The sequence below is a fragment of the Marmota flaviventris genome, chromosome 18, assembly GCF_047511675.1.
Source record: "Marmota flaviventris isolate mMarFla1 chromosome 18, mMarFla1.hap1, whole genome shotgun sequence".
In the NCBI taxonomy this organism is placed as follows: Eukaryota; Metazoa; Chordata; class Mammalia; order Rodentia; family Sciuridae; genus Marmota; species Marmota flaviventris.
In genome coordinates this window covers 5,849,941-5,990,265 of record NC_092515.1, presented here as the reverse complement: position 1 = coordinate 5,990,265, position 140,325 = coordinate 5,849,941, and the positions used below count along the sequence as shown (strand labels likewise).

The 140,325-nt window shown below is 52.1% G+C and overlaps 3 protein-coding genes across 7 annotated transcripts; 1 reads left to right on the top strand and 2 right to left on the bottom strand.

Moving 5' to 3' along the window:
* Positions 1-6,538: 6,538 nt before the first annotated feature.
* Positions 6,539-19,098, bottom strand: Izumo2 (IZUMO family member 2). 2 transcript variants are annotated; one of them, XM_027920318.2, is made up of 7 exons: positions 18,867-19,098; positions 18,624-18,698; positions 15,011-15,097; positions 14,753-14,773; positions 13,798-13,878; positions 11,256-11,382; positions 6,539-6,542 (listed from the first exon to the last, which is right to left on the bottom strand). In XM_027920318.2, exons 1-7 carry the CDS (start codon positions 19,096-19,098, stop codon positions 6,539-6,541), a joined length of 627 nt encoding a protein of 208 aa, XP_027776119.2. The 2 variants fall into 2 exon arrangements, with proteins under 2 accessions (XP_027776119.2, XP_027776117.2); XM_027920316.2 differs by lacking the exon at positions 6,539-6,542 and adding an exon at positions 9,607-9,649.
* Positions 19,099-51,442: 32,344 nt separating this feature from the next.
* Myh14 (myosin heavy chain 14) lies at positions 51,443-124,107 on the top strand. Of its 2 annotated transcripts, none has more exons than XM_071604224.1 (41): positions 51,443-51,508; positions 56,611-57,018; positions 61,110-61,266; positions 63,833-63,860; positions 63,989-64,091; positions 65,917-66,009; positions 66,310-66,373; positions 68,291-68,389; positions 69,235-69,375; positions 78,052-78,147; positions 80,322-80,440; positions 80,907-81,059; positions 81,209-81,382; positions 81,670-81,843; positions 82,718-82,832; positions 86,818-87,005; positions 87,180-87,301; positions 87,929-87,998; positions 88,146-88,306; positions 89,031-89,139; positions 90,239-90,370; positions 91,374-91,580; positions 92,558-92,695; positions 93,990-94,113; positions 94,590-94,761; positions 96,234-96,446; positions 96,856-97,000; positions 97,397-97,603; positions 98,957-99,061; positions 99,145-99,297; positions 100,172-100,420; positions 104,829-105,041; positions 107,384-107,596; positions 109,018-109,179; positions 110,679-110,807; positions 111,350-111,438; positions 111,524-111,647; positions 115,474-115,682; positions 120,940-121,048; positions 122,619-122,791; positions 123,269-124,107. In XM_071604224.1, the coding sequence occupies exons 2-41, from the start codon at positions 56,614-56,616 to the stop codon at positions 123,423-123,425; spliced, it is 5,994 nt and encodes a 1,997-aa protein (XP_071460325.1). In that variant the 5' UTR covers positions 51,443-51,508; positions 56,611-56,613; the 3' UTR covers positions 123,426-124,107. The 2 variants fall into 2 exon arrangements, with proteins under 2 accessions (XP_071460325.1, XP_071460326.1); XM_071604225.1 differs by lacking the exon at positions 51,443-51,508 and adding an exon at positions 52,715-53,103.
* A 1,671-nt stretch (positions 124,108-125,778) lies between these two features.
* Kcnc3 (potassium voltage-gated channel subfamily C member 3) lies at positions 125,779-139,544 on the bottom strand. Of its 3 annotated transcripts, none has more exons than XM_027920297.2 (5): positions 138,657-139,544; positions 133,430-134,537; positions 131,955-132,146; positions 131,581-131,707; positions 128,239-128,896 (listed from the first exon to the last, which is right to left on the bottom strand). In XM_027920297.2, the coding sequence occupies exons 1-4, from the start codon at positions 139,542-139,544 to the stop codon at positions 131,604-131,606; spliced, it is 2,292 nt and encodes a 763-aa protein (XP_027776098.1). In that variant the 3' UTR covers positions 128,239-128,896; positions 131,581-131,603. The 3 variants fall into 3 exon arrangements, with proteins under 3 accessions (XP_027776097.1, XP_027776098.1, XP_071460545.1); XM_071604444.1 differs by lacking the exon at positions 131,581-131,707 and having other exon boundaries at positions 128,239-128,742; positions 128,837-128,896; XM_027920296.2 differs by lacking the exons at positions 128,239-128,896; positions 131,581-131,707 and adding an exon at positions 125,779-127,792.
* Positions 139,545-140,325: the final 781 nt, after the last annotated feature.

Below are 140,325 nucleotides of genomic sequence, written 5' to 3'. Positions count from 1 at the left end.
AGTGACCTCCGGACTTCCCACAAAGCCCCACTCCCAAAATTCCACCATTTCCCACTGCAACCACCCTGGAGACCAAGGCTTTTAGCACTTGGGCTTTTGGGGGATACTCAAGTCACCACAGCACTGCCCCTCCTCACATGCTACACCTCACCCTTAACTGCAGCTGTGGCTTCCCCTTGTTGTTCAAAGACACCATCAGATGAGAGCATCTCCCTTCTCCATTGTGATACCCAGAGGCCAATCTGCAGCCCTGCCCCACACCCACCTTTGCCCTGGTTATCCCTGCAAAATGTCCCTGCTCCAGGCTCAGACTGTGCCCTCCACTCATGCCCGAGCTCCCTGTCCTCACCCCAGCTCCCTAACCCAGCAGCTGGAGCCCTTATAAGAGCGGAAAGGACACAGGGAGAAGGCTGTAAGAAGACAGGGCAGGGACTGCGGCGAGGCAGCCACGGCCAAGGAGCACCAAGAGCCACCAGGATGGAAGAGGTAAGGAAAGGTCCTTCCCTAGACCTTCAGAGGGAGCAGGTTCTGCTGCCACCTTTATTTTGGACTTCTGGCTTTCAGAACTGTGGGAGAACCAAGGAAAACCTTTGACGTTCCCTGACATAAAGCATGCACAGGCTCCATTTTGCCCCCTTTTAGTGTGGAAGCTCCATCCCTAAGATGGGCTAGCCTGTCCCACCCCCACTTTTAAAATTACTTCCTGTGTCCTGTGGATTTCCCGCTGCTTTACCTTTCTTAGCTTTTCTTCCGCAGCCAGCCCATTCCACCAAGAGCAACCCCATGCCCACCGCCTGCGCAGGAGGTGGGCGGGGTGTGATCATGGTGTCATGGTCAGGGAAGAAAATGACCTTGTTTTTAGAGAACACACAGAGGCTCCCCGGGGATTGGTGTGTGGTGGGGGTTGGATATAGAGACCGAGAGAGGGGAACAACCTCAAAGACAGGAGGACAGAAATCTGGACAGAGAGCCAAGGAGAAGGGAACAGAGACATAGAGAAAAACAAAGACTGGAAGTTGGGGTGCACACAGGGACCCTAAAGTGAGGTTGTGGTGGTGACAAAACCCAGAGCTGTGTAGTGAGGGGCAGATCAGGGAACTGAGGCCCAGAGAAAGGAGAACAGATGCTCGGGTTAAGAGGGGCAGAATCCGAGGGTGTGAACTGCTCTTGGCTCTAGGTCAGAATCTCTGGCTGTGATTCTGGGTCTATCACCGTTAGGTCCTGTTAGCTCAGGAGAGCAAGAAACTCACCTGTGGACAACACCCCCCTTCCCTCTCCCCATCACCTTTCTGACCTCCTGACCCACAAGGCTCTTCAGATTATGGCCCCCTCCTCATTCTACTCCTCTAAGCCTCCTTCACTGAAGACCCTACACTGTCCTCACACTCTTGTCCAGCCGCCAGCCCCACTGCCCTTCTCCCTAGTCCTCAGCTACCAGCTACACACTCCTGCCAGGAAGTCCTGGATTAATTTCTCCCTCACTTCTCCTACATTCAGGAAGGACCCTCCTTGACCCCAACCTCTCCTTCAGCGGTTTATTGATGGGAGCTCAGTGACCTGCAGGCTATGCTCTCGTCCCTCCACTGATATTACAGAAGCACAGTCTCTTCCCCTGGGCACAACCCCTCAAAAGGCTGAGCTTACTCACCCGAGCCTTACAACTGGCAAAAGGAAAACTCTATCAACATTTACACTGATTCAAAGTATGCCTTTCACATTCTCCTCTCGCAATCTGCCATATGGAAAGAAAGAGGTTTCCCATCAAGCAAAGGCACTCCCATAGTTAAGGACGGCCACCTTTTCTTCCTGGGATCCACCCATGTCCCAAGTCCTCTCAGTTACTACTTTCCCACTCTTTCTCTAATGAGGCAGATGCTCCATGAACTTGAGAACAGGTTTCTACCCCAATCACAACCCTCCTCTCCACTGCCTGCCTATGCCCCTCATCCTGAGGACTGGGTTTATCTCAAGAATTTTCATCTTCTCCTTTTTCCCCCAAATGGACAGGAACATTCCAAGTTCTCCTGACTACCCCAACAGCCATCAAGACAGCAGAAGGCTCCTCCCCATCCAATTCCCAGATTCTCCTGCAGTCCAGAACACTCCACTACAATCAGATTAACACGGATCTCAGAGGAACCTCAAATCCACGCACTCTTGGTATCATTACATGATTTCAGGCATGGAGCCCATCCCTCCGCCTACAAGGCACCCTCTCCAACTTCTTTCTGGGAGAAATCCCTTATTTCTCTTCCTTAATTCAGTTCTCTTTTTCTCTACTAAGCGCTCCACAACATTAGGCTACCGGGAATTCCAGGTTCATGAAACCTGGGGCAACCAACTCTTCTTAACTCCAGCTGCTAGGATTGTTAGCATAATCGCAGCCTTCTTCCTTTTCCCCACCCTCACTATGAATGCTCTTCTTATTCCCAAGAAATAAAAAGTAGCCTGAGATAAAACCTACCTGCTGGTGTCTCCCTGTTCCCTCACTGACAGGAGACAACTTACCGTCCCCTGAGATGGGGACATACTGGTTTCCCTGTTCTCTCCTTGAGAAGATAAAGGGACATGTCGGTTTCCCTGTTCCCTCTTTGAGAGATAGAAAGCTGCCTTTGTTCCCAAGAAACAAACTTGCCTTCCACAAGATCAGGGGATACTCACTATGTTAGTCAAGACTGAGCCCGTCCCAGCACGTGGCCATGATTCTAGCCTGTAAAAGGTAACATTCAAGGGGGAGTGGCTGCTGCTCTCCCTCTTGCTGCTGCTGTCCCTCTCTGTTTTGCAGAGCAGCCTTGTCAGGCTCCTGGCCATAAACCGGCTTGTCATCCCAGGTGTGTGTGAGATTAGTCCTGCACCATTTTTCTTTCAGGGATGGTACACCAACACTCCTGTCGTACTCCAATTTGATGCCTGCGCAACCACCACGACATAAAATTTCATCATGGGGTGCCACTCCCTCAATTGGGAATGAGACTATGCTTCCCAATTCAAACGAAAACAAATGCAGGATTGCCAAGGCAGCTCTGATGAGGCTTTTGGTCCCTACTGGTCTTGCCATCACATTCACACACCTATGCCCGGAACTTTCTCCAATTTCCTTCCCCCAACCGTAAAAGTAAACAATGTAATCTCGTACAATATGACATCCCTGACCCTCAAAACCCGCTTGGGGACTCCACCGGCAAGCCTGGAGTCCATATAAATGGGTGGGGTAGAGATCCAACAGGAATAATCAAAATTACCAAGGCCTACATCCAACTGGCTGACAAGCAACACACAACATGGCCCAACCATACTAAACCCACGCCTAGACCCCCTCAGCGCACATTTCCCAACACAACCTTGCAACTCCTCACTAATTCCCATCCGTCCTATACTTCTGTGTCTCTGCGGCCCTCTTACCCACAGCTCATTGATAGCAAACCCTATCCCTCTCCATGGACTTCCCATCTACGTCTCTATTCACCACTTCCTCATGTAATTTCTTGGGACCACTGTATTCCAATGTCCCCTACTTTGCTGCACCCTCTCCCACCCTATGTCTCTATTCCACCCTGCTACTAACAGTGACCTGTGTAACACAACTGACAACGTCACTCAGCCACTTGGGAGCCAACCTGGCATCTTCTTCCTCTGCGGAGCTTCATTCTTTGCTGCTGACACCCTCTATTCCCACCTCTGCCTCCCTGTCCACTTCACACCAGATATAACCATATACTCTGAGGGGGAGGTTGAACTGGCCCCTTTCCTCCACCTCCTGGACTCCATTCAAGTCCCAGATGCCAAAGAGTAACCCTGCCCAGTCCTCATTGGATCAAGCATATTGGCAGCAGTTGGCACGGGGACAGCAGGAATAGGCAGAGCCACCCATCTTTACTATAAACTCTCCCAAGAACTGAATGAAGACTTTGAGCAGGTGGCAGACTCCCTAGAGTCTCTTCAAATTCAAGTCACCTCCTTAGCCAATAATGTAGGTATCCAAAATAGGAGAGCCACTGACTAACAGCAGGGAAGGGAGGCACTTGTGTTATTTTAGGAGGGAAATGCTGTTATTTCGCCAACAAATCCATAACAGTCCAAGTAAAAACAGCCGAGCTCTGCGCTCTGGGAGAGCAACAAGAAACACCGCCTAGAGGACCACAGTCATCTCCCTGGAACCTTTTGGGCCAGACTCTCCCCTGGCTGTTCCCCTCTCAGGCCTCTCCTTACATTCATGACAGTGCTCTTAATAGGACCTTGTCTGGTAAATTGCCTGAAAAAGTTTTTGAGAAACAGAGTAAAGGCACTCACTAATCAGACCGTAAACCAGCTCTTTCTGAGCCAATATAGCCCCTCCCTGCAGTTCCAGCCTACACCCTTCTTGCCCTTCTTCAGCTGGAAGGAACCCAGGCCCTTGTCATTAGAAGACAAAAGGCCGGAATGCTGGGTCCTTAGGCCAAAGTAACTTCTGAAAATCGGCATTTGCCCACCCAGGTGTGACCTTCCCCTTAGGCCCACCCCAAGGCGTCTGACTACCGAAACCACAGCAAAGGCGCCAAGTGACAATCACAGGGGCAGGCAGGTATTTTGAAGTTGTTTCCAGCAGGCTGCTGGCCTGGCAGAAGGGCAGCCTGGCAGATGGTCTCTGTCAATAAACCTTTGCTTGAACCCAGAGCTGCGTCTCCCTGGATATTTAGGCCCCCTACCCTAACACCACTTAAAGGCTCTGTGATGTGGGAGGCGCGGGAGAGCCTCCAGGAGTCCGCTCCTTCACAGCAAAGTGAGCAAAGGGGCGGACCCATTTCTAGGAATTGGCCCCAGTCCCCTTCAGGCACAAGCGCCCAACTCCCGCGTGGTCTGGGCTGCGAGGGCGCTGAGGCGCTGGGGCTGGCTCGAGCGTGAAACAGGAGGGGACGACGCTCCACGCACAGCCGATTGGGCCCTGGGGCTGACCACCTGCCCGCCTACCTAGCACGGCCCACGCTCTCCTGCCCTGGGTCTGCCCTGCCAGGTGCCGAGTCACCTGGGCGCAGAGGCGTGTTCACGAATGCGCCTGCGCAGCTTGGACGTAGGCCTCGCAACTCGACTACATTTCCCAGAAACCTTTGCGACCCCCGCTCCTTGACCACTGAGACCTTTCTTTGCCACCTCCCTCAGTCTTTCCCCTTCTTATGATGAACACTGTGACGCTGGAAGTTACAAGTTGAGATGGAAGTAGCCTACGACCCTGAACTGTCACTTTAAGGAAAGCTACATTCACTCAGAAGCACCAAGTATAGGTGAACTCAGCCTAATTCCGTTTTAAGATTAGGAGCCATATCATCACAAAGTCATGAAAAAGTTAATTTCTGTTTTTCTATAAATTACTGAGATTTCTAAACTTGTTTGGAATTCCCGCCCGTGTGCTGAACTCACCCATGCCTGGCTTTCCTTGACAAGATAACAATCCTCTCTGAAACCTCAGCAGCGTCTCATAAATTCTGATGTTGGGATCTGAATTTACTCCTTACCTTGAAGTATCATGCATATAGATCATTAATCTGCCATCTGCCCTTGTATTATGCTTGCCAGAACCCTGTTAGCTGTAAGTTCCCAAGACACCCCCGCTTTGTAACTTCTTGTGCTATATAAACCTTTTCTTCCAAGAGCTGGGCTGATCTCTAGCCTTGCTTTGGGAGAGACAGTTGCTGGCCACCTTTTGTGTACACAACACAAATTTGCTTTAAAATTGGAGTCGGTGGTTGTTTCTTTGCATTGTGGTTCAACAATATGCCTTACATAAGAAATCAACTTTTATGAACTCTGGTCTAGTATATATTTTGGAAGTTTGTTTGTTATAGTAGCTAGAGCCATCTTGACTAAAATACAGTCAAGTGTCAAACCACGTGTAAAAGAGGATGAATCTATGCCCCCAAATTTCATGCACAAAGAATAAAACCTTTTTTCACTGTTTAAATCTGAATCTCATTTTCGTTTGGAGCCACCGATTCTGGGGCACAGCAGGGGGAGAGGGTGAGGTGTTTTGCAGAAACTGTATCTCAGTTATTTGCTCATAAATAAAGTTTTATTGGGATGCAGGCATGCCCATTCATTTATTCATAACTGTCTACAGCTGCTTTCAGGTGCTCTAATGACAGAGTTCAATCAATGACTTGGAAAGCCTAACACATCTATCTGGCCCTTCACAGAAAAGTTTAATGACTCCTGGCTTAAACCACTTCTAACTGGGAGAAATGTTACAGCTAAAGAGAAAAAAAAAAAAAATCCTGGTACCTTTTCTTGTCTGTCGCCTGTCTCTTTTTTAAAAATAAGATTAGAAAATTTCATAACTCAGAGAGATTACGTATTCAGCAAGACCAGAAAACTGAGTTTGTCTAATTTCACTGTGCAAGTTGTTAACTTTATAGTCTCCCAGAAAATCTTGTGCAATAAGGATAGAAGGCCATTAAAGAAGGTAGAGAAGCAGCCACACAAGGCGGTATGTGACTGTATGAGGCTGAGGCAGGAGGATGGTTTGAGCCCAGGAGTTTGGGGCCAGCCTGGGCAACACAGCAACACTCTATCTAAAATAAAATGGTAGAGAAGAAGAGATGCACTGGCTCTGCTGTATGTCCACCTGCTGCAGCATCTTGGCTGATGACTTTTTTTCTTTCCCTGAGAAGAGTGGATATTACTCTGTCATAGCCAAGACCTTGGCTGGGACATGTGAAGAGGGGTCAGGGTCACTTCATTAACAGGGACTCATTCTTGCCCTTGCTGTCCAATCAACGGGTTGAGTCAGGGCTCCTCTAGGCTGAGCCAAGAGGACTTCACCAGAGACCTCTGCAGCATCCCTGAGGGATCGCTGATTAATTATAAAATTGGAATTTGTTTTCCAATGTGCCCAGTAGGGCAGGATTTGGAAATCCTTAGGTCTTGGTTGTGACAGCTTGGAAACCTATCTTATGAAAACAATCACAAAGAAGTTGATTGGCCATAGTCCACATATGTTCATCATAGCATTATCCAATATTAATAAAAGCTGAAGATTACATTGAAATGGTAATAAAACTAAATAGGACATACAGTTGAAAATAACCTTTGATTCCAACATCAGGGAATCTATGAAACAGCAATACAACCTGCCCATATGCTTTAGTATCTTCATGATGGGTGGGGAGACAATAAATACCCTTATCAGCTTATGAAATTCGAATATAAAGCCATTTGAACAGCATGTAACAGAAAACACCACAGAAGTGTTTGCTATTTAAAAACAAGTTTTTAATAGTTCCCACGGTGTGACTTTGCTGTCCTTCCTCCTCTACTTCTTGTAGTGGAAAACCCCCACCTTGCTTGCAAGAACAAGTTCTTACAGCCTCTCCTGTAGTTAGCTTGTTGTCATTCCCACCCAGGCCAGCTGAGGTTGGCAACTCCCTCCTGGGGTTCCCACAGGTACACCCCAGTATCCCAGCGCTGGCATTGTAATAATTGCTGTGTTGTAATTCTTTATTAACTGTCTGTCTCCCTCATCCCAGACTGCGCTCACCGGTAGCTCTCATCACACTATAATTTATGCACAATTTAATTATCCCTGTACCGTGCACTTCTAGGAAAATCCCACGAAGTGAAGGGAGCCTCTGGACCTGTAGCGGGAAGATATTAACAAACAAAAAACCCTCACAACATTGCTGGCTGCTACCCAAACAAAAAGCACTAGTTTGAAACCTTCAAGCTTGGGCTTTTCCCAAATGGGATGAGGTCTGGCTGCCATGTGTGAGGCACTGGTTCGATTCTCAGCACTGCATATAAATAAAATAAAGGTCTATCAACAACTTAAAAAGAAGGATAAGAAGAGGAAGGAGGAGGAGGAGGAGGAGCCAAGATGAAGTCAAGCATCTCAAACAAGCCTGCAGTGGCCACGACCCTGGACCATGACTTCAAACGCGCTGGGCAGGGGGCGTCGCCATGGCGACCAGCCTATTAGTGCCCGGCAGAGGGTACGAAAAAGCCCAGACATTGGTTCCCTCGGGATTTTTTTTTTTTTTGGGGGGGGTACTGGGGATTGAACTCAGGGGCCAGGCACTGGACCACTGAGCCACCTCCCCAGCCCTGTTTTGTGTTTTATCTAGAGACAGAGTCTCACTGAGTTGCTTACTGTCTCACTTTGGCAGAGGCTGGCTTTGAACTTGCAATCCTTCTGCCTCAGCCTCCCAAACCGCTGGGATTACCGGCCTGCGCCACCTGCCGGCCTTCCCTCGGGATTTTTTCGGTGCCACAGAAAGGAAGGGGTCGCAGCGGGTGAGCTGGCCCGCTCCATTCCAAAGGCGCTCAACTGCGCAGGTAGAAAAATTGGTATCTTGGCAACGGGCGCCCTTGAACCAGGAAGTCAAGTTTCCGCTTTTCATATACCGCCCCCACCTCCTGCGTTTAACCTGACTAGGTGACAGTATCTATGGCGACAGACGCTTTCTCAGGAGAAGAGCATTCTGGGAAATGTAGTTAATTAGGGAGTCTAACGACGCTCAACAAAGCTGGAAAACCCTAACATACAATCTACAACCCCCCAAAATTTCCGGTCATCTCACAGAAGTAAAAGACATGTTTTGGTTTATCTGCAATACTTGAAATACAATTGTGGAGAGTGCCAACACTAGTGATGGAGAAATTTAATGTACAAATCTGAATATGTGTTCTCTTGAAAAATCTTAAGATCTGAAAACACTGGGGCTGTTTCTCCATGACCACAGTAAGATGGAGCTGAGTAGAAAATTCTATTTCATTCTGAGATAGAAAATTTCATCACTATGAATTGGGATTTGCAGTTACTTTACCTATCTGGACCCATAAATTATTTAAGGTCTCAATCCCAGATCCTGGGAAAACCCACCAAATTCCTTTTCTTGGCATTTAAAGTAAGTCTTAGTTTATGGATCAAAATGTCTTTGTGGACTTTTATACCACACACACACGTGCATGCACACGCACACACACACATGCACACACACACTCATTTATTCAAAATTTACTGGGCACGAGGTCCAAGCCAGGCACTGTGTTAGGCACTAAATCTTCAGCCAATCAGCTTTTTTTGTCTATCCGTGACCATTTCCTCATAAATCCCTCATTATCTGAACCCTGAATTAGATAATGATTGTTCTGATGGCAGATTAAGAAATAGAAGGGATTCCATGGTTTATGGAGTAGCAAGAGTTCCACTTACTTGAAAATGTATTAGAATCTTTTCCGGTACACAGAGGGTAAAAAACTAGGTTTAAGATAGAGAAGGAAACTTGGACTCTTCCCTTGATCATTGCTCTTTTATTTAACCACACTTGAGGGTCCGACCACATCATCTTCTTTAGGGTGCATTTTCTCCCCCAAAGAAGAGAGTTGTCCCTTCAAACCTCACAAAAGGTTGTCTATCCCCTTTGAAGGTCCAAATCACTTTGGCCTTGAATTAGGATAATTGGTGGCTCTCGATGAACAAGATCTAATCTCAACCTTCAAGGAACACATAACCATTATAAAAACAGTTGGTCACCAATTGGTAGGAGGGTGTCCAGGAAACTGTCAAACACATGAAGAATTTGTCATAGGTTTTATTAAACTTGTTTCCTTTCCCTTTATGAACCCCAAAGCATCATCCTATTGCAAGAGGAGTTTTCGGTTTTTCCTGTATGTACAACCCCTGGTTAAGAGAGAGAAATTCTGGAGGTTAGAAAGAGAATTTCAGGATCCCTCCAAGGCAAATTACCTCCCCCAAGGTTCCCCCTAGTCACTGGTCCGATTTGGCCAAGCCAGTGACAGCATGGGTTTGGGGGAAGATTTCCAGTCAATTCATGATGGTACTTGAGGAAGGAGAGAAAGTTGGAATGGAAAAGTTGGAGTTATGGCAGAATGTGGGAAAAGACCAAGAGATAAGAAAAGGCAGAAATGGAGAGACATGAAAAGACAAAACCAGAATGTAATGGGTTAAACCGTGTCCTACTTCTAAAAATATAAATCCAAGACTCAACTCCCAGTACTTGTGAACGTGACCTTATTTGGAAATAGGATAATTAAATTGAAATGAGATCATCTTGGACAAAGGCCGGGCCCTAGATTCAGAGACTGGTGTTCTTATATGAAAGGAGAGGGAGCCCGGAGGCACACACACAGAGGAATCATGAATGCAGGATCAGAGACTGGGGGGAGAGGCCATGGGCTAAGGAATGCCACCAGCAGCTAGGAGATAGGTATCCTCCCTTGGAACCTCAAGCAAGAACCAACCCTGGAAGCCTTGACCTCAGATTCTTGGCCTCCAGAATTCGGAGAACAAATTTCTGTTGTTTTAAGACACTTAGGTATGGTCATTGGTTGCAGCAGCCCTAGGAAACTAATACACAGGGAGAAAGAGAAATGGAGAGTCAGAAATGGAAGACAAGACAGAGCCAGCTCACAGTAAGAGCAGAGACCCATCAAGCCAACTGCTGTGAAGAGCAGTTCCTTTATTTATTTATACGTGGTGCTGAGGATCGAACCCAGTGCCTCACACATTCCAGACAAGCGTGCTACCACTGAGCCACAGCCTCAGCCCCAAGAGCAGTTCCTGATTCATCGCTCATCACTACCCCTGAGAGGGGCCAAGGCCAATGATTCCCATTTTGAATATGGAGAAACTGATGTGTTCAGGAAAGGAGACTCGTGGGGCAGTAGGAGAAGACACAGAGGGAAAGAGAAGGACAGAAATCCAGATGGAGAGAAGAGGAGAGAGTCTGGGAAAGGGGCTGAGGGGGCACAAGCAGACAGAAGCCCAGAGAAACCCTTACAGGAGGAGAGAGGAGAGTGAGGTCCACCTCTCTCCTAGGCGCTGTGCCTGGGGCTCATGGAAATGTTTTCATTTTACTTTCTCCCCAAGCAAGAAGGAAATAAATGAATAGAACAATAATGACGATGATGGTGAAGAATGCATAAGAATGAAGCCAACTTGGATGATAATTGTTTTTATGCCAACACGTTTACCAAATATAATTCCAAGTATTTTTTAATAGAATAAGGGGCTCACAAATGGAAAATTTCTGAAAACTCTTGTATGTCTTGTATGACTCTGGGGTGGGGGAAAGAAGAGATAGGAGAGAAAGAGACTCACAGATGAAGAGGGAGGAGAAGAGGGAAGAAAAAAGAAGGGAGGGGAGAAATATGAGAGCAAGAGGCAGGAAGGGATCAGGGAGGAGACTCCCAAAACACACAGTGAGGGCATTTTGAGGGGCCCAGTGAGGCACTCGGGGACTTAGCAGGGCGCAGGGATGACTCACGCGATCAGGATGACCACGAAGAGAAAGATAGCCAGAATCACGGACACGATGATGCCCAGCAGAGCCTGGTTCTTCAAGTAGTCATCATCCGTCTGGTACTGCAGGGACAAGCGGGGCTGCCCGTCCACTGGGGCGGGTGGCAGAGACAGACCCAAGCTCCAAGTTACCACTTTTCTTTAGCCTTGCACCCACCTCCACATGCGTTCACTCGGCCACCTGGGAGGGCAGGGTGGGGCTTGCCTGTCCTCCCCACGGGGTCCCTGCCCTTTCCTGCCTTCTGACCCTCCACCTATCCATTCCTCCAGGGCAGCGTCTCAGGCACCATTCTGGGCACTCGGGATCCATCCTGGAACCAAGCGGACAAGCGTCCTCGCCCTCCTGGACCTGAAGGTCTGCCACCATGACAGTGAGAGCCTCTGGATGGGGTGGGGGTGGAAGGCAGCAAGTAGGACTTGGGGAGTTCAATTTAAATTTAAGAGAAAGAAACACCATGCGCAAGGGAAGGGGGGCAGAATGCCCGCAATCTCCCAAGCTGAGGCCGCCTGCGTCTTAGCTGTGAACCCCGAAGGTGGCCTTGGGAGGTGAATTCTGCACCTTCCACTCTCTTTCCGCCCCGACTTTTCTAGCAGCAAAGCCTCTTGACTTGGCCTTGAGAATCCAATCCACCTCTACAGCTACCAAACTGGTCTAGCCCCGACCCGTGCTTTTCACTCACGAGATTCCCTGCACCTTCCCACATTTCCTCACATGGCCTCCAGAGGGCGCAGTCAACACACCACCTCCGGTCCCTCCTGAGCCGAGTCCTGCAGCGGAGGCTCCCATTGGAGTAGAAGTCCAAGCCCTCACCACAGCCCACCACGACCCACTTGGGCTCCCAAGTGACTTGTCCCGGATTCTGGCTGCCCACTTCTCTCCTTAACCCACTTGCTCTCTCTTCACGCACTCAGCGCTGGCCACGCCAGCTCACCTTCCCTGTGGTTTAATCTTGCTGGATCTCTGCACGCCATTCCCTTCGACATTCTTACTGTTCCCCTCACTCATTTTCTTAGATCTCAAAGCTCAGACCTCTTCACAGAGGCCCCTGAGTCTGCACTCTTTTAGTGACTAGGCTCCCTCTTCCAGACTCTTTCCATCAAGTGGTTCAGTTCTGTTTTCATTACAATGCCTTTTGCTGTCTTTAATTAGTTCATTTATTTGTTCAAGTAATTATCATGTAACTGTAGTTCTCAACCAGGGACAATTTTGAAATGTGTAGAGAGATTTCTGATCATCCTGGCTGGTGTCTGGAGGACCAGACTAGGGAGGACTAGGCTAGGGAGGAGAGTAAATATCCTCCGACACACAACTCAGGCTCCTCGAGGGCGGGAACTCCTTCAGTCTCCCACTTCAATGATCCACAGTTCGGGGCATTACAGGGTGCTCAAAATATTTGTTGTTAAACTTCATAGAAAGGAAGCAGACATATGTGGAAATGGGACAGTCAATAGAACATGTCAACTCCCCATGTCACCGAGGAAAAAATAAAAGGAGACATTTCTGGATTAAAAGCAAAGTGAAAAACCGAACAATTGAATGATATGGGAAGTCCTTTTGTTGAACCCTGATTTGAACAGCAGGTGTGAAAAATATTCAGAGAAGCTGATAGAGGGACTTAGAAATTATTTGCTATTGAGGGATCACTGTTAGGTTTGTTGGGTGTGGCAACAGCATTGTGATTGTGTAAGGAAATGTCCTGGAGCCAAGTATGGTGGCATATGCCTGTAATTCCAGCTACTCAGTGGGCTGAGGCAGGAGGATCACAAGTTCTAGGCCAGTCTTAGCAACTTAGTGAGACCACCTCAAAACAAAATAAAAAGAGCTAGCAATGTAGTTCAGTGGTTGAGTGCCCCAGAGGTCATTTCCAACTACTGCAAAACAAGAAAATCCTTATTTTTAGAGGCTGACACCATGAATGTATGTAGTTTCTTTTAAAGTACTATGGCAAAGAATAAAATAGGTGAAGAAAGTGTGGAATAATAATAATAATTGTGAACATAATTTCATGGAAAGTACCACTTTAGGGACTGTGATCAGAGAGGATTTTCTGGAGAAAGGCCTTTGAGACCTCTATGAAGTGTGTGTGGGGGGGAGCAGTGTGACAGAAAAGGAACAGCATGTGCAATGATCCAGCATGGCTATTCAATCCTGAAGGATGGACGTGGATTCATTCTACTATTCTCTCTGCTATAAGGAGATATAGAGATTTCTGAACAAATGAATCAATTTGGCACATCTTTTTGGACTTCTAAAAATGGCAAAGGTAAGAAAAAGCTATTTTTCTAGCACCTGCCACTCTGGTGTTGGGACATTTTAAAGTTCCAGAGGATTGTTCACATTCAACAGAAGAGACATAGTGAGTTTCAGAATGAGGAGGCAACCCCTAGGCAACACCGTATGCAGATGGTAAGGGCAGAGCTCAAGGCTGCATGGGTAAGTCTCAAAACGCATATGCACTGCCTCCATCTCATGCACTGTCCCATGTCTCCTTAACCCAGAATCTTACCAAAGCAGAACTTTTCATTGATACATGCGGGATTGATTTTCTGGCATTTTAAACAGTCCCAGACCTCTTCTTTGAGTAAGCCTAAACAGGAGGAAGGGGAAGTAGTAGGATGAGGTTGTGTCCAGAGAACTGGCAAGGGGCGGGAAGGAATAATGAAGAAGTGAGGGGGGGGTCTCTTGGTCCTCCTTAATTTCGGAGGACCCACTGCACTGCAAAGTAAGTTGAGCAAAATGCACTGACAGTTCACTTAAAAAATAACCTTTGTATAATTATTGAAGAGTTAAATTGAGTTGCATTAGTCCAGTTGATCCAACATTCCATTTGTAAAGATTCAATTAAACATTTGTTAACTTTGAATTTGAATTTTTTCCTATTTTAGAACCCCAGGGGCATAGACAGGGTGATGAGCATTCATCTGTCTTTTCCTCTAACTGTGGACACAGGAAAACTACATTTCCCAGGCTCCCCTGCATCAGGTTGCAATCATGTGATACAATTCTAGCCAATGAAAATGAACAGAGTAGTGTGTATCATTTCCTAGCCTGAAAAGAAAACATCCGGTGTGATCACTATTGTCTTCTGAATCACGTTTGGAAGGTACAGTATGGGGAAGGTACAGTAAGTGGTGACTCCCGATGTTACCACTTAGAAGAGCTGCCTCTCAGTGGAATTTAGATCAGAGAGAAACAGATCCTTATAAGCCCCCACTTACATCTAGGGGCTTATTTGTTGATTCAGTATCCTATCCTATACTGATGTGACTCCCAAAATACTTTTTTGCAGGTTGCAACCACTTTATAAGTGCCCCCAAACCAAGTTTTCCTAAGTACTATGCTTGGGGCAGGGGAATTGCCCAGTGGAGTATGTGTGGTACCAGGACTTGATATGGGGGGAAACAGTGTAAAAACTGTGGGAAGGTAGAGAAGGGAGGAGTAGACAATAAATCCGGACTCACGGCACGTTTTTCGATCACAGGCTGCAAGAGAAAAGAGCGGGAAGTGAGTTTACTTGGGCCAGCACTTTGGGGATTTAATTGGGAAGGAACCAGAAAAGGGAGGGAAAGGTGAATCTAGGCAAGGAGAGAAAAAGACTATTGAGGAGAGATGAAGGCTGAGTTGCGGGGGAGGAGAGAAAGAAGTTTGGAAGAAAAAATAGGAGAAGGGATTCAATGGGGAAAGGGAGGAGGGGATTTGGTGGAGAGAGCATATTGCACCTTTTGATTCATAGGATTTCAAAACCTTCTTGAGTTCCTTGGTCACTCTCTCCCTAAAGTCCACCAGTTCTTCCAGCAGAGGCCCATCTGAGAACAGAAAGACACCTTTGTGGGGTGGAGTATCCAGCAAACCCAATCCAGCAGCTCCCAATAGTAAGGATGAGGAAGTTCCTCTCCATTTACCAATAGTAACCAAGACCAGGGTTCCTTGGGAAGATACAGGTTGGACCACCCTTAATCTGAAAATCTGAAATGTTCCCAAATCCAAAAGCTGGGGGTGCATTCTGGATTTCAGAGTTTCAGACTGTGGATGCTTAACTGGTAGTCTGTAAAAACAATCCAAATCTGATAAATTCTGAAGCCTGAAACACCTCTGGTCTCTGATAGTTTGGATAAGGGATGTTCAACCTGTGTAAGGCCTGGCTGATACTGCATCTAGCTTCTGATCCACTGTGGGGGCCTGCTCCAAACCACACTTTCTTGGCCTCAGTTTCTTTATCTTGTAAGTGGACTTGATATCCTCTGCCCTAATCTTTTCTGTCTCTATGCCAATTCCTTTCTGATTTCAGTCCAATCCAGCCAGTGGCTTTAGTATTACCTGGACTAGTATTGTCCAGTATGGTAGCCACTAGCCACACACTTGGATGGGCTCATCTGGGCTGAAATGTGTTCTGGGTATAAAACTGGATTTCAAAGACACAGTAATGAAAAATGTAAGCATTGATCGCATGTTGAAATGGTAATATTTTTTATATTTGGTTAAATACCATATTAAAATTAATTTCACTAACTTATTTGCTTTTTATTAAAATGTGACTATTAAAATTTTCAGATTAAGGATGTGACTCCAACTGTGAATCACATCCTGTTTCAGTGGGATAGAGCTGTTCTGTACACTAATAACTCTCATATTTTACAACAGTCTAGAACTCTCACTGAAGTCCTGATTCATATATCCAACGACCCCCTCAAGGATATCTAAGGAATCTCAAACTCCTAAGTCTAAAACTGAATTCTGGATATTCTTGTTCAATTCAATCCCAAGTCACTGGTCTCTTAGTAGATAGAGGCACCATGATTCTAATAACATTTTGAATCTTTTGTTTTTCCTTCTGAGCAGTAGATCTCAACAGGGGATTAAAATATTCAGTAAACCACGCTGTAAATACAGGTGCTCTCATTCAGGCTTTGTTGTCCCCTCATAGAGCACCGGCAGAAATTTAATGAAATTCTTAAGGGTCCAAAGATTTCTGGATATGGTTAATGAACACTGGTTCCAATGTGGATTCATCATTTGAAGATTAGAAGGCAGGCATTGACTTCTAGCTATGGAAGTCCTAGACTCATCGACTTCTGACATAGGGCCATTTCGTCTGTGTTGGTAACCCACTGGAGAGTGCAGCCGCCCCTCTCTTCCATCCTAGCTGGACCTTCTGGATAACCTGCTGCAGCTTCTCCAGCAGCACTTTGCTGACATGGAGATGGCTTCTTTCCTTGAACCTCATGAACCAGCTTCTGCTAGCCTCCGACTTTTCTTCTGCTCTTTCCTTACCTCTGTGAGCCTTCACAGAATGGAAGCGAATTTGGTTCTCTCTCTGGATTAGTCTTTGGTTTCAGGGAATGTTGTGGCTGGTTTGATCTTCCATCCAGATCACCAAGACTTCCTCCATATCAGCAACATGGCTGTGGTGCCTTCTTCTCATTCGCGTGCTCACTGGAGTAGGCCTTTTTTGTACCAGGGATTGAACTCAGGGATACTTAACCACTGAGCCACATGCCAAGCCCTTTTTTTATATTTTACTTTGAGACAGGGTCTAACTAAGTTGCTTAGGGCCTTGCTAAGTTGCTGAGGCTGGCTTTGAACTTGTGATCCTCCTGCCTCAGCCTCCTGAGCTGCTGGGATTACAGGCATGCACCACCATGCCCGACTGGAATACCACTTTTGATTTCCTCCAAGAACTTTTCCTTTGCATTTGCAATTGGCTAACTGGTGAAAGAGGCCTAACTTTTGATTGCCTTGTTGGCTTTCAACTTGCCTTCCTCACTAAGCTTAATCATTTTTAGCTTTTGATTAAAATGAGATCGGCTCTTCCTTTCACTTGAATACTTAGAGGGCTTTGAAAGGTTATTAACTGGCATAATTTCAATACTGTTGTGTCTCAGGGAATTGGGAGTTCTGAAGAGAGGGAGAGAGATAGGGGAACAGCTGGTCCGTGGAGCAGTCAGAATGCACACACACACTTTTACCAATTACAATCATACTATCTTTCATGGGTGCAGCTCATGGTGCCCCAAATAATTACAATGGTAACTTCAAAAATCACTGATCACGGATCACTATAAAAGACAGAACAGGGGCTGGAGTTGTGGCTCAGTAGCAGAGTGCTCACCTAGCATGAGTGAGGCACTGGTTCAATCCTCGGCACCACATAAAAATAAAATAAAGTTTATTGTGTCCACCTAGAACTAAAACAAAACTTTTTTTAAAAAGACAGAACAGTGAAAAAGTTTGAGACACTGCAAGAATCACCAAAATGTGACCCACAGATGGGAAGTGAGCATATGCTGTTGAGAAAATGGCTCCAACAGACTCCCTTGCTTGCATGGTCCCCACGAATCTTCAGTTTGTAAAAAATGCAGTATCTGGGAAGTGCAATAAAGTGAAGCAAAGAGAATGAGGTTTGTCTACAGGCCCTGTGAAGGGCTCTCTAGGAGTGGCTGGGGATCTGGGGGGGGGGTGGTTAGTGATAGGGGACAAACAGTTGTGAGTGGTAGGAACATTAGGTTAAGAGAATAATTATATAAACTGGGCTAACTGTGCTGACCCCATATGCTTTCACTTTTAAAAGCAATTTACCAGGGAGCTGGGGATATAGTTCAGTTGGTAGAGTGTTTACTCAACTGGGATTGTGCTCAGTGGAAGAGCACTTGCCTCCCATGTATGAGGCACTGAGTTTAATCCTCAGCACCACATGAAAATAAATAAATAAAATAAAGGTATTATGTCTATCTACAACTAAAAAAATGGATTTTTTAAAAAAGCAATTTACCTGCAACCTTGGGGCTGGGGATATAGCTCAGTTGGTAGAGTGCCCGGCTTGCAAGCACAAGACCCTGGGTTCAATCCCCAGCACCACCACAAACAAACAAACAAAAAATTGTCCTGCAAACCTGCCTGGTTTGAGTGCAGAGGACATGTTACAGTCCTCAGCAAACTACCTGTTATCTGCAGGAGAAATATAGTCCCGAAAGGCCAATGATAAGCAGAACACAAGTTGTCACTTTTGTGACCCTTGCGCAGACCAGATCCCAGAACTCAGGGAGATAAGGATAATCCCTCCAACCATAAAACCTGTCAGAACATGTTCCAGTTAGAACTAGTTAGCGTGAGCCAAAGTGACCTGGAGTTGTCACAGCAGTGGGGACTTGAAAGTCTGATGTCATAGGAGCCTCAGCCTTTCTTCCTGTGTAAAGGGCAGCTCCCACCTGCAGGAACGGTCGCCTACACCGGCGCCAGACACTCAGTGGGGGCAGACACGGGTGGCTTTTGTTTTTCTAGCGGAAATGGAGGAGGGCGAGGAAGGAGCTGGGGAAAGGCTTTCCAGGCTCCTACCTGACAGAGAGTTGACCTTTATGTGCTCTGTTTGGTTCTTGATAAAGGTCGCCGCGCCTTCCAGTTGGTTTACCTCTGGCGGGAGAGGAGAGAAAATTCCAGAGGGTTCCTTACCGAGCCCAGTGACCCCCACCCGCCTTGCTCCCGGCCGCCCGGTCCTCCCGCTTTTGAGGAGCGATCCCGGGGCTTCCCTCGCCACCCCGCTGAGGGCCGCCGGACTTCCTCCTCCAGCCCCGCACGCACCCACTTTCCCGACAAAGGCGTTCATCGAGTAGTCCCTGAAGAAAGGCCCCTCCATGCCCAGCAGCAGGGCCTGCGCGCGGGCCTGCAGCCGCTCCCGGTGGAAGCGCCTGGGGATGAGCGCGGAGCGCAGCTGGCTCAGGGCGTCCTGCACCGAGTGGTCGCACTGCAGGCAGCCCCAGCCTCCACGGGCGCTCAGGCCGCAGAGCAGCACCAGGGCCAGCGCCAGAGGCATGGCGGGGCCTTTGTGACGTCACAGGGAGGGGCGAGGCCCCAGAGGCCCCCCGGAGGGCGCTGGGGCGGTTGGGGCAGGAGCTGGCTGCGCACCTACTGTGTGCGGGGTGTGGTTCTAGGAGCCAGGGAGACACTCTCTGCTCTGCTCTCCTGGAACTTCGTAATTTCTCTCAAGTGCATTCATTCCGTGTACACATATTTGTTGAACACCTACTATGTGCTAGTCCCTGTTCTAAGAACCAGATGCAGAGCTCAGACAGTGTTTTCACCCACACGAAGGTCCCATTCACTCAAGTGTCAACAGCACACCTACTATTTGCTAGGTGCCCGAGATTCACTGACCTAAGCTGAGTCTTGGGGTTTAGCCTAGCAGGGGTGGGAAGGGCTGGGAGAAGAGAAAGGTCTGGCCTGGTAAACATTTAAAAATGCAATAATGACAAACTGCACTCCAGGCAGGAAGCCAATAAGCGGAGGTGGGGTCTGGGGGCTCCTGGCTCCAATCCAGTGAGTGGCACCTTCTAGATGTGAGGCCACTCCGAGGGGACTGGTGAGGAAAGTGTAGCCTGAAATTTTATCTTGAAAATTTTCAAATCAAGAGAAAAGTTGAAAGGATGCTATAATAAACAATCAAATATGCCTGTCAATACTTTGCATTTGCTGTTTCTATTTCTCCCTCTCTCTAATGTCTTAAATGACATTAAATATCATTTTAAACAGACACTCAGTAAGGTGAAATTAATCCCTATTGCTATAATAGTTAAGCATTCATTTAATAAAGATTAAATTAATAAAAACTAAATATTAGTGTGTATATATATATACATATATATATATATAGAGAGAGAGAGAGAGAGGGAGAGAGAGAGGGAGAGAGATGGGGGCAAGAGGGAGAGGAGGAGGAGGAGAGGGGAGGATGAGAAGAGGGGAGGAGGAGGAGAGGGGGAGGGTGAAGAGGGGGAGGAGGAGGGGGGAGGAGGAGGGGGAGGGGGGAGGAGAAGGAGAGAGGGAGACATTGTCTTAGTTCAGGCTTCGATAAGGAAGTCCCATAGATTGGGTCTCATATTCAGAATTTATTTCTCATTGTGCTGGTGGCTGGAAATGCCCCACCTGGCTGGCCCATGGTCAGACTAAGATCATCTTGGGGGGGGGGGAGCAGAAGGAGGAGGGGGGAAGGGAATTGTCTTAGTTCCGGCTGCCATAATAAAGTGCCATAAATTGGGTTTTATAGAATTTATAAGAAGGACCAAGGCCCTTCTAGAAAAATCACAGTGGTTGCCACACTTAGGAAATGTAATATCAGCACTAATCCATCCACACTCAGACTTCCCAGATGCCTTCTAACCGTTTGGGTCAAGTCACCTCTTCCCAGAAGCCCTCAGATTACCGTCAGTAGAGCAGGTGTGCTGGGCACAGTTTTTCTGTGAGGAGCTGGACTGCCAATATTTTAGACGGTGGTTCCTATGTTCTCTGTCAATATTGTAAAAGGCAAGCAGCCGCAGTGAGCATGGCTGGGTTTCTATAACTTCATATGTGAACACTGAAATTTAGAATTTCATGGTTTTCTTATGTCACTAAATATTATTCTCTTTTGATTGTTTTGAACCATTAGAAAAGTAAAAACCTTCCTTAGCTCACAAGCCATAGTTGGGCAACCCTTGCTCTAATTCATCATGTTGTTGGCTCGTTCATAGCACTAATTATAATCTCTCTCTCTCTCTCTCTCTCTCTCTCTCTCTCTCTCTCTCTCTCTCTCTCTCCCTTCCCCTCCCCGCCCCTCCCCTCCCCTCCCACATTCCTTGAGACCAGGAATTATGTCTATCTTTCTTACGGTTATGTCCCAATCATGAGAAGAAATGTACATATGCTAGGTGTTCAATAAATATTTATGAATGAGAAAGAAGAAGAAAAGTCAGTTTCCCTTTCTGAGCTGTTTCCCCTCTGTAAACTGGCCTTCAGGACATCCCACCTTGTTCCCAGGTGAGGTGGTGTGAGCCCATGGTCCTGCTCTTCAACATTGTAGCCACTAGTCACCTGTGCCAACTGAGAACTGGGAATGTGGGGTGACTGGCAAGCTGAACTCTTAATTTTACTTAATTTAATTTAGACCTAAAATTGAAAAAAAAATGATCTTATAGTCAGGGAAACTTTTAAATATGATGGAACCACTCTAGTGTGTGAGTTTACTTCAACTGCAAATATTAGGAAATCTAAATATAGACGAAATATTTTCATGAAAGTTTGGTGTCCAAATTGACATGTGTTGTCTTGAAAACATTTGTAATTCTTTGTGTGTGTGTGTGTGTGTGTGTGTGTGTGTTTTGCTTTTGGACTTTTAAAAAAAATTTTAAAAATTTGTTCTAATTAGTTATAGATGATGGTAGAATAATACATAGATAGAGCAACAACATAATTCTTGATGCAAGGAAATTAAAGTAGTTTGTCCATCATTTTTATATTGGTTATAAGTTGAAAGGATAATATTTTGGATATATTGGATTATTTAGAATACATTCTCATAATTAAAATCATGTCTTTCATTTCCTCTTCCTAACGTGGCTAATGAATTAAATTAAAATACATAGATTAAATTATATATAGAACTTCCATTATATTTTGATTGGACATTGCTGGCCCAGCATGTAGAGGTACCCAATACCACTCGAATTAGATGTGATTAAATTAGCTGGTTGTTAATGGACATCCTCGGGGTGTATTGGAGCCATCATACCATGAGGGGGCGCTCACACCGAGTAAAATTCTCTCCTCTCCCCGCCTGAGGGAGCTGATCTTGGCTGGCAGCTGTGGACACCTGCCCTTTCCAGCATTAGCCCGTGACAATACTAGCTAAAGCAGTGGGGACAGTCATTTAAGATTGACGTGCACATTCTTTCTCTCTTCCCCTCTTACCATTGTCTTCCAGGCAGCTGGTCAAGAGGCTGTTATTGGGCCTGAGAAGCAGCTGTGGGAAGGGGATGGGAGACCAAGTTCACTGCCAAACCCCCCTCCTTTAGGTTCCCGTCTTAGATGGGAAGAATCAGGACACAGAACTGGCTTGGTTTCTCTGCTGCAGCCATGCTAAAGAGCAATTTGGTGAGACGTACTTCAATTAAGGACCATCCAATTCCACATCCCAAGGGTTCTACTCCTTGGTAAAAGCACCTGAAGGAGTTTCCACAATTTCCCTCCAGGCACAAAGATGTTCACCACAGCGTTGCTTAGGGCAGCTGGTGTCCAGCACTGAGCAGGTGGGGGCCATGGCAGAGGGCTCCAAAGGCAGCAGCCAGCAGGGACAGACCAGATTGTCCACCTGGCCACAGGAACGGATCTGAATGAAAGCCAGCACAAACCAGAGTGACACCTGTAGCTCTGTACCGTTGACATAAATTCAAGAGGAAGTAACTGCATCCATTCGAAACGAAAATAAACAATGTGTAAAGAACACCTGCAAACAAAAAGCCACACAGCAAACCGGATAGAAGAGTGGCTTCTGGCAGGAAGGAAAACAGAGCCATGGGGTGGTGAACGAGGAAGTAAGAAATAAAATCAGAGCTGGACTATATGTGAGCCAGTGGTGGCTACAGTTCAGCTGGGGTCAGATTGCTTGGGTTTGAATCCTGGCTCTTTCCCTTCATAGCCGGGTAACCTCACCCTAGCTAACCTCTGTGCCTCATTTGCTTCACTCATGAAATGGGAGAGTAATCATCCATACATTGCAGGGTTGTTCTGAGGATTAAATAATATATAATGTGTAGGTGAGAATAGTCAGCACAATTTTGGTTACTGGCTATTTAATTTAATTAATTTATTTTTTATGTGGTGCTGAGGATTGAACCCAGGGCCTCACACATACTAGGCAAGTGCTCTACCACTGAGCCTCAACCTCAGACCGGGTTACTGGCTATTTTAAAATTAAGTTTTATGAACTGAAGACTATAGTTTACTCAATCTTTTCTACTTGCTGTTATTAAATATGGAAGGGAAAAAGGATACTCTTGGAGTTGTGGGGATGAGATCAGACAGGGAAGCAAGTAGGAAAGAAAACAATGTCTTTGGATGTGAACATGGGGCTTCCTGAGTCTGAGGGGTAGGGGATGTGAAAGATGTCATATTAGTCAGTATGGAATGGGTTATGCTGATGTAATAGGCATCCCCAATATCTCAGCGACTTAAAACAATATTTTTTTTCTCACTTATACCATGATAGTTGGCTGGTCTGGAGTCCTCCAGAGAGAAAAAGGTGAATCTCACAGTCATCTTAAATGCTTTCACTCACAAATGACAGCTGCTTATTGACTCAGCTGAGTCACATGGCCACTCCTAACTTCACAAGCGTGAGCAAGAACAATCGTTTAGGTGCCCAGAGGAGACAAAATTGGAAAATTTGTGAATAGCTCAAACTCTCTTTGAGTTTAGGGATCTAAGAACTGAGACAACTTGTGCCTGAAGTCTGGCTCACAGAGAAGGTGAACTGTCAGAGAAGGTCTCTCATGCCCTATGGTTGGAGAGTGTAATAGTCACTCATTGCTGCACACCAAATCCCCCCAAAACATAGTGTCTAGAAACAACAAGAAATGCCTATCCTAAGGTTGCAGTTAAAATGTCAGCCAGTGCTGCAGTGCATGCAGAGGCAAGACAGCGCTGGAGAATCTGCTTTCTGATGGTGCACTGGCAGGGTGTGATTTCAAGGGACGGGGAATTAGGCTCCACCTTTTAAAGGGAGGAAGGTCAAAGTTTGTGGGTATATTTTAAAGCCACCCCAGGCTACCATGTGATGGAATGATAGTGTGTGAGTTGGTAGCAGGCTGGAGACAGCTCAGTTAATGTTCTATAGGCTCATGTGCCTTAAGCAGGTACTAATTGTCGGGCACTGTTCTAGGTATGTATTTGTGTTAATTCCAGTTATTCTGCCAACAGTCACGTGTGGCACTTACAATACCGAAATTTGTTGAACGTTTACTATGTGTCTTGAGCGCTTCACATGTATTAAGTCATTTAATCCTCACGACTGGGTGAGACAGGTACTGTCCTTACCTCCAGTGATAAATGAGGAAGCGGAAGCTCAGAGAGGTTAAGTAACTATTCTAAGGTGGCTCAGCTGGCTAGTTAGAGAAGTAGATTGGAACCCAGGCAGTGTGTCTGCTGCTCTAAAATTTGTATTTGCAGAAGATTTTCTGGATTCCGTGAACCTTGTGTAGTCATTCCGTAGAAGCGTGTGTATTGCTGTCATGGAGGTCTGCCTTATCACATTTAATTCACACACCACTTGTTAATGTTTGGATTCCCACTTGGCAGGCTTGGCGGGACCCAATACGCGCAGGCAGAGGCAGAGGCAGGTGTGCGTCTGCGGGAAAGCCCTGCTGGCGTGAGGCAGAGGAAGGAATGCGGGGAAACGGCTCGAGGGACCTGGCCGCCCGCCCGCCAGGCGAGGAGAGGGGATTAGAGCACGCGGCTCCGGTACCAGCCAGGAAAGCTGTTCCCACCGTCCACCGCCGGCCCGGGCCCTCCCCCACTCCCTACTGCATTGTCGCAAAAACAGTGGCCCATTCTCCCGCACGCTGCAGGGGCTGCACCGGGACAGCCGCGCGGGAAATGTGCTGGGCAGGACCCAGGAGAGCGGGCCGCGTGCCCACGCCGCGCGGTCGTGCCGATGAGACGTGGGCGCTGCCAGCCCCGGGACCCGCGGGCAGGGACCCACGCAGCAGCTGGGAACCGGCCGGACACCCACCCCAGCAGGCCCTCCAGACAGACCCACGTGCTCACCCGTGGAACCTCCCAGGGCCGCGGGGACGAGATGCCCGCACAGCGACCTGGGGACCTCCACGTGAGGTCGAGCGGAACCCCCCAGGGCCGATCTATGACTCCGACCACCGGCAGCTCGGCAGCTCGGGACTGGTGAGGGGCGCCAGGGGCTACGCCGCCGTCCGCCGCCCGCCTCCTTGCGGGGCGCAGCGGAGGAGGGACGCGGTCTGCGGCGGGACCGGGGGCTCTGACTCAGGCTGAGGTCGAGCCTCTGTGCTTTCCCGGGCGGGACCACGAGGAGTTCATTTTATATTCATTAGTGAAACTGCACGTCGTGGCTCTGTGATCATTTTATGCTAAGAGGACAAATGACATGATCCAGCTGACACCTTTGAAAGCGGCGGTAGAACACCTGTTCGCCCAAGTTCACCATCTTCATCACCTCCAAGTCCGGGCGGTGAACACGTTAAGCGTGTTCAGTGTTTCCCACCTTGCCAGTTTCCCTCCGTCCTTTCCCCTCCCGTGGCCCCGGGCACTCGGCTTCTATTTTTTGGGGTATGAATCCCCACCCCCAGGTGCGGGATCTGAGCGGCTCCCGCAGCGTCTGCCCCTCTGCGGGGCTCCTTTCATTTTGCGCAGTGTCTGCAGGGCCGAGTAGGAGCGGCCCCCCACCCGCCCGGCCGAGAATTCCTCCCTTTTTAAGCGGAGGGGCCACCTTGCTTCACCCAGCCGCCCCTCGAGGGGTCTCTTGGGTTGCTTGCACATTATATTTTATAGCCTTTTCTGGATGTGTGACATATTTCACAATAAAAAGTTTCAAAAATAAAATAATATGCTTTGTTATTTGCTGAATAAATTGTGCGTACACACCCACACCCACACACACCCCAGGGTAGGCCTGGGTGTTGCCCTAGGCAAAGGTGGGACCCATGCCCTGTCTCCTGGGTCACTTCTCCCCTAGTTCAGTGACTCTCACGCCCACAGGCAGGTCAGGACCCCACCCAGCTTCCTCTCTCCAACAACCACCTAAGGGCGGCTCTACCAATCTCTGCTCAGTCACTAGGGGGCTGGGAGGCTGCCCCTGGGGTCAAAGTGCCAGGGTGTGAGGGACAACAGGTTGACCACCTGTCTCAGCTGTCTCTCCTGTTCCTCTCACTCTGTGGCTCTTTCCGTGTTTTTCTCTTTGTGTCTGTTCTCCCTACCTGGGATCTGTCCCTTTCTCTCTGGACCTCTGTCCCCCACCATCTCTGAGTCTCTGTCCCCCTCCGAATCTCAGTATTTCTGTCTCTCCTTTCCCAGTTTGCCCTCCCTCTCACCCGCTCATCTGTCAGAGTAAAGTGGGACCTGGAATTGAACCCAGGCTACCTGGCCCCAGATCTGGGCTCCTAACTCTGTGTCCGAGGCCTCCCTGGATTTCCAGGTCTCCACACATCTCAGGTTTGGGGCTGGAGGGTTCTTCCTGGTGGGGCCCCCCCCGCAGTGCACTGTAGGTTATTGAGCAGGAAACTTGGCCTCCACCCACCAGATGCCAGGAGCATCATCCCCTGCAGATTCTGGAGCATCCTGGGACCTGCTCCCCATTTCTGCTACATCCCTCTGCCCAGGACACCCTCCTCATCATCCTTGCTCCACCCTAGGTCCCAGGTTAGCATATGCCCTTTGACCCAGCCAATTTTAGGAATTTTGCCTCCGATAACACTCACTCATAAGCTCAGAGAACTAAGCAAAAGGATGCTCATTGCAGCACTCCCAATCTTAGCAATGGGGGAAATTACCTCTATGTTCACTGGGCCTGGGGCGGGGGGCTGTTAGATAAATCCCAGGAAGAGGCTGTTAAAACTCAAATGTGAGAGCTGAACACTGTCACAGGTGGAACCCTCTTCGAGATATAGCACAAAGGGAAAATGCAGGGGGCAAAACCAAGTGTGTTCTGTGCTCTGCCCCTCCCTCAACTTGCTGTGAGATCTCCAGAAAATTGCCTCTCCTCTCTGAGGCTCCATTTCCTCACTTGTAAAATGGGAGAGTCCTAATTTCAAAAGTTGCAGTGAATACTAAATAATAAAACATGTAAAGAACCACAGATGGCATATAGTAAGCATTCAAAAAAGGGTGTTTTAACTTTTAATGTTAATATACAGGTTGGCCAAGGTCTCCTGTGAAGGGCCGGATGGTGAGCACTTTGGACTCTGTAGACCACGGCGTCTCTTGCGATAACTCAGGCCTGTTCTTGTAGTGCAGGAGCAGTTGGTGGCAGCGTGTAGACGAACGGGTGCAGCTGTATTCCAGCAGCATTGTATTTAATAGACACGAGGCCCCTGGGCCACAGTTGGCCAGCATTTGTACTGGAACCGAAAATAGGCAATAATGTACTTTTACAGACTTTGGATGCCTAAAAGCATCATGGAAGTATTTGCAAGAAATTTTGTTTACCTGTAGAAATAGCTTCTGGTTGTTTAGGTGGGAGGGAACTTTTGTTGTATATCCCCAAATCTTTCACTATGTACATATACTCTTTTGGTCCAAAACTTGGAGCTTGATTTATGGCACAGCCTTTCATGAGAAATAAAAGTATTAAAGATGGTAAGGCATTGTGCAATTATCAAAAGCTAATTATTATCTGTCCCTCTGAGACAAGAGGTCATAATCTCAGTCTAAAAGAGGCGTCTATAAAATGCACATTAACTCTCTGACATAATGAGCTCTTAGGTGTGGTTCTGAGTTGCAGAGTTTGGCTGTTATAAGTGACATTTAAGTCATTCATGCTGGAAGCACTCTCAGGAATGGTGCTGGGTTAACAATGAGAGGGTATGACTTCAAATACTCACACTGCTTTTATGGAATTGGTAAGTGATTGTTCATTACACATTCACCAGTATGGCTAAAATGAGAGACACTGCCAATTCCAAGTGTTGACAGGGATGCGGAGCAACTAGAACTCACACACCGCTGCAAGGGGTGCCACATGGTGCAGCCACTTCATGACATCATTCGGCAATTTCTTGTAAAGGGAAGCAACCACTCTCCTTTGACTCAATGTCACTCCTGCGAATTCACCCTGGAGAAGAAACTTATGTTCATAAAAAGACTAGTGCAAGAATGTTCACAGTAGCTTTATTCACAGTAACCATAATTTGGAAATGATGCAAATGTCCTTCAGTAGGTAAATGGCTGCAAAGACTGTGGTGGATCCACAGAGCAAAATGCTCAGCTCTAAACAGGAGGAACCACCGAGACACATAACGTGGATGAACCTCAAATGCAGAGTGGAAGCAGTCAGTCACAAAAGATGGTAGACTGCACCCACCATCCTGTGCAAAGAAACGGCAAAGCAGATCTATAGGGACAGGAGCAGATTAGCATTGCTTCTGGAAGGTGAGCAGGAGTATTGCCTGGGACAGGGCACAGGGGAGCCCTCCGAGGGCCTGGAAATGTCCCACATCTTGGTCTGAGCAGCAGCCCCAAGGATGTGTTCAATTTGTACAAACTCATTGATCTGCACACTTAAGAATCATGGACATTACGTACACCACAATTTCAAAGTAAGACAAATAAACAAGAAATCCACTTTAAAAGACAGCATCTTTATGAAATTTGGCCTGTCTTGAAATTCAGTTTGCACTGGTCCCTGGCAGTTGATAGAGTGCTTAACCTGTGGGTTCTGTTTCACACACAAAATATTTCTCACTCAGTTTGAGTTTACATTAATTGTTCCAGGGATGCAGCTGTTGGGTAAATTGAAAGAAGTTCGTACCCCATCTTGCTGAGACCACCAAGAGTTGGCTGCCATTTTGGAAGAAAAATCCCACACGTGACAGCAAAGCTGTTAGTTGGTAATATAGCTGCCAGGCCAGGCTGGCTTGGTAGCTCTCACTTTCAGGACAATTGTATTATCCCATGGATAATAATAGTTGTATAACCCATCTGGCTGCTTCATTATTTCACATAAGTCAGTGATTCTTGAAAGTACACACAAATTCCCTGGGCATAGGGAGGAAGTGCAGATTATGATTTGCTGGGTCTGGGCTCAGGCCTGAGAGTCTACATTTCTACCAAGTTTCAAGGAGTTGCTGATGCTTCTGGCCACTTTGGGAGTAAGCCTCTGGGCAGTTTCTCATCCTTGGCACTAGTGACCTTTAGGGATGGATGATTCTTTGTTGTAGACACTCTCCTGTGCATTGTAGGATGTTGACAGCATCCTTGGCCCCTATCCACTAGATATTAGCAGACTTCACCACCAGTCATGACAATTAAAATTATCTCCAGACATTGCAAAATATCCTCTGAGGGACACAGGGGTTGAGAATCACTGATCCAATATCATCATGGCAATAGCATGAAATAGTCAGAATAAAGTGGGTCATGCTGCAGTAACAAGCAAACCCCAAATCTCAAAAAGACATCACACTGCAAATATGTTTCTTCCTCGTGCTAATGCCTTCCAAGTTGACTCAGGGCTTCACTTCCACAACCTCGAAGTCTTGCCTATTGCACCCAGGCTGAGGAAACATCTACTGTCGGGATTCTGCTGCCAGTCACTAAGTAGAGGAAGAAAGCAAGCACTTGTTGCTCCTAGAAATGGCATCTATTTCCATTCTCATTTCATTGGCTGGACCAAGTCACACTACAGGAAGTACAATCTTATGTACTCGGAGGAGAAATAAACAAAATATCTGTGAGCAGTTTGTCATCTTGCCTCAACATGTGCAAAATGAATTTCATATTATTTTATTATAAATCACCCTCACTTTATCCTTTGTTTGGTGATTAATTGAATATTTAAAATTATATGTGAATTTCATTTCAGCAAAGTCAAGCGGAATGACAAAACATTTGTTATAAAAAGAGGACGTTAGCATGCCAAGCAACAGAATGTATGTGTGTGTGTGTGTGTGTGTGTGTGTGTGTGATCAAAACCCATGCACTAATGCAGGGACTGACAAACTGCAGCTTGAGAGCCAAAACTGTTTTGCAGCCTGTTCTTCTATGGTCCAGAGATAAGAATGGCTTATATACTTTGGAAGGATTGTTAAAAAAAAAAAAAAAAGAAGAAGAAGAAGAAAAGAAAAGAACACGTAAGAAAGATTGTATGTGACCTGCAAATCTGAAGTATTTACTACCTGGTCTTTACAGAAAAAGTGAGACAACCATATTCTAGAACATTCTTAAGGGTCATATGGTAACTAAAAGTGGAAACTAGGAAAACACCCACCCTCCATTAAATGGAAAGACTGCTGTTATTTGGGTTTTTGTCACAGAATGCCACACAGCAGGGGTGAACAAACTTCTGCTAAGGGCTGATAGTAAATATTTTCAGCTTTCTGGACATAAGGTCACTTCTGCAGCCACAGGCCGCTGCGAGGGGAAGGGCGAGGCTGTGTTCTAGTAAAGCTTCACTGACTCAAGTAGGCAACGGGCCAGGTGGGGCCCCCAGACCCCGAGGTCCCACAAGGAGCATGGACAACAGGGTGGAACCTACTTCACTGAAGATGGTCAGACTCAAGAGCACAGATTGCACCGTCCACCCAGGGAAATTCAAGAGCAGGAAGAATCTGTGGTGTTAGGAGTAGGACAGTGGTGACCGCGGGGGAGGGGGCACTAGGAGGCTTCAGGGGCTGGAGTCTGTCTGCTTTCCCAGTCTGGGTGCTGGTCTCACGGGAGAGTTGGCGGGTGGCAATCCCCTGAGCCGTATGTTTACGACCTGTCCTCTCTTTGGTGTGCATGTTGTTCTAAATGAAGGTGGCAGGGGCGTTGGCCGTGACAGCGTGAGACCTGGCAGAGCAGCTGGTCGCAAACTCTCCCTGGAATCAGGATCTGATGGTGTCTCTCCTCACAGCTGTCAGGGCTGCTCAGAGCTGCTGATTTAGTTAATTTGACACGGCGGAAACATTCTTGGGTGGTGAGGGGACCGCGCCTCAGTGACTCCTCCTGATGAATCTCACCAGGAAATGAGAGGGGACAAAAATCAAGAACAACTGAAATACCTCTGAGATGCCGAGGGAAATGTCTTAAATGCCCTTCCCTCCTGAGGAGAGCTTCGTTCACATGTCTCCCTTGGGTCTGACTCATGTCCCTTGCACCAAGAGGCCTCCCCAGGCCACCGGATCTAGGGGAGCAGCTCCTCAGGCCACCACTTCCTGGCTCTTTTCTTATTTTACATTCATGTGTCTTAGTGGTTGAATTGTGTGTCCTCCAAGACAAAACAATACAACAGAAGAGTTGTCACCCTAACCTCCAGGACCTCTTGGCAGGTGAACTTTGTTAACTGGGAAGAAAAAAGATTGCTCCAGAGGCAAAAGGAAATAGACTTTATTTGGGAAACAAAGAATTGCAATGGAGACCCCTGGATCAGGGCAGGCGTAAGGCGAGCTCAGGAGAGGGTTTCCACAGGGGATTTCCACGGAAAGTTGTCTTTGAAAAATCTGTCCTGACTGGTTAGTTGATTGGGGTACTCCCAGCTGAGAGATGGGGAAGGCCATGGACATTGATTTCTATTGTTTATCCATCTGTTGGAATATTCCATGGTCGGGCCTTTTTTTAAAAAAATTTTTAATTTTTTTTATTATTAGTTGTTCAAAACATGACAAAGCTCTTGACATATCATATTTCATACATTTGATTCAAGTGGGTTATGAACTCCCATTTTTCCCCCCGTATACAGATTGCAGAATCACATCGGTTACACATCCACGTTTTTACATACTGCCATACTAGTGTCTGTTGTATTCTGCTGCCTTTCCTATCCTCTACTATCCCCCCTCCCCTCCCCTCCCCTCCCATCTTCTCTCTCTACCCCATCTACTGTACTTCATTTCTCTCCCTTGTGTTTTCCCCCCCTTTCCCCTCACTTCCTCTTATATGTAATTTTGTATAACAGTGAGGGTCTCCTTCCATTTCCATGCAATTTTCCTTCTCTCTCCCTTTCCCTCCCACCTCTCGTCCCTGTTTAATGTTAATCTTCTTCTCATGCTCTTCCTCCCTGCTCTGTTCTTAGTTGCTCTCCTTATATCAAAGAAGACATTTGGCATTTGTTTTTTAGGGATTGGCTAGCTTCACTTAGCATAATCTGCTCTAGTGCCATCCATTTCCCTGCAAATGCCATGATTTTGTCATTTTTTAGTGCTGAGTAATATTCCATTGTGTATAAATGCCACATTTTTTTTTTATCCATTCATCTATTGAAGGGCATCTAGGTTGGTTCCACAGTGTGGTCGGGCCTTTAGCAGATGTGAGTGAAATCCTCTCATCTTGAGACCCCTCTTAGAAAGTATAGGCTTAGTCACTTCATTTTCTTTCATACCTTATTCAGAAACAGTCATTGAAGATGTCATTAGTTCAGATGAGGTTATGCTAGAGCAGGGTGGGCCCCAAATCCAATACAATTGGTGCCATTTAAAAAAGAATACTTCCATGTGACAAGGAAGGTGGAGACCTCGGTGATGTGGCCACAAGACAAAGAGGGACATTGGTTCACAGCAACCACAGAAGCTGGGAGAGATGACAAAGATTTCACAGGAGGTTGACCCTGCTGACACCTGTATTTTCAGACTTCAGCCTTTAGAATTAGAAGACAATAAATTTCTGTTGTTCTAAGTTAGATTGTGTGTGTGTGTATGTGTGTGTGTGTTATTGTTTTTTACAGATTGTCCTAGGAAATCAATATAGTGTGTATCACCATCTAACTTACTTATCTTGCTTATTCTCTTTCTCTCCTGGTGGAGGTATAAAAATCCATGAAGAAAAGGGATTTTTTTTTAAATCTGTTTTGATCACTGCTGTGCCCCTGAGAAGTAGCACAGGGCTTGTTCCTAGTAGGTGTTCAATAAATATTGAATAAATTCATTGGTTCATTCTGAAACTGTAGACTGAGCATTTTCTTTCTACCAATGCACTGTGGGGACAAAAACAATTACAAAACCCAGATGAATATACCTAGACAAGTCTGCATTTAATACAGATTGGAAAAGGAAGCTCTGGAGATTCTGTGAGCAGAGTAGTGAGTGTTGGGCAATTAGAGAATTTTTTTATATTTATTTTTTTTTAGGTTTAAGTGGATATAGTATCTTTATTTTATTTTTATGTGGTGCTGAGGATTGAACCCAGTGCCTCACAGGTACTAAGCAAGCACTCTACCACTTGAGCCACAACCCCAGCCCCAAGAGAAAATATTTCAAGGAGGAATCAGGAGCTGAGCCTTTGCAGCTGGTACTATGGGTCAAAAGATGTCCCCCTCTCCCCCAAAAGATGTTGAAGTCCTAACCCTTAGTACCTATCAGTGTAATCTTATTTGGAAATAGGGCCTTTTCAAATAATCAAGTTAAGATGAGGTTCTTAGAGGGTTCCCAACCCAACATGACCAGTGTCCTTATAAGAAAGGGGAAACTTGAATACAGACACATGCAGAAGGAGGATGAGGAGGAGATGCAGGGCGAAGCCATTGTAGTTCAAGGAATACCTGAGGCCATAAGGAGCTAGGAGAGAGGCCAGGAACTGACCCTTGTCATAGCCGTAGGTGGGCACCAACCCAAATGACCCTTTTATTTTAAACATCTAGCCTCCAGACTGTGAGATAAGCAATTTCTCTTGTTGGAGGCACCCAGTTTGTGGTATTTGGTTATGTCAATCCTAGCAAGCTAATATGGATGGGAAAGATTCAGATGTGTGGGGAAGGGTTCAGCCTGGACAGTGGCACACAGTCAGGACACCACAGAGCTTCTACAAGGAGCACACAATTTAGTTTCATGCAGAGCTACAGGGTGCTGCATCCTGAGGAACCCAACCTGTGGCCACTCACACCTTCTCAGTTTCAGATTTGTCTCCATTTTCCAGGTGACCTGAGACCATGATGGGTCTTTCAGTAGAAGGTGATTGAAAGTAGGGGACTGGTCACCTTGGGGAGCCAAGCTGTGCACGGGGAGGCTTCCAAGAGAGAGGCTGAGGGCGGAACACAGCACTCTGTAGTTTTTCAAGTTCTCCAGGTGATTTCCAGGTCTGCTCAAGTTCAGACCCTGGGCTTGCTGCCCAAAATATGGTCTATGGAGAATTGGAATCTGCTGATCTATGAGGGATTGAGGGGTTCACTACATGTGACTCATTTTCTTTTAATTTTTCCTTTTGAAATAATTTCAAACGATGAAAAAGTTGCAAAAATAGTGCAAAGAAGTCCCATGTACTCTTCACCCAAGATTCTTTGAATGTCCCCACCTTAAAAATGATCAAAACCTTGAAATTAGCATTGTAACATTCCTATGAATTAATTCCTTTGTCAAATTCCACGGAGATTCCCTCTTGTGTCTTTTTTTCTGGTCTGGGGTCTCACTGTGCATTTAGAAATCAGGTCTTCTTAATCTCCTCCAGCGTGTGGGGGCTCAGCCATGGTCTTTCTTTGATGGTCAAGATCTCGGCTCTTTCTAGACGTACTGGCCACCCAGTTTGTAGGCCGTCCCTCGGCTCAGCTTTGGCTGTTGTTTTCTTTGCGGTTGGACCCAGGCCACGCACCTCGGGCAGTAATGGCATGGCAGTGATGCTGTGTCCTTCTCCCTGCATGACATTGGGATCCCTGGCCCTGGAAGGTGACATCACTGGTGATGCAACTTTGATCACTTACCTGTGATGCTGTCTTCCTCTTATTTTCCCTGGAAAGTTCCCATTCTGCACACAGGGTTCATTTGAGGTTGATGGTCCTGAGTGCCTGAGACATGCTAGGCCCCAGCCCTGATGTCGTGGTTATCGTGGTTACGAAGAATAAGAATTTGCCCTTCTGGGAGTCGACTCTCCAAAGGAAGGTTTAGGAGAGGTGGTCAGCAACTCGTAACAGATCAGGTCGACAGGGCAGAGGCTCAGAGGGTGTGAACTGGCTTATCTGAAGGAATCAGGGGAGGTTTCTGGGAAGAAGAGATGTATGATTTGGGTGTTGAAGGCTGAGTAGGAGTTCACCAGAGACGGAGAAAAGAGAGTTCTCGGTAAAGGGGAATGTGCTTTTGCAAAGAAACAGAACATTTCCAATGCCACACGGAAAGACTGGGATATCGTCCTACAAATAAATACTGGGGGGCTGTGGGAGGACTGTGAGCAGAGGCGGGCAGAATCGACACTGGGTGTAGAAAGACCCTCCAGAATGTGTGTTGGGGGATAGGCTGGAGGGGCGAAGCGGAGGCCTGGAAGGAGGCTGGGGCAAAGGACCAGGTGGGAGAGGCTTGAACTGAGGCTATGCCCATGAGGGTAGGGACAGGGAGCAGGAAAGCCACCCGCAGGGCTTGGGCGAGGGGTGCGGCAGTGAGGATGTGCCCCTGTATCTAACACCTGCTCTGCTCACGGGAGAGGCCCTTTTCGGAGAGGGGAAGGGCCAGCCTTAGAGCAGGTTTGGCAGGGGAGATAATGAGCCCTGTTCCAGCATCTCAGAGAGATCTCCTCCCCAGATGGCTGGCCCTGGGGGTGTGCGGAGCTTACCCAGTGATCCCCCGGCTCTTTGGAAAAGAAGGGGCCTGGGTGAGAGTCCCCTCTCCTGCTGGTCCTAATTCCCTGAGCATAAACACCTGTCAGATAACGCAGTCCAGAAGGTCCCTGGCGCTCAGTAAGCACTCATTAGACGGTTAGTTGTGTAGTTTTGCAAATGTAATGAGTACTTACAAAGTGCCAGAGGATTATTATAATTACGGTTGGATGGTTTTTTCTCATTCTCTCCTCTCCTTGATGTCTTCCCTTCCTCACCCCCAGTGGGAAAGGCAGTCGTTTAGCATAATGACACATCTGCGTGGTCTTAGAAAAGGCGCTGCCTATGAGAGACAGGTTGGTCCTCCCCCATCCCAGAGACTTCTAGAACGTTCCACCAGGATGGGAATGTGGAGCATCTGTGCTGGCCAACACGGTAGCCACGGCCTCATGTGCCTGAGGATTGTGTAGGAGAGGACAGGCGAGGCCAAGGAACCGAATTGTTCATCTTACTTAATTTTAATCCATTTATATTTCAGTAGCCTCCCACGACCTGTGGTTCCCATGTTGGACAGGAGGGTTCCAGAGCTAAGCCTCCTTCCCAGGAAGGAGGTCCAATTGACCCTGTTGTCCCCAAAGCCGGGAAGACTCCTGAGGAAGCAGGGAGGGAGCTGGCCGAGACTGAGGGAGAGGAGGATGGAAGGAGGGCAGATGGTGCTTTCTGCTCCTCTGAAGCGAGCGAGACGCGCAGTTGTGAGTGGAGCCAAGGTGGCCATGAGTTCCTCTCCAAAAAATGCTCCTCCTGGAACTCAGTTACTAGACACACAACCCGATTAAAATATGAGCAAAGGATCTGAACAGACACACCCAAGGAGGAAAAGCATGTGAAAATGAAGGCTGAACGTCACCAGTCACCAGGGAAGAGCAACTGAAAGCACCCTGGGGTACAGCCACCGACTAGAGCCACAGGACCGGGGTCAAGATAAGGAAGATGTCAGATCCCTGGGGAAAGACCTAAGCAGAACATCCCCCAAAATGTCCCACCCCAACCCCAGAACCTCTGACCATGTTGTCCTGCCTGGGAGAAAGGACTCTGCTTGTGTGGCGCATTAAGGCTCCTGAGACGGGATCCTGGGTTACCAGGGGACCCAGTGGAACCACAGGGTTCCTTGCAGGAGACAGGCAGGTGGGTCAGAGTCAGGGAGGGAGGTGGGATGACAGAAGCAGGGGTCAGAGTGACAAGGTCACGAGCTGAGGGGAAAGGCGGCTTCTCAGACCTACGAATAAGATGGAAAACAATTCTTCAGAGCTTCCAGAAGAAGCAACCCCAATGACACCTTGATGCCCACCCTGTAATGCCCACTCCAGACATCTTGATCTCTACAATTACAGGATAACAAATCTGAGCTGTTTTAAGCCACCAAATTTGTGGCAATTTGTTATAGCAGCCATAGGAAGCTCATACAGACACCCTGGGGAAAGTTCTGGCATTTTCTTGTAAATTAAAACTACACTCACTCTAACACCAAGACATCCAACTCTTAGATATTTCTTCCAAGAGAAATGAATGCAAAATATCTTCAGACTTGAATATCCCAGCTGTTCACCAATAAGACAATGAATACACACACTAGTGACATCCATGTCTTGGAATATTATCCAGCAATCAAAAGGAAAATGGCTTAAGAAACATTCCTACAACAAGATGAATAAATACCAAAAGTGTTATGTTGAATTAAAAAGACAGACACAAAATCATCTATATAGGATTCTATTTATAAAAATTTCTAGAACAGACTAATTTACACTGATTAAAACCAGAACAGTAGCTGTTGGGACAGATTTGGGAGTTTGCGGGGGCTGATGGCAGAGGAATATGAGGCAACTCCCTCAGGTAGGGAAAGGTTCTCTATTTTTGATGATTGGATGTGAACATTTGTCAAATTCATTGCCTGGTATATGCAGGAGTTATATATTTTATTGTATGTACCTTTTACCTCAAAAGGGGAACTATAGGGCTGGGGTTGTGGCTCAGCAGTAGAGCACTCACCCAGCATGTGGGAGGCCCTGGGTTCGATCCTCAGCACCTCATGAAAATAAATGAATAAAGGTATTGTGTCCAACTACAACTGAAAAAATAAATATTAAAAAAGGGTAACTGTAAACAATTACTGAGCTTGAGTTAATAATGTGCCCAATGATGTGTTTAGAACCGAAGCACACTGTTGTCTTGAGTCATTCTTTTTATAAAAAAATTATTTATTTATTTTTATGTGGTACTGAGGATTGAACCCAGGGCCTTGCACATGCTAGGTGAGTGCTCTGCCACTGAGCCACAGACACAGCCCTTGAGTTATTCTAATAAGCAGATTGACTACAGAGTCCCTCAATGTTGGCACTCTTGACATTTGGGGCCAGAGAATTCTTCATTGTAGAATGCTGTCCCGAATTATAGGACGTCACTGGCATTTTGGATTCTACCAAGCAAATGCCATAACTCTCTCCCATGCACAGATTGTGACCATAGTAAGTGATCCTAGACATTGAATGTCCCCTGGAAGGCAAGTTTATCTCTGGTTCAGAATCATTGAGATAAGAGAGACAGGTGGATATACATGAAATAAAGGAAATGCATCCGGAGACTCACAAGTGGAGAATCTAGCCAGGGCCTACTTGGGTGATCCTCCCACAATTTTTTTCCTTCCAATTCTCTACATTTCTATATGCTCCACAGTGAAATGTGTGGGGTAAAATGCATGGAGATCCAGCAGTACTACTCACAGTTTCCATCCCAGGGGAAGTAACTGGCCCATGTTTGTGAAGAGGCTCCACTTTCTTCTCTATCAGAGCAAAACACTGGGAATGATTTAAACATCCGTCAACCCATCTGTGGGTTGTTTAAAATAAACCACGGAACATCCATGTATGGAATTCTGCGCAGTAGATTTTGTTTTTAATGCCAAAGAAAAGAAGCATGCACCCACAGAGAATCAGAGTGCTTCCTGGAGACCCAGGGAATTCCTGTGCTGGGAGGTGAGTTAGACGCCCTCTTACCACCAACATGCATGTTGGACTCCAGGACCCAGGGCATCTTCTCCACTCAAGGTCTAAAATTTAATTAGTTTTTAAAAGTTTTTAATTTATTCTTTTTAGTTATACATGACTGTAGAGTGATTTTGACATAAATTACATACATGAAGTGGAACTTCCCATTTTTGTGGTTGTTCATGATGTGGAGCTACCCTGGTCGTGTATTCATACATAACATAGGATACATACATAAGTGTTATACATACCTAAAGTTACATTCTATTGGCTTTCCCATTCCCATCCCCCTTCCTTTCCCCCACTCTGCCCTGTCTAATCCAGTGAACCTCCCGCCTCCCCACCTATTCTGAGTCAGTATTTGCATATCAGAGAGAACTGGATACTCAGCCCTTGGGTTTTTTTGGAGTTGGCATATTTTACATAGCATGATAGTATCCAGCTCCATCCATTTACCAGGAAATTCTTCTTTATGGCTGAATAATACTCCATTGTGTATATGTACCACATTTTCTTTATCCATTCATCTGTTGAAGGGCATCTAGGTGGTTCCATAGCTTAGCTATTGTGAATTGAGCTGCTATCAACACTGGTTCCACTCAGAATCTAGTGTTCAGTGCTGACACAGCATGACCCAGATCCTTAAACATCCACTCTGGTGATCAACACTGTTCGGGCCCCAGGATAACACAGCTACATAGCTTTTGAATTATGTCCTTAAAATAAAGTCTGCACCCAAATGCCAAGACAGTTTTGGGGTGTATTAGTGTCAAGATACTACTTTAGGATGAAAAGAGAATTTTGTACATGGCGGTTCTTAGGTCAGAGGAAACTCAAGGTAACACATTGTCAAGTTCCTTCCCCCAGATAACATGACAGTTTTTATTACACAGCAAAGTATTGTTGACGCCTAGGGATGGACATCTAATTCTTTTGCTCTCCTTGTCCCAACTTGTGGATTCTGGGGGCCGCCCAGAGGTGCGCAGAGCTGCTGAGGAACAGCTTGTGTTCAGCTTGGTACTTCTTTCTTCTCCTGCTCATCCAGTCATTCTCCGTCTGTCATCAGGACGCCCAGACATGCGGTAATAAACTCAGCCACCATTTTTTTTTTTTGTTTTTGAGCATCCAAAAATCTCAGACAGCAAAACCACAGATAAGGGAGACTACTGTATAGATACACAAAGATTATAAAAATTTGAACATAAATTAAATCTCGACAAACCTGACTTTAGGAATGTATGCTTGGGAAGGGTCCATAAGCTTTATCTGAGGCCAAGGGACCCACACACATGCACGAGACTGAGAGTGATTGTTGTCCACTGTATCACATCTGCGTCACCTGACACAATGACAATGGAGAAGGGGGAAGGAGAGGTGTCTCTCCAGGTCCAGGCTGAGGCTCAGAGCCGGCTGCTGGCCTGGGTGTGCTTCCTGGGAGCCTGGAGTGCAGGGGCAGCCCGGGGGAGGAGGCGGGTGGGTTGAAACCGGACGGGACTCGGCAGGCTGGTCTCCCCTGTCAGCAGGCTCTTATCACACACAGCCCGCTATATATTCGTTAATTATACACCTGCCTTATCTGTCCTCCTTGCCCGCATTCCGTTCCGATGGGCAGATGGTTCTGGAGGCCAAGGGACACCAGCCACTATGCCAGGCTCTGAGGAACTCAAGGCCAACCCACCCTGGTCCCGGACCTTGAGGAGTTCCCGGTCCAGCGTGGGAGACCGACAGGTGAGCAGGCAGTGTCCACACCTGGGGGAGATGTAGACAGAGTGGCCACAGGAGCTGGCAGGGCTCCCTGGGGAACAATCAGGAAGCCTCCTGAAGGCGGGGGCATCGGATCGGGGTCGTTCTCAAGGCCCTGAGGCCAATCCCAATAACAATGTTAGTAATGCTGAGGATAAGGATAGCCACTGACTTTTACTGAGGGCTCGCAATGTGCCCAAGTCGCTGTGCATAGCGCAGGAGGTGGCTTAGTTAACGCGCTTCCCGACAGTTCTGTGTGGGAGGTGCTTCCCCACCAGCCCATCGGGGAACTGAGTCAGGGGCTGGATTTCCTGTCTTCAGCACCTTCTGCTCTGGCTGGAGACGGTCACCGACAGTCTCCATTTAGTGAGATGGTGGCGTTGCCGTGCAGCGGAAGGCACTGGCAGGATCTGAGAGGAGACAGTGGCTGATTCTGGCTGAGGAAGGATTGGAGGACAGGGGCACAGCATGGGGACAGCTCCTGCGAAGAGACGACCCTCTAAGATGGACCCTTTGGCAGCGGGGTGGCGTCTGGTGCCTAGAATTTGTGTCATATGTGCATCTCTTGGCTTGTCATTTGTCTGTGTCCCTCTTTTGCTCTTGTTTATTTTTCTCTTGACTTCTCCATCCTACTTCTTGCCGCTTCCCTGCCCCCAACCCCGTAGACAAACCCCAATACCTGCAGCCATCATTCAGCTTCAGATGCACAGACCCCGCAGTCCGGGAGTGTTGCTGTGGGTAGTTATGTCTTCTAAGTCGACACTAGAGATGATATCGTTTAAGTTGTGCTGTGGACCCCGTTTTAGGATCCTCTGTGTTACCCTGCGGAACTCTTGATTTATTGCTTCTAGAACATTGGAGGGGAATCAACCTCCTTCTTCTTATCCATTCTCCAAGTGACAATACCCAGGGTGTCTCCACATCCCCATTCTGCCCTGGGCATCCTTGGGCATGTCCTTGTGCCCACTGCATGTGGCTCCCTGTGGGTACCCACCAGGGGCTAGGATTGCTGGGTCCCAGGATAATTGCACAGTTAAGGCCACAAATCCTGCCCTGTCATTCTCGATGGATTTTGAAACCTTAGAGACATCTCAGCAGGCAGAGAAGGGCGGAGGAAGGAACAGTCAGCACAAAGGGCTGAGAGTCTGCGGTGTGTCTTGGGGTCAGGGAAACCTCCCAAGGGGTGGAACCTCTCGCAGAATAGCCATGTAATAAATACCTTGACCGAACTGGTTTCTTTTCCATTAGTTTTTTTCCTAAGAAGGAAAATAGTACTGTTGTGGGCGGCAGCTTGGCAACACCTATTAAAATCTTAACTGCACATACACTTTGACCTGGCATCATCCCCCTGCACGCAGAAGGAAGCAGGAAGAAGGTGTTCACTGTATTGCCATTAGTGAAGGTGAAAAAACAGAAAGCCACTTACAGCCCCACCAAAGGGAGAGGTGCCAACGGAACTAGAGACTGTGGTCATGGAATACTATACACATGTGGAAAATGATCAAGGTTAATTCAAATGTATGAAATAAAAATTTGCCAAGACATATTGCCAAGTAAGAAGAACAAGTCAGAGTTCCCTATGTCACATATCTTCCTATTTTTCTAAACATGAGAAATCAATAAGGGATATTTCTCAGCTATTTGTCCTTGACTCTGCCCTGGTAGCCTGAAAGTGGCCTTAGACAATAATGAAACCAAAGAGCATGGCTGTGTTCCAATAAAACTTTAATGACGAACACAGGTGGTGGGGGGACAGATGTGACTTGTGGACTGTCATTTGCTGATCTCTGATGTAAATAAGTAGTGGAAGTTTCTGGAAGAGTTCACACTAAAATATCATCAGGGAAATACATCTGGAAGGGGAAGTAGGGAGGAAGGAGCTGGTCAGGGGAACTGTTACCTTCTTTGAATTTTCCACCTTTTTTTAATTCAAAAAGAAAAGAAGGTTTAAAAAATATCTTTGATGGCCTTTTCTCTGATCCTGATCTTGGGGTAATGATGGTCACATTAGATAATGCCAATGGCACAGAAAAGTAATGAGGAATTTGAAGCTCCTCACATTCTACGGGCTAGAGAAAAATTTCTCAAGGGTTAATGTATTTCGTTCATTTGACAGAGAGTTACTTAGCTCACTGTGTGTTCAAGGAACTGTCCTAGGTGCTGGGAAGACAGAACAGTGAATGAAAGAGAGTCCCTGCCCTTTATGGGACTGATGTTCCTTAGTTAAGAGAAGCAATCAATAACAGACACAGTAATATGTCAATCACATAACATATTAGACAGTAACAAAGCTGTGGAAACAGACAGGAGAGATGAAGGGCATTGAAGGCCCTGGGGTGTGGTTGAGGTGTTAAGCAGGGTGGCCAGAGAAAACGTCCTTGTGAGTGAATTGGGGGAAAGCCATGTCGGGAGAATGCATGAAGGAAAAGCTTTTCTGCAGAGGTGTTAGTGCAGAAGGACCAGGCCAGACAGAAGCTTTATGGATCAGCTCCGGACAGTCCTTATTCAGGAAGAGAGTTACACTTCTGATGGAAAAAGAGCCATAGGCCCAAGGGAGGTTTTGGGTTATATAGGTCACACCGAGAGGTGACTCAATTAATGAGTGTGTCAATTTGGGCTCTCTTAACTGAGCCAGATGGAGGGTGTGGGGTTAGTGGGTGTGGGGTCAGTGGGCCATGCCTAGGATTTATTTTTACAAATAAAGATAAATATCAGTTGGGGTTGTGGGGTCAGTTTAGGGTGGGATCAATGCTTTGGCCTCTTCCCAGAAACCATCATTTCAGACTTGATGGAAATTTCTTCCCGGGGCTTGTCTTGTCCCTGGGAAAGACAGTGACTTTTTCATTCCTTCGCCCTGGGCCACATTATTTTGGGGTTTGTCCTTTTCCATATCCAACAAGAGGGAAGCTCTGTGCAGAGGCCCTGAGGTGGGAATGTGTCTGTTGTACTTGGAGTGCAGCAAGAGGCCAGGGTGCACATATGGAGTGAGTGAAGGGCAGCTAAAGTCCAAGACAAGACAAAGGGGCCATATCCTGCAGGATCTGGTGGTCCATGGTGAGATCTTTGATCTGGGTGAGCCCGGAGCCAGAGGAGGGCTCAGAGTCAAGGAGGGATGTGAGCTGTCCTGGGTTCTAAGGGGATCTGAGGGCCAGGTGGGGAGTAGCGACACAGGGCGGGGATGCACCAGAGTCGCGCTGCTGCCAAGTCCGAGCAGGAGACGCGGGTGGTGGGGACCGAGAGCAGCAGTGGGGGCCGCACAGGGGGTCAGATTCTGGCTATCTGCTGAAGGTCAAGTTGATTATATTTGCTGTGGGACTGGATTTAAGAGGTGAGCGAAAAAGGGATGCAGGAGGGCACGAGGCGCCGCGGTTCCGGTAGGTGAAGCGTCAGATCAGCCCGCATCGTGGTCCATTTTCTGCGGCTATAGACGAGGACCTCGGCCTGGGTGATTCAGAAAGAAAAGTTTAGTTTTCACAGCTCTGGAAGCTGGAGAGGCCAACATATGGGACCTGTGAAGGCCACTTTTGCCCAGGTGGCTCGACTGGAAATGCCACTCCGCATGCCAGAGGCCCAGAGCTCGCTTTTATAGCAAGCCAGATCTCGCGAGGACTAAGCTGTTCCCGCGGTAAGGGCATTCATCCATTCACCAGGGTGACGTCATCACACTTTAAAGGTCGCGTCTCCCCAAATGGTCGAAATGGCAATTAAATTTCATCATAGGGGCTGGGGCTGGGGCTCCGCAGTGGAGCATTACCCTAGCACATGCGGAGCACTGGGTTCGATCCTCAGCACCGCATATAAATAAATAAATAAAATAAAGGTATTGTGTCCACCTACAATAAAAAAAAAATTAAAAAAATTCAATGAGGTTTTTGGAGGGGTCATTAGGATCGTAGCACCGGGGAACTCATGAAAGGCAGACCCCTGGGCCGGGCCAAGATCTGCTCAACTGGCACCACTGGGGGATGGGGCAGGAACCTGCCACCATGGGCTCCTCTGCATCCTCCCCTCTAGAGAGCAGAGCATTAGTGTAGGGGCAAGACTCCCCGGGTTCAAATCCCAGGCCTGCCACTCTGCCTTCTTGAGCTGGCGGACGCCTTAAATTCTGCCAGCCACGATTGTCTTCATCCTCAGTAGAAACTTTGGATGGTGCCTGCCTCCCAGGGCCGTTGAAAGATCTGAATGAGTTCACGTGTATAAAATATTTAAAACGGTGCCAGCACATACACTCTCCCAGTACAGGGTGACTGTAATTAGCACCTTCTTCCAGAGATGATAAATACTTAATAATAAAGTCCTGGTGCTTGTTTTCCCACCTTGCCTAATTAAAATTGTTTTCATTAAAAAAATTAATAAAATAGCTGGTCCTCTGCTTCAGGGTCTCCCAAGGCCAAGATCATGTGGGCTAGGGCTGTGGTTCCTCTCAGGGCTCGACTCACTTGGTTCTTGGCAGGATTCAGATTTTCATGGGCTATTGGTCAGTGGTCACCCTCAGTTTCTTGCCACATGGGTCCCTCCAATAGAGTAGTTTGATTTATCAAATTACCAGAAAAAGAGTCACCTGATAATAGAGTCACAGTGTTTTCTAACCAATCATGGAAACAACACCCATCGATTTTGCCTTTTTCTATTCATTAGACTTCTCTCCCATTCATAAAAGAGAAATAATATCTCCCCCAAATCTTGTTGTGAGTGTTATTTGGCCACCAGAAGGAGTCAGAGATGTATTCTTGGAAGAGGTATACAAAAGATGGATTCTTTTGAGTTGGGTTTTTTATTGGGTGGTACCGGGGATTGAACTCAGGGGCACTCCACCACTGAGCCACATCCCTAGCCCTAGTTTGTATTTTATTTAGAGACAGGGTCTCACTGAGTTGCTTAGCACCTCACTTTTGCTGAGGCTGCCTTTGAATTTGTGATCCTCCTGCCTCAGACTCCCAAGCAGCTGGGATTATAGGCATGTGTCACGACGCCCAGCTTGAGTCAGGATTTGAAGTGTGAGTAGGAGCTCACCCAGTGATGAAAGTCCTACTTTCATTTCCTGAGTGACAGCCTCCCCTGAGGCATGCTGTGCTCCAGATCTTGTGCTGGGATCCTGGGCACCTAGTAAGTGTCTGACTCTGGCCTTTTGGGAGTTAACAGATGCAGGGATGGGTCAGACCCAAGCCCTGCCCTCAAGGGCCTCCAAATGGTAGGGGAGGCAAAGAGGGATACAATTCAAGGTGAGCATGGCAGGTGGAGGCAGGAACAGGGAGGGTGAGAGACTCTAGAAGCTCAGCATTGAACTCGGTCTGGCTAGAGATGCAGACCTGCCCTCTCACACACTCTCCACTCAGACACTCACGGAGTCCCAGGTGGGGCAACACATCGAAGCCCCACACTCAGCCCTGCAGAGCCCCACAGACAGCGATGGGGTCAGACTTCTGCCTCGCCAGCCCTGGGAGGGGGGAGACATGCTCCATCCCTTGCTCAGGCACAGCATGGCTCTGAGAGAGCCCTTCTGGTCCTATGCGCCATCCCTGGCTGGGTCAGGCTGTGGACACTGACGTGACTCTGGACTCAGGCCCAGCCCTGGAAGGGCTGCTGGTGTGTGAAGCGCCACAGACATCACTATGATCCATGTGATCAGAGCCTCTGCAGGAGGGAGCAAGCTGGCAGGGCCGCGACGGGAGCCGGCTGAGATCAGGGAGCCCTCTGAGATCAGGGAGCCCTCTGCACACTCTGAGCATGGAGGGGCCCTTGGGAAGCTGACCACAGGTGGTGAGATGGGGAAAGGAAGTGACAGGCCAGAAGGCACAGCACGTGAAAAGGCAGGGGGGCTTGAAAGACCATCCGCCACCCCTGTACCCACCATCCCTGCACCCACCCACCCATCCATCTGTTCATCTGTCTGTCCCTCCATGCGCCTGTCCACCTGTCTGTTCCTCCCTCTGCCTGTCCATCATTCATCCACCCATCCACCCATCCACCCATCTGTTCATCTGTCTGTCTTTCCATCCACCTATTTGTCCCTCCCTCTGCCCATCCCTCATTGTCTGCCCCTCCCTCTGCCCATCCATCATCTGTCTGTCCCTCCCTCTCCCTGTCCACCCGTCTGTGTGCTCACTGCTCATCGTCTTGCCCTGGTTGCTCCTCCACCCACCTGCCCCCTGGCCCTGCGGAGGGCTCTGCTCACTGACTCGTCCACACAGGACCCTCAGCTCCCTCTTCATCCTCCAGTTCACCAGCACCCATCCGTCCATTCATTTATGTACTCACATATCAACCGTCACGTGCTCCTTCTCCAGTGTCACCTGTCTCATGGATCCACCCCAATGTCACCTCTTCAGAGGGCCTTTCCCGACCCCCTTCTAAAACCATGCCCCGTCACCGTGCTCCTCTCGCCCGCCCATGGCTCTTCTCTCTGCACTTCCCCTGACTTGCCGTTGGGCTCTGTGCCCGTGCATTCTCTTGGCTGGCATCTGTGTCCACCCTGGAATGCCATCATGCCACGGACAAGCGTTTGTCGACTATCAACTCTGTGCCAGGCTCTGTTGTAGGTACTGGGAACACGGCAGGGGACAAGCTGGACAAATTCCCCACCTACACAGTGCTGCCATTCTAGGGGGTGTCGGAGAACAGACAATAAAGGTAGCAAGCAAAGGACTGGCAGGTGGGATGCTCAGGATGCTGAGCGCTGTGGTGAAGTGAAGAGAGCAGGGTGAGGGTGTAGGGGGACCAGGGGAATGAGTGCGTGCTCAGGGGAGGCCTCCCTGAATCTGCAAGGAACGGCCGGGAAGAACATTCCAGGTAGAGAGAGTAGCAGGTACAAGGGCCCTGAGGCAGGATGGTGCCTGGTGTATTTGAGGAGCAACAAAGAGGTCAGTGTGGCTGGAGCAGAGTGAGGGAGGGACAGAGAGCAGGCAAAGGGACCAGATGACACCAATGACTCTGTGGGCCATGGTGGGGACTCTGCTTTCACTCTGAGTGTGACTGGGCAGGATTCTGAGCAGGGGAGGAACAGGGTCTAACTTAGGGGTGAGCTGGTTTCTCCCGCCTGCTGTGCAGGTGGATTAACATCTGTGTTTTGTGAGAGCCGGGGCCAAGTCTTGGGGTCTTCTCTCTTCTCTAAAACAGGGGATGACAACTATAGCTCAAGGGCCAAATTCTTCCTGTTTGTGTGAACAGTTTTGTTCAAACGTGACCCCATTCATCCGTCTACACCTTGTCCCTGGCCGCTCTCGAGCTGCAGGCGTGGCGTGGAGCAGTCACAGCCCAGGCCATCTGGCCCTCAAAGCGAGGGACCTTCACTGTCTGCCCTTTCACAGACGAGGTTTGCTGACGCCTAGTCCAAAGCAATGCATGGCACACAGTAGGCGCTCAATAAATATTTGTTGTTGCAGAACTGAGCCTGTCATTCATCCATGACCCACATGTGGCTGCCAGCTTGCTCTTGTCTCCGAGCCAGTTCCAGCTCTGGGTCACATGCACCAAAACAACAGCCCAGCAACCAAAAATAAAATACTGGAGCCATTCAAGGCTGCCACGGGGAAGATGCCCAGGCAGAGCTGCCGCGAGGCCCCAGAGCAGACTCACAGCCTCGTTCTCCCGGTCCCCCTCCTCCCACCAGGCAAGGAAGCTGCTCCCCCCAACTTTGTTTTTTGACTCAAAAAAGCCCCTGAACCCTCTTCCACCCCCAAACAGTCCTGTCCCTGGCCCTCCTGTCTTCTCCCCTTCCAGTTTTTATTTGTGTAGGTCCACTTAGCTCTTGAGGGCTTTCCCCCACACCTGTCTGCCCATTACTCAGATTGTGCACACCAAGGTCATGCCTGTGGGTGGCGCCAGCTGGCGGGAATCCATCTGTCCTGGAGATTTAGGATGCTCCACTTCCTCTTCCCCAGCACACACCTGTTCCAGTGTCCCACTCACCCTCATCTCTGAGTCCCCTCTCTCATACTGTACCCTCAGGACCCATGGAGGGATCAGTGCAGTCCCTGAGAGCCAGGCCTCGTGACTTAATAAGGACCGACCCAGCTGGTTGGTGGGGAGGTCTTGAGCCTAAAGGGAATGAGTTTGGGACTTTCTCCTGAGGATGTTTTCTCGCAGGTGTAGATGGGGGACAGAAGAGGGCTCAGAGGTGGTGTAATGCCCGCTTTGGACCTGGTTCTCTGGGCCTTGGTTTCTCTCTGGTGGTTTTGTGTAGTGATCTGGAGACAGATTACATGGGTTCCAACTCAGCCTCTGCCACTTTGGAAATGTGCAAACTTGGGCAACTGTGCCTGGGTATTCTCACCTGTAAAGTGGGCATGCTCTCAGTGCTTACCGCTGAGAATAGTGGGAGGATTATGGGTTTTGCTACTTAGGAAGGGCTTAGAAGTATTAAGCACTCAATAAATTTGTCAACTATTTTTCTGAAGCTCTGGGGATTGAACCCAGGAGCGCCCTACCACTGAGCTACTTCCCCAGCCCTTTTCATTTTTTAGTTTGAGACAGGGTCTTGCTCCATTGCCCAGATGTTATCAACAATTAAAATGCTTAGCGCAGGATAGAGAACCCTCACAAAAAGCAGCTCATTATCATCACCCAGTGATGTCATCAGTTTCCCCAGAGCTGAACAGCAATGACTGCCCTCTCCAGTTCCCAGGCAGGTTTCGACTCGTGGTGGGAATGACGACATCACTACACGCCAGGCAGATATCGCACCGAAGGGGACTGATGGCATCTCTGATTTCCAAACAGGTTGTGGTTAGACTAGGGGTGCCAGAGCCCTGTTTCCTGTGTGAAATTCTGTGTCATCCCAGTGCCCATTCTTCCCAGGGTCTCCAGCACAGGACTCTCACACTTCTGAGCCTCGGTTTTCTCCCCACCCAGTGAGGATGATAAATACCAACCTCACGGGGTGTGAGACGCTGCTGTGAGTCCTACATGGAGGCACCACGTCTAGCACCCAGTCAGCACTTCGTAAACCATCTCTGTTACCCTCTCTGCAGGATGAGAGTGCGCCAGCCCAGCCAGAGTGACAGGAGCCCTCAGCTCTGTCCTGGTTAAGAGCTCGGATTCAAGGGTCTGACCCACTGGTGTTGGATCCCAGATCTGGAACCAGCAGGAGTCAGGAGACCCTGGGCATTTTGGTGGCTGTAAAGTAGGGTGGTGATGCTGCCAATCTCATGGGGCTGGCATTGGGTGTGTAGAGATAAGACGGCCGGGTTCCCAGCAGCCATTCAGGTCTCCATCACTGCCGGTCCTCTTGGCAAGGCCCTCTCCTCCCTGGGACTCAGTTTCCCCAGCTGCCTAGATGTGGGAGGGTCTGGGCAACGGTGAAGCCATGGCAGTCCCAACACTTCATGACTCCAAGACAGTTCAGCGACTCACTTTTGTGATTGTGGAGCAAATACACCCAGAGCAGATGCTCAGACTTGCACACGACACACCTCTGGCTTCTCTCCCCTGTCTCTTTGTCTCTCCATTTCTTAATTCCCAACTTCTCCCCTTCCCGTTCTCCAGCGTCTTTCCCCTGTGGGGACTAAAAGCCCAGTTAGCAGGTACATAGTTTTTCTCCTGTGTGCTGTTTGTAGGGCAAAAGATAACAACCATTACAATAATCATTGTTTATTTAGCCTTTGGCCCAATGTCAGGACTGAACCAAGAGCATATGTACTAATTCATTGACTCTACACCATACGAGGATTTACTACTATCTATTCAACAAATATTTTTATCTGTTTGTCTGTTTTTGGTACTGGGATTAAACCCAGGGGCACTCTACCACTGAACTACATTCCCAGCAACCCCCCTTTTAAATTTCAAGACACAGTCTCACTAAGTTGCTGAGACTGGCCTCAAATTTGCAATCCTGCCTTAGCCTCCTGAGTTGCTGGGATTAGAGGTGTGTAGTGCTGCACCTGGCTGACAAATATTTATTGAGCACCTATTGTGTGCCAGGTCCTGGGGATTCAGCATTGAATAAAACAAAGATCCTTGCCCTCCTGGGACTGAAATTCTAGTGCAGAGACATGATAGACAGATAAATAAACAAACACTACCAGTGTCATGAGGAAAAACAAAGCAGGATCTAGTGGGGAGAGAGTGAAGAGGGAAGTGGGTTTTTTAGAGGATAATCATAAAAAGCCTCTTAGAAGAGATGACATTGGAGAAGAACTGAGACCAGAAGAAGGCAGCTATGCAAACCTGGGAGAAGAGCATTCCTGCTGGAAAGACCAGAGAATGCAAAGGCCCTGGGGCAGGACCATGCCTAAGGAGCTCTGAAGGAACTGAAGAACAATCAGGAGCAGAATGAAAGAAGCAGAGGTGGAGGGAGGAGTGAGATCAGAGGGATAGGGGCCTGAGTACGAGGTGCAGGGCCTGTGGGCCATGGAGAGGACTTTGACTTTAAGTGAAATGGTCGCCAGACAACGTTCTGAACCGAAGAGGGGCCAGGTCTGAATAGAGATCCCAGTGGACACCCTTGGCAGTAGACAGTGGAAGGGGTGGGAGGAAGGGCAGAGGTAGGGACATCATCAGCCCAGTTTTACAGATGCAGAACCCAGCTGCTGAGCTGCACTGAACCACCTGAGAGTTCCGTGGAGCCCTTGCTTTGTGACCTTGGGATGTCTCTGGCCTCTTCTGAGCCTCGATTTTCCTGTCTGTGAATTAGGAATCATTTCCCAACGTTTGTGCAGAGCGTGGGGACTAAAAGCCCAAGCTCTGGAGTCAGACTCAGAGTTCTTTGTCCTGCCATTTGTCAGCTCTGACGTTCCGCAATTAACACTCTTTCTCAGCTTGGGTTTACCTCATCGGGAAGATGAAGCTCTTAATAGCACCAATTTCAAGGAGGTTCGTTGTAAGGATTAAATGAAATCATGCAGGTAACGCGCTTTGCAGAGCTCCTGGCATACATCGGGCGCTCAATAAATGATTATTATTACTGATGGTATCACCGCCCACACCTCCCCTGTGGGTGAGGGCCCGGGATAGTGCCGGATACGCGGTCGGCGGTCGACAAAAGCGAATTCTTTCTCCCGTCTCTCCTGCCCGCCGGCTCCCTGGGGACCCAGGCATTCCGGCCTCCAGCCGCACCCCCCACGCCGGCCCTCACAAAGGCCCCCATTCAAACCGTGCGCACAAAGCGGCCCATTCACTCGGTCCTCTTGGGCCTCCTGTCCCCGGCCGCCCCCCGCTCCTCTCCATTGGTCACGCCGCTGCCCGTCAGGCCTCGGGTCCCACCCACGACCGCGCTGCGGGCCTCGGCTCTCCGGCCAAGATCTTTTCCCACGGCTGGCACCCTTCGGCAACTTCTGATTGGCCCTAGCCACCAGCCGCTCTTCTTGATTGGCGGTCGCTGGCCCCCATGGGCGGGGCCGTGGCTTGCCGCAGCAGGCGCGGATTGGTCCCCGCTGTGCTCGTGGGGGCGGGGCTGTCTTGGCAGACCCTCCTCTCTTTCTCCCCAGGCCGAAGCCTCTGGACGGCCCTGCAAGCCGGTGAGTGTCCTGGGTCAGCAACGCGCTGGGGGCCGCAGAGCGGGACTGGGCCCGGGGAGGCTGTAGGCTGGGGGCTGCGATCGGGCCCCGGAGGCCGGTGCGGGCAACCGGAGAGGGGCGGTGACGCGGACACTCACCTTGGGCGCGCAGGGGGACGGCGGCGGGGGAGGGGGGACAGGAGAGCTGCACTCCCCCAACCCGAGTTCCTACTGTGTTGGAGGTCGGGTCTGGGTCCTCGCTGGCGTCACCGGGCCTTTTCCACAAAAAGGGAAACTGTGGCTTTCTTTGGGACTGTGGACAGTTTAATACCTGAGTCATTGCCTTCAATCCCCCGCCCCCAGGATGGCAGTGTCTCTCTTTTCACGTGTAAAAACTGCGGGCCAGAGAGGGGTGGGGAAAGACCTTTTGAACACCTACGATGTCCTTGGCCGCTTTTATTTTTATAACTAAAACTATTTCCTTTTATTATCAAATTAACTCGGAGTGATTATATTGTACCCATTTCACAGAAAAGAAAACAGATGGAGGCAGGGACTGCAGAGAAACCAGGTGGAGAATTCTTTGGCGACAAAGTGTGTGCTGAGGCTCTCAATCTTTTTTTTTTTTTTAAATTTATTTTTTAGTTGTAGTTGGACACAGTACCTTTATTTTATGTGGTGCTGGGGATCGAACCCAGGGTCTCGCAGGTACGAGGCGAGTGCTCTACCGCTGAGGCACAACCCCAGCCCCTCTCAACCTTTTTAATCCCATAGTAGCCCCCTAAGGATGGCGGTGGCCACTTTGAGGACCTACCACATATTTGCCCCAAACCCCCCTTCTTTAGAATGGCAACTGACAGTCTGGGCTTGAATCCCAGATGTCCCTCTTAGTGTGTGACCTTGAGCACATTTCTTCATCTCTCCATGCCTCAGTTTCCCCGTCAGAGAAATGGAGATGCTAATTGTTCCTATCTCATTGGTTGTTAAGATCATTCCATGAGCTGTTCCAAGAGCTGTTCTAGGTGAGCAGAAAGACACCTGGCCCGTGGGGGACACTCTTACCGGTGTTTCATCCTCCATTCACCGGTGAGGAGCCGGCAGCTCAGCCGGCCAGAATTGCCTTTGGTCCTCTTCGCTTCACTCTGTGGACTGTGTTCTCCACTTCCAGGGGTGGGGACACCGAGGCTCAGAGGGAGTACATGGTGAAAAGCTGGCCTGGGCCTTTTCTCCACATCGCTTTATTAATTTCATGGACCGCAATCCCCAGCCAGGGAGGCTGGGAGCGGGATTGAATACTGGGAGTCCTAAGCCCTCTCCGCCGCGGGCCTTGACCTTCGCCCGCCGAGGAGGAGGAGCCCCTGGCGCCGCCGCCCATCTGGCAATAGGATCCCTCTGCCCTCCGGCTCGTCCCCCTGTCAAAGGCCTGCAGCTCCAGGACCCGCCCCCTTCCCCAGCCAGGCAGGTGCTGGGTGACATCAGACCCGGGCTCCCACCCCGTGACGCGACGTGGCCCCGCCCCGCGCTGGACCGCGGAGGTAGACGCACCTGAGTGCTTTGAAGAGGACCCGGGATTCCTGCGCCCCCTCCCCATCTTCCCGCTCCAGCTGGCGCCCCCAGGTAGTCCCGACGCTCAGCGGATGGGGAGGGGGCGACACAGGCCCTTGAGATGGGGTAGATGAGGTTTTGGACTCCTGGATCCGGAGATGGGCCCTGGGGGCCGGGTACCCCAGGTCTGAGCAAGGTCGGCAGCGCAGCAAGCCGGGATTCCTGGGCCTTGAGAGAGGGAAGGATGGGGGCCATTCAGGGTCTGGAGGCCTGGATTCCTAGATCTGAGGAAGGAGGTTGGGGCCCCAACTCCTGGATGTGAGGAGGAGGGCTGGGGCCTGGACCCTGGGTCTGGGGGTTAAGGGCTGGGGTCTGGCTTTCTGGGTCTGAGGGAGGAGAGACTGGGTTCTGGACCCCTGGGTCTGACGGAGGAGGCTGGGGTCTGAAGGAGGAGACTGGGGTCTGGACTCCCGGGTCTGAGGGAGGAGGCTGGACTCCTGGGTGGTAGCAAGAAGCTCAGGTTGGAGGTTGGATGCCAGCAGCCCCAACCCCTGCCCCAGGGCGGCTCCCTGGCTCCTTTCACTCAAGCCCAGCGATGTCTGCCCCTCCCAGGGCAGGTGCTCTCACCTGCCTAGGTGACACTAATGAGCCCTGGCAAAGCGTTCCTGCTGGCTGAGGGAGGGCGGGGGAGGGGGGGCGCAGCTGTTTGGACCAGGCCTGCTGGCTCACTCCTGTAGTGCCGCTGTCAGTCCTTAGAACCCAGCATCCTCCCTTCCAAGGGATTGAGGTGAGGTGAGAGAGGGCTGAGGGTTCAGATTGCTGAGTCCCAAGAGGGGTTTAGGGGGCTGGGGCCTGGATCCCTGACTCCAGGGAGGGAGGCCTAGGACGAGCGATTGCAAAAACTCCCAAACCCTTCCTGGTCAAAGGCCACGGGGCTGGAGAGGAAGTGGGTGGGGTGGGGTGGAGTGGGGGGTAAAGTCCCAGGGATGGAGCTTCTCTGGGTGTATCAAGGCCACACAAGAGGCCTGGGGTGAGCCTTAGCTCTTTGGGCTCCAGGGTGGAGAAATGCCTTTCAGTTTTCGGAGTGCAGGGTCCAGGGGTTGAAGCCCAGGAGTATCAGGGCCAGGAGAGGCTGGGAGCCAGGACTGCTGTTGCTGGGAGGTGAGGACAGCAGGTACCTCTAGGCCTGGTGACAGAGGTGGAAGCTCTGAATGGGGGAGGCAGAAATGACCAGAAGTCCTGTGGCCGTGGGATTGCAGTAATGGGTGTGTCTGAGGCAGGGGACAGGCAGAGGCAGCCTTCTCCCGGAGGACACAATGCAGGTCACTTCCTGCCCATCTTGGACTGCCTTGGGATTGCTGTCTGCTCACTACTGTCCACAGCCTCCCAGAGAGTGGGCGGGAGCCAGCGCGCTCTGGTTTATGCAGTGCCCTGGTGCTTGAGAATCACTCACAGACTCCTTGGATTGTCTGAGATCGGAGCTGGGCCCCTCTGCAGGAGCTCCAAGAGACAGGGCCCCTTGATGCTCCCCTGTTTCTCCCCATGCCCAGACCCTTCTGGGCACAGCCTGGTACTGGAAAGGCATCTGCAGAGTGAAAGCGAAAGAATGGGGCCAGTCTCTGCCCTACAGAGGAAGAAGGAGGTGTTAACTGAGGGGATGAGATGTTAGCAGGTGGGAAGACAGGTGTCAACACAGGTGTTCAGGGAACCAGATGACAAAAGTCAGATTAAGACCTTCCTGGGGCTCACATCTCAGAGTAAAAAGTCAGGTTATGTCCTTTGTCCCCTCCCTTACCTCACCTTCTATCCTCTTTCTCCCCATCTCCTGGCTCCAGTCTCCCTGGTCACTTCATAGTACCAGAGACCTATGAGCATATTCCTGCCTCAGGGCCTTTGCACTGGCTGTCTGGAAAGCTTTTACTCCCAACATCCCTGTGACTTGCTTCCTTCAAATCACTCAGGTCTTTATTTAAAAGTGCCACATCAGAGAGGCCTTCCCCGCCACCCCAATTAAAACTTCAATACCCCCAGCCTTAATGCCCTGTTCCCTGATTTCTTTCATTGGCATTCATTACCATTTAACATACTATATAATTTACTTACTTATCTTTTTATCGTCTCCTGGGATTAGAATAGCACTGCCAATATAAATAGACTGCAAGTCCAATGTGTAATTTAAAATTTTAAAAATTTCTAGTAGCCACATTAAAAAAAAGTTAAAAAGAACAGATGACATTAGTGAAATGTATTTTACTCAACCCAGGGCATCCAAAATAGTATCATTTCAATATACTAAATGGCACCAAATAGTATCATTTCAACATGTCACCAAATTAAAAAAAAAAAAAAATTCTGACGGGTTATCTTTCTGTCACACTGAATCTTTGAAGTGTAGGGTGTTTCTTATACTCAGAGTCCCATTGGGTTTGGACTCCTTATTTCAAGTGCCTGATAGTTACAGGGTGCTATTTATATTTAAGTTTAATTAAAGTAGAAGAAGGGGGCTGGGGTTGTAGCTCAATGGCAGAGCACTTGCCTAGTGTGTGTGATTTTCAGCACCACATATAAATAAACTGATAAATAAAATAAAGGTCCTACTACAATTTTTTAAAATATTTTTAAAAATAATAAAATAGAAGAAAATAAATATTCCCATTCTTTGGATCTACTTGTCACATCTCAAGTGTCCAGTAGCCCCAGATGGCAGAAGCTCCTGTGTCGGACAGCCTGGGACTAGAATGCACCCTGCTTCTGAAGGCAGGAACCTATGACCTTGACAGTTGCTACCGTGTAAATGCATAGAGCTGTGCCTGGTTCCCCAAGCCTGGCCAATTATGGAATTATTGAATGGATGGATGGATGGATGGATTATTGAATGGATGGATGGATGGATTATTGAATGGATGGATTATTGGATGGATGGATGGGTGGATTATTGGATGGGTGGATGGATGGATGGATGGATGGATTATTGAATGGATGGATGGATTATTGAATGGATGGATGGATGGATTATTGAATGGATGGATGGATTATTGAATGGATGGATGGATTACTGGATGGATGGATTATTGAATGGATGGATGGATTATTGAATGGATGGATTATTGGATGGATGGATGGGTGGATTATTGGATGGATGGATGGATGGGTGGATGGATGGATGGATGGATTATTGAATGGATGGATGGATTATTGAATGGATGGATGGATGGATTACTGGATGGATGGGTGGATGGATGGATTATTGAATGGATGGATGGATGGATTATTGAATGGATGGATGGATGGATTATTGAATGGATGGATGAATGGATGGATTATTGGATGGATGGATGGATGGATGGATTATTGGATGGATGGATGGATGGATGGACGGACGGATGGATGGATGGGTAAATGGATGAGTAGAGGTGGATGAATGGAAGCCACCTCTATTGACCTATTTTGCAGAAATGCAAAAGAAGTAAAAAGAGGTGAAGGAAGGTGAGGGTCCTGCCTGGGGGTTTGGAGTGGGGCTGGGGGCACCAAGGATGGAGCCCCATTGATGGGACGTCACCCTCCTTCTCGCCCCTGCAGACCATGGCAGCCGTGACCCTGTCGGTGCCCGGACGGAAGGCGCCCCCCAGGCCGGGCCCTGTGCCCGAGGCGGCCCAGCCTTTCCTGTTCGCGCCCCGCGGGCCGAGCGCGGGCAGCGGGCCTGGCGCGGGCAGCGCCCCGCAGGTGGAGTGGACCGCGCGGCGCCTGGTGTGGGTGCCCTCGGAGCTGCACGGGTTCGAGGCGGCCGCGCTGCGCGATGAGGGCGAGGAGGAGGCCGAGGTGGAGCTGGCCGAGAGCGGGCGGCGCCTGCGGCTGCCGCGGGACCAGATCCAGCGCATGAACCCGCCCAAGTTCAGCAAGGCCGAGGACATGGCCGAGCTGACCTGCCTCAACGAGGCGTCCGTCCTGCACAACCTCCGCGAGCGCTACTACTCGGGCCTCATCTACGTGAGTGGCCGCGCGAGGGCCGTGTCCCGGGGAGGGGGCGCAGGGTGTCAAGGTCCCCACCTGCATTGATGTCTGTCCTCCAGGTCCTGCGACTGTGCCTTCCCCAGGCCAAACACTAGCAGGACAGCCACTGGGGTGTCCAGATGGTAGATCCCCTGGGTTATAATAATAATGACGGGAACCAAAGAGTATAGAAAACTCCATGCTCCCGGTTAATCTCCCTCAGACAAAAACTAGCCTATTATCACCCCATGTCGTATAAGAGGTAACTGTGAGGCAACCCAGAGAGTTATAACATTGAAAACTAACCTCTAGTAAGTATTTGCTAAGCACGCTTCTAAGCTTTCTAAAGTACATGGTCTCAAAAAAATTTAACAATCATAAAGCATTTGGTCCCCATTTTACAGATAAAGAAACTGAGGCACAGAGAGGCCAAGTTCCTTGACCAAGGGCATCCAGTTAAACCTGGAAGTCAGGAATGGTCTGGGTCCAGGCTTGAGAGTGAGATGGGACTGACTCTAGTGAGGTTGATTGTGGTGTCTGTCCACCTCTGTGCTCATCCTTTAATGTCTGTCTCACTATTTAAGCTTTACAGCAAACAGAGGTGGAGGGCAGCAGGCTTAGTCCTGCTTCATGTTGGAATCCTCTGGGGAGTTCTTAGAAACTCAGACTATTTAAATCTGGGTGTGTGACTTTTTTTTTTTTTTTTTTTTAATAAGCTTCCAGGGAGGTTCTAGTGGGGTGATTAGTTCATTCATCATAGGGGCAAACAGGATCAGAAAGCGTGACAAGGAATGTCCACAATTATAATGAAACATAAAAATAATGACTGGCTAGCAAATATTTATCAAGCACTTATGAAGTGCCAAGCTCGGTTCTGAGCGCTGTGTGTGTTATCAGCTGTCCTCTAGGGCAGGGTCCGTTGACACCACCTGATGTTCAGGAATGTTAACTGCCCTGGGCCTGGATCACAGGGCTGTGGAGGAAGCATTCCTGGATTCGAACCCAGAGCCACGCTCTGAACACCAGCCTAGAGTGCCAGGGAATCTCAGCCTGGCCCCTGCCCTTCCCTGTCCAGGGCCACTAGGCACAAGATGAGGGTGTTCTGAGGATGTTTGATTCCCATTTGGAGACTGGGGCCCTGGAGGAGCTGTCGCTGGCATGGGGGTGGCTGTGGGGCTTGACTCAAGGGCTCTCTGGCCCTGGTGGAGCTGGCACCCTCTCCAGACTCCTTGCCCCAGGGGAGAGGACTGTGCCCAGGACACTGCTGAGGCCCCGGAGGTCAGAGTGGCACCCCAAACATTTGGCCACTGTTTTTTTGAGTGAACGCTCTGAACCCTCACAGCCACCTCGTGGGGTCTTTGCTGTCATCTGTGTTTTTCAGATGAAGCCTCACGGGGGGGAGGGGGGGAGTCCTTGAACAAACCCCACAGCTGGGAACTCTGCAGTTGGATCTGAACCCAGGTCAGGAACCCAGACCCCAGGTCCGAGCCGCTGCGCTAGGAAGATTATCAGTTAGTTCAGTGGGAACACTGTAAGCCAGAGCAGGGGCTGTGGCTAGAGAGCCAGAAAGTTGGGTCTGGAAGGTGGTTCCAGAAGTCCAGCGGGAAGCGAGGGGCCCTGATAATGATCACTAGTGCTCAGCGAGCACCCGCTTCCTGGGTCAGCGGGGTCCAAACTTCTTTCCCATACAATCTCGTTGCCCCACCGCCATCTACAGGAAGCCATGAGGCTGGGATTGTCAGCTCATTCTCCTCATAGCCTGGAGGGGGAGGCCATGGACCCAGGAGGGTCTGGTCACATGTGGAGCGAGCTGTGTTCCTGGGTCCACGCTGGGTCCTGTGAGTGCCACACAAGCTTGCACGAGGCTCACCCAGTGTGGGAATTGCTTTTCCTGTCCCCAGTAAATGAGGACAGGGACACCCACAAAGGCTGCTTGCTCGGCAGGGTCAGCAGAGACTCAGCTCCACCCTTCTCGTCTTAGGACGGTGCTTAATACACACCTGTGGTCCAGCTGGTGGAAGGGAGAGTGTGGCCCGGTGGAAGGTGGGTTCCCAGGGCTCCAGAAACCCAGGTTCCGTCCTCGAGAACCTGTTGGCCTGGAGTTGCTGAGGAGCCCTTGATGCAGGGGTGCGGGGGAGGCCGTTTAAGGAGCTCCCCGAGTCTCTGGAATACACCTCAGGCCATTTCGCCCTCAGAATCCTTTGAGGTGACGGGTTAAAAGCCCCATTTCCCAGGGCTGCATACTGAGGCTTAACGAAGGTGAATCTGGGCTGGGGAGGTGACTCAGGGGCAGAGCGCTTGCCTAGCACGCGGAAGGCTCAGGGGTTAATCCCCAGCTCGGCAAAGCAACAGAAAAAGAAAAAAAGGCAAATCTGTCCTGCAAAGTCCCCCAGAGCTAGAAAACCCCTCCTCTGGTTTCCAACGCAGGATGGAGTGGCTTCCAGGAGCCAGCCCTTGGTCCCCAGAGGGACAGGTAATGTGAGAGGCCCAGAGCCCATATTTGGAGTGTCGAGGGCCCTGCCTCCGCCTGGCTGGGTTTTATTCATTATCTCTAATCCCTTGGCCTTTGTAATGAGGCGATTGTCTCCTTGGTTTCTCGGGAGGAAACTGAGACTGTGGGGAAAGTTGCAGGCTGAGGAGGGGAGCAGGCTGCCTCCGGAGCCCAGGAGCTGGGTGGCCCTTCCAGACCCTTCCACCGGGCTCCCCCAGCTGTGCCCTGGCAATTGGGATGTCCTGACCCTCCCGAGGTGCAGCGGCCTCTACCCCGTCCCCTGGCCTTGTTGGTCAACTTGGGTTTCCATCCTGGGTGTTGCCCCGGGAGCCAGGTGTGGCTGGCAGGAGGGGGCTGGCGCAGGGGTGGGTTCCCCAGCCAGCCAGGAGTAGGGGCCGGGCGCCGGCAGCCATGAGATACCCACCCAGGGAATGCGGTCCGGCCACCCCACCCTGGAGAGCCAGCCGAGAGCTCCCCGAGAGCCTTCCAGGCGCGGAGAGCAGACACCCAGCAAACCGGTTGTGCTGCTCCTGGCTGCCACCCACCCGCCCTCCCTCCGTTAGAAGGTTGGCACCTAGGAGCCGGGCAGCCTGTGGTGGCCACACCCTACCCTGCTTGAGAAGCCCCAGTTGTCCAGGAGTTCAAAGCAGCTCTGCTGCGAACCGGCTAAGTAACAGCCAGCCAGTTAACTAGCTAAGTGCGAGACTAACTGGCTGAGTGGCTGACGGTTCAATGGTTAGTTAAGATGATAGGCAGCAATTCTGCTTGCCTGATACCTATTAGTTTCTTAGATTGTGACAAAGTCCCAAATCTGGGCCTAACAGTGCATAGATAGAGCTCAGGGTGCCCAACTCAGTGCAGGGTACACACTTGTAATCCCAGAGACTTGGGAGGCTGAGGCAGGAGGATCATAAGTTTGAGCCAGCCTCAGCAATTTAGTGAGGCCCTAAGCAGCTTAGCACGACTGTTGGGGGGGGGGGAAGAACACAAACCTGCATTTCCACCAACAGTCACCTAAGCAGACAGGTCATCTGATGGCCGTAGGGAGCACAGACGGGTTCCTGTTGTGTTTCCCTGCGGCAGGTGCTGTGGTGCTGAGGGGAACCTGTAAACCTGGCTCTCCCAGCCCAGCGCAGGCTGCAGCTCCTCTCCCCAAACCTCTGCCCCCTGCCTCCCTCATAACACCTGGGAGATGGCCCCATGTCTGTGCACCAAGAGCTGCGTGGGAATCCGGAGTTGAGCGTGCACTCGGGTCCCTCGTGGTCTTCTGCTGCTACAGAAGTGCTTCAGGGGGACCCTGCACACGGTCCCTTCCTGCATGTCTCAGGCTGTGACCCAAGTCTGACTGGCTGCAAAGCCCATTTCCTCTCCCATGGGGACCCTTGATCTGCACAGCACCTTTATGTAATTTGGGAAGCTTCTTTCATGTCATTAGCCTGAAGATGTTTATAACAGACATTCAGATCTCCATTGTCCTGGTATAGACAGGCCTTGTCCAGATGCCCTCGTGCAGTGCACAACCTGCCCAGCTGTACCCAGTGGTCTTGTGCTGCTCTCAGCCTCTTGCTGAGGCCCTCTTCCTTCCTGCCTGCTATAGACATACTCCGGCCTCTTCTGTGTGGTCATCAACCCATACAAGCAGCTTCCCATCTACACGGAGGCCATTGTGGAGATGTATCGGGGCAAGAAGCGCCATGAGGTGCCACCCCATGTGTATGCAGTGACAGAGGGGGCCTACCGAAGCATGCTCCAAGGTGAGTGTGGGCTGGGGCTTCAGGCTGGAGCGACAGCTCGTCACTGGGTGCTCTCAGGAGCCGGGGCTGAACCCCAGCTGGGCATTTCCGACTCTTGGCGGTTTCTTGGGGAACCGGAGGGAACACAAATGGAGGCCTGGGCAGGCCAGGCGCTGGGTCCTTCCACACAGCCCTGCTGTGTTCCCCTTCTTTTAGCCACGTTGTTTGGAAACCAATTGTGTCGGGCTTCTATAGGAATTTCCCTTGAGAGATGGTAATTCCTAGAGTGTCCATTCATTGGACATCGGGGGCTGAATTTCAGACCTGCTGTACATTGTCATGGGGTGAAATGTAACCTTTAGACAGATGACAGCACAAGGCTGCTGTGTACAGCTGGTCAAGTTGTGCACTTCCAAGGGCAGCCTAAGGATGGGTCCCATGACAACATGGAGCAGTCGGGTCAAGTTACAGAATTAGTGTACATGGCGCACTTCTTATATATCACTTATTTTAGTAAATATTTAGTACATAGTAAGTATATATTAGACACATAAAATTTTACCTCTGATTACGTCAAATGACATGATAGCAAACAGCAGTGTGTGTGGTGGACGTATTGTATTGATACGCTGCATTTCTACTGTGTGTTTTAATAATACACGCACGTCATCTAATGTGGTGGTCCCCGTAGCGGGGACAGCATTGGCAACTCCCCCTCCCCCCCACCTGCTGAGTCAGACGTTCTGGGGCTCTGGGGACACCCAGCAATGGGCATGTGCTGCGGGTCCCGGTGCCTGCTTCATGCTGAGGGTTGGAGAATCACGGGTGCAGGGTGCCTGGAAGGTGCCTCTGAGTGTGTGAGAGTGTCCTTCCAGGTGATGGGTTCAGGCTCACGTGACCCAGCTGTGTGTGGTGACAGCCAGCCGCGTCTGGCCATGTAACGTAACTTTGTTCCTTATTTGCTGTCCTCATAATCCCGAGCTATTGTCACCTGCCAGCTATTGTGATATCTGAGGGATAAACAGCCGAGTCAGGTGAGCCCACACGCCCGCATCTTTCCCAGATCTGTTTCCCCGGGAGCCTGCCTGGACCCGCGTGTGGTTGGCTCTGGGTGCGGGCTGCGATTTCCAGTTGTCTTTCTGATTCTGTTTCTAGTCAACTCCCTGTGGTCTGAGGGCAGCCGGGGTTCGCTCTGGATCCCCACCAGCCCGTGCAGTGTGTCGTGGTGCAGAGGCCCCTTCTGTCTTGAGACAGTCACGGGCGGGGTGTTCCGCTGTGGTGCGTGAGGCTGGCGGCCCACGGTGCCCAGCTGCTGCACGGGGCCCTGGTTCAGCTCTGACCTCCTGATCTTCGTCCTGCCCGTCTGTCTGTTTTTGTGCAAGGGATGTTGACGTCCCCCACTGGAACAGTGGCTTCAGCTGTTTCTCCTGGCAGTCCTCTGTTTGTATGTCGCTGGGTTACATCATTAGCCTCCGGTACCCGCTGTCTCTCATTTCTAGATGGGGACACTGAGGCACGGAGCAGTGCAGCCACTCTGGGGTGACACCGGTGGGTGGGTGGCTGGGCGCTGGGTCTCTGTGTCCTGCTGTAAGGTCTCGTTCCCTGCTGGGCGTGTTGAGGACATTCTCTCTGAGCTCTGACTGCCTCCCTGGGCTGCTGTTTCACGTCCCCTTTGTCAGATGGGGAATCGGAGGCACAGAGCCGCTGAGCGGCTGGTCCCAGGCCACACAGAGAACCAGCCAGGTCTCAACGCTGTGTCCCTATGACACCCGAACCAGGCTGCTCGCCCCGAGGTCCTGCTGGGTGCAGCTCATCCTCTGGCTTAACCCCCCCACCCCGGCCCCCCCCTTAAAACCCCCTTAATGAGGCTCAAAACCCAGCTGCCCCCTCCCGCCTCGCCCCCCGCCTCTTCTGTCTCTCCACCCCTCTGCTCAGCGCCTCCTGCAGGGCCTGGGGCTGTGTCCTCGGCCTGCCCGCAGTGCTGCCCCTGTCTGAAAGGTCCCCTCTTCTGAGCTGGCCTGCTGTGTCCCCATGCCGTCCCCTCCGACCCCAGCTTCGGGCCTGGCTCTATCCACCTGAGGAGCCAAACACGTCTTTGGTGTTGGTTCCCATTTTGTCCGTCCCCCGCTGGAGCTGCAGCTCCATGACAGCAGACACCGTCCTGTCCCCGAGTCCTAGGCGGCTGGATTTCAGCAGGTCATCCTTTGCGTGGGAATGACTCTGCAGGGCCCAGATGGGCAGATGGGGCTGAAGTTCAAGACTTCATTCTGTGTCTTTGAGTCTCTGAAGCCCAGATGAAGTGGCGCACAATAGGGACTCAAATCGTGATTATGATCTGTTCAGGTGGGGTTTGTCGTCTCCGTTTCCAGGTGAGGAAACCAAGGCACAGAGAGGGCAGCTGCTTTCCCAGGGTCACACAGCAAGCAAGAGGTTTAGTCAGGGAGGGATATTAGAATCCAGGAGTGTCGTGCAACAGAACCCAATCATTTCCTTACCCTTTGGAAATGATTTTAAAATGCATAAGGGACCAGAGGGTCCTGTGGGAGAGCCCCTCCCACATGACATGCTCCCCTTCTTTCCTCTACAGATCGCGAGGATCAGTCCATTCTCTGCACGTGAGTAATCTGGAAGGACTTCCTGGAGGAAGAGGGTCCCGGCTGGGCATGGTTCTCTTTGCAGCGGGCAGGGCAGGGGCTACCTGGCCCCCTTACCCAGCCCTGTGCTTCCCCACGTTCCCCCACAGCGGGGAGTCTGGAGCTGGGAAGACAGAAAATACCAAGAAGGTCATCCAATACCTGGCCCACGTGGCATCATCGCCGAAGGGCAGGAAGGAGCCTGGCGTCCCCGTAAGCCATCCAGCCTCGGGACACCCCAGGCCTGGCCACCAGCATCGTCCCCTCTGTCCTGGGTTTTGCTCCCCACACACTGCCTGCCTCCCTCACTGAGCTGCCGTCTCCTGCCCCCCCCCCCAGGGCGCCCGAGCACCTACTGCGTGCCTGAGTACCTACTGTGTGCCTGAAGCACCTACTGTGTGCCTGAGCACCTACTGTATGCCTACAGCACCTACTGTGTGCCTGAGCACCTACTGTGTGCTGCAGTGGTGCTGGGAGTGAGGCGGGGCCATACACACATGGCCCCGAGTGGCACCCGGCACTCTGAGCCCGACTGTGGTGTCCATGGGCTTGGGGTCTGCATGGCTGCCTGTGCTGCTCCCACTTCCCACATCTCTGTCCTGTGACTCAGCAGCCCTGAAGCAGGGCCTCTGTCTCCCCGAGGTAACCATGAGAAACCCCAGGCAGGGGCGGGTGAGTCCTGCTCGCACCCCGGAGTGGGATCACACCCGCGCCTGTGGCCCCGCCCCGTGCCATCCCGCTCCACACTCCTGGTTCCTCTGCCCCCTGGCCCTGCCTCTGCCCAAGGCCACCTGTTCACCTGTGTGTCTGTCCACGTTCCATGTGCTGTGTCCTGGTCCATGTCTCGTGTCCCGTGACTTCCTCAGGCCTCCGCCAGCACCGTGTCTTATGTGAGTAGCAGGGAACTGCCTCCAGTCTTGCTACCCCTAATGTGCCCTGGCCACCTAGCCCATGGTCATCTGATAGAGAGGGTCCAAGAGTGATCGCACCAGCCAAGGACTGCGCACAGTAGGACTGCACTTATCAGTCCTACTGTGTGCATGCCTAGGCCCATGCTGTCATTTGGTGCAACCCTACTGTGTAGACACTGCCCCCTGCTGCTGTTTTCAGTGGCCCTACTGTGTGCATGTACCCGGGCCCCATGCTAACATGGATAGCCCAGATACCAATGTACCTCTTATTGCTGATCCACTGTGTGTCTAGAGGTGGCAGTGACACTGCCTCCACACACACAGAGCTGGCGGCTGAGCGAGGGAGGCGGATTCCCGTATTGAATGCTCATGTGCCAAGCCACATGTCCATTTCGCTTTGCATATATTTTTTCACTCTTCAAAACCATCCACCAGCTGAGTCCATTTCATCCAACTCAAGCACGATGTAGACTGAGAAGACACACGGGGGCTTCTGTTTACTGAGCACCTACTATGTGCCAGGTCTAACACTGAGGGTCAGGAGGGAAAGTCAGCGTAAGGGTCCTGCCATGGAGCAGGCTTGTTGGGGAAGGAACCCACCCCTTCCGGAATGCCTGCTTTGTGCCGGATGGTTTGAAGAGCTTTACCTGGATGGTGTAGACTGATTCTCTAAGTGACACCTGGGCGCATATGCAGCACCACCAGGACAAAATCAGACAGGGTGGAAGTCCCCCCTCCTCCTCGCAGTCCCGAGTGGCTTGCGCGGCTGACAGCTTGGTGTGTGACCTGGCAGTCTTTTCCATGTTCACCAACACGTGTGTATCTGTAGAAATAAGAGTCTTGTTTCCTGGTGTTTCTCCCTCGACTTATTTTGAATTAGTGGATCGCCTGTGGGCGTTGCTCTCCGGCTTGTTTTTTGCTCTTTGGCTCCATCTCCCCTCGGGACGTCTCGGAGGCGCTTCCCGGTTGCCCTCGTGATAGAAGGAGCAGCAGGACCCGGATGTGGGGGGCGGGCATGACCCCCCGCAGGAGGGCCCCTCCCACACAGACCCTCAGCCCGCTAGACGCACCGCCCTAGCTCGGCCGCCTGGTCCCCTCTCCCTGACGCCCATGTCCCACGCCGGCAGGGGGAGCTGGAGCGGCAGCTTCTTCAGGCCAACCCCATCCTGGAGGCCTTTGGCAACGCCAAGACAGTGAAGAACGACAACTCCTCCCGATTTGTGAGTGCTGGGGACGGCTGGGCGCCAGGGGTACGGGCGCTGGGCACCTGGGGTGGGGCCAGACGGGTGGGCTTGCTGAAGGAGGAGGCTGGGCCTGGACCCCAGGTCTGAGGGAGGAGGCTGGGTCTGGACCTTGAATTCTCCAGGGAACCCTTCCCTGGGAACGCACACTTGGGATGGGATTCGGTATCAGTGGAGAGGAAGTCAGAGGCACTCCTGCTCTGGTGGGTGTGGGGTGGGGTCCCTTGGGGTCTGAGGGGTAAAAGACCCTCTCTGAAGCTCCCATGTCGTCCCTCCCAGGGAAAATTCATCCGCATCAACTTTGACGTTGCTGGGTACATCGTGGGCGCCAACATCGAGACCTGTATCCTCTCACAGCCCTGAGGGGTGCCCGGGAGGACCTGGGGTGGCCAAGGAAGGTGGCCCTTTGAATGTGGCAGACTCCAGTGCAGGGCTGCCACCCCCCACTTCCCGAGCTCAAATGCAGTGTCTCTGGCTCCTGGGCAGCAGGGTGTGGGTGGCTGCTGGTTTTTCAGGGGCTGGGCTAGGGGTCCTCATGCCCACCCACCTCCAGTGATTGACTGGAAGGATCCCCAGACTCAGATGCAGAGCCCGGCTGTGGCTCACCACAGTGAAGAGGTGCCGAGCGAAGTCAGGAGGGGGAGATGGCTCTGGGGGCCAAATCCAGGGAAGCCAGCTAGAGCTTCCAGAACCCTCTCTCAGTGGAGACACTCACGATGTCTCCTGTGGTGAGGTATGATAACTGCGATGGATGTTGTCCAGCCTCAGAGTCTTGGGGTGCAGGGTTGTTATGGGGGCTAGTCACAGGGCCTCCCTGCCTAGCATGTGCCAAAATCCCCAACTCCTAGAAGGATGGCAGGTGTTCAGTGCAGACCACACAGATGCCCAAAACATCCAGTCCCAGTGAGCCCCTCCTCAGTTAGGGAATGCCAGGGACCCTCCCAGAATCTGGGTTCCCAGCGCCAGCCCACCTAGCCAGCGGGCCTTACAGGGAGAGGCCTCGGGCTGCCCTGTCACGCTGCCCTGTCACGCTGCCCTGCACGGCTGGCATGCAGCGCTCAAAGGAATTTCCAGGATGAGACACCAGCCCTCCAGGAGGGCAGAAGGAAGAGAAAGGGACTCACACCTCCTGGCTTACATCCTGCTCCGTGGCTTTGCGGCTGCACCTTGGCCACTCCATTTGCACACCTTCTGCCTCAGTGTCTCCTTCTGCCTCAAGGGGCTCGGAGGACTGTGTGAGTCACAGCTTAGCGAGGGAGCCCACCGCATAGAAAAAGCCATCGTTGCCAGCCATTCATGACTACAGTAGTTAGCCATGTCCTGAGGGGCGATAATTGATTGACAACCACACAGCAATAACGCCACCAACTGTTAATAAGAAGCCACGTCCCCACCTTCAGGCTGGCTCCCCGCACCTGGGGAAAGGGTCTCTGCTCAGGCCAGAAGGACCAGGGGTCTCAGCTCTTGGGCCCAGCTGCCTTTGAAACCAGTGACAGGTACGTGGGCTCTTGCTCACAGGCCCAGTAACCACCCGGGCCAGTCAGAGGGGTGTCAGGGTGGCCCATGGGTGGGGGCTTGGGCTGGAATCCTCACCCCAGTGGTGCTGCTGTCATCCCCTCTCAGCAGGAGGAAGCCGAGGCTTGGGGTGATCGTGATCCGGGTCCCCATTCCTCCAGGGGCCCTTCCCCCACCCCTCCCATCCACCTCAAGCAGATTACCTACCATCTTCACCCACTTTTGGAAAAGAGACCTCATGATTTGATCTTGGGCAAAATATGGGCTCCATGGTCCTGTGTTTTATTTTGCTCTAAGGTGTCCTGCCATTAGTTATTGTGTAAACATGTCACATGACTTAGAAGGAAGGAACACGTGAGGGACACAGTCTAGTGGGCTGAGGGAGCTCACAGTCCCAACATCTAGGTGGGAAGACTGAGGCTGGCCGGGAGCTGACACCCTGCTTGCCTTTGGGTAATGGTGAGCCAGGTGCTTCCTGCCTGGCAGGTCATTTTCTCTGGCGGCAGCTCACTCAGAGGTGGTATTTTTAAGCCCCTTGAGCAGATGAGGAAACTGAGGCTTGAGTGCTTAGGTGACATGCCCAAGTCCACTTACCCAGTTAGTGGCACAGTCACTAGCCGGGCTGCAGGTGACTCCACAGCTTTGCAGGGGTATGTGGGCTGGGGGACCCCTGTCTTGGCCTGGCAACACCCAGGGCTCCTGGGCTCCCTCCTCTCTCTCTGGCTCCTTGACTCGCCTCCCCCAGACCTGCTGGAGAAGTCCCGCGCCATCCGCCAGGCCAAGGACGAGTGCAGCTTCCACATCTTCTACCAGCTGCTCGGGGGCGCTGGGGAGCAGCTCAAGGGTCAGCGCACCCCCAGCCCTGCCCTGCCCTGCCCTGCGCTGCTCACAGGGAGGGGTGGGAGCCGCATTGGGGCCCTGGGAGGAAGGAGCAGGACGCTCCCATGCGGCTCTTGCGTTGTGTTGGGTCCTCGGTGGATTCTGCTGCCCTCTGGTTCCAGCTCTCTCCTGACTCTCGCTCCGCTGCCTCCTGGCCCCTGCTCCTCCTGGCTGTGTGGCCCCCTGGCTCCTGCTCACACTTCTGACGCTGCGGGCTCCGCTGGCTGTGGCTCCTCTGCCCCTGCTCACACAGCCAGGGTTACCCGGTGACTCCGGCTCTGCTGTGGCTCCGGCTGCCTCTTGCCTCCTGATGGTCCTGGTGTGTGCCCCTCTCGGCTGCTGCCTGCGCCCCCATCCCGCTCCTGCAGCCACACCCCCGCTTCTGCGGCCACGCCCCCTCCGCGCCTGTCCCCCACTGCCTGGCGGCTCCTTCCCATTTCTGCTCATTCACCCTGTAGCTAGCTTGTGCTTCCTCTTGCTCCTGCTGCCACATGGCCCCTCATCACTCAGGGCCACTCTCTGTGGCTTCTGAAGCCACACGTCCTCTGGTGCTGGTGCTCACCTCCCATGGCCTCTGTAACTCTCATTCCTAGCCCCAACGCACCTGCTAGGGATAGCTCCTGCCTGATCAGGAGCACACAGGAGGTGTCTAATGTGTGCTAACACCAGCTCCATGCCCAGCGCTTTCTGCCAAACCTGTGAGGGAAGGACCCTGTCCATGCAACAGAGGGGAGGGCCTGGTCCCAGTCCACCATCAGGGGACCTGACTGTGGCTGACCCCTGACCTCCTCCTTCTCCTTCCCCCTGCAGCCGACCTCCTCCTGGAGCCCTGCTCCAACTACCGCTTCCTGACCAATGGGCCGTCATCCTCTCCGGGCCAGGAGCGGGAGCTGTTCCAGGAGACGCTGGAGTCCCTCCGGGTCCTGGGATTTGCCCCTGAGGAGATCACCTGTGAGTGAGCCCTGAGCCGCATTGAAGGCTGGGGCAGAGGTGGGGGGTGGGGGGCCGGCTGGGGCAGCTCATCAGCCTGGGCTCATGTGCTGAAGCATTTATCAAGTGTAGGCCCTGGGGCCACGGACCCTGCCTTGGGGAGACTGACGGGCAGATAAATAAGGGTTTCTGTGGTCCGCTAGAAGGTGATGAGGGCATGGAGGAAAACAGACCAGGGGGCGGAGAGGAGGGGCTGTGTCACACGGGGCTCAGGAAGACGCATGGAGATGGGGGTGTTTGATCAACGAAGGAGGCGAGGAGGTGACCATCAGAGAGGCTGGGGAAAGGTAGAGGAAGCAGCCTGTGCCAAGGTCCTGGGGAAGGAAAGTGCCACACTGGAGGCCCTGGAACTCCTGGATTCAGTCCAGCGAGTCACAGGCAGGTGAGGTGATGGCGCTGGTAGGGCCTTAAATGCTCGCCTCAGGGTTGGGGCTTGTCCTGGGGCTGCTGGGGCGCCCTGGGGACTCTGGGAGCAGGGACAGGAGGAGGGCAGCTCTAGGAGAGGAAAGACGCCTTGGTGGCATGTGAGGACACACGAGTGGAGGGGTGGGGGCAACCTGGGACGCTGGCTGGGGTCTGCGGGCGGTCTGGGCGGGGGTGCTGGCAAAGCCCCCACCTTTTTCAGTGAGTGGTTTGTCCCGCCCGTGACTCTGCATGTTGTGTGTTTGTCTGCTCCAACTGCTGTGACACAGAAATCGACGTCTGGGACCCGGGGGACCCCGGGCAGATTGGTTCCGTTTTCTACCTCTGCCCTGGCTGGCTCCTGGCAGCCACTGGCAATCTCAGGTTTTCCTTGGCCTGTGGAACCCTCACCCCGTCCGTCCGTCTCTGCTGTCGTGTTCACGTGGGGTTCTCCGGGAGTGTGTGTGTCCAAGATCTCCCTTCAAAGGACGGGGGTCACCCCGCAACCTCCTCTTAACTAAGTACGTCTCAGTGACCTTATTTCCATAAAGGTCAGTTCTGAGGACCTGGGGTTGGGCTTCCACACATCTTTTGTGTGTTTGGGGGTGTGGATCCTGTCGATCCATGGCCCCAGGTGGGGAGATGGACTCCAGTGTTTTCAAGGTGGCCTAAGGTCTTGTGTCGGCTGAACGCTGAGTCTTTAGCAGAGCTGGCGAGGAAGATTCTCCTCTGGTCCCTGGCACTGTAGGAAGGAGCTGTTGTTGCTCGGGGTGGCAACGGGAGGTATGGAGTGCCGCTTGGCCCTCTACCTAGGCGGAACAGCTCGGCCTCTTTGGTCATATTGACACAGCCCTCCCCCGCCCCGCCAGAGTTTCCAGCCGGGTTGTGTAAGGCCCCAGCAGGCCTGTCCCAGCAGCTGGGCAGCTGGCAGACATGTCCAGCCCCAGCCCCATCCTGCAGGTCCTGGCTGACCCCTCCTGCCACCCCCTGCAGTGCAGTGAGCACAGCCAGCAGCTCTGATTTCTGCTTTTCCAAAGCAAAAATTTTGGAGTAACTTGTGCCTTCAAGAGACATGGCCAGAATGGGGCCAAAGGTCAACTGAGAAATCCAAGTGTCCTCCCAGCCCTGGCCCTAGTTTCCCACCTGTCTCCTTCAGAAGTGCTTCAGACACATAAGAAGACGTGTACAGCTGTACCCCCATGTCCACGGCGTTCCAGCTCTCCCACGGGATGCCTGGGACCCTCACATAAAGTGGCACAGTGTTTTTATACCCATAGTCCCCGCCCACATGCTTTGAATCATCTCCAAATGACTTGCAATACCTAATATCAAAGAAAATGCTATGCAGATAGTTGTCACATTGTGTCACTTAGGATTAAGTGATAGGGAGAGTCTTTACGTGTTCAGTACAGATGACACATTTTCTCATGTTTGGTCCGAGCCTGGCCGAGTGCGCAGATGTGGGACGCGTTGGCCGCTGCGCTCTCTTTCAGTAGGGAGGTGCTCTCTGCCCCAGGCTGGCGTTGGCCGTGCTGCTGATAAAAACCCGATGCTGTCGTCTACTGGGTTTTAAAGCTGGTTGTTCTAGGAGGGTGCCTGGCTCCCTGGCCTCCCACTGGGTCCCCAGGACTTTCAGAGGCAGGCACTACAGATTAGCGCTTGGCGCAGCCGCCTGGCAGCTGACCCAGCTTGGTCTGGTCTGGTCTTCTTGGTCTGGTCTTGGTCTGGTCTTCTTGGTGTGGTCTTGGTCTGGTTGTGGTCTGGTCGTGGCACTGGTGGCAGAGGCTCCACCTGTGTGTGTGTGGGGGGCGTGATTCTGCAAGAAGTGGACCTCAGACCTTTCCCTAACCTCGTAACACTTCACGGCGTTTCCATTCTGTTGCTGTTGGAGTTACAGAGATGAAACCGGAAAGTGGAGCACAGCCTTGCCGAGGAGGTCTGTTTGGTCCCCGTGAGCACATCTGTAGGGCCAGTTCTGAGAGGTGAAGTGGAATCCAAGGGGACAGGGAAGGTTTTGTTTGTATCCAGCTTAATTTTTCTTTTTGGAAGCATTGGGGATTGAACCCGGGGTGCTCTACCACCGAGTCCTTGTCTGCTTTTTATTCTGGCTAAGTTGCTGAGGCTGGCCTTGAACCTGTCTGTGATCCTACCTCGGCCTCCCAAGTTGCTGGGATCCTAAGTCTGCGCCACTGCATCTGGCAGCTTAAAAAATTCTGATAACTTTATTTCAGATACAATTTATCATACCATTTATTTCTTTAAAGGGTACAACTTGGTGGCTTTAGTACAGTCACAGCCTTGTGTGCTGTTACTGTGATCATTCTGGACCATTTTCAGCAGCTGAGAAGACCTTTCACACCCCTTTGCCAACACCCCAGGTTCCTGCCCTGGTCCCACCAACCACAGACCTGCTTCCTGCCTCTGTGGATTTGCCCACTCGGAGCCCTCATGTCAGTGAGATGGTGCCACTTGGGTCCTTGTCTGGCTTCCCTCATGCAGCGTGGTGTGTTCAAGGGTCCACGCTGTAGCACGCGGCGTGCTTCAGTCCCCCTGTTTGCAGATTAGTCAGACTTCATCTCTTTACTATGGAAAGTGTCAGACAGGTGTACAAGCAGGGTGGAAGGAACCCGTCACCGCTCCAGCAGTTGTGGCCTCTCTGTCACCGCCCTGCCCACCTCCCAACTTGTTTTTATTGTAGGGAGCTACCGTGCTGCCATCCATAAGATGGTGCTAGTTTCCAGTTACCCCAGGAGCGCCTGTTGTCCCCCATCCCTGCCAGCAACCATGGTGGGAAGCCATTTGGCTTTGGCCAGTGTAGCCGGTGGATAGAGCCATGCTACAGTTTTATTTCGTGCTTCCCTTGAAAGGAGTGCAGCCAATCACCTTTTGATAGATGCTGCTTCTGACAGAAGAGGAGACGGAGGGTCAGGGCAGTGGGTGCCTGCTCCAGGGCTCACCTTAATTCAAGAGGAGGGGACAGAGTTGTGGAAGAATCCAAAGTCAGGCCATGATCCATTTGCCGAGAAGCAGATGGATACCTCAGTGTCACCCATAGGCCGTCCAGGCGGAAAGCATTTGGGGCCAGTCGAGGCAGGGCCTCCTCCACCCCACATCAGGTCCTGTCTTTCCCTGCCAGTCCTCAGCACCAAGTGTGCCAGGCCAAGAGATTGTGCTTGGGACACAGGGAGGCATGGTAGCCTCTCATGTGAGCCAGGCTCAATGTCACCAGCCCCCATGGTCCCCCTACCAGGGCTTGTGTGTGATCAGAAGCTCTGAAGTCCTCAGCGAGAGCTGACCACCCCGTCCTCAGGGCGTCACCTTTGCCCAGGCACTTGACAAAAACACAGATTCCTGAGCTGACCTCACAGGCCATTTTCAAGGCCACCAGGGAAACCTGAGTCAGGACGGGTCCTAGCTGACGTTCAGGAGTTCATCAGGCGAGACGGGACAGGTGATGGGGACGGGTCTGGGTTGAGGGCATGTCCTTATTGATCTTTTGAGATGCATTCTGAGAAGAGTTATCACTGGGGGTGAAGTGATAGCCTCTCTGGGGTTTGCTTTAACGTATTCCTGCAAAAACAATCATAACTACCCAGAAAGAGGAGATGGGGGCAAGGATGGCCAACCTGTGGATCTGTAAAAATTGGGCTTTGGGGCCTGAGGGGTCACAGAATCTTCTAGGAAGTTCTCATAGAAAGAAGTTAAATAGCCCACATGCACACGGGACTGGGCCTGCAGCTGCCTCACCAGAGAATCCAGGGAAAGGTGGAGTGTGGCTGTGACTCTTCCTTAAGGGGACTTTGTTCTGTGTTCTGAGTGATGTTGCACTGATAGTTATAATCACCCCATCAGCGGTTCCCACCGGAAGCTCCTGGGGTTGTTGACAGGCCTTGCTCTAGGGACATACACAGGTTTTCTGGCTCACCTAAATTTTGGGATGTGCAGGGTTCAACAGCTTCCCTTGGGAGCTTTTTGAACCTGTACCCTGCAACCCCGGGAGGTGGACAGGAAGCTGGAATATTCAGCAGTCATGACTGTGGAACCCTTCCTCAAGGTTGGCATTCCGTGGGACGCACATTGAGAAACAGGTTTCCCTGGCTCAGAATGGGCCTTGGCAGTACTGGGCAGGAATGTGAGTCCAAGGCAGGCCTCAATCAGAGGGTCCCAGTCTGCAGAGGAGACAGATTTAGAGAGAGGGAGTCTCTATCCAGGGGCCTCAGGGCTACAATAGGGGTGTCCCAGGCTCAGGAGCCACCACACGGGCCAGAGGACACCCGCTGGCCCAGGGTGGTGTCTGTCTCCTGCCAACCTGTGCTCATGCCCTCATCCATTTGCATATTGATTGACTTGTGATTGATTCCTTCCACACACACTGCCTGGGCCTCCCCAGGAGCCGCATCCTGTCCTGGACCTGCTGGGGGAGGAGGCCTCAGACCAGCCTGGCACTCTGACCCCAGGGAGCCCGAGGTGGAGTGGTGGTGTCACATCCCTCTGATACTCCTGCCTGTGGCCCTTCCTAGGTGTGATGGTGATGCTCACGGTAGTCCCTGGGGTGCACCCCCATTTTACAGTTTAGAGGATCAAGGCCCAGATGAGGGAAGGGGCTGCCCATCACATAGGGGTCAAGGGCATGGACTCCAAGTCTCAGCTCCCCTCCTTACTTTGAATGGCAAATATTGTCAGTTTCTTATTTTTTAAAACTATTTTTTTTAATATTTCTTAGTTGTAGATGAACACAATGCATTTATTTTTATGTGGTGCTGAGGATCGAACCCAGGGCCTCACACATGCGAGGAGGGTGCTCTACCACTGAGCCACAGCCCCAGCCCCTCAGTATCTCATTTTCCCGAGCCTCATTTTCCTCATCTGAGAGCAGGACTATAACAGTCTCCTGAGTCCTTTGGATTTGGGGACTCCGATTGTTCCAGACATCCCCATGCACCTTCTTTTGCTGGGCATGATTCCAGGCACTGGGGACATACCTGAGACCCAGACCCACCCTCTCCCGACCCTGCTGTTGGTCTTCAGGTGGAACAGCATGGAGCTGGAGACAGCTCCGTCCTCGCCACCTGTGCCCCTGCCCAGTGGTGTCCCCGGAGGACTCAGTTTTCTCATCTGTGAATTGGAAATGGCGAAGACCCCAGATGGCAGAGCTGGCCACTGAGCACATGCCTGTTACACACAGGAGGACACAAGGCCTGTCCTCTCTGTCCCCAGGCTGGCTGAGACCAGAGCTTATGCCCTGCCCCTGCCTGGCCCCAGCATTGCCCCTCGTCTCCCCTCACAGGCGGTTTCCCTCAGAAGTGGCCCTGGGAGTCCCTCATGAGGTGGCAGGGCTGCCTCATCCTGTCCCTCCTCCTGTGCATCCAGGTGCCTGCTGGCCCGTCCCTGCTGCAGGGCTACTCCACCTGCCGGCCTGTGTTCTCCAAATACCTCAGCCCAGGAGAGACCAGGGCCTGGGGCTGGATGGGAGGAGGCCCTGTTAGCATTCCTGGGGCCCTCACCTGTCCCTGTCCACTCAGCCCCCATCTCTGAGAGGGCAGCTAGAAGACACTGCCCAGTGGGGGAAACTGAGGCCCAGGAGGCCACCCAGATTTCCACAGCCACATGGCGAACTCCGCTGGTCAACAGTGAGCCCCATTTGGTCAGCTCTCTGCTGTGTATCGTTAATCTGTTGATTCGTTAGGCTCAAGGTGGACTTTGCCAGAAATCTGCAGGAGAAAACTAACGGGCCCAGACAGACGGAGCCCTGCCCTGTGGGGTGTTCAGACTAGCAGGAGCATCGAGGGACCCAAATGAGTTAAAATTGGACCTGCCAAAGGGTGGAGAGGTGTCGGCATCTGGCCCCGCAGGAGGCAACACTTGGCTAAGTCCTGTGCTTGGGCAGAAATAACCAGATGCAGATGGTACAGGGAGGGCGTCTGCCTGGCGGCAGCTGTCTGGGCAAAGGCCCAGGGGCAAGAGTGAGTGTGTTGGTGGAGCTGGGACAAGGCTGCCCGGCTGATAGAGCTGGATCAAGGTGGTGGGCTGGAGGGGCTGGAGGGGCTGGAGGGCTGGGAACCCAGTGCCATGGACCCTGACGCCAGAAGCAGGGGCGCTGCAGAAAGAACTGTTCCCCCCCAACAGGCCAGTGGAAGTTCATTTGTGAAAACACTTATAGAGTGCTTACTGAATACAGAGGGCAGGTTTGGGGGTAGATGGGAAGTATGGAAGGTCGTTTCCACAAGGAATTAGGGTCTCCCTGGAGATACAGAAGCTAACATTTGTTACACACCCTTCAGACTTCGCCAAGTGCCCCACGGGCTTTACCAAGACCTTCTGTTTTTTAGAATTCATGTTCACGCCTCGTCCAGGATTCCACGTCACCTTCAAGATCACACTTCTGGGTCGAGCCCTTTAGTCTGGGCCTGTTCCTTATCACTCATGACCCTGGCACTTCTGAAGAGGAGACTGGTGGTTTGGTCTCACTCTGGGTCGGTTTCCACAGGGTTAGATGCCAGTTTTGGTTTTGGCAGGAGTGTCCCAGAAGGCACGCCAGCCCCCTCCCCTCAGCCCACACGCTCCTCTTCCAAGTCAACCTGGTGCTGGGTGTGACATGAAAAAGCACATGTGGGTCCCAAGCATGCAGCCCCAGGGAGCTTCACAAGGGCGCATCCTGTATTGACAGCACCTCAAAGGCCCCTGGTGTCCCTTCACACCCCCAACACACCCTAAGTGCACCCCCTGCCGCCTGCTGACAGCGAGGAGCTGTTTCTCTTGCTCCTGGACTTGGTGCAGATGAAGTCAGCCCCCACCTGCATGACTTCACCGAGTAAACAGATGATCCTGGTGTTTCCATGAAAGCCACCGGTGCAGACAGCCTGCCCAGGCGCGACTCCCTGCCTTGGCTGTTGAAGGATTGGGGAGGTTCTGGAAGGGCAGCCACATCTTGATAACGCCCGCAGCCAAGCACAGGCTTCCCTGGGATTGCAAAAGGGGCTCCTCCTGGAAAATCTGCTGTTATTTTAAAAACCCAGAATACTTTTGTGTTCATCTGCAAAACAGTTGTGAATTAGAATCTCAGAAAATCACAAACCATTATTTCATGCACTCAAATGTCCCATGAGACATTTAGAAGTCATCTAGGGTGGGAACAGTTCTTTGTGATGCAGGATGTTTGGGACTGGATATCAATGTTTGGACACCTGGGACACTCCTGCCACCTTCAACCCCTCCCCCAGGAGACTGCAGGACCCTGGACTCGCAGGCCACCTAAAACTGCATGGAGAAGCCAGTACAACCCTCCTTGTTAGGCTGCATTTGCAAATCCACCTGTTCAGGAGATTTATTTATAAGCCCCAAATCAGTACTCCTGCTGTTTCTGTGGGCACTTGCTGTCGTGTACAACAGGGCAAAATTTGTGCCAGGGAACAGTCAATTCCAGAGAGGTGCGGCCCACGGTCTGGCTTGGTCTCTCATTCCGTAAACTGTTGCCCTTTCGTGGTGTATTTAGTAGAACGTTTTCACGTGTTTCTGCTTTTTTGTTGGTGATCTCACTGTCTAAAAATGTCGCCTGAGCAAGTGTTGAAGTGCCATCTAGCGTTCGAAGAGCCCGCAGGCTGCGATGAGCCTCCCCCTGAGTCTGGTGAACCTCACAGGAGTGTGCGCGCCAGGAGCTCAGGGTGCCAGGTCTGCAGGGTACTATGTCAATAAGGTGTCTCTAAGAGAAACGCACGAAACACGAGGTGACTTACTGATCAGTTGGTGAGAACGTAATGAACAGAGCTCACAGGAGCCAGACCTGGTGTTTCCACCGAAGCCTCGGTTCCTATTCTCATCCGCGGGCTCAGGGCCCGCGGTGACCGTCGACCGGAACTAGCGCCAGTCTCGAGAATCGAGGGCACTTTGGTTTCTCCCGTTTCTCGGTTGTTACGTTGATCTTACCTCGGATTTTCAGTCAGCGGTTTAGAAACCTTTGCGTAGCCCCGTGGACCGTCCTCATTCATTTCCGCTTGTGGGACGGACCGAGGGCCAAGCAGAACCCCCGAGTGCTGGTGAAGCCAGCCCCACGTCAGCGGCCTGCGTTGATCCGGCCTCATTTTTAAAGGCCTGTCCAGGTCCAGGCAGGTTTTTAGTCGAGGGGTGGTGGCAGGCTTCGCCTTAGGGTCGTCAAGTTTAATTTTCAAGGGGCTGATCCGTGCTGCGCTAGTGGTCCGGTGACGAGTGGCCGGTGACATCTGGCTTTGTCGCCCCCAGCTATGCTGCGCACGGTGTCCGCCGTGCTCCAGTTCGGCAACGTGGTTCTCAAATCGGAGCGGAACACGGACCAAGCCACCATGCCCGACAACACAGGTACTGCGCCCGCGAGCCCTGCCCACGGGGTGGGGCCCCCTCCCCAGCCTCCCGCCCAGGGCCACTCTGACTCCCTGTCCCTGGCGGAGGCCTGCCCAAGTCACATCCCGCGCGCTTCCTGTCATTCGGAAAAGCTTGAGCTTCGCTGAGCCTTTCCACGACCCCAGCAGCAGGGCGCCCTGCCCACCGGCCCCTCGGAGAGAACCACCCGTAGCTTTTGGCAAATCTCCTCCAGGACTGTGCCCTCTGCTTATATGCCTTATTTTTTTTTTCTTTTCAAAAGCAGAATTATAGTCAATATTCCTTTTTTTTTTTTAACCAAAATGAAAATATCTATGCTTCTGTATCATTACATACCAATACAGGATGGAAGGAGAAAACCCCGGTGAGACAGAGAGAAAATGCCTGTAATCATATCTCTGAGAAATGACTGCTCTCTGGGCTTTGCTGTATATCTGTACTAGTGTGGATGTAGATTGTCACAGAAATATGGTCATATTTCACATGGCTCCCCCTAGAGATCAGAAGAGCCTTCTGCCCTGGTTATAAAATCCTCTGGGCTCATTTTCAAAAGCTGCCCAGCCCAGAGCATCTGAGGAAGCGGGGCGACCCCAGCAGGCTGTGGGCTGTGGGACGGGCAACACTATCTGGGGCCCTCAGGGCTGAGTCAAGAATCCAGCAAAGGTGCCATGCACATGCAGATTTTTGCTTTATGAAATTGGGACCAGACCTCACAAACTATCTGGAAACCTGCTTTTTCCTCTTAGTGCATTGAGGGCAACTTTTGAGGTTAACTAGACAGAGATTTCTTAATCTGGGGTCCACCGGTGGAGCTGTACATCTCTGTCATTGGTCCCCTTTGAAATTTGTGCAATTTTGATTTCTGCATTTGCAAACATAAATCAGAGAAGCACTCTGTGGGCTTTCTTAGCAGATGCCACAGGGCCCACAAGGCTGAGAACCCATGAACAACACTCTGTTGGTGGCTGCGTAGTGCCCCACGGCCTGCTAACCACGTGCTGTTTTGAGTCCCGTCATTTAGCTCTGAAACTCCACACGTGGAATGCACAGAGACCCGGCAGGATCAGAATGCTGGGCTGGGGCATGGCTCAGGGTAGAGCTAGGGCTTAGCATTCCAGGCCCTGAGTTCCATCCCCAGCATCTTGAAAGAAAGAAAGAAAGAAAAAAAGGATTAGAAACTGCAGTCACATGCCCACACCAAAGGAGAAATTTAAATCCTCCTGTCCTCACCTCTCAGATGTAATGACCAGTGACATTTTGATGCTATTTCCTTCCGGCATTTATCTTTAATGCTGAGGCTGAGCATTTGTAGTAACTGCTCCCCATGATGGAAGTGACAGAGGCTTGAGGACATTTCTTTATTATGGGTTTAGCCCAGAAACGTGAAACTCCCTTCCGGCACAATCTCGCCCTTCTCCTGCCCCGCATTGTGCTGTCCGTGCATTTCTCCCTGCAATTCTTAACCTGTAAAAATAAGATGGACTTTGCATGATTCTTTTAAGACATTTTAGAATTAAATGAAAATTGCAAAGTATTGCACATTTTATTCGAGTTCATAAACTATTTCCCAATATAACGCCCCCCCCCATTATTTTCTTGGTAAAACACATTTGAAAATCAAAAGGACTTATGTTTTATTACTATTTCTTTTGGCAGTACTGGGGATTGAACCCAGGGGTGCTCTGCCACTGAGCCACATCCCCAACCCTTTTTATTTTTCACTTTGAGACAGGATTTGGCTAAGTTGCTGAGGCTGGCTTCAAGCTTGCAATCCTCCTGCCTCAGCCTCCTGAGCCTCTGGGATCACAAGTATGCACCACCCCACCTGGCTTGAAAAGGACTGATTTAGAATTAGGTTGTGTTTCTGCAAAGGATCCTATCCTGCTCCTTCTTTTACCCGCAGTCGCTGAACTCTAGGCTGTTCGCTGGCCTCCGTTAGGAACAAGGGTGTGATGAGCAGCGTAGTCTTTGCTCACGTCCTGGGTCATTCTGTCTGGTTATTAATTCTCTAGCTCCTACAGTGATTGGGCCGGAACATCACACTTAGGACTGAAAACACCCCACGGAGAAGGCCCCGGCTCTCCGTCCCCTCGCCGCCGCAGCCCCCCTTGGTACTGATGGGTCTTCCTTCCTCCTTCCTCCTTTCTCTTCAGCTGCGCAAAAGCTCTGCCGCCTCCTGGGACTGGGAGTGACCGACTTCTCCCGCGCCCTGCTCACACCCCGCATCAAAGTTGGCCGAGATTATGTGCAAAAGGCCCAGAGCAAGGAACAGGTAGGCGGGGCCTGGCATTGAGGCCCCAGCTGGGGAAGACAGAGTTTGGAAGTGATACGGACCCCGGTTCCACTGTTAGCTGGGGTTTTTCTGTTAGTACCCAATTTTCATATGAAGGAACTGAGGCACAGAGAGGTTTATTTTCATGTCTGAAGTCACACAGCCTTTAAGTGTTAGAGCTGGGATTCCAGCCCAGTTTATCTGGCTCCGGAGTCCAGCTCTTAATCCCGACATGGAAATTGACTTGAGGCATGGGCCAGACTGGTGAGCTGGCCTGCTGGGAGCACTTGGCCCCATCGCTGGCAGCAGTGGGGCTTCCTTCATGGAGGGCTGTTCTTGGTGACGTTCGTAACCAAGAAGCTGGGGGTGAAGCTCGAGGGGCCAGGACTCAGGGCCCAACCACGGTCTCCTCCACGGCTGGGGACGGGCTGGGGCCTCACGGTGCTGCGTCCCCGTCCGTCCGCAGGCCGACTTTGCGCTGGAGGCCCTGGCCAAGGCCACCTACGAGCGCCTCTTCCGCTGGCTGGTGCTGCGCCTCAACCGTGCTCTGGACCGCAGCCCCCGCCAGGGCGCCTCGTTCCTGGGAATCCTGGACATCGCGGGCTTTGAGATCTTCCAGGTCTGTTGCTTGTGCTGGGACGGGGCTGCCAGACTCCACCGCTGCCGCTTCCCTCGGGGTCTCTGCAGCACCCCAGTCCCTCTCTGGCTGGGCGACGGTCCCTCTCAGGTCTGCCCCTGTGCCGCTCACCCCTGTGCCGCTCCCTGCAGCTCAACTCCTTCGAGCAGCTGTGCATCAACTACACCAACGAGAAGCTGCAGCAGCTCTTCAACCACACCATGTTCGTGCTGGAGCAGGAGGAGTACCAGCGCGAGGGCATCCCCTGGACCTTCCTCGACTTCGGCCTCGACCTGCAGCCCTGCATCGACCTCATCGAGCGCCCGGTGAGCTGCGCCGGCTGGTGCCCTCTGCACCCACCAGCCCTGGCCTCGGGGCTCTGGGGGCTTTGGCGCCCCCATTGGTGCTTCTTAGAGCCCTGCCACCAGGAGGCAGTAGGGACCCGGAATGCCCTGCCACAGGGCCTTGTCACTGGGTTCATGAACTAATCTGACTATTGTCCTCACATCTGGTTCTAGGCCCAGGTGTTGCTTGTAGGACCTAAAAATCAGCAGCAACCTAAGTGGCCAATATTTGGGGATCTGTCTTACTCTCCCCTCCTGTCCATGGTCAGGCCAACCCTCCCGGACTCCTGGCCCTGCTGGATGAGGAATGCTGGTTCCCCAAGGCCACGGACAAGTCATTTGTGGAGAAGGTAGCCCAGGAGCAGGGAAGCCACCCCAAGTTCCAGCGCCCGAGGCACCTGCGGGATCAGGCTGACTTCAGTGTCCTGCACTATGCAGGCAAGGTAGGGGGCTGGGGATGGCCTTGGGACAAGTGGGCAGGAGTGGGGATCAAGGGGTCTCTACTTAGCTGCAGGGGTGGGGAGGACACAGAGGGAAAGCAGGGCCCCTGATTTCTAGTCACAGACAAACAGGGGCCAGGAGAGCCCAGGAAGGAGCCAGGACTCCGATGAAGTCAGAAAAAAACTTCCTCCAGGGGGGATATTTGCAAGGTTTTGAGGAATGGGTAGGAGTTCACCAGAGGGTGTCTCCTTTTTTTCAGTCATTCAGCAAACATGTGCAAAGGCCTTTTGTGTGCCTTGCTCTGTGCTGAGCATAGCTAGGGACATAAGTCAAGTATGGTTTCTGACCTCACAAACTTCCTTATTGGGAGGGATACTAGTACAGGCTGTGAGGATGTAAGCCTGGCAGGAACTTTAACAGGGGCAGCTACGTTAAGAGGAAGGCCAGGAGGCCTCCACGAGAATACTGCTCCATCAGAATGGCCTGCTGACGTTTTCTGTAAAGGGCCAGACAGCAATAGCGTCAGCTTTGTGGGTCGATGGCCTCTGTCACAGCGACACAATTTTGTTGTAGCATGAAAGAAGCCACTGCTAACACAAAAGAACACTGTATCCAGTAAAACTTTAATAGAAAGAGGCTGCAGGCTGGATGTGGTCTGTGGTCTTAGTGAGGAGGGGGCGCTGGCAGCCAAGAGAGGACATCAGAAGGTGGGTTGTGCTCTCCAGGCACAGAGCACAGGCGGATAGGGTAGGGGATGTTGTTCCCACTGCAGACACCAGGTGGCGCCCACGCTCTGGTCCCTGGGAGCTGCATGGGGCTCAGCCGCCCAGGGAGCTGGTGAGCCCAAGACACATGGTCTCTCTCTGGCTCCATCAGGTGGACTACAAGGCCAACGAGTGGCTGATGAAGAACATGGATCCACTGAATGACAATGTCGCAGCCTTGCTTCACCAGAGCACCGACCGGTTCACGGCAGAGATCTGGAAGGACGGTGAGGACCACCTTCCTAGGGCCTGTCCCTGGGTGCCTGCACATCCCTCTTCCTGCTCACAGTGTGGCCATTTTGATGAGCTCTCTGCTCAGACCCAGAGCCCAGGGCTCACAGATAGTGTTTCCAGTTAGTGGCGGATGGATGTGTCATTTGGTTGATATCTTCAACCAGCATCCCATTCAAGGATAAAACACTCCCTTCATCAGAAGCAACACAATGATGTCTACTATTGATTGGCCTGCTGTCAATCACTGTTTTTAGAAATACTAGCTTATGCAATCAGACCAGAAAAAGAAATAGGTACAGTCATCCCTCAGTTCACTAGGACTTGGTTTTTGCATTCCTTTCAAGTACCAAAGTCTGTGAATATCCAAGTCCTTTGTATACTATGGAGTATTAGTTGCATACAACCTACACACATCTTTCTATATATTTAAAGTCATCTCTAAATTAGTTATGATACCTGATATATTATAAATGGTATAAATAACTATTATACTGTATTCTTTAGAGAATAATGGCACACACACCCCACCAAAAAAAAAAAGCTGTAAATATTGATTATGGATTCAGGAGGTTTTCTCTGAATATTTTCAATCCACAGTTTGTTGAGTCCATGAATATAGAACCTGCAGATATGGAGAGCAAGTTGCATATGGATATTCTAATGGAAGAGAGAAACTTATTTGTAGATCTATGTATAAACATATGTAGGAATACTTGTAGACAAACGTTCCCTAAAATAAATTAGGAGATTCTACTAAAAAGGGATTAACGACCACAAGAGAACCTAGAAAGGGATTCTGTAGGCTCATTGGCTTTGGGTCTTTGCTTTCTTCACTTGATTACAAAGTCCCCTTCCAGCCCCTGAGGAGGAGAGGAACCACAGGCTGAGATATGGTTTGCCGGGGTTTTCCTGCTCCAACAAGGAAAGAGTTTGGCCATCCATGTGCTTGGGGGCATCGGCAGCAATGTCAGGTGCCTTCATAGCAGGATCCTGACCTTCACCAGATGTTTTGTCTGCTGTCCTCATCTTGAGGGCAGGTTTGAGAAATGATTTTATAAACTGGCAGAACCAGCATTTTGATTTTGAATTTGTGAATTTGCCATAACCTTTTAACTGATCTGGAGAGTGTAGCTGTAGAAGTACCAGCCCGTGCAATTAGGCAAGAAAACAAAATAAGTGAGGTGAGCTGCTTCTAGAAAAAAGAGCACACAATGCCTTCATCTTATGAGCTGATGTCATCAAGAAGAATTTGATTTTTGTGTCTCGTATTGTTTACACCAGAGAGTGAAAAGCAGCATTTGATATTCAGATTCTGCTATGAAAATCATCTCTGAAAAATCTCCCCTGCTATTCTTTAAAACAGGTGCCCCCTCAAGGATACACAAATCCCCCAGTGAGCCCACATTTTTCACATCCAGTGTGTGCCTAGCTCATGAGAGAAAGTGGAGGCTGTGAAGCTTCCTGAATCCAGGTTGGGAGCTGGTATAGTCGAACTTCCTCCAAGCTCTCCTAAACAAAGGCACTCATGAGGCCAGTCCAGATTCAAAGCGTTAGACGTCACAGGCAAAGGATTCCAAGTGAGGAAGGGAATGGAATTGGGGCCATTTTGGGTATTCACGTCTAGTGTAGCAGCCTGGATCATGAATTGGGCATACTGCATCCTGGCAGCCAGGGGAAAGGTAGATGAGATAAGCTGTCCTCTGAGCGGCTGAACTAACAAGTGTGCTGGGAGCATCAAGTTAGTTCTTGAGCTTCCTGGAAGCCTGGGGAAATAGGAGATATATCGCAATCTGTCCTAGCTGGCGACCTCATGCTGGGATCACAAAATTTGACTATGCCAGTAGTTTAAGAAAATGACAAAGCACAAAAACACACAGAAGAACCTTTTCAATAATGGTAAGGAGTTGGCTCTGTGACCTTAGGGGTCCATGGAAAGAGAGAGAGCCACCAGAATTCTTTATTCTTATATAGGGGACACACAAGGGCAGGTTCCATGGAACATTCTGTCCCAAAAAGGGCAAAGGTAGGATTACAAAGGAACAGGTGAGGGTAGCTCATCCCCATGGGTGACGCCTACACCTGGAGCCACATTGTCATATGAGCTGGGGTAACGCCCAAGTTCCTGGGACCTGGCACTGCACCGCCAGACTGCAGGCAATAATTGGTCAGAAGCCAGTGCATCGGGACTTAAAGGCATCTGCATCCAGGGCAGCTCCTGACAGGGATCCCTATTAAAAACAGACAGACACAGCCTCTAGGAAGAGAGAGTTTTCCCCTCATGCTCAAGGCCCATAGAGGACATTCATCCTGTCAGCCAACACCGATTCCCTCAGTGGGTAGATATAAAGGTGAACAGGACTTGAAAATCTCATGGCCAACATTCAGGCTTCCCACCTGCTCTGCTCTGTGCTCTTGACTAACGACCTCTCCTCTATTTCTTCATGCCATCTTCTCTCCCTCCATGCATCTCTCTGCCATCTCCCCTCCCTCTCATCTGCCCTCACTCCCCAGAACACGGGGGCCTCCAGCAGCTCTCCTTCCTTGGCTCCTTCCCCCCGTCACCCCCAGGATCTGCAGGGAGGCGCGGCTCCGACACTCCTCTGCCAGGGGGTGGGTGTCCCTGTGCATCGATGGGTGAGGCTGCTGGACAGGGAGGGTGGACTGTTGGGCTGGGGACTTGGTTTGAGCATCATCCAGCCCCTCTCCTCTCTGTTGGAGGTCTCTCCCTCCCGCTCCCCCCCAGGCCGGCCCCCTCTGCAGTTTCCAGTGTCTAACTGACCCTCAAGGAAAGTACAGACAAGCATGGTAAAGCTGTGTTTTTTTTTTTTTTGTTTTTAATTTTTTATTTGTTCTTTTAGTTATGTTTCTTGAACACTTACTATGTGCTGTTCATGATATGAAGCTCTCTTATGATCGACACCCAGAATCCTCCTCACAACCCAGTGAGGAGGATGTTAGGACTGTTACCCCCATTATGCAAATGAGGAAACTGAAACACAGAAAAAGGTTAAGTAACTTGCCCAAAGTCACACAGCCGCTAAGTGGCGGAGCTGGGATTTGAACACAGAACCTTACTTCTTCCCTAGGCTCTAAGCACTTGATAATTATCATTTTGAAAATGACTGAAAGCATGAGAGTGGGGGAGAGTTGAACCCAGGGAGGAACAAGTCACACTCCAGGCCCTGCCCTAAGGCTGGATTATCCAGTTGACCACTGATGGCCTTTAGGTGGGTTGAGTTTCGCAGGACGTCAGATTCTGCCCGGCTGCAGGTTTCTGAGAACCCGGCCTGATTCAGTGCACAGAATGTGAGATGACACAGAAGAAAGGTGTGTCAGGTTTATGTTACTAGCTGAAATGGCCTCGCCAAGTGGCAACAGAGGTCAAAGGTTACTGAGAAATTGAAGCTTTCTAGAAAAGGAGCTTAGAGGGAAGCACTGTGCCCTGTTCAGAGGTCACACGTGACAACTGTCTTTATCACATTTTCAAGGTGTCACTGTTCCATGCTCCTGCTACTGCACTGGGGTTGCTCTCCCTGTTTCCCTCTCTGGGCCTCAGTTTCCTCCTCTGTAAAATGGGAATGACCCTAGGCTTACACGCAGCTGTGTGTGAACTGCTCTGAGCACAACCAGGGAGAGTAGAGTCTCTACAAGTCGTAGGTGAGGGGCATCCTCAGGCGCATCGTCAGACGCCGCGTGTCTGATGAAGAAAGCATCTCATCCTTGAGAAGAGGGATCTGAGATCCCGGGGAGCTGGAGAGGGCGCACACTGAATCTTCTGAGCCGTGTGACCTCCTGCACAGTCTCTGGTCCCTCAATCTGCCCTTCTATCCAATGGGGCTGACAAGAGCCACCTCCCGGGCTGTGTGCCCTGGGCATTTATGATGATATGAAATGATAAAGTTCCAGGTCCCATAAGTCCCATAAGCGCAGCTCCTTCAAGCTGACCGGACTCCCCCTCTCTGTTTCCGCCGCCCACAGTGGAGGGCATCGTGGGGCTGGAACAGGTGAGCAGCCTCGGGGACGGCCCTCCAGGCGGCCGCACCCGCCGCGGCATGTTCCGGACGGTGGGACAGCTCTACAAGGAATCCCTGAGCCGCCTCATGGCCACGCTCAGCAACACCAACCCCAGCTTTGTTCGCTGCATCGTCCCCAACCACGAGAAGAGGGTGAGTGCGCCCGCGCAGGGAGGCAGGACGGCCCCATGGGGGTAAAGGCCCGGGCTGGTCCTTGGCCGCACCTACACGGGATCCGTTTTCGATTCGTCGCCCGCTGGTTCTGCCCGGCGCGTGGCGCCCCCTTGTGGCCGCCGCCGACCCCGCGTGTCCGCTCCCTCTCCGCAGGCCGGGAAGCTGGAGCCGCGGCTGGTGCTGGACCAGCTGCGCTGCAATGGCGTCCTGGAGGGCATCCGCATCTGCCGCCAGGGCTTCCCCAACCGCATCCTCTTCCAGGAGTTCCGGCAGCGGTGAGCGGGCTGGCCCGTGGCGGGGCTGAGTGGCGCGCAGGTGTGGGAGCCCCCGCAGCTTCAGTATCCTCAAAGCTACTTGTGAAGTGGGGCCGTTGGGACCAGGGACACACTGAGTCCCTGTGTCCTCCTCCGTGAATTGGGAGGACAGTACGCATTCAGTTGCCCTCCATACAAAGCACGCAGAACGCTTAGGGACCTGGGCATGTCGTGCCTCTGTTGGGACCAGGGACCCTGAATCATGACTGAACTCACCCCAGCGTGTCGCAGCCTGCGCTTTAACACGGAAGCAGAACAGGCTGGAGTCTGATAAGCAAGGGTAACAAAAAGTGTGCTCCCCCAAGCCACAGAGAGCGCGTCACCCTTTAAACAGAACGCGTGCTGCATGGAGCCCTGGAAACGTTCTAGTAGCCACGTTTTTAAAAAGTAAAAGCAACAGGCAAGACTGGCTTTAACACTCTTACCTAACTCTTATCTAACCCGGTGCATCCAAAGATTTTAACATGTGATCAATATGAAAAAAAAATTAGCAGTGGGGTATTTTGCACAACTGATTTCCTGGCCAGTTTAGGAAATCTAGTCTTGGTGGCTAGAACGCTGTTCCTCTGCCCTCCCTGCCCACCACAGGTATGAGATCCTGACGCCCAACGCCATTCCCAAGGGCTTTATGGATGGGAAGCAGGCCTGTGAGAAGATGGTGAGTGTGCCGCAGCAGGGAGCTGTGCCCACCCACTTGCCCACATAGGGACCCAGACACAGGAGGGGGAACTGGGACCTCCCCTCCTCCACCTCCTGATCCTCCCCTTCTTCTCCCCCGCCCCATTGACCCCTTCATCCCTCACAGATCCAGGCCCTAGAACTGGACCCCAACCTCTACCGTGTGGGACAGAGCAAGATCTTCTTCCGGGCAGGGGTTCTGGCCCAGCTGGAAGAGGAACGGGACCTGAAGGTCACCGACATCATCGTATCCTTCCAGGCAGCTGCCCGGGGATACCTGGCTCGTAGGTGGGGGTCTTGCCGTTCCTCAGGAACCTGTTGGCTGAGGGCAGGTCAGGGAGAGGTTGACCAGATGACCCTAAGTGTATGTGTGTGTGTGTGGGGGGGGGGTGGGACACAAAGGTGGAAGGACTCAGGGGAGTTTTGCCCTGGCTTCTTGGTCCTGTGGCCAAGTGCTGTTGAAGACAGCGGAGTGGCCCAGCCCTCCTGGGTTTGCATGGGTCTTGATTTCCCAGGATGCAGGACTCTCAGGTTTGAAGCAGAGAAGGCCTGGGGTAAAGGCCCTTGGTGCGGGGCCTGGCATGTGTTAGGATGCAGGAAGTTTGGGGGTGCCTCCTGCCCCCTTAAAGGTGGCTCAGAGAATGCCGAGCATAGCAGAAGAGGGAATCCCAAACACCAGGCTGGGGGGCACTGGGGAGCCAGGGAGGGCTGGGATCAGGGAGGGCCAGCTCTGGATGGAGGAAGATCCCTCTGAGGGCCTGCTGGGGTGGACACAGGGGAGAGGGTGGGAGATGGGAGGCGGGGGAAGAGGTGGGGAAGGGGCTAGGTCAGGAGGATGTCACCTGAACTGGGACTGGGGCTCTGGGCCAGGCAGAGAGAGCTGAGGACAGGAGGACTAACGAGATCCACCTACAGCAGAACAGGCCGCACACCCTGGGCATTTAGGAATGGGCAGGAGGAAGGAGCTCCAGCCCCTTGCTAAAGGGACTCTCCATCGCCTATCCCCGCCCAGGGCCTTCCAGAGGCGCCAGCAGCAGCAGAGCGCCCTGAGGGTGATGCAGAGGAACTGTGCGGCCTACCTCAAGCTGAGGCACTGGCAGTGGTGGCGGCTCTTCATCAAGGTGAGGGCAGCTGGAGGGTGGGGGGCTGAGTGGCCGGATGACAGTGTCTACCTGGACAGTGACTTCTTCCATTCAAGCCTCAGATTTCTGTATCTGTAGAATCCGTGCAACCTTTGTTAACCAGGGTTTTTTTTTTAGTTGTGCATGGACAGAATGCCTTTATTTGTTTTTTATTTTTATGTGGTGCTGAGGATTGAACCCAGTGCCTCACACATGCTAGGCAAGTGCTCTGCCACTGAGCCACAACCTCAGCCCTACCCAGGATTTTTTAAGTAGCAAGTGACAAGAAAATCTGACTCAAGCCAACATGGTTAAAAGATACAGGGAAGCTTCAGTTACAGCTGGATCCAGGGCAGAAGGAGCCCGCCTGAGCTTGTTGTTTAGGGTTGTCAATGAGATTTTAATCAGGTCCAGTGGGAAGATATCAAGCAGAGTTGTGTAAAACTGAATAGAAAACAAGAGAACCAAAATTGCCAGAGTGCATCCCACTGAGCAAGGCCGGAGCAGTTTGGTGAGACTCTGGTTGCAGTTACGTGGTGCAGACCCTGCACCTGTCCCTCCCACCTACATCAGGCAAAGTAAAGTGCATCTCCCACTCTGGACTTTGGGTTTAGGACACTGCACAGAGGAGCAGGGGCCACAGGCCACAGAGGATGACTTCAGGGGGAAAACAAATGTGTTAATGCACTTAATGGGGCTTGCTATGTCCCTGTCAACGTTTTACACTCTTTAGAAGGGGTAACTTATTTATTCATTTATTTTTGTACCAGGAATTGAACCCAGGGGCACTCAGCCACTGAGCCACATCCCCAGCCCCCTTTTGTATTTGATTAGAGACAGGGTCTCGCTGAGATGCTTAGGGCCTTGCTAAGTTGCAAGGCTCCTGCCTCAGTCTCCCGAGTTACCGGGATTACAGGAGTGCGCCACGGCGTGCAGCCTACAAAGAGGATAATCGGAGCACCCTGTGAAGTAGGGGCCGTTAGATGGATGAGGAAGCAGGTGGGGGCTTCCCACAGCACCAGGAATGCTTAGCCCCTGGGCCTCCAAGCGGCCTCCCACCATGGGAGCCACCAATCCATCACCCCTCCCCTCTCTCTAGGTGAAGCCACTGCTGCAGGTGACACGGCAGGACGAGGTGCTGCAGGCGCGGGCCCAGGAGCTGCAGAAAGTGCAAGAGCTGCAGCAACAGAGCGCCCGGGAAGTAGGGGAGCTCCAGGGCCGAGTCGCACAGGTGAGGGGCGGGTGGTGGGCGGGGCCACCGGGGCGTGGTCAAGAGAGCGACGGGGCAGGGCCACAGGAAAGGAGGGCGGGGCGGCCAGCTGTGAAGGGCGGAGCTTCTGCTCCAGCCCCAGTGCAGGACGGGGCTGCCGGGAGAACTGTGGGGCACAGCAGGGTGGACTGCAGCTGTGCAGCGCCCTGAGGGCGGAACTGCAGTCTGGGGTCAGATTGGGGTCGCAGAGTCCGCAGAGGTGGGATGGGAGGACAGTAAGGTGGTGGAGTTCTAAAGTGTTTGCCGCATGTTTCCTATCTGAAATGCTTCTGGGGTAGTTTTCTGTTGGTTTTTTATTTTTATTTTTCATTTTTGGTCCCAGGCATTAAGCCACCGAGCACTTACCCACCGAGCCACGTCCCCAGCCCTTTTTTGTATTTTATCTCTAGAGACAGGGTCTCGCTGAGTTGCTGAGGCTGAGTTTTGAACTCGAGATCCCCCTGCCTCAGCCTTCAGAGCCGCTGGGATTGGAGGCGTGCGCCACCGCGCGGGGCTCTGTTGACTTTTTCTGAATTATTTTGGTTGGGTCGCAGTCGCAGTTAGTTGATGAAATGAAAGGCGAGGTGGGACCGGCTCTCGCTGGGTAGCTGGAGTCTGTACTGAAAGGGGGGGGACTGGCCAGGAGTCCTGAGGAAGGGGCTGGAGAGGAAAAATCCAGGACGGAGAGGGTGAGATCTGAGCCTGCGGGGCTGTGGGGACAGGGAGGAGGGGCCAGGGCAGCGTCTAGGACAGGAGGGACAGAGCTGGGGACCGATGGGCGGTGGGAGGTGGAGAGACAGATGCAGATGCGCGCCCCCCCCCCCCCTGGCGATAGGAAGGTCCTTCTGAGAGGGCGACCCGAGGAGGCGCCTCCCACCCACTCCTGCCCCCAAAGCAAGTTCGGTAACAGGAAGGTCGTGGCGCTCCACGAAGGGCCACCTTGGGAGCCCTGCCTACCGACCGCTGACCTCTCGCTGCTCCCCAGCTGGAGGAGGAGCGGAGCCGCCTGGCGGAGCAGCTGCGGGCGGAGGCAGAACTGTGCGCGGAGGCTGAGGAGACGCGGGGGCGGCTGGCAGCCCGGAAGCAGGAGCTGGAGCTGGTGCTGTCGGAGCTGGAGGCCCGCGTGGGCGAGGAGGAGGAGCGAGGCCGCCAACTGCAGGCGGAGAAGAGGAGGCTGCAGCAGCACATCCAGGTCTGGCCTCGACTTCCCGCCATCTCCCTGGACCCTTCTGTCTACCCCAACCGCCTTTGCTTCTATATATCATGTTTCTTTTGCCATGAATTTACGAAAAAAAGTCAGCTCCAAATGACTTTTTTAGGGTAGACCCTAAAACATGTAAGCTTCAGGTATGGCTGGGTCCAGGCACTCAAGTGATATCCTCAGCACTGCGCCTCTCTCCATCTCCTGCGTTCACAGGCAGCTTCACTTCCGTGGCTCCTCCTCAAGATTTAGTGTGTTTCACCCTCAAGGCCTGTCTCAACTTGGACGCTGTGTTTTCACTGGAAACTTTTGATCCATACTTACATTTCAAAGCTTCTACAGTTTAAAAAAGTAGATTCACAAACCCAGCTTGTTCCAGACACTTTAGATTTCTCACAGTGTCTGGTCTTAAGTTTCAAATAAACAAAGTCGAAAATTTGGTTCCCCAGCCACAATGGCCACATTTCAAGAGCTGTGTGGCGTTTTAATGGCCTCCTCTTCAACTCCTCGGTGGGGGAGGGACCGTGCCCTAGAATTTGGGGACACTGAACTCAGGGTACCTGAAAGATTGCAGGGACAGACCAGATTGACAGCGGCTCATGAGTCATAAATACAGCTCCCTAGAATCATTTCATGGCAGGGAACTGACACGTCCTCTCAGGGTTAGGCTGCAAGTGCCGGGTCCCCTGATCAGGAGGGGAGATGGCCAGGGAGCAGAGTGGTCAGTACCCGTCTACATGATTTGTGTGTGTCTTTATTATGCTTACCGGCGGCCTCGATCTGCATCCCCCAGTGCACTCGGGGGAATGTGATTTCCATTAGCCTCCCCAGGCCTTAGATACGCTTGTGAACCAGTGAAGGAAGTGGGGAGGGCAGTGAGGATTTGGCGCTGCGCAGGGTGTGGACCTGTCTGCACCACAAGCCCCAGAGGTCTGCGGGGCGCCCTGCCCACTCCCTTCTCCCTCCAGGAGCTAGAGACCCACCTGGAGGCGGAGGAGGGGGCTCGGCAGAAGCTGCAGCTGGAGAAGGTGACGACAGAGGCGAAGCTGAAGAAGTTTGAGGAGGACCTGCTGCTCTTGGAGGATCAGAATGCCAAGCTGAGCAAGGTGGGGCCCTGGGAGCTGGGGGTGGGGTCGGGGTGTCTGCCAGGTGACAGGGATGAAGAATTGGGGTCCAGGTGCTAGAACGAGCTCTGGACACCTATAAGCAAAACCCAAACAGCCGTAGAGAAAAGTGCTTCTCCTACACCTTAAACCATCTCTCGGCCGGGCGTGGTGGTACACGCCTGTAATCCCAGTGATGTGGGAGGCTGAAGCAGGAGGACTGCAAGTTCAAAGCCAGCCTCAGCAATTCAGCAAGGCCCTAAACAACTTAGCGAGATCCTGTCTCAAAATAAAACTCTTCAGGGCTGGGGATGTGGCTCGGTGGCTAAGCGCCCTGGATTCAATCCCATCGAAACAACAGAAACAAAAATGCTGCGGAGATTGGGCCGGCTGGGCTCAGCCTCAGGCTGAGGTGCGCCAGAGGCCAGCAGCAACCTGGGCTCTCTCTTCTCATGGGAGAAGGACGAGACCAGGTCAGACCAGACCTCACAGCACCTCTAACCTCCCACCTGCACTGCATTCACCACCTCTTTGGCTAGAACAAGTCACATGGCCAAACCCAGTCTGGATGGGACTGGGAGTTACATCCCACGGACTGTGCAGAGCAACAGGTCCAGGGTGGAGGTGTAGAGCAGTGTGACAGGAAGACAGTGTGGGGACCACCTAGCCAGCTCTGACCCTTTCTATTCTATTCTTCTACCTTTTCTGTGTGCCTGGGATGGAACCCGGCTCCTAGTGCCGTCCAAGAGCTCCACCCTGAGCACCCCCCTTGTCCTGAAGGACCGTGCTAGCCCATTGCATGCATTTCCAAAACCACTCAGGGTTTGGAGAGCACTCCCCAGTCCACGGTCCTCAAACTCCAATGTGCACAGGAGTCGGGGGAGGAGCTCATTGAATGCAGATCCTGGTCCAGCTGGTCTGTAGGCCCCAGGCTCTGCATGCCCGCCCAGGCACGCAGGTCCACAACCATCCTTTGAGTAGTGCAAGAATCCCGAACTCACACGCGGGTGCAGCCGACTGGGTGCCGGTGGCCATGGTGTTCATGTTAGCGATGGCTGGAGCAGCCTCAGTGTCCCTGAGTGGAACTAACAGTCACTGTCCTGCAGCTAACAGCCTTGAACTCGTGGGGGAGGGGATGAGCCCAGAGGCGCCAGGGAATAGGGCAAAGGAGGCAGGAGTGAGAGGAGGGCGACCAGGAAGGTGACGCTCCAGACGCAGATGAGCCTGGGAGAAGCCACTGGTGAGGACCTGTGTGGCTGGCACCGCTCCTGACCCCCTGACCTCCGCTACCCCTCAGGAGCGGCGGCTGCTGGAAGAGCGCCTGGCCGAGTTCTCCTCCCAGGCGGCCGAGGAGGAGGAGAAGGTCAAGAGCCTCAACAAGCTGCGACTCAAATATGAGGCCACAATTGCAGACATGGAGGGTGAGCGTCATGCACGTAGTGGGGGACTGAGGGCCGCGCATGCTCTAAGGGGACCTCAGGCAAGCCTCCTGCGCTGTGCACCCAGCGGTCACATGGGTTAAGTGTGGGAAAGCAGGCCCAGGACAGGAGGGCGTCCCAGTGCCCCCCCCGTTCCTAAGCATCTCAGATCCTACCCTCGCTCCCTCCCTGGGGGGCTGGCAGCTCCCACACTGTCCACCTGACTGTCCCTGTCTACCTCGCCATGTTGTCCCTCTGCCCCTGGCTGCTCGCTTTCAATCAGAAAGGAAACAGCACAGGGAGGAGGCCGGGCTCCTCGGAGGCGGGAGTGGCAACTCAGAGCTCAGGTCCGGCTGGGGTCTGGAGAAATTGGTCCCTGAGACCCGGGAGCCTGGAAGGAGGAGGTGGCTTCCGGGGAGGCTTGATCCCTGGCCACCTGAGTTTGGAGCTCGGCTGCATGGCCCACCTCTCGCCTGCAGACCGCCTGCGGAAGGAGGAGAAGGGCCGCCAGGAGCTGGAGAAGGTGAAGCGGCGGCTGGATGGGGAGAGCTCCGAGCTGCAGGAGCAGATGGTGGAGCAGCAGCAGCGCGCGGAGGAGCTGCGGGCCCAGCTGGGCCGCAAGGAGGAGGAGCTGCAGGCGGCGCTGGCCAGGTGCGGGCGGGTGGGCGTGGCAGGGCCAGCAGCAGGGGCGCAGTGCGGACCCGGGAGCTCTCCCCGCTGTGGGCAGACCCCAGCCCCTCCCAGCTGCAGCGTCCCTTCTGCCCAGTGCACGTAGCAGGGGTGCGAAGCCATCGGGCAAGGAAAAGAGGAAGGACCCTGCAGCGCTGGGCGCACAACGCTCCGCCCCCTCAGCCTCCCCCCAAGCTGCTTAGAATCAGCGTGATTTACTGGGTGTGGCTCGCCTGTAATCCTGGTGGCTATGGAGGCTAAGTGAGGCAGGAGGATTGTGACTTCAAAGCCACCCCAGAAACTGAGCGAGTTTCAAAAAAAAAAAAAGTTTGGAGCCTGCTGTATGCCACAGGCGCTCCTGGGGTTCCCAGTGTTTTTCTGCTCTGGGCTTCACGCAGGCTAAGACACCTTCGATTCTGGGTGTGACTCTCATTTCAGAGAGGTTAAAATGTGAAAAATGTGTGTTAGAATCACTACTACACTCTGTGTGTGTGATTGTGTGTGTGTGCGCGCGCGTGCGTAAAAACGTGCTCCCTCGAGGCTGAATCCTGGCTCCTCCGCTCTCTGGACCCGTGACCTCACCTGTCTAGCCTTGGTTTCTTCGTCTCTAAAACAGGGACAATTGCAGAAGCTACCCTAGGGTTAGCGGGGGAAATCACCCACCCCACACCTCCCTGGACACCGGGTGTTTTGGCTCCTACTTGTATTACTCTTGCTTGTTTTGTTTTGTGGTGGAATCCGCACAGCATCCGCCACTCCAAAGCGCACTCTGCAGTGTGGCGCAAGCACCCACGTTTCCATCACCCTGAAAGGAGAGGGGCTCACTCGGCCATCCCTCCACCCTCCGCCTCCTCCCAACCCCACTCCCCACCACTATCCAGGCGGGGCTGGGCCTCGGGCAGTTCCAAAGGTAGAAGCAAGCTCCCAGCATTCCTCTCCCCTCTGTGTCGCAGAGCCTGCAACAGCCCCATCCTCAGGCCTCTTTCAGCACAGGAGCCTGTGCTTCCGAGGTGCCATGCAGGCAGAAACAGGGACGGCAAGCCCGGCCTGAGTGGCACTGAGTGTTGAACCCCCAACAAGTACTGTCCCGATGCAGAGTTCTGCAGGGGTGCTGCCCAGGGCCACCAGGGACCCTCTGGAGGGTCATGGGCCTGGACAGTGCTCTCCCCCTCGAGCCCCAGTTTCGTCCACTGGCGGGAGCATTCCAAGAGACAATAAAGCAGAGGATGTAAGGGGGCTCTGCCAGCCTCACCTGTGATTACCATGGGTGACATTCCCACAGCACAGCGGGATAACTGAGGCCCAAGGACTGAGTCACGTGCCCATGGCAGAGCCGGGGTCTGAACCTAGGACTGGCCACTCCCCAAACCCAGAAATCTGGCCTCTCAGCCCCAGAAACCATCCCTCGCCTCTGTCTGCCCCTGTGCCACCCCCATGGTCCTTGTCACCTCCAGGGCAGAGGAGGAGGGCGGAGCCCGAGCCCAGCTGCTCAAGTCCCTGCGGGAGGCGCAGGCAGGCCTGGCCGAGGCCCAAGAGGACCTGGAGGCTGAGCGTGCAGCCAGGGCCAAGGCCGAGAAGCAGCGCCGCGACCTGGGCGAGGAGCTGGAGGCGCTCCGTGGTGAGCTGGAGGACACGCTGGACTCCACCAACGCGCAGCAGGAGCTCCGGTGAGGGGCTAGGCAGGGTGTGGGAGGAGGATGGAGAGCCAGGTCTTCACCTGCACCAGCTCTGTGCCAGCTTGGGCACAGAGACAGACCCAGTCCAGGGCAACAGGTGCTTTAATGCAGTGACACGGCACGGGGAATAGTAAATGAAGGCCCAAAACCAGGTCTGTGCGAGACGGTCCAGAAAGACCTGCCTGAGGAGGGCCTTTTGAATAGGGCTTTGCATGACGAGTAGGAGTTCACATTCAGAGCCTCATGCCCGTGCAGCATCACCACCCAGATCTCCTGGGTGGTGTGGAGTGAGGCCTGTGCCCTCAGAGGAAGCAAGAACAGGAGCCACAGCCAGCTCCCCCAAAGACCTGCCACCCTCTATCCTGAGAGTCTGTCCCTGTCATCCTTCCCCCAACAAAAGGTCCAAGAGGGAACAGGAGGTGACCGAGCTGAAGAAGGCTCTGGAGGAAGAGACTCGCGTTCACGAGGTGGCGGTGCAGGAGCTGAGGCAGCGCCACGGCCAGGCTCTGGGGGAGCTGGCGGAGCAGCTGGAGCAGGCCCGGAGGGTGGGTTGGGGCTGGGCCGGGAGGGTGTGACCTGGGTTGGAGGAGGGTCACAACAGCCGTGCTGCCCACCTGGAGGGGCTCTGTGTTTGTAGGAGAGGAGAGTCAGCAGGCTCCACTCGTTCACGATCTGTCTCGGGGGAGCAGGGGCCCTGGGAAGGTGAAGGTGACCAGGGAAGGGTCCCAGAGGCAAGGTGCAGGTCTGTGATTTTAAACAGCTGTGGAGGGCTTCTGTGAGGAGGTGGCATCTGAGTAAAACCCAGGGAGGCGCGAGTAAGCCACCTCTGGAGCAGTGTGTTCCAGACAGAGGAAACTGCCAGTGCAAAGGCCCTGGGACAGGCATGTCCTGGCCCGGTGGGGGGGATGCTCAGACACCTTGCCCGTCTCCTGCCCCAACAGGGCAAAGGTGCGTGGGAGAAGACCCGCTTGGCCCTGGAGGCAGAGGTGTCTGAGCTTCGGGCAGAGCTGAGCAGCCTGCAGACTGCCCGTCAGGAGGGTGAGCAGAGGAGACGCCGCTTGGAGTCCCAGCTGCAGGAAGTGCAGGGCCGGGCAGGCGACGGGGAGCGGGCACGAGTGGAGGCTGCTGAGAAGCTGCAGCGAGCCCAGGTGAGTGGGGTGGCCGGGTGGTGGTGGTGTCTGCTGTGTGACCTCAGAGAGATGCCTGCTCTCTCTGGGTTTGTGTTTGGTCCACATCAACCCTGTTGCCACTCCCAGCTCTTCACACATTGGTGGCTGGGAATGGGTGAGCAGTAACTGCATGTCCAACACTTTTAAGAGAGAAAACTGTTCACATCTTACCTACCAGGAAGCTGGGGCCCAGAGAGTACCGTTGACTGCCCTTAGTCGCTCAGAACTGAAGTCCAGTCCCAGGCGTGCCTGACCCTTTGGAGTGTACCCTGCCAGAGCCCCAAGCTCTTCTTCTCTTTTCTGCCTTTGAATAATTCATAGTCTGATTAGAAAAGTCCAGAGGAGGGACACGAAGCAGCGTGAGCGTAGTAGCATTCTGCAGCCCTTCGAAGCAAAGCCCGTTTTTTAAAACTTCATTTTATTCTGTTTCAAACTGAACAGTCTATACCTGTTCATTACTGAGAACACAGACAAGCAAAACGAAGATGACTTGTAGCCCCAGCTCCTCCAGGGAAACCACCAGTACCGTGCAGTTTTAATTCCTGGTTTAAGTGGTGTGATCAGTAGCTGGGTGTGGTGTCCCTCGCCTGTCATCCCGGCAGCTCGGGAGACAGAGGCAGGCGGATTGCAAGTTCGAGGCCGGCCTCTGCAATTTAGGAGGTCCTATCTTGAAATAAAAAGGGCTGGGGATGTGGCTCCGGTGGTTAAGACCCCTGGGTTCACTCCCGGCTTTAAAAATAAAGGTCGTGGGTTGGTTCCCCGAAAACACTGGCCCCATTACATAAACGGGACTTGAGCATCCCGGAGTTGGATGTGAGTGGGGTCTGGAACCAGTCCCTGCCCAGGGGCACTCTCCAGTCCTCAGAGCTGCTCAGCCATCGCCACCATCTACCTCTACACATTGTCATTAGCCCCAGAAGGAACCCTAAGGTACTTGCTGCCACCCGTGGTCCTCACTGCCATCTGTGGTCCTCTGAGTCCTACACATGCAGCTACGACCCTGTCTCTGTGGCTCTTCCAAAGCTGAGCCGCGAGCCACGTGGCCTGTTCCACGGCACATCCTAGGACTCCGTTGCTTTCTTGCTGGCTGACACCGGTGGCCCGGGTGGTCCAGGTGGCCCTGGTGGCCCAGATCTCCTGTGCAGCTGTCCCGTTCATTGTCCGAGGGCGTTTGGGTCCAGGCTGCCGGGAGCCTCTCGCCCCGTGGGCACCTCCTGGGAGCGGAATTGCTGCCCCCGCACTTGGTCTTGAACCCTCGGAGCTGCTGTTCCGAGGCGCCCTCGGACGTGTGGGTGAAGTCGCCAGGAGGCTTCACCGCCCTCTTCTCCACAGGCTGAGCTGGAGAACGTGTCGGGAGCCCTGAGCGAGGCCGAGTCCAAAGCCATCCGCCTGAGCAAGGAGCTGAGCAGCACAGAAGCCCAGCTGCACGACACCCAGGTGACGGCCCTTCCGCCCCGCGGCACCCTCCCCACCGCCCTTGTGCCGGCCACGCCTGACTTCCGTCATCTCTCCACCCACAGGAGCTGCTGCAGGAGGAGACCAGGGCGAAGCTGGCCCTGGGGTCCCGCGTGCGGGCCGTGGAGGCCGAGGTGGCCGGGCTGCGGGAGCAGCTGGAGGAGGAGGCCGCAGCCAGGGAGCGCACAGGCCGGGAGCTGCAGACGGCCCAGGCCCAGGTGGGTGACTCCAGCACCCCACAGGGAGGCACAGCGCCCCCCTCTGCCTGGGGTCCCCAGCTAAGGGACAGCCCGCCACCCACCTGCCGACTCCCCCTCACTCGCCCTTGGCCAGCTCCGTGTCCACCAAGCCCCAGCCCCGGTCATCCTGTCCCCTCCAGGCCCTCCTGGCCTCCAGTCTGCCCTTCCAGCTCATTCCCCATGCCCAGGGTCTCTTCCTGCACAGACTGGCCGGCCCTGCTCTGCTCCCAGTACCCCTGGACCAAGCCCCTCAGCTGGGCCCCTGAGGCTGGGACTGTCTTGACTACTCACCAGATTTTCAGCCACTTCAAAGGGGAACTGCAGAGTTAGATCTGGGTCCCCAGCACAGCCCAACAAGCAGTCCAGGCCTCGAGAAATGCCTGTTAAATGATTGAGTGATGACTTACGCTGCCAAATATCCTTCAGTTGTCAAACTCCTACATACACTTCAACACCCATCTCAAGTGCCCCTCTACCAGGAAGTCTCTTCCAAATATTCAAAACGGATCCTGAAATCCTCCTGTGGGATCCCGTGAAGCCTATACCTTCTACCTTAGCCCCCGTCAATCTAACTCAGTCGTCCCCTTCAGACTAGGGGCTCCCCAAGACCAAAGCCAGATCTGATTCTCCCTGGGTCCTGCCAGAGGTCATTTGGGTACCCTGAAAGAGCTGGGGCTCATAGTACTCAGAACCTCAACCCGATCCTGAGGCAGAGGAGCCCAGTAGAATGACTCCTTTCCTTCCTCACGCCTCAGTCTCCTCATCTGGGAAATGGGGCCTCACAAGGTCCTTGGCTGCTCACAGCCACGACAGCTGCCGACCCTCCCTCCCTCCCTCCCTCTCCTCTCCCCAGCTTGCAGATTGGCGGCGGCGCCAGGAGGAAGAGGCCGGGGCACTGGAGGCAGGGGAGGAGGCTCGGCGCCGGGCAGCCCGAGAGGCAGAGGCCCTGGCCCAGCGCCTGGCAGAAAAGACAGAGTCTGTGGAAAGGCTGGAGCGGGGCCGCCGCCGGCTGCAGCAGGAGCTGGACGATGTCACCGTGGACCTGGAGCAACAGCGGCAGCTCGTGAGCACCCTGGAGAAGAAGCAGCGCAAGTTCGATCAGGTGAGGGCCTCAGTTTACCTGGCTAGGTAATCTGCAAGCTCGTCTGTGCTCCCCGTGGCTCCTGGGAGGGGTCGGGGCTAGGTGACGCACAGCTCCGTGACTGGACTGGAGGCCGGGCGCCTCTTCCCCTGAGCCTCCATAAAGTGGGACACCCTGTCTGTCCTGGTTTCGCCTCTGGTCCCAGCATCATTATTAGCGGTGCTTCCTGACATTCTCAGGGACGTCCTGGTTTGGGTACTGAAATACAGGAGCACCCTTTCAGTACCCCAGAGGGTGCCATGAGGAGTCAACGGGGGCTGGGGTGTGGCTCAGTGGCAGAGCACTTGCCTGGCATGTGGGAGGCACTGGGTTCGATTCTCAGCATCGACAACTAAAAAAAATATTTAAAAAAAAGATTCAATGGAAGAACACATCTCACTTGTCCTGCAGATTCCCTGAGTGCCTCAAGCAAGTTGCTTTCCCCCTCTCGGCCTCAGTTTACCAACCTAGAAGGTGGGCATCATATTGAGCGTTTGGCAGCCGGAGGGAGAAATAAAAATTACACGGAAAGCTCCAGAGTTCAGGTTGTTAGAGGGTTAGTCAGCTTTCTGTTACTGCAGGGAGAAAAGGGTGCTTTTCATTCATGGTTTTGGGGGTTTCACCCATGGTCAGTTGGCCTAATGAGCCACCACAGGCTTTCGGGCCTGTGGTGAGGCTGCACATGATGGCAGGGAGCACATGGTGGAGGAAGATGCTCACCTCATGAGCAGGGAAAAGAAAAAAGAAAGGGCTGAGTCCCACTGTTCCCCCAGTGACCTAAGACCTCCCACTAGACCCCGCCTCTTAAAGGTTCCACAACCTCTTCCCAGTAGCACCACAAGCTGGGACCAAGCTTTTGACACATGGGCCTGTGAGGGGCATTTTGGATCCAAACCATGGCATCCGTCTAGAAAATGGGAATGATATTAAGAATTTGACCACCTGCCAGTGCACATCTGTAATCCTAGCAACTTGGGAAACTGAGGCAGGAGGATTGTGAGTTTGAAAACAGCCTAGGCACCTTAGTGAGACCTTGTCTCAAAATAAAAAAATAAAAAGGTCTGGGGACATGCCTCAGTGGTAGAGCACTCCCGGATTCAAACCCCAGTATCCAAAAATAAATAAATAAATAAAATAATTCTGGCTACTGGAGCATGAAATAAAAATCACAGACTGCCATAGGTTTAAGATCAGGCGATCCTGAGATTCAAACCCAGCTTAGCCAGGCACATGCCTGTAATCTCAGTGGCTTGGGAGGCTGAGGCAGGAGGATCTCAAGTTCAAAGCCAGCCTCAGCAACTAAGCAAGGCCCTAAGCAACTTAGCAAGACCCTGTCCCAAAAGATGAAAAGGGCTGGGGATGTGGCTCAGTGGGTTCAGTCCTTGGTGCCCAGAACAAACAAAGAGAAAACCCAGCTTAGCCCTTTCTTGCTGTGGAGCTTTGGGCAAATCCCCAACCTCTCTGTTAGTCTAGAAAATGCAGAGTGGCCGTGTCATTATGTCCCTCATATCCGAAAGATCTTTTCCCTGGGTATAGAATCCTAAGTGAGCACTTTTATTCTCTCAGCACTTTGAAGATGCCCTTCTGTCTGTCACCTCTGCCCTCCATTGTTTCAGGTGAGAAGTTAGCTGTCATTCAAATCATCATTTCCCTGCAGTGAAGGTGATGTTTTCCTAGCTGATTTAGAAGTTGTCTCTTGATCTTTGGTTCTCACAGTCTTGGCTGTATTTGTCCTGCTTCAGCCTTGCTGAGCTTCCTGTAGCTAAGGGCTTTCTGTTGTTGTTACATGGATGTTTTCTGCCATTATTTCTTCACATATTTTTCTGGTCCACTCTTCTTCTTCTTGGACACCACATATGTGTGGTTTTGATTGCTTAGCACTGTTCCAAAGGTTATCCAGGCTCTGATAAATTTTTTTTGCAACTTCTAGAATTTTCTATAAATTCTTTTCATTTAATTATTTTTGGATTGGCATCTTTGACTCATAATAGTCATTTAAAGTTTATCCATATGTTTGCATGTATCAATAATTTATTCCTTTTTATCGCTGAGTATTATTCCTGTATAGGTAAACCACATTTGTGTTTCTGTTAACCTAGTGATGAACAATGTTTGGATTGTTTCCAATTTGGGGCTATTCAGAGGGAACCTTAGTCTTTCTAATAGATGTGTAGTGGCTTTAATTCACATTTCCCTAACAGCCGATGATGTTAGGTATCTTTTCCTGACTTTTGTGACATCCACGTATCTTCTTTGCTGAAGTGTCTGTTCCTTCATCCTTTGTCTTTTGATTGGGTTGTGGTTTTCTTATTATTTAATTTTGAGAGTTTTGTATATATTCTGAGTACAAGTTCTTTGTCAGATGTATGCTTTGTAAATATTTTGGGCCAGTCTGCCGCTTGTCTTTTGATTCTCCTGAAAGAGTCTCTTTGAGAGCAGAAGTTTTTCATTTTGATGAAATCCTACTTATCAATGGTTTTGGTATTGCATGTATGAGATCTTTGCCTAACTTGAGGTTGGAAAGGTTTTCTCCTCATTTCTAGAAGTTCTCCAGGCTTAGGTTTACATTGAACTCTGATCCACTATGAGTTAATTTTTATATGGCAGTATTGTGGCTCCAAATGATTTTTTCCCAAATTAATTTTTCTGAATATAGATATCCAAGTGTTTGCTGGGTGTAGTGGTGCTCACTTGTAATTCCAGCAGATTGGGACACCGAGGCAGGTTTGAGATCAACCTCAGCAACTTAAGCCTGTCTGAAAATAAAACTTAAAAATAAAATAAACTGGAGCTGGGTGCAGCGGCGCATGCCTATAATCCCGGTGGCTTGGGAGGCTGTGGCAGAAGGATCGCGAGTTCAAAGAAGGCAACTTAGCGAGATCCTGTCTCTAAATAAAATATTTTAAAAGGGGGGTGGGGTCTTGAGATGTGGCTCAGTGGTTAAGCACCTCTGGGTTCAATCCCTGGTAGCACACAGACACATTCACAGACACAAAGATACCCAAGTCCCAAGTGTTCCAACACAATTTTTTTCTCTACTTAGTTTGTGTACATATTAAATTCTTTTTTCTTTTTTCTTCATTTCCATGTGTGTTTTAGAATTAATATTTCAGTTTCCAAAACAACAACAACAACAAAAGCACCTCCTGGTTTGGGACTATTGAATCTATAGGTCAATTTGTGGAGGATGCACCACTTCTTCTTTTTTTAAAATATTTATTTCTTTTACTTGTACACAATGCCTTTGTTTTTATTTATTTATTTTTTTATGTGATGCTGAGGATCGAACCTCACACGTGCTAGGTGAGCGCTCTACTGCTGAGCCACAACCCCAACTGGAGGATGCACTTCTTAATCCTATTAAATTTTGGGTCCAAATAACTGGGTATCTATGATCATTCATTTAGCTTTTCTTAATCTTGGAAATGTTTTGTGGTTTTTAACTGTATATCTTTCCCATCTTTTGTCAGATTTATTTCTAAATTTTTCATAGTTTTGATGCTATCTTAAATGGAGTTATTTTGTTTACTTCTGATTGCTACTGTGCAATTGTGCAATTGATTTTTGCATATTTGTGTAATATTCTGCAACGTAGCTAATGCACTTATTATTGCTAGTAGGTTTGTACATAGATTTCACTAGATTTTTATCATGTTTTCTCTGAATAAAGACAGGTACCTTTTCCTTGACCCTCCTTCTGTGACTCCAAATACATGCATGTTTGATTGTTGGATGCTCTCTTAAAGGTTATTAAAGCTCTGTTAATTTTTGCAACTTTTTCTTTTTAAAATCTATTTGGGTAACTTCTATTGGCCTGTCATCTTTTGCTGAATCTTCTGATGTGTCCAGTATGCTCTTATTTTCATGTAGTGACTTGTTTTATTTCATACATTATATCTTCAGGTCTGTCATTTCAGTGGGGTTCTATCTCACAGTTTCAAATCCCTCCTGAAATAGCCTTTCTATTCCTCCATTAAGTCCATCTTGTTCTAAAATTTACTTATCATAGCGAAAATCCTTGAGTGATAATTCCAGTAGGAAATTCATCTGCAAGTCTGTTTGTATGGACTGATTTTTTTGTCTTAACTGTGCATCCTGTTCTCTTCCTTCTTTGAATACCTTGAAGTTTCATTGTTTGCCAATTACTGTAACTTTTAGAAAACCGAAAAGGTCATAAAAACACATATATTTTTCCTAACACCACCCCAAAGAAAGAAACACTATTTCCTAAAGATTGGTTTGGTCCATTTGAGGGTCGAGCTGGTTTGGGGCATGGTTGCAATCCTGCTACCTCCCTCTTGTCTGTCAGTCTTTCTGTCTCTCTTCCCTAACCCTGGACACTGCTTTCGGCTAATCTGTTTCCCCCACTCCCTTTCCCTTGTCCTGGAAGCTCCTGGCTGAGGAGAAGGCAGCGGTGCTGCGGGCCGTGGAGGAGCGTGAGCGCGTTGAGGCCGAGGGCCGGGAGCGCGAGGCTCGGGCCCTGTCTCTGACCCGGGCGCTGGAAGAGGAGCAGGAGGCACGCGAGGAGCTGGAGCGCCAGAACCGGGCGCTGCGGGCGGAGCTGGAGGCTCTACTGAGCAGCAAGGACGACGTCGGCAAGAGCGTGAGCAGGGCCAGCACCCCCGAGAGGCGCGGGCGCCTGTATGAGGGGAAACACGCATGCGCACACACATATGCCCATGCACACACGGGAAAAGAACCCGCCGTGGAAGTCATTGCTCCTGCACAAGCAGCAAGGGGAGTGCAGCTCACCCAAGCACAGGCATCCATGCACATGTGCAGGGAGGGTGAAGGGGAGCTTTCCACCAGACACACGTATTCACACCTAGAACACGAGAGCCACTCACCAAGCACACATTCTGACTTTACCGGACATGGAATGTGCAGAGAATCTCCATGAAATACACATTCAGGCATGTGCTCAGAGTGGGGAAAACTACTCAATACAGAGGTGTGAACAGAGAGAACTTACCTAGCACACAGCCTAAGAACCACCCGGACATTCCTGCACACACCACTCACATGCATGCGCACACACGTGCAACGTGGCAACTTCCACTTTGCCTCCTCCCACCCCAGCACATGCAGGCTCCCCCACCAGGCTTCCCTCTTCCCTCCATAGAAGGGAGGGACCCGAGGCAGCGAGCAGATGTGCCCCTCCCAGTTCATGCTACCAATTCAATGCTACCAAGCACCTGAGTCTCAGGTGTGCAGAATCATCCTAGAAAGTGTTTTATGAATAACCTGTGCATGAAAATTCTGTTGTCTGATGCTACACCCCTCATGGCCTGTAGGGGGTGCTGCAGGTCTGTCCTAGGCCCTTGTCACACCACTTCTCAGTCCCCTGAAAGCTCAAGGTGGCCTGAGGAACGCTCTGCTCCTTCCATCCAATAAGGACTCTTGCAGAGCGGCACAGGCCCCAGGACACAGTCCACCCTCGCTGGTGATGGGGGGCACTGTCAGAATCTGTGTTTAGTTGAGTCTCTGGGCGCACACCCTCCAGACACCCTTATTTCCTTCATACCCAACCGTGTGCTCTTGGGGGTGCCCAGATAGGAGTTTTGTCTTCCTCACAGACTGGCTGGTCTGCTGGGGCTTTTAGCCAGGACTGAGGAGAGCCCTGCCCCCAGACAAGCACCTGGCCTGCAGCCCCAGAATACCAGAGCTGAGTCCCTGCTGGTTTTAGAGCCATGAAGGTCTGTCCTTTAGGAAAACTGCCCAAAAATTATTTATAGTGATCCAAAGGCTTTTGCAGAAAATAGGATGTTGAGGGGAGAAAGTTTGCTCCTTTTTGAGTAGACAAAATTAATTGACAGGTGCCAAATCAGAGAAGGCTCAGTGGGCCCCTTCCAAGGGCTGAAAGTAGCTACTACCACTGACCAGAATCTTAATGAGGACCACTTGGCCAGCAGTGATCCACAGAAACAGTCCCTGCCTGTGGGCTCAGAGTCGGGCACATAAGTGAATGTTAAAGCACAACCTTGACAAGGGCTAAACTGGAGAAGGACTCAGTGCCAGGAGCATGGGTCACAGGGAAGACCTGTAGATCAAGGGTGGCTTCTCTAGAAGGTGACAGTGAAGGTGAAGCTCCAGGGGTGGGTGCCTCAGGATTCATCCACTACTTGGGGTTTTAACTTGCACCTCTCTGAACGATGAGAACACCCAAGTGCAGACAAGAATAGAGGTAGATGTGAATCTGTGGTACCCAGGGAGCCTGATGGCTCTGGAGCTTCTTGACTGCAACCTGTTTTCACATAGCATTCTTGAAGATGAAGCCCCCGTGAAGTGAGCCCAAATCCCAAATTAGAAAACTGTAGGAAATAACCCGGCATAAGGGGGTCAGCTGACCTAACAAACATTTGAACTGGACTCTCAAGGCTTCATATGATAGAATACAGGTTGAATAACACCTATCTGAAATACTTGGGACAGAGTGCTTCAGAATTTGGTGTGTTTTGGATTTTGGAATATTTCCTTTTATGCAATAAATTACTTTGGGGTGGAGACAAGGTTGAAGCACAAAAGTCATTTATGCTTCATATACACCTTATATATTAGCCTAAGGTGAATTTTTACAATATTTTTAGTGCACCTTCTGTTGACTGCAGGATGTCAAATGAAGTCAGGTGTGGAATTTTCCATCTGTGATGTTAGCACTATTAAATTTTAGGTTTTTCGATCCCTAACACTAATAAAAAAATAATTTTGGAGTTTGGATTTCCAGATTAGGAATGTTCAACCTGTATCAGGCACAGGCTATTCATAAAACGTGTTAAGATAATTTAGAATGAGACGGTAAAGGATGAATGGGTGGGTGAAGAACCAGAGGGGCACAGCTGCCTGCTGCCTCCTCGTCCTCCTTCAGCTTCCCCAACTCTGCCCAGGATCCCCACCTCCCCCACCCTCAGTGCCCTGGTACCCCGTGCTCACTTGCCCTCCCCCCAGGTGCATGAGCTGGAACGCGCCCGCAGGGTGGCAGAACAGGCCGCCAGTGACCTACGCACACAAGTCACAGAGCTGGAGGACGAGCTGACGGCGGCCGAGGATGCCAAGCTGCGCCTGGAGGTGACTGTTCAGGCTCTCAAGACACAACACGAGCGGGACCTGCAGGGCCGGGACGAGGCTGGCGAGGAGAGGCGGAGGCAGCTGGCCAAGCAGGTACGGGGGCAGGGGCTGAGGGCATCAGAACAGCTGGGTGCACCCTGTTGCACACAGGCACCAAGGGGGTCCCATCCGCCCGTCTGCCAGTCAGCGTGTCCACCAGCATCCCTCTTGCTGGCCAACCATCTTTTTGTCCCCAAACCACCTTCCTATCCCCCAGCCCATTGAACCCCTGTGTTTATCTATGGACGGACCCAATCATGCACCAAGCTATCACCCATCCACCGCCCTCATCTACACTACCACCTCCACCACCCACCAGCAGACAACTACCCAGCCATCCTGGCATCCAGCTATTCCTCCATCCACCCAGCTGCCCCTTCCAGCTGTGGACCTCAGTAACACCCAGGGAAAAATCATATAAAGAACCAAGTTCACCATTAGGGATAACAGCATTGCAGTGGGAATACACGGGCCCTAGAACTGTGAGCTTCTCCAAGGAGGTGGGGGCAAGGGGAGACCCGAAAAGGGAGATGCGTGCACAGGCTGCTTAGATTCAGGGTGCACTGATCTTGGAGACTGAGGCAGGTGTTGGCATCAGGCATGGGTGGAGGTGCCCTGGCTGGGCAGCTGTCTGTCTGGAGCATGTATGAATTGCTACCATGGAAAAGAACATAAAGATAAGCTTTATTACAGAAATTCCGTACATATGTGCAAGGCTTGTGCTGCAAAGCATGGGGACACGTGGACCAGAAAGGAATTTCTTGAGAGAGTTTTAGGAAATCTGTGAGAAAGTGATTATCTCAGGCAGGCCTGAGCCCTCCCCTTTCATTATTTCCTGGCTCCAGTGTTGTCTGGATCTGACTGGAGTGAGTTCAGGCGGGTATCAGCACCTTTCCCTAGCCCCTCACTCCACCGGACCCCCAGACCCCAGTTTCGTTCACCCGGGATTTCCCCTGCTCTGCCCTCTGTGGCCATGAGTACTGGGCATGGAAGGGGCAGTGGCAGCCCTAAGTGTCAGAAAGATCCCTCTAGGACCAGGTGGGCAGCAGACTTGGGGTGGGGGTGCTAGCAGGTGGAAGGGGAGGGAACTGTAGCAGGTAACCAAAGGCAAGGGCTCTGTGGGTGTCAGTTCCCTATAAGACCCTTTGCCCCATGGAGATGCACGTCCAAGACTTCTCCCTGGCGGCCCTGGGAAGCACGGGAGGATTGTGAGCAGGATTAGCCCAGTGTGTACAAAGAACCTTCTGGAACTGTGGGAATGGGCTGGAGGGGAGAGATGGGAAACCAGGAAAGAGGCTCTTGTGTAAAGGGAGGACTAGGCCAGAGCCAGGACCATGGGGAAGAAGAGGGAGAGGAGAGGAGAGGGAGGGGAGAGGCGAGGCAGGAGGATCTGGGCTTGAGGTGGATGGTCCTGCCCCGCCTCGGGGGAGCCTGGGCGTCCTGTCCTCTGACCACCCTGCCGCCCGCTCCCGCAGCTGAGGGATGCGGAGGTGGAGCGCGATGAGGAGCGCAAGCAGCGGGCTCTGGCGGTGGCCGCCCGCAAGAAACTGGAGGCCGAGCTGGAGGAGCTGAAGGCGCAGACGACGGCCGCGGGGCAAGGCAAGGAGGAGGCGGTGAAGCAGCTCCGCAAGATGCAGGTGAGCGCGCTCCGGCTGCGCAGGCGCACAGAGCAGCCCGCCGCCTGGGAGCTCGCGGGCCGCTTCTGTGCTTTCCATGTTCTGTTTTCTTTTACGCACACACACGCACACGCACACACACACACACATTTTTTATATATACACACACACACACACACACACATATATATACATATATATATATAAAGTTGTAGGTGGACACAATACCTTTATTTTTTAATATTTATTGTTTAGTTGTAGTTGGACACAGTACCTTTATTTTATTTATTTATTTTTATGTAGTGCTGAGAATCGAACCCAGGGCCTGGCATGTGCAAGGCGAGCCCTCTACCACTGAGCCACAACCCCAGCTCCCCCAGCCCCTATTTTGTTTTATTTTTATGTGGTGCCGGATCGAACCTAGTGCCTCCCGCGTGCACCACAAGCGCGCTCTACCACTGAGCCACAACCCGGCCCAGCTTTGCATGTTCTTTAACTCCAGTTTCATCACTTTATTTTTCGATATGGAAATAGCCTGCAGGTTTTAAAAATCTACCTATGAATTATACTTGGTTTTTGTTCAACAAAAAAGTATAGATCTGCCCCCTAGCCCCAGGTAGCTATTAGACATCTGACACGTGGGGTCTGAAACATGAGTTACATACTGGATTTTAAAAACAGTACCCAAAAAAAGAGACAGTACCCCAAAAATATGATTTTACCATTATGATTTTTATGTTGATTATAAGAGGAATATAATATATATATGCTATATTATATATGATCATTATTAACAGCTGTGCCAGGACCCACTGTAAAGGTGTAGTGTGTCTTTTATTTTTATTATTATTTTTTTTTAATATTTATTTTTTAGTTTTTGGCGGACACAACATCTTTGTATGTGGTGCTGAGGATCGAACCCGGGCCGCACGCATGCCAGGCGAGCGCGCTACCGCTTGAGCCCCTGTCTTTTATTTTTTTAATGGTGGTGGACATTTGGGTGGTTTTAAATTTTTCTTTATTTGAAGCACTGAGCAGAAATCCTTTGTGTTTGTGTGTTAACACATTCCCAGAAGTGCCCAGGGAGCAGCCTGGCTTAACATGAAAACCTGAGAGGGCTGGGTCGGAATGCTGGGTCTGCCACCGACTGCCCTGCATGTTAACTCTGTGCCTCGGTTTCTCTCTCTGTGGACTGGGGTCGTGGCACTGAGTTGTCAGCATGTGTAGGTGCAGGGCCTGGCCCCAGGTAAGCGGTCAGTGTTGCCATCCTCGTTGTCCAGCCGTCACACTCATTTTAAACTTTAATTTTAAGACGTGTTTTAAGAGGAAGCATCTGAGGCCCAGAGAGTGGGCAGAGATGGCCCAAGGTCACACAGCAAGTGACTTGTGGGCAGAAGCCCAGGTCCTTAGGACTCTGAGATCGATGGGAACCAAGCCCCCTCTGCCAGGCTGGTACGAGGGTTGGGGCTTCCTGGGAGGCACAGCCAGGCTGAGCCTGCCACCCACTCCGTTGTGCCCAGGCCCAGATGAAGGAGCTGTGGCGGGAGGTGGAGGAGTCACGCAGCTCCCGGGAGGAGATCTTTGTCCAGAACCGGGAGAGTGAGAAGCGCCTCAAGGGGCTGGAAGCGGAGGTGCTGCGGCTGCAGGAGGTGAGGCTGGGAGGTCGGCAGGGGTGACCACTGGCCCTGGGAGGTGAGGTGGGGGAGGTGGGCGGGCCTGATAACTGACTGCCAGAGGCAGGATTTTGTCCTGGGGGCTCTAGGGAACCGAGGGAAAATTCTGAGTACGGGATGTCCCGGTGAAACTGGAGGCAGGGAGGTTGGAGAGAGAAGACGAAGCCTGAGTCAGTTCCAGGGGACACAGAAGAGGGACAACGTAGTCAGGGGCAGGAGGGAGGGGGCAAAGAGTACTGCGGGTCTGGCCGGGTGCCTGCTTGGCACCTGGAAGAGACAGCGAGCTTAGCAGCAGAGGGCTAGGGCATCCAGAGGTGGGCACGGGTCAGTGCAGGAGACGGACCTAAGAGGAACCTGCCTGTACACAGACATTCACTCCTGAGTTGCTTGGGGACAGTGTCTTCCTGATCAGTGGAAGAAAGACCAAAGAGACTTGAGGTGTGAGGACCAGGAGCGGGTGAGATCAGTGTCCAGATAATTCCCCTCACCCCACTGACCGTCCGCCCCTGTCATCACAGGAACTGGCCGCATTGGACCGCGCCAGGCGGCAGGCCCAGCAGGATCGGGATGAGATGGCAGACGAAGTAGCCAACGGCAACCTTAGCAAGTGCGTGGCCCCGGGGAACATGGGACGAGACGTCCTCCTCTGGCCACCCTGCCCTCTCACACCTACCCCTTCCGGTTCTCTCTAGGGCAGCCATTCTGGAGGAGAAGCGCCAGCTGGAGGGGCGCCTGGGGCAGATGGAAGAGGAGCTGGAGGAGGAGCAGAGCAACGCAGAGCTGCTCAATGACCGGTACCGCAAGCTCCTCCTGCAGGTGCGTGTGCTCCGCCATCCACTGCTAGTCTGGGTGTACACTCGCCTGGGATCCTGATCTTCAGTCCTCCTACCCAGCAGACATGGAAAGGGGAGTATTTGAGTTGGGTTTTGAAGGTTGAGTAGGAGTTTGTACTGGCGGGGAGGCTCGGTGCATTCATTCACTTGTATTACTGCAGTATCTCAAGGTCTGGGTACAAATACGAATTAGATGAGGCCTATGGAGTTTCTGGAGGTAACACACTGTCACTTTATAGGGTGACAAGCATGATAATAGGAGTATTCTGGTCAGCCAGGGGTGGGAGGAAAGAGAAAGAGAGTTGACTCTCTCCGCAGGAGTCACAAGAAGGCCTTTGGCAGGAGAGGTGTTTGTCTGGAGTTTTAAAGCGTTAGCAGGTGGTCAGCAGAGAGGAAACGCACGTGTTTTTAATTCATAAATATTTTCTGAGGCTTCTGGAAGCCCAGGTCCTATTCTGGCTGGTGCTGGGACCAGCAGATGGATCAGTCTAGGTCCCTGCCCTTGAACACATCCTGGCGTGGTGGAGAAGACAGACGAGCCCATGCAGGAGACCCCTAGGATGCCTTCTGGGAAGCGGGGAGGTCTTGGGAGGACAACAGAGCGATGAGATTTCCACAGTGACCTGTGTCTACTTACGTCATTCATGTTTAAAACCACATCTTGAGTTGTCTCATGCACCATGTCCCTGCATAGCTGGGGGCACAGGAAGGAGTCAGACCCAGCCCTTGTGGGGCTCCCAGGGTGGGGGTGGCAGGCGTATTCCAGGATGTGGCGGCTCCCATCACTCAATAAAATTGCAATCACTTCTGAGGCCTGCAGGTTCTGAGACCCACTTGCCCCAGTGAGGGAGGCATGCTGGGGGTGAGCCCCACCATCTGAGAAAAAGAGAGAGAGATTTATGCAGCTTGCAGTTGTGGAGGTTCTAGTCTGTGAACAGGCAGAGCTGTGGCTCCTCGGCCTGTGTCAGGGATTCCAGATGGCAATGGTGGGGAGCATGTGGCAGAGCAGGACCCTCTCCATGGAGTTCCCCTAGAGGGTGTGCCCCCAATGGCCTGAACACCTCCCTCTAGGCTCTGCCTCTCAAAGGTTCCACCCACTCCTAGCAGCACTAACCTGGGGACCATGCTAGGGGTCCTGAGCCTTCTGGGGACATTTAAGAGTCAAACTATAGCAGTGTTTTAACGAACCTTCCAAGTAGCTCCAATGTCAGCCAGATTGAAGCCACTGCCCAAGAGAACAAGGTGCGAATTGCCACTGGACAGACATCAGCAGAAGAGTAATAATGTGCCATTTCCTCCTAGTCCTAGACTAAACAAAGGTTAAAAGGGTTGGAGTGAGTAAAGTGATGGCCACATGCTCGGCAGTTATGTGGAGTATGACTTTAAAATAAGGGGAAACGTGCAAGAACTCTTTTAAAACCAAATTTCATTCATTATATTGGTGGTGATATTATAAGCATTGTTTTTCTGGGATCACTGTGCATGTCACATGGGATAACGTAAATGACAGTATGGGATGTGCTGATTCCGGCACCCACCATGCCCTGGACATGAGGATGCTAATGTGGAAGAATCTAGCAGGCATAAGGAAGGGGTTAAAGTCAACACAACAGGCCAGTGACCCTGATTTGGATGCAGTCATATCCACAGGGGCTGACAGTGTAATTTATGTGATCCATTTTCTCAGGGTCCACCCCCACGGGTTGGAAGCAACCTTCAACCCAGTAGCAGTGGGCATCCCCATGCCCAGGTTGTGGTCTGGAAAACCATTTCCCACAAGAGACAGAGAATTCTTCAAAATAGGAATTCTTCAAAAATGGCTGATTCCATATTTGGAGCAAGAAAGGAGCAAGAGTTGAGGTGGGAGTGTAGCTCAGTGGTAAGGCACTTGCCTTACATGTATGAAGCCCCGGGTTCCATACCCAGCACAACGAAAAGGAAAGAAGGAAAGGAGGTGAACAAGGATAGCCTAAACCCCTGCCCGTCCCCTCTGGGATAAAGACGGTGCAGCGATGTCAAAAGGAGTTGGAAGTTGACGTGCAGCGCCTTCCCCTGGCCCAAGATGGGGCAGTGTGAGCTTCAGAAGGATAATAATGGCAGTTGATTTGAACCCATCAAATATGTAACTGTGTTTAAGTCTAGCTCACAGTGATTTTTTTTTTTTTTTTTGAATACTGGGGGTTGAACCCAGGGGCACTTAACCACCGAGTCACATCCCCAGGTATTTTAATTTTTTATTTTGGTACAGGGTCTCACTAAGTTGCTCAGGGCCTCACTAGCCTTAAACTTGTGATCCTCCTGCCTCAGTCTCCTGAGTTTCTGATATTACAGGTGTACGCCACTGTGCCTTCATAGTGACATTTTAAAAAAAAATACTAGTCACCACACTGGTGTCCTAGAACTGCTGTTAGCAAATTATCTCAAACCTGGTGGCTTAAAACAAGAATTTATTCTTATACTTCTGGAGGCCAGAAGTCCAAAATCATCAAGGTGTCATCTGGCTTGGTTGGTCCTGTCTCTCCCTGCTTCAGTGACTGCCAGTCACCCTTGGTGTCCCTGGGCCTGCAGGGCACCACTCCAGCCTTCGCCTCTGTCCTCCTGTGGCTTCTGCCCTGTGTCCTCTCTGCCTGCCTGGGCCTCCTCCCTTCTTACAAGGACACCAGGCCTGTGGGATCTAGGGCCAGCCCTACCCCAATATGACCTCATCTGAATTAACTAATTACATCTGCAAAGGCCCTATTTCCAAATGAGGTCACATTCTGAAGTTCTGAGTCGACGTGGCTTTGGCAGGGGCAGATTATCCAACCCTGTAAAGACACCCTTGGCAGATGACAGAGAGCCAGCTCATCACCTTGAAAACTCACAAATAGAATTGAGTTCCTGGACCGACTGCCGTTTGCAGGAAGCAGAGAGGACAGAGAACCATGCTGAGCGTGCGTGTGTGAGCAGAGGGGTGCAGACAGGGTGCAGCTCTACACGTGCAAAGGGGGCAAGGAAGAGACAGCCCTGAGAGTCGGGATGATGAGCTATTTGGCAGGCAAGGTTGTTAATACTAACATCCTAACACCTTTACCTGGAATGGTAAGGTTTTGTTTCTTCACTGGGAGAGTGTTGACAATATATCACACTTTTATTTTGCAATAAAAAAATTGAAGAAATAGAGGAAACTATGCGAATCCCTGGGTGGATGTGTTCAGGTGAGTGGGAGATGAAATGAGCACGAATCAGCCGGCCTGACCTGCTTCCCTTGCCCAGCACGAGGCCTGGCTCAGAGCACCTGCTGAATACATCAGCAGGACTACAGGAGTGTGTTGACACAGCCACGATGGAGTAGCTGCTCTTTTCCGAGGACACGGTCCTCATGTCCTGCGGGTCTCTCCTGTCAGACCTGCTGGGTTGCTCATTACAAATCCAGACCCACTGAGGCAAAATCTCTGGAAGGTGGCACCCTGGAACTTGCATGTTCCTCACAAACTTCCCCAGATGATCCTGCTGCAAACAAAAGTGATAAACCCCTGGAACAGACTCAGTCACAGTCAGAGGTAGAATTCATAGCATTTCAACAAGTTTGTGGTGGTCTCATGGACTTATTAAAACAGCAAAAAAACTACCCAAAAGGTTAAAACCCAGGGTTGGCAGTGCTGTTGGGTGATACAGCAATGGCTAAAAGTACAAGTTAGCGTTTGTGAGTATTTAGAATGTGTGCAGGCTCTGTAATATAAAACTCATCAGTCCTCTTAATTCTTGATTGGTCACCTGTTTGCTTCTGAGGCTCCATCACCATGTCCTGCCCTTACCCACCTCTGCAGGTGGAAACTCTGACCACAGAGCTGTCTGCAGAGCGCAGTTTCTCAGCCAAGGCTGAGAGTGGGCGGCAACAGCTAGAGCGGCAGATCCAGGAGCTACGAGGACGCCTGGGTGAGGAAGATGCTGGGGCCCGGGCCCGCCAGAAGATGGTGATTGCAGCCCTTGAGTCTAAGTTAGCCCAGGCAGAAGAGCAACTGGAGCAGGAAAGCAGGTAGGTGGGAGAGGATGCTTTGGGCTGCAAGTAACTGCTTCCTGCGGAGAGTACAATTTATACAAGAATGTAGCAGTTAGCTATAAATGCATAACAAACCACCCTAAAAACTTAGTGTTTGTGAGTTTGGGGGCTGGCTGGTTCTCTTGAGCTTGACTGAGTGAGCCTCACTTTTGCAGCTTTGCTCAGCTAAGGGTCAAGTAGATGGTTTTTGCTGGTCTTGACTGGGTTCAGTTAATAATAAGCACTTGCCTCTCTGCTCCATATGGCCTCTAATCCTTCAGCAGGCTCGCCCAGGGTGAGTCAAGGTCCCAAGAGTAAAGGAAAGTGTTTTAAGTTTTCTGAAGGCCTACATTTGGAGGCTGTGCTGCATCACTTCTACCATAGTCTATTAACCAAAGCAAGTCATGGGCCAGCTCAAGTTCAAGGGCATGAGAAAACAGATCACCACTTGACAAATGCAGCTCTGGTCATTATTGCCAAGGGTGTGGGTACAGGAAGGGGTAAGAATTAGGGTCATTGTTTCTATAAGTCTACCACAAAAGGAATTTCTTTTTCTCACATGATAAGAGTTGGAGTCAGTCAAAAGAGGGAGAGCTCTGGGTGAGCATCTGAGTAGTCCTTCCCTCATGATCACAAAATTGCTGTGCTTTCACCAAGCACATATCTACATATCCACATTCAGAGTAAGGAAACAGATGCAATATATGGCTGAAAGATTTTCCGTCTTCAGGTTTTGGAATAATTAAGAACAGTCCCGGGCTGGGTTGTGGCTCAGTGGTGAGTGCTCACTTAGCATGCATGAGGCACTAGGTTCGAGCCTCAGCACCACATAAAAATAAAAATATTGTGTCTACCTAAAACTAAAAAACAAATATTTAAAAACAAAAGAGCAGTCCCATGACATTCCCAGGTGAAAACTCTATGCTAATAGGACAACAAAACATTTATTACTAAACTTAATACAAATAGATCTTCCTACTGCTCGATACTATTTGACAACAACAATACTAATAGTTCTCATTTACTGAGGACTCACTATATAGTAGGTATGTGACTACCTGTATGGACATGTGTGACATCATGTAACCCTTGTGAGAAGACCATTATTATCCCTATTTTAATATAAGAAGACTGAAACAGAAATAAGCTATAAATCTAGGATGTCTGACTTACAACTCAGCATCTACCATTGTCTAGAGGGGTGAGTGCTGTCACATAGGAAAAAGTATAGTAGGTTCCCTTTTCATTCACTCACTCTCTTGTTCACTCATTGGTTCAGTCAGGAAGCTGTAGTAACAGTATACTGCATACCCTCCCATGCGTATGGCACTGAGGAAATGGTGAAGCTAAACATCTCCCCACAAAGACATGGTTGGCTGGGATTCCCCACTTGAGATAGGCTCAGGTCTGGGAGTAGGTGTGAGAGGGAAAGGTATGGAGGGCACCAGGGCACGTGGAAGAGGATCATTGGTTTTGGGAATCTGAGATGCAAGAAAGGGATCAAGGAGATGAAATGGAGACAAGGCTTGAACTGCACAGAGCCTTGAATGTCAGGCCAGGGAGCTCTCTTCTGGAGCACAGGGAAGTCATGAGGGTGCCATTAGCCAGAGGAGGAGGAGGACCAGCTCACATATAGAGCTGAGAAGGACTAGAATAGAGAGGCTGGAGCTGGGAGGCCTAGAAGGAGGTTGAATGAGGAGCCAAGAGCCCAGGTAGAAGATGAGGCCTGAGCTGGGACTGGAGTCATGAGGATGCACAGAGGGGGACAAAGAAGAGATTGTGGGGGGAAGATGGGGGGAGCTGAGGACTGGTGGGCTGCAAGGGGGAGGGGAAGAGCAGATAATTGGGGGTTAAGCCTGGTGACTGGGGAGTACTGGGAGCTGGAAGGAAGCTGCTGGATTCACTGTGAGAGGCCTCACAGATAAGAGGAAGGACTCAGCCCTGGAAGCTCACCAGAGGAGGTCCACAGGCTTGCCAGGCACCCAGGGACTCATGGGAATTGTAGTTTAAGGCCCATAGGGAGGCCTTCCAGGGGCTCATGGGTACAGGGACCCAAGCCCCTGTGCTCTCTGCTCCATTATAAAGATGAGGACGCAGATTGAGAGGAGGTGAACCACCAGCTCAAAGTCACCCTGGGAGCTACAAGTGGTCAGACGATTTGTAGTTGAAGGGGTCTCTTCCCTTGCCCCACTTTCCACTTCTCAGTGCCATTCCACTCCCCCCATCAGCTCTGTGCCTGATTCTCAGCCAGGGATGAAAAGGTCCAGTTGTAGCTGTTGAGCACTGCCCATCACTAGGGGCCCATCACGTGGACTTTACCCGGGGTGTAACAGGCCCTGCAGGAGACAGCAGGCAAGCAGGGAATGTAGGTGGGGGAAGTTCAGGAGATGGGAGGAAAAGGATGTGAGGGGAGTTAGGAGATAGAGAAGGTAAGGATGACTCCCAGGCTCTCACCTGCAGCTCCAGGTGGATCATGAAGAACCCAGAGGTGGAATGGGCTTGGGAGAAGGCGCTGAGCTCTATAGGGAACTGAGGGACGTGTGGTCTGATGGAGGCCCAAGCTGGGGGCTGGGCCAGGCTGCAGCTCTGAAAACAGACTTAGCAGACTTCAACCTGCTGACGTGGGAGAGCTGAACTTGTCCAGGGAAGTGTGTGAATGAGAAAGAGAGAAGGCGCTTATGGACAGCCAGAGAGGGAGGCTGAGAAGGAGGACAGGAAATTCCATGCCAGACAGTGAAAGTCCTGAGTGGACAGGGCTTTGAGCTCAGAGAAGAGGGAACAAGACAGAGTTCAGGGGATCGCTGGGACAGGGTCCAGGTACTGAGTGGCCTAAAGATGAATGGGGCAAAGTAAAGAAGAAGGCAAATATTCTGCGTGGTGATGTGGCCTGGAAACTGGTTTCAACCCCTAAAGAAACTCACTGGAGACAGCTCTCCAGAGTGGAGGGATGGGGGTGGGAGGGAGCAGTGGGACTACAGGAAGAGCAAGCTGTAGCATCTGAGGTGGTCAGGAAAGAGGAAGTCCATGCGAGCTGTACCAGAGGCCACAGGATTTTTGTAGGAGCTGGTGTTGGCTAATTGGTTGACAGGGCATTGCCCCTTGAGTGGCCTTGTGCAAGCAGTTTTGAGAAGTCCTGGACAAGCCCTTAGACCACTCTGCCTAAGAATGTCCCATGATGAGTCCTCTTGTGGTCATCTGGGCATCTGTGCATGAGAGCTTCCTGGACTTGCTTTTGTTAGAGTTGTGACACAAGTGACTCCAGTGTTTATGTCACTTTCACACTGGGTGGTCAGTGAGTCAGTCGGTCCTGAGATGGAGGACTTAAGAGAAGAGGATCAGGGGGGAAAGCTGGAAAATGTGAGGGACCTAGTGGAGACTGGAAACTGTGAAAACATGGATTGGATCCTCAGGAGTGACTGGAAGGAAAAAAAAAACTGCTTTTCTCTATACTCCACTCTGCACAAAACACTTCTGGCTCCAAATGTGCAGTGGTTTCTCCCCCACACTCAGTTCTCCTGTGCTTGTTTCTTTGTTGATATTGCTGCCCCTTGCTGTTTTGAGACAAAGTCTCACTATGTTGCTGAGCCTGGCCTGGAACTCAGGATCCTCCTGCCTCAGCCTCCAGAGTAGCTGGGATTACAGGCATGTCCCATTACGCCTGGCTTCATTCTCCAGTCCTCTAGTTCTCTGTGTGTCCTATGATTCAGTTCCCACCTAATCCAAGTTAGCACAAACCCTGCAGCATAAGGCCCAGTCCCAAAGACTGTCCTGCACGTCAGATGCCAATTAAGCAGGAAGCCCCAGCTTACCCTCACTTTCTGTCTGACTTGGCTGGAAATTAAAGGTTCTTACAACAGATCTCAAGAGAAATGCTTTACTTATATTTACCCATTTATACAGTTCAGGAACAGACACAGAGAGGTGCATAGGGCAAGGCATGTGTGAAGGTACAGAACCCCCATGTTTTCTGTGGGTGCACCATCCTCATGTGGCCAGCAACCTGGAAGCTCCTCAAACCCCAACTGAAAGGGTTTCTATAAGGTTTTATTACCTGGGTGCTGCGTTCCTCGTGACTAAAACACTCAGGGTCACTCCAGGGGAACTGGGCTGCATGAAATAACCACACAAGAGACAGAGATACCTTTTTCTTTTGGGTCCTGTGATGGCTCCTCTGACCTTAAGGGTCTGGGGGGGGAGAGAGAGCGAGAGAGAGAGAGAGAGAGAGAGAGAGAGAGAGAGCACTGACCCCTTTTCTTGAGGAGAAGCCATTCAGATGAGGCAAGGGGTCAGGTTTCAGGGGGCTGAATCTAGCTTCCTGATGTCTGCTGTCAGCAGGTCGACTGACATCTAGAAGGCTACACCCAAGGGTAGAGCAAGAGAAGGGGACACACAAAGTGCATTTCCATGGAACATTCTATCCCAAACAGGGCTAAGGGGGTAATATCACAAAGGAAGAGGTGAGTATAGCTCGATCCATGGGGCTGTAGGAAAGTATGCCTATACATGAAGACACATTCTGCTACTTCGAGGATCGGGACAGCCATCTAGGGTCACTATGAATGTGGCCAGATCACTACGAAAGTGACCAACAAAGCCTCTACCAATCACAGGAAGGAAAATGCTGGTCACTTAGCGCAATGGCCCCCCACACCTGGTGTGATTGGTTAAATCATTGGCCATTGGTAATTGGCTTAACTTCCAGCCCCTTTCCCCTCTCTAGGGTGTGAGTGAGGAGTTGAAAGTCTTGACCCTCTAATCGCATGCCCTCCAGGACACCCTGGCCATCAGTCATCTCATTAGCATACAAAAGGACACTTCACTTCAGAGATTCCAAGGGGTTTAACAGCTGAGAGCCAGGGAGCCAGGTGAAGACCAAATATATATGTTTATTATAAATCACAATATCACAGGAGACATTTTTAGGAACAAAAATGGTATCAAAGTAGAAGTCAAGAATATAGGGGCTGGGGTTGTGGCTCAGCGGTAGAGTGCTCACCTACCACCGCATGAGGCACTGGGTTAGATCCTCAGCACCACATAAAAATAAAATAAGGATATTGTTAAAAAAAAAAAAAAAGAATGTAGATGCCCTTGGAGACAGGAGCCCAGTTGCCAGGGTCTGGCTGAATAGACCATGGAAGCCTGCTAGGGGTGAGAAAGAGGGAAGAGGCCAGTCCAAGAACAGGGTAGCAGCCACTAAACTGTTGGCAGTCCCAGGGGAGTCCCCCTGAGCCTCCTCTGCATCTCCCTTTAGAGAGCGCATCCTCTCGGGCAAGCTGGTGCGCAGAGCTGAGAAGCGGCTGAAGGAAGTGGTTATGCAGGTGGAGGAGGAGCGCAGGGTGGCGGACCAGCTCCGGGACCAGGTAAGCAGTTGATGTCATTAGGGAAGAGTGGGCAGTGGGACTGCTGACTTAAAAACAGCATAGACCATCTCAAGAGGCAGTGAGCTCCTCTGCCACACAAGGAAACAACATGCAGATGCTGGACTGTACTGAGTTCTAGTCAGATGCCAACCTGGGGTTTGGAGCATCAACAGAGGGTTTTAACTAGTGATTTGGCTTTTCACAAAAATTCTGGTGTCTGAAAAGGGCCCAGGTAGGAAGCTGAGGCAATCAGGATGAGGAAAGAAATTAAGCCCTAAAAAGAAGCTAGACCAATAATTAAGTAACAATAGATTAAGTGCTTTTTATGTGCCAGGCACTGTGCTAAAGACATAACATGTAGTACATTCATTCTTATCAGAACCCTATAAGATAGGTACTGTTACTTCCCCTATTCAAGTGAAGAAACTGCACATAAATATAAAGTGACTTGCTCAAAATTATTTAGCTAGTCGGAGATGGGATTGGGTTTCTGACACTGACCCAGAATCTGTGCTGTTATTTATTGAGCAGTTATTGTGTCATAAGTAATTGCTTTAAAAAATAACTAGCATTTTCTCACTAACCCTATTTCACGGTAAAGAAACCAAAATGTTAAAAAGAGATATAATTTGCACCCAAATCACAGAGTTCATAGGTGATTGAACCTGGAGCAGACTCCAGGTCTATCTGGCTAGACTTAGTCCCTGTGCCCTTAAAAGCTCAGCTATGCTTTATTTGCTATTCATTCCACAATTATTGAGCACCTGCTACATGGCAAGCACTGGGCTAGGCATTAAGAGATATGGATGTTAATGAGACAGACGGTTCTGTCCCTCATGGAGTTCACATTGTCAGCACAGAGAAGGATGCAGTAAATATATAAATGGGCAAAGGTAATTGCAGATTGTGGCAAGAGATATAAAGAAAAAAAGGGAATGAAGAAAGAGGAAGTCAGAGGAATAGGGAATCCATTTTATCAAGAAGACCTCTCTAAGGAGGTGAAATTTGAATTGAGATGCATAGGATAAGGAAGAGCTAGGAAGAAGGAGTAGGTGCAAAGTCCTTGAAGAGTGGAAATAAGCTTGGTGACTTAAAAGCAAAAAACAAACAAGCATGCTAGAGAGAAAAAAAAGGGGTGAGGTGTTGAGGGATAAGAAATGGACTGTGTGTGTTCCCTCCCTGGAGAAAGAGATGAGAGGGTCTGAGAGGATCTTGATGAAGTCTTTCTGGTCAGTGGGCATATGAAGAGCAGAGAAATAGTCAGGAATGAGAGCCTGCCCACCTGAAATGCTGGGACCTTATGCCAGCAGTACTGGGGAGCCATGGAAAGTTGTGAACAGGGGACAGGGTCAGATCTGGGTGTAGGAAGAGCCCTCTGAGGCCATATGCAGATTGGCTTACAGAGGATCCACTGGAGGCCCACTGGAGACTGGCATGACAAGAGTGAACAGAGAGCAGGGGATGGGACAGAAGGAGTCAGGGAGCAGGTGAGAAGGAGCTGGGAATTAGATGGCTGTGGGAAAGGAGAGTGAGACTCAGAGATAAATCCTGGGCCCCCTACTCTGCCAAGCTGGAGAAAGGGAACCTTCGGGTGAAGCAGCTGAAGCGGCAGCTGGAAGAGGCTGAGGAGGAGGCATCCAGGGCTCAAGCTGGTCGCCGGAGGCTTCAGCGGGAACTGGAGGACGTCACAGAGTCAGCTGAGTCCATGAATCGAGAGGTGACAACGCTGAGGAACCGGCTCAGGTAAGGCCGTCCTAAACATATGCCTGATGTGTTCTAGGGATAGAGAGGCTGGCTCCTTGCCTGCGTGAGAAGAGAACAGGGATGCGGGGAGCGGGAGCTTGGGAACAGGGCTGGGATGGAGGAGCCAGGTCCTCAGTTATTCCCTTTTCTTCCCACCCCCATTGCTCTGGCTCATTTCTGGGCCCTCTCTTTCCTCCTTTGTACCTCTATTTTTCTGTCCATTTTCCACTTCATCTTCCTCTGTCCCCCATCTCCCTCTGTCTTCACCTCCTCTTGTCCCCCCATCTTTCTCTGCCCCTCATTTTGCCATCCCCCATTTCTCAGTCCCCCATCTCTTCATCCTTCTCTCTCCTTTCGGTCTCCTGCCCCTCTCTCCCCATTTCCTTTTCTTTCCCTATCTCTCTCCATATTTCCCCATCTCTCTTCTTTCTGCCCCTCTCTTTTCATCTTTTTGTTGGTTTTCTCTTCTTTCCACAGAAGGGGCCCGCTCACCTTCACCACCCGAACGGTGCGGCAGGTCTTCCGCCTGGAGGAGGGCGTGGCTTCTGACGAGGAGGAAGCCCAGGAGGCGGAGCCCGGCTCTGGACCACCGCCCCCTGAACCTGAGGGCCCTCCACCAGCCCAGCCCCAGTGACCCACCTTGCCAAGGTGCACTGAGGGCAGCAGGCACTTGTCCCATGCACCCCACCCTTTGGCTTCTTGCACTTTGGAAATGATGTTGCCCTTTGACACTTTTTGGCATTTATCAACCACCTCCCCTCCCTGAGACATCCTGTCAACTGGTGGTCCCCCAAGCAAAAAGGAGAGAGACTGGCTAGCCGGCAACCACTGGGGCTCTATTGCTTGAGGGGAAGCTATGGTCCCCTCAGCTCCCCATCCTTTCTTCAGTTGTTAAGGATCCTGAGCCCCTTGCAAAGACAGGACAAGGAGCCCCTCTTATCCTCTCCTGCCCACTCTGTCCTCCTTTCTAATTGGTCTTCTGTAGTCACAGGTTGGAGTTCCCAGAGGGGTCTGGTAGCGTCTCCCTTACTGTTCCAGCTTCCCAGCCCCGGCAGAAATAAACTCCAATCCCTGATTGGACTCTTAGCTGTGACTGTGTGTCCCTCCAGGGAACCTCTGATGGGGTGTGGGGGCTTCTTCAGTTCCCCTGGGTTGGAAGGAGGGGCTCTGCTGGTTTTAATCACAGCTTATTATGTAGTTGAGGAAGCCCAGGCTCTCTGAGGCCTTATTCCTCACTCCAAGCCTCCAGTGAGTGCCAGGGGTGGGCTGTGCCAGACCAACTCTCAAGTCTTTGCAATAAATAAAAATTTTTAAAACGACTGATCATTTGGGGATGGGATTGTGGCTCAGGGGTAGAGCACTCGCCTCACACGTGGAGACCCTGGGTTCGATCCTCTGCACCACATAAAGATAAATAAGTGAAATAAAGGCATTGTGTCCAACTACAACTAAAAAAAATAAAAATAAATCTTTAAAAAATGATTGTTTGAGCTGGGAGATCTGTGCCAAGCACATGATGTTTGTCTCTACCCCTGGCAATCCTTTAGAGAGAGGCATGTCACTGCTTTCCAGTACCTGGAACAGCTCCTGGCACTTAGTAGACAGCAAATACTTGCTTATTGATAAACCACTCCCCTCCCGCCCTTTTAGCATGATGAAAAACAAGCTCAGCTAGACTGAGTTGCTTGCCCAAGGACACAGCTGGTTAGAAGTTGAGTCAGGATTCCAACCTAGGCATAATGCAGAGGGTGGGGCCCTCAGCCCTGAGCTCATGGTGGGTGCTCAGGTCTGCAGCTCCTGGGCGGACTAGGCCCCTCTCCCGAGTGCTGATCCGCATGTTTATCACCAAAGAAACTGAAGAAGGCTCTTGCCCGAATAGGGCGAGAGTCCGCAATCAAGGGGATGTGTGACCCACCAAAGTCACACCTTTGCCATTTTAATACCAACCCACTCCTGAAGTCCCAGTTCCTCTGCGTGCTCCCAACCCCAATCAGGAGAACTTCTCAACAAATTGGAAGCAACTTAAATGAAAAGGAAGTTTTTATTTCGATGGGGAGTGAGAGAGTGGGTGGGAAGGGGGCATGACAGTTTTTCTTTGGGGAGGGTGTGACATGCGGCAGCTTCTGCATTGGGCGGTTCATGCACCCTGGGTGGGCGTGGGGGAGGCTTGGGGGAGGGGCCTTGCCAACCCCTCCCTCCCTGCCCTGCGGGTGGGCTGAGAAGACCCGCCGTTAGCACCAGAATTGGACGATTTGCAGACCTCCCCTCCCCACACTTGACTCCAGACCCCCGCCCCCATCCCTGAGAGCGCCCCTTTGCCACTCCCTCCCCCCCCCTCAGCAACAGGCCAGGCCCGCCCCGCCCACAGTTGAGTGAGAGAAACTTATTGCTGTGTGTGTGTTGGGGAGGGGGAGCCGCTGAGCTCTGGAAAACCCCCAGCCATTCATTCCTCCCCAATCGCCCCGCCCCCTGCCCCGTTTCCGTGCGTTCCCGGAGCGCTGGAGGGGCGTGACATGCGTGTGGGGGGCGCGTCATGCAGCGCATGCGTGTAGTTGCAGGCACCCTGGCGGCCGGGGGAAAGTAGGGAGCTGGACTGTGAACTAGTCCGTTTAGCTCGCTCTCCCTCCCCGAATCCCACACTGTTGACTTGGGAGATGGGGAGGGAGGGGACGAAAGTTACGTTTTGTAGACATTTAAAATGATTGTGGTTATTTTTTAAAAGCTGAACTAAAAAGCTGGGTACTTTTGGCGGATTGGCGAGCTTGGGGAGACTTTGGGAAGAGGTCAGTACCCTTTGGAAAAGACCCTCACCCCTTTCCCCGCCCTGTCCGGCTTCTGTGAGGGTCAGGGAAACTGGGGGTTGTTTAAAGAAGTTGAACCCTTTGGCAATATAATCAGTCCCCACCTCGTACCCTGGTGTCTGAAGCCCCTAGCCCTTTGCCCCGCCCCCACCAGAGCCCTCCCCACCCCTCACCCCTGATTCAGGGTTTAGGGTCCGAGGGAAGGATGAGGGGACTCAAAATGCCCCTTGCATAGGAATCATTGCATCAAGAATCGTGTTCAGTGACCTCCCCACACACACACCATCGGTTGGAAGTGGGGGGTTCTGAGCCCGTGGGAGCAGAGGGAGGTTGCTGATTCACGTGGGCCCCCAGCTGCAAAAGTGGGGGCCGCTAAGGATTCTGGGACCAGTGTGGTCTCTGGGCTTGGGGGAGGTAGCGCATCCTTGAGCCAGGATGGGATATGAGAAATGATTTTCCACCCGCGAGTGTAGCGGGACGAGGAACACTGGGGAAGGGAGGGCTGGAATCCCAGCCAAGTCGGGTATGTCGTTGTCTCCCAAGCTTGATATCAGTGTCCCTCCATTCAAGCACAGCCTCTATGATCACTTATGGACTGCTTTAAATGGAAACATTTTTAACCTGCATAAATGGTGCCCTGGCCAAGTAGCAATACGTGCACTTATGAGCTTAATATGCAAGATGTGCACATTAAAGAATTCTTAACAGGTGTTTGTCCTTGTATTGCCTAATACCTTAACACACCAGCAGGAGCATGAGAACGACACTTTTGAAACACTGGTGGCCATGAAGAGGGTAACTTTGGGGCACCATCTTGGGGAAGGAGCCTCGTGAGGGGCAGGGCTAGGCTTACCTAAGAAAGGGGGTGCTGGGATGGGTCTGGCTCCCTGGATTTAAAGATAGGCTGAGCCTATTTTGGAAGTTTAGCATTAGTGGGACCTAGGGTGGATGAGTCTGATGTTAGGGATATGGGGGTGTATGGGGGGCAGGCCTGAGGACTTGGGGGTGTCTGGGATATGTCAAAGTTGTGGGAAGGATTTGGAGCATCCCAAAGGCTGAAATTGAGCTGAAGAGCTGGGTCAAGTCTTGGAGGTTTAAAAAAGTGCTGGGATGCGGTCCAGGGAATTTGGGGGTGGGCATATTGGGGAGGGGAAGGGAAGCATCTGTGTGCAGAGGCAAGGCCCCTGGGGCGTGTGGGGATTTAGGGGTGTGGGGTGCCAGGGTCCCTCTCAGGAATCCTAGATGCAGGTCTCATGTCCTGGGAACAGAGGGAAAGGGTTGGGGAATTTTATATGCTAGGTCCAAATCATCCCAAGAATTCTAGGATGGCAGGTCTGAGTCCATGCAGCAAGAATAGAGGCGAGCAGATCCCTGGGGGTGGGGTGGGGGATGAGAGGGTGGAATTCACCAGAGGGATCCTCCTAAAGGCTGAGGGAGCAGCTGGCAGCAGCCCACCACTCCTGCCTCATCCTGCCATCTGAGCTCAGCTCTTTGTTGGCCTGGTTAGCAATCTCTCCTTTCCCTGAGCCCTTTCTAGGATTTTGTTTCTCCTTATGCGTGATGGGTTGGTTGCCCTCTTGGGGTGAAGGGTAGGAAGCCAGGACACCCTCCTGTGGCTTAAAGGCCAGCCCTACTCCTGGAGCTCCCAGCCCCCTACTCGCAGCACGCAGCCCCTGGTGGCTTATTGCTGAGGAGTTGGAGCAGGGTCCGGATCTGGGAGGCATGCAGAGTGCATTTGGGGGGAGGTGCCCCAAGATGTAACTGGCATAATTTGGACTTATTTACACAAGTTGATGGGAGGGGGTGTCCTATGGCTCATGGAGACCTGAGAAGGCTTTTTTGGGGGGTTGGGGGAACGGCTACAGCCCCTCCCCCTCCATCCTGGGGCCCAGATTGTGGGTGAGGGGCCTGGGGGTGTCTGCTGGCATCATCATTTCGGTTGCATATTATTAATGACTTTTTGATATTTTTTTTAAAAAAACCTTTCCCCCACCCCCCACCCCCAGCTCCTTTGACCTTCTTCCCGGTCACCCCCGAGTCCCCCCACAGGGGGGAGGGGAGCGCTAAAGGATGGAGGGCAGGGTTGGGGGAGCACGGCGGGTGGCCCGGGGAGAGCCTGGGGGGGTGGCAAGGGGTGCGAGGCGTAGGGACACCCCGCTCAGGCCAGCGATGCTGCTCAGGCTGCGGGATTTCTCGTAACCTGGGTGGGGGGAAGGGCAGAAACACCGGGAGGAAGCATGGAAATGCGAGTGCAGGGAGAGTTCCCAAGACAGGGAGAAAAAGAGAGAAAGGGATGGAGAGGGCAAGAGGTAACCCAGAGAGACAGAGGTGGCCAGAGACAGAGACGGTGAAGAAGACAGAAATAAGAGACAGGAGGACGGGGAGGCAGAGACAGACATGGAGACACAAAAAGAGGGATGGCAAGAGACAGAGATGGACCAAGGAGATGGAGAGAGAAAGAGAGAGAGAAGTGAACAAATCGGAGCGTCAGTCAGCATCCACGAGAAAGGTTCAGACACAGGGAGGGGGAGAGACTCAGGATTAGGAGGCGGTGGCGCCCACCGAGCCTCCCCCCCACCCCACCCCACCCCACCCCACCCCAGCCTTTCCCTGCCCACCCCTCCCTCCCCGTAGACCCCTCATCTCAGGCCAAAAGGTGGGGGGCAGCAAGGCGGGATGGTGGGCGGCAGGGGCGTGGGGAGGGGCCGGTGGAATGCATGTGGGGAGCAGCCAGTGGAGAGGGCTTGGAGGGAAACGGGCTGGGCAGGACAGCAGAGTGGGGTTGGGGGCCATCTAGTGTAGGGAATGGGGACAAGGCGGGCAGGGCTGTGGGGGGCTGAGGAACCAAAGCTGGCAGTGCCCTGGGGGAGTGAGAGAACTCCAAGAGCAGTGGGCGGGGGCAAGGCTCATCCCTGGGGCATCGTTCCAGGGTCCAGGAAGGTCCAGGCAGTGTCAGTGGTGAAAGGATTTGAAGCATCCCAAAGTCTGAAAAAAATGGGCTTCTGCGGGTGAGGGGAGGCGCTAAGGGACAGCTCACGGGACTCAAGATCCAGGAGCAGTGTGTGTGGTTTCTGAAAGCTTGGTCCGTCTTCGGTTCTGCCAGCGTCTGGGGGGAGTTCCATGGCTTTTCTACAGAGCCAGGGGCGCTGTCTGAAGGCGGGAGTCCTGACTGTAGGAGAGGGCCTGGGGGTTTGAAGCCCAGTATCGTGGGGACACCCCCTCCCAGCCATTCCCAATTGCTAACCTGGGGGGAAGGGGCAGGGGGGACCCGAGGGTCTCACGAGGTCTCAGGCGGTGACAAGAGCTGGGGACAGAAATACAGAGAGTCACGGCGGGGGGCGGGAGGATGGTCGGGGAACCCCCCAACACAGCCTCACTGTTGGGGGGACGGAGAAACGCCGGGATCTCTTCCTCCTCTCTGGTGTTTTCCGGGGAAGGGGAGCAGTGAAATGGGGCGGCCAGAGACTTCAAATGTGGAAGGAGCTTCCGGGGTGGCTGGGGGAGGGGCATGGGAGCCAAGGCTGGGTGGGCAGGGAGAAGGGGGGGCAAGGGTCAGGTGCAATCAGTGGTTGGTCAGGGTGGAGGGCAGACAAGAAAGGAGGGTTTGGGGGAAAGGAGGGAAAGAGGACAACTGGGGTGGGGAGGGGTCTCGGTAGAAGGGAGAGTCCTGGGAAAAGAAATTGGGGTGGGCATTGGTAGGGAAGGATCCCGGACGTGGGTGGAAGACTCAGCCAGCCCCATCAGCTCCAGCCATCATTTGAGTTCAATGAATGGATTTTGGCATCGTAGGCAGAGAAGCAGGGACCTCCCCATCCCTCACCCATATCCCCCCCCCTCCTCTGGCTCCCTCCCCCCTCCAATTCACCAGGGCCCCTCAGATGTGGGGGGGAGAACAAAGGGTGGAAGGGCTGGGTGCAAGCAGGGGGAGGGGCAAGATGAGATAAGGGAGGGGAGTGGGAGAGAGTAATGAGATGAGAATGGAGGATGGTGAGGGTTGCAAAAAGGAGAGGCAGAGGGATGGAACCAAGGAGCAGGCAGTCCTTCCTGGACTAGGAACTGGAAGCCTGGGTCCTCCCCGTGTGCTCTATGGCCTGGGGTTGGTCAAACCCTTCCTGAACTTCTGTGGTACGTTGGTTTTAGACAAGCTATCCCTGGGGACTCCTCAAGTTCCCCGGTGGCATCTCCTTAGACTGCAGCAGAGTTTCTTTTTTCTTTTTTTTGGTATGAGGGATTGAACCCAGGAGTACTCGACCACTGAGCCACATCCCCAGCCCTTTTTATTTTTTATTTTGAGGCAGGGCCTCCCTAAGTTGCTTAGGGCTTTGCTAAATTGCTAAGGCTGGTCTTTAGCTTATGATTCTCCTACCTCAGCCTCCTAAACTGCTGGGATTACAAGCATGCACCAGCACACCTGGCTCCTGTGGTGCTCCCCAGACCCCACTCTGCACTCCCCCCACCCTGGTCAGCTCAGCTCCAGCCCTGCTGCCCTCCTGGTCATTTCTTTGACAGATGGCCTCAGCACCTGAGGGCCTTGACACTTGCTGTTCCTTCTGCCTGGCTGGCTCTTTCCACCCTTCAGGTTTTATGTCATCTCTCATAAAAGGCTTCCACAGATCCCCCTTATTTGAAGTGACCCGAAAAAAATCTTTTTCTTTTCTTATTTTCTGCTTCCTCCAACCAGGGTTTGGCAAACTGTTTCTATAAAGGGCCAGAGAGTGAGCCTTTTTGGTCTGGGGGCTGTGTGGCCTCCACTCTGCCTTTGTAGTCAAACAGTAGACGCATCCCAATAAAGTTCTGTTACAAAAAGAGCTGGCTGGATGCGTTGGCCCCTGGGCCTCAGCTTGCCAACCTTTGCTCTGGACTGGGAACCATGATGGCAGATTCTCCAATACCTGGCACTATGCCCTTAAGAATTCATTGCTGAAGGAGCGAATGATTGGATATGTGAAAGGAGCCAGGGGCTGGCAGGCTCTGCAGGATGACAGAACATGTTCACTTCCCAGCCTGTGCTAAGCGCTGGATGCTTCATCCATGAACACCTCTGCACACTCTCATTCCCTGTCCCTCTTGGTCCCTGACCCCTGTCTGCCTCATCTCTTCCTCTCTATTCCCACAGCTCCATTCAGGCCTCATCCTCTCCCCTGGACCCTCACCGGTCTCCTGACTTCATCTCTCCTTCCAGCTATTTCCCACAAGGCCCCCTTGAGCTGCCCCTGTCCTGCCCAAACTCACCTGCCAGCCTGGGCTCCTGGACAAGGTTCCCAGCCCCCAGCCTGGCCCAGCTTTCCTGTCTCATCTAGCTGCGGCTTTCCCTTCTTGTGCGACCTGGTCTCCCAGGCTTTGCCTGTGTGGCTCCTCTAGTCATTAGCAGATAGAATTAGGTCTCTGGCTCTCAGCCAGAGCTCTGGCCCACTGCAGACCTCTGATCCTAAATCCCATTCCTGGGAGTTTTGCTTGTACCCCTTCTTGCCCTCCCTGTGCCTCCTCCATCTGAGCCTAGATCACCTCTGCCAGGAGCCTCCTAGGTTAGTGCCTGTTCCCCACCTCCCTGAGCTCCTGGGACGTGGGTTTGCTCAGGGGAATCCCTATGCCCAGCTAGTGCTGGATGCTGATGGGGACACCAGATTAAATGCTGGCTCACCCCTGAGGGCTTGAGCCATTCTACATCTGGGTGTCCCAGGTGTGCATCCAGGTTTCCTGATTGAATAAAAAAAATCCAGGGGGGAGATGTGAATGGGGTGATGAGTCAGTCATGGGGCAGGGTGTGGGGGTCAGGCACCAGGTGTGGGAGGGAGGGTAAGGGTTAGTTCTCAGGGGTTAATGAGGGGCAGGGCAAGTCCTGGGGTAGGTGGGTGAGGGTCCGTGTCAGGAGCTGGATGCAGCTGTCCACGGTGAGGGGTGGGAGTCTCGGTCAGTGGGGGCTGCATGTTCTCAGAGGGGTTAGTCAGGAGGGAGGGGGAGTCAGGAGGGACCAAGGGGGCTACTTACCCCGGGGGGAGGGGGTTCGTCCACTAGGGGGATATCCAGGCCGCAGCGTTGGCGTTGAGGTCGGGCAAGAAGCTTGGGGGGCCTGGCTTACGCCAGTCTGGGGGGGGCAGTGGGGGAGCACCAGTGGCTGGGGGTGGGGGAAGAGGCCAGAGGGTCCAGGGTTGGTTGGGGAGAAATGGAGATGGAATAAAGACAGGCGAAGGGTCAGTGGTGAGGAAATTTAGGGCAGGGAGGGAGAGGAGATCTGGGAGGGAGGCCGTTAGGGACTAAGGGAGTGAGGGAGGGAATCCAGTGCCTCCACCCCCACCGCTCGCCCCTCCCCCCTGGACAGGGGAGAGAGGGAGGGTCCCAGGGGCCCACGGAGGGCACCTCACCTTTTCGAATGGAGCCATCAGGGGAGGGGGCATAGTCGGTAAGGAGGAAGCAGGCTCGGTCGCGGCTGTAACGGCCCCGGCTTCCAGGTGTGATGGGGCTCTTGTCCTCCGGGGACATGGCAGGCTGGTCAATGGCGGGGCAGTCCTCGTGGGCCAGTGCTGCTGCAGCTGGATCCCCATTGGGGCGGGGGTCTGCATCCAAGGAAGTCAGAAGGAGACAAGAGAGTGAGGTGCTGGGGAGCTGGAGGAGGCTTGTGGGTGCTAGAGGGTATTGGGAAGGGAGATGACAACGGGGCATGTTGGGGACAAGGTATTAAGGGCAACCGGAATGGTCAGGGTAGACAGGGTGTTGGCAGAAGCTGGGCCAGGTATAGGGTGCTGGGTGTTGGGAGGTAGTGTGGGAAGCAGGCTGGGTGCTGAGAAGGACCAAGGCAGAGCCCTGAGTTGGTAGGGCAGGGCCGCGCTGGGTGGGGTACTGGGGCTTGGAGGGGATGGCTGCGGAGGAAGTAGTGGGTCAGGAAGTGACTGTTTAGGGACAAGTGTTGGGAGCTGGAAAGGGCACCATGGGGAAGGGCTGGGGAGGTGATAGATGAGGGAGGGGGAGGTGGGGGTCCCCTAGGCTCTGACTCCAGCTATTTTTAATTGGTGTGAAACTGGGTCAGTGGCTGAGGGAGTAAGATGGGGACTGGGCGGCCCAGCTCCCTTTCTTGGCCTACTTAAGACCTGGGGGGTGGGGCCCACCTCTTCCTCCTCCCTGACACCCAAATCTCTGCCTCTAAGGCACGGACTCCCCTGGGACACAGGACACACGCACACAGTCAACTTTCTTGTCCCTCACCTCATCTCCCCTCATAGCGACATCTGTCTGGGCTCTCTCCAGTCCCCTCGCATGCTGTCCTCTGCAGAGCCCACCTGGTCCTGGTGTCCAAGTCACCTTTCTGTCCTATGACCATATTGTCCACGAGGCCTCTGACTCTTAGTTTTCAGACCTGTCTCCCTCTCCAGCCTCACTGTTACTAGATCCTGGACTCCTGCCCACTGCCCCTCAGCTGTCCCCCACTACTCACTCAAGTCTCGGCTTTCTTTAAGTGACATTCTGACCCCTGCCTCAGACTCCACTATGTCACCTCTGGCCTTGGGGCCTCAGGACAGTCTCTGAATAGCTCAGATGCTACAGCTGTCTTCTGCCTGCCTCTGTCCTGCTGGGACTCCTGTGAGACCCTGTGTCTCCCCTGGAGCCCCTCCTGGGTCCCTCTCACCAAATGCCAATCACTCCTATTTCCACAGCCTCTGCCCTGCTGGCCTCTTGGAATAGTCTTGTCTCTCCCCATAATTCTCTTTCACCAGATCCACGTCTCCGTTGCAGTGTGCGCCTCCTCTCTGGCCTTTCCTCTCCCCTCTCTGGTGCCCACCACCCTGGTCTCTCTGAAACTCAGCAGCCACTCCTCCCAGCGACCCCCAGGTCCCAGCCTCACCTGCCCTGTTGATTTCAACCACCTCCTCCTGAGCCAGCGGGCAGGGCTCCCCAGGGGCCGGCAAAGGAGGCAGCCCCATAATCCCCAGCCCCCCTGCACCCCCCCTGAGCAGCCCAGGGTGTGTGTGTGGCCCTGAAGGGTAGGCCCCAGCCACAGTCATGCCCACGGAAGGTGGAGTGATGGGTGGTGGGGGGCTGATGCCACCACTTCCATGGTGAGGGTGGGGTGGAGGTGGTGGGGGTGGGTCAGGCTTGCAGTAGTTAGGAGAGCCAGGCTGCGGGGGTCGGGGGATATGTTTGTTCTTCTTCTTGGGTAGCTTCTGTTTGGCCATAGCCAGTGAATAGTACATGCCAAAGTTGTTGACAATGACGGGCACGGGCATGGCGATGGTCAGCACGCCCGCCAGGGCACAGAGCGCCCCAACCAGCATCCCCGACCACGTCTTAGGGTACATGTCTCCATAGCCCAGGGTGGTCATGGTGACCACGGCCCACCAGAAACCAATGGGGATGTTCTTAAAGTAGGTGTGGTTGGAGCCCAGGATGTCATCCGGATCAGCGCCAATGCGCTCTGCGTAGTAAATCATGGTGGCAAAGATGAGCACCCCCAGAGCCAGGAAGATGATGAGCAGCAGGAACTCGTTGGTGCTGGCACGGAGCGTGTGGCCCAGCACACGCAGCCCCACAAAATGTCGGGTCAGCTTGAAGATACGCAGGATGCGGACAAAGCGGACAACGCGCAGGAAGCCCAGTACATCCTTGGCGGCCTTGGAGCTCAGGCCCGAGAGGCCCACCTCCAAGTAGAAGGGCAGGATGGCTACACAGTCAATGATGTTGAGGCTGCTTTTGAGGAACTCCACCTTGTCCGGGCAGAAGGTGATGCGCATGAGGAACTCGAAGGTGAACCACACCACGCACACCCCCTCCACGTAGGTCAGGAAGGGCTCCGTCTCCACCTCCACATTGGTGATGTTCTCTGGTGGAGCCCCCGGGATTGGGGAGGCCTGTGTCACCGTCTTGTTGCTGATGTGGATGAAGCCCTCATGGGTCTCCAGGCAGAAGGTGGTGATGGAGATAAGGATGAAGAAGAGTGAGGCAAAGGCCACATACTGCAGGCAAGATGAGAGAGAAAAGCGGTGACCCACCAGAAGAAAGACCCTTCCAGTGCCCCTTTCCCTAGCTTCCTGGGGCCCAAACTCTGGGGGAACCATGGTACCCCAACCCTGTGGCTCCAACACTTCTAGCATCCTATTCTCTCCTCCAAAACCAGTGAAAGGGTAGAAACAGAGGCTGCAAGACAGGAGCTGGCCCCATCATATGCAGTAGGAAGCCTTCCCTGGAACCTGCGTTCCTAGCCCCTCCTGTCTCCTAGACCACTGCCCCTGCCCTCCTGGTCCCTGGACTCCATCTCAGGGCCCCCTGGAAAGGTCCAAGTGTTGTGCTGAAGGATGGGGGTGAGGGGGACTAAGATCACACACCCTCAGTGTCTTAGAAGCTTTGGGACTCAGCTTGGAGCTGAGGGAAGGGGAAGAATGGAGAGTCAGAACCATGGGGCAGTAAAACCAAGAAAACCTGGGTTTGATTTGAGCTTTTAACCTACCAAACTTGGACAAGGAGATTTTATTCATGTGGGATTATTGTATGGATTAATTTATATGAGTGTATAAAGGGCTTGGCTCCAAAAAACATTTTTGGTCCAGTGCCGGGAACACAATAAGAAGATCTGAACCTTTACTGGGATATAGGACATCAGTTAGTGGAGGGCAAGTCTGAGTCAGAGACAGGTCAGGGTTAAGAATCTCAGTGCCGTACCGGAGTTGTGGCTCAGAGGTAGAGTGCTCACCCAGCATGCGTGAGGCACTGGGTTTGATCCTCAGCACGAAATAAAAATAAAATAAAGGTATTGCGCGGCTGAGGTTGTGGCTCAGCGGTAGAGCACTTGCCTCACACATGTGAGACTCTGGGTTTGATCCTCAGCACCACATAAAAATAAATAAGTGAAATAAAGGTATTGTATCCACCTACAACTAAAAAATAGACCTAAAGAAGAAAAAAAAAAAAATCTCAGTGCCAATGTCCAGGCCCCAGAAAGGGGAGATAGAGGACCTCACAAAGGAACAGGCAGAGGTAGAACCAAAAAGTGGAGGTAGGAGATCAGAGCCCTGAAGGAGGTGTTGAAGGGTTAAGCTACAAAAAAGGAAGAGGATAAAGAAGTAGAGAGAGGAGTGGCTTAAGGCTCTGGATAAGGAGTCAGGGGCCTAGACATTTGGGGAGAGGACAGGGCAAGGATCAAAGGTGCGAGTAGGCTGTTTCAAGTTGATGGAGAACCATAGTCCTGCTACATAATGGTGGGGGAGGGGTTGACAAAAGCCTTGAAGAGGGGACAGAGTCAAGGTTTGGGAGAAGGCAGCCCAGGGGTCACACCTCTAGGAATGGCAGTGGGCTTTATCAGCTATGTAGAGGGGAGGGGTTAAGAGTTCATGCATTGGGAAAGGAAGACAATGGGTGCTGAGGTGAAGAGGGGCCTTTAATCAGATGGGTAGTGAAGGCACAGAGGATGGAGGGGCGGATCGACTTTTAATCCTAAATGCACACTAGAAAGCAAGGACAGTGTCCAGCAACAGAGGACTCTAGACCCTGGGGTAGGCCAGGGGGTTAATGCAGGCCCTGTTTCTCCGCAGTGGTTTACGAGGCCAGAACACTCTGCAGAGCGCATGCCCACTGCTTCCCCGCCCCCCTTCGTGCCGGGTGAGTGGCACAGGCTGCGGCACTGCAGTGGGGGCGGGCCAGCAGGGCCGGGAGGCGGGGCGCAGAGCGGCCAGAACCATGGACAGCTCCCCCGCCGCAGTGCGCAGCCGCAGTGGCGGGTGCCTCCTTAACCCTTTCCAGGCTGGAGCCCAGCAGGCAGCGCAGCCGCAGTGCTGCTTTACGGCAAGAGGCCCCCTGCCAAGCCTTTGGTTAACTCCTTCCCTCCCAGGGCAAAGGGGAAGGTGGGCACCCGCCGCAGTTCACAGCTACAGGGATGGACAGCGTCGGGTTGATTTAACCCCTTGCTCCGGGCTGGCTCAAAAGCAGAAGGGATAGAAGGACAAAAAGTCCCTGTAAAAGGAAAGGAGAGATTACGAAGGGAGAAGGGAGGTAGGACCGGACCCTCCACTTTGCATTGACCAGCGCTCCCAACTCTAAAAGCAATCTTATTAAGAGGCTGGAAAGTGCTTGGCACACCGCGGACACTCAGAAAAACATGTGTGCCAAATGAATAACCTCCGTAGCTATCCCGGACCCCTAACCTGACCATTATGGAAGGACTTCACATTCGCCTTCCCCTTCACCTCAGCACCTTTCAATGGGGTCACAAGAGGGAAGGGCGCCCCAGGCCATGGGGGGAGGGGCCGCTAGGAAGCCTGCGGGGGCATCTGGGGCCGTGTCCCTTCGGCACCTCTACTTCTCACCTCCCCCAACTCAACCCCAAATCTTGCCAACTCAGCGCTTCCCAGGGACCAAACTTTATGCGGTGCCTCCGGGGGCACCCCTCCCCCTACTCCCTCCCCCGGCGCGAATGCGGCACTGCGGCTCCTTGTCCTTCCTGGCCCAGGACGTGGCACCGTGGGGGGAGGGGCCGGATTGACTCCTCTGGGTGTTTATGCCCCTCAGGAGGCTCAAAGGGGACACTGGGATTGCTCCTTTTCCCCTCTTTCCAATCCCCCCATTTTGAACTGCCCCCTTTCTTTCCACTCATTCCCTCTCTGGGGTCCCTGGGACCGGGAGGAAGTTAGGAGGAGGAAGAGGTTCAGAGGAGAACCAAGTGGAGAACCATTTAGCCTGGGAAGTTCCAGATGCTTAAGAAAGTTTTTTTGGGAGAGATGGAGAGATCGATGGGGGAACTACGGACTTTTGAGGGAGACAAAGTTGGAAGAAAGAAAAGGTTAGGGTGTGGGGTCTTTGGGTCACTTTGGTGAATGGAAATAAGTTGAGGGGCCCAGTTCTGGGCTTTGGGGTGAGGAAACTTGAGAAAGGGGCAGAAAGCAAGGCTAGGGGAAGGGAAACCCAGCAGGTAGAAATATCCTAGACAGGACAGAAAGAATTTAGTCTATTCTGAGAAGTTTCTGGGCTTATGACTTGAGATAAAGTTCTGCAGCAGGAGGGAAGTCACTTCGCAGACCAGGAAAGGAGCTAGGAGCTTTTGGAAGCAGCAGTTCTTAGAGGCAATGAGGTATGCAGTTGAAGGAATGGAAGGGAGAGGTGGAGGCATCTGTGGTGAGGAAGAGCAATTCAGGAGAACATGCGGGGTTCTGGAGAGGAAAGGCATAGTATAGGGGCTTGTGGCTCTTCTGGAAACATGAGGAGGCTTGTGGAGGAAAGTCTGGGGCTCTACGAGGAAAGTCCTTAGGATGGGAGTTGGTGTACAGGATGCAAGAAGGGACATGAACAGAGGGGGCAGAGGGAAGTTCCAGGAGGGAAGGTGCCCCACCACTCTGTTGTAAAGGGTAGAAGTGTCCCGACTAGGAAAGTGCTTTGAAGGTTCAGAGAGATCCAGGAAGCTCTGAGGTGCAGGTGGGGTTTGGGAGTGTCAAAATAACCAGGAGACCAAAACTTGGAGCTCTAGAGGTCTTCTGGGATACAGGCTCAGGGAGAATGGGGGAGGAGTTCGGAGAACTGAAAGAGTGAAAGTTGAAGAAAAGACTTCAGAGGTTCTGGAGGGGGTGAGGAATGTGGGACAGTGTTAACAGGGTCTTGATACCTTGAGGGGTGGGAAGGAATGTCTTTTGAGGGACTGGGGTTGGTCTGAAAAACTGAGGACTGAGGGAAGTGGGGGGGGGGGTGTGACCAAGGGTGGTGACAAAAAGTTTAGAGGGAATGGAGAGCCTCTGAGGATTGAGGAAGGTCTTCAGAAGGTCTTGGAGGGGCCCAAGAAAGGCAAGGCAAGTGTGATTCACAGGAACCTGGAAGATTCACAGGAGGAAGGGAGTTTCTAAGGATCTAAGGTGGCCTGGGGCTGCAGGGTGGGCATGGAGAGAGGTCTGGGAGATTCTAAAGGTTGGAGAGGCATCATTTGAGGACTTAGGAGATGGCCAGGAGAGGGAGGTGTGTTTGGAAGACTCTGGTTTGGGGGAAGAGGCTTCTAAGAATCTGGGAGCAGAGAGAGTCTAGAACAGGTTGGGATGGGGCACCCCTGAAGGTCTAGAGGAAGGGTCTGGGGTATTTGGGAGCTCCAAGAGCGCGCTCACCCTGGCGGCCCGCGATGAGTAGGGGTCCTCGAAGAGTGCCCACACTCTCGGCTGCCAGCGGCGCCACCACGTGCCTCCCGCGCCGCCCGCTCCCCCTGGAGGCCCCCCGGCGCCGCCGCCCGCGTCTTGGAAGCAGAGGCGCTTGAGCTCGCCGCCAGCGCCGTCCAGGCCGCCGCCGCCCGCGCCCGCCTCGTCGTCCAGGCCTGCGTCGTGGGCTCCTGCGGCATTGGCGGCGTTGGAGGCACCCGAGGAGTCGGGAGCCTCGAAGGAGTCGAGCGCCTCCTCAGCATCGCGATGCTGTCGGTACGTCATCCAGCAGCAGGCCTCTACGTCGGTCTCGTCGATGCCCCAGAAGCCCAGCTCCTCTTCGAAGAGCGGCCCGCACACGTCGGCCGGGCAGTGCAGCTTGCCGGTGCGGTAGTAGTTGAGCACATAGGCGAAGACGCCCGGGTGTCGGTCGAAGAAGAACTCGTCTGCACCCGGATCGTAGTCGAAGCGCGCAGCTGCCTCGGGCTCCGTCAGGCCGGCTAGCCGCGTCCCTGGCAGGGTGCGCAGCGTCGAACGGTACGTCTCATGGCGCACGCCGCCCACGTTGATCACGATCTTGCCGCTGTCGCCACCGCCGCCGCCGTGCCGCCCCATGGCCGCCGCCGGCAGCCCGGGGCATGGCTCGGCGCGCCGGCCCCCGGGCCCGCGGGGTGCCGGGGGGCCCGCCGAGGACGCGGCGGGGCCGGGCTGCGCTGGCTGCTGCTGCTGCTGCAGCGGCGGCGGTGGCAGCGGCGGGGACAGCGGCGGTGGGGACTCGGGCAGCTGCGGCTCTGGTGCCGGCTGCTGCTTGCTGGCCCCCTGGCGCCGGCGGAACGACGAGACGCAGACTGAGCTAAGCATTGGACGGGGGGCGGGGCGGGAGAGGCAGGGCCAAGAGGGGCGGGGCTCAGGGAAGACACAGACGTGATTGGGTGGGAGGAGAAGATGGACAGAGGAGGCGGGCCCGAAAGGGGCAAAGGCCGACGTGATTGGATGGGAGGAGACGATAGAATGGAGGGACAGAGCCTTAGCGGGGGAGGATCCGAACTGATTGGCCTGAGGGAGTTGGGTGGGGCTAGGAGAGGAGAGGGGCTGATACTCTACCACTGCCTAGCTGGGTGAGGCGGAGCCACAAATGAGGCTCATCGGTTGGATCTTTGGGAGCAAAACGGAGGGGCGGAGCGTCAGAGGAAGCGGGACCCGTAACAAACGTTTCTTGGCTCAGCAGCACAGTGAAAACGGAGAAAGCCGGGCAAGATGTAAGAAAGAGACCTGATAGAACCGAAAAAAGGGTAGCCAGACTGGCCTGGAGGGGCGAAGTCATAATCTGAGAAGCCGATCTGGTTGGACTGAGAAGGTCGGGAGAGAAGGGTCAGAAGAGAAATAAAAAGAGATCTCTCCCCGGGACCTAAAGCTTTGGCAGGGAGGACCCGGGTGTTGGATAACATAGGTTGGATGGGGCAAGACCTAAGAGCATAGAGCAAAGAGAGTCCTGATTAGCTGGGACAGTGAATGGGCAGGACTGAACTAGGGAAGGGAACTGGAGATGGACCACTTTCTCACGGAATGGGACTGGCTTGAGTGAAAAGGGACAGGGAGAAGGGAAGAGAGATTGAGAGATTGAGACCCAGTGAGAAGGTTT

Coding starts and splice junctions, on each gene's coding strand:
- Kcnc3 (XM_027920296.2), bottom strand. CDS start 139,544: ATGCTTAGCTCAGTCTGCGTCTCGTCGTTCCGCCGGCGCCAGGGGGCC. Junction 132,147..133,429: donor GGTTGAAATCAACAGGGCAG/GTGAGGCTGGGA, acceptor CCTTGGATGCAG/ACCCCCGCCCCAATGGGGAT. Junction 127,793..131,954: donor TGATGGCTCCATTCGAAAAG/GTGAGGTGCCCT, acceptor CCCCCCACCCAG/GTTACGAGAAATCCCGCAGC.
- Myh14 (XM_071604224.1), top strand. CDS start 56,614: ATGGCAGCCGTGACCCTGTCGGTGCCCGGACGGAAGGCGCCCCCCAGG. Junction 63,861..63,988: donor GATCAGTCCATTCTCTGCAC/GTGAGTAATCTG, acceptor GTTCCCCCACAG/CGGGGAGTCTGGAGCTGGGA. Junction 87,006..87,179: donor TCCCCAACCACGAGAAGAGG/GTGAGTGCGCCC, acceptor CCCTCTCCGCAG/GCCGGGAAGCTGGAGCCGCG.
- Izumo2 (XM_027920316.2), bottom strand. CDS start 19,098: ATGCCTCTGGCGCTGGCCCTGGTGCTGCTCTGCGGCCTGAGCGCCCGT. Junction 15,098..18,623: donor AAAGGTCAACTCTCTGTCAG/GTAGGAGCCTGG, acceptor TTCTGTTCTCAG/ATGGGCCTCTGCTGGAAGAA. Junction 9,650..11,255: donor TTCGTGGTCATCCTGATCGC/GTGAGTCATCCC, acceptor TCTCTTAACCAG/GGGTTGTACATACAGGAAAA.